At 40.4% G+C, this 144,179-nt stretch overlaps 3 protein-coding genes and 1 non-coding gene across 15 annotated transcripts in view; 1 reads left to right on the top strand and 3 right to left on the bottom strand.

The window, feature by feature from the left end:
• Window positions 1-24,355, bottom strand: part of LOC139759257 (RNA-binding protein 5-like) — a 74,241-nt gene extending 49,886 nt beyond the window's left edge. For 3 of the 11 annotated variants that reach the window (XM_071681392.1, XM_071681389.1, XM_071681391.1), the window contains exons 1-2: window positions 24,149-24,307; window positions 15,979-16,007 (exon numbers count right to left, since the gene is read on the bottom strand). Coding sequence is in view for 6 of the 11 variants with exons in the window: in XM_071681389.1 (XP_071537490.1) it covers window positions 15,979-15,984 (6 nt within the window). In the remaining 5 variants the exon portion in view is untranslated. Of the gene's footprint in view, window positions 1-15,978; window positions 16,008-19,249; window positions 19,365-23,984; window positions 24,061-24,148 lie in introns of those variants that run through there. The other 8 variants (XM_071681397.1, XM_071681387.1, XM_071681388.1 and 5 more) reach the window with 6 other exon arrangements.
• A 4,026-nt stretch (window positions 24,356-28,381) lies between these two features.
• LOC139759256 (protein broad-minded-like) lies at window positions 28,382-76,355 on the bottom strand. The gene is made up of 11 exons (XM_071681386.1): window positions 76,262-76,355; window positions 67,760-69,983; window positions 62,841-63,008; window positions 60,583-60,752; window positions 56,028-56,201; window positions 50,658-50,849; window positions 46,870-47,138; window positions 42,708-42,869; window positions 37,826-38,009; window positions 34,714-34,926; window positions 28,382-29,118 (listed from the first exon to the last, which is right to left on the bottom strand). The coding sequence occupies exons 2-11, from the start codon at window positions 69,882-69,884 to the stop codon at window positions 28,975-28,977; spliced, it is 3,801 nt and encodes a 1,266-aa protein (XP_071537487.1). The 5' UTR covers window positions 69,885-69,983; window positions 76,262-76,355; the 3' UTR covers window positions 28,382-28,974.
• Window positions 76,356-79,694: 3,339 nt separating this feature from the next.
• On the top strand, window positions 79,695-79,884 carry LOC139759353 (U2 spliceosomal RNA). Its single transcript, XR_011715042.1, has one exon. It is a non-coding gene; the product is annotated as a U2 spliceosomal RNA (small nuclear RNA).
• A 6,083-nt stretch (window positions 79,885-85,967) lies between these two features.
• On the bottom strand, window positions 85,968-142,798 carry LOC139759254 (uncharacterized). Of its 2 annotated transcripts, XM_071681384.1 has the most exons (7): window positions 142,347-142,798; window positions 121,473-121,529; window positions 99,151-100,284; window positions 98,792-99,044; window positions 98,430-98,615; window positions 95,709-95,921; window positions 85,968-93,906 (listed from the first exon to the last, which is right to left on the bottom strand). In XM_071681384.1, the coding sequence occupies exons 1-7, from the start codon at window positions 142,550-142,552 to the stop codon at window positions 93,745-93,747; spliced, it is 2,211 nt and encodes a 736-aa protein (XP_071537485.1). In that variant the 5' UTR covers window positions 142,553-142,798; the 3' UTR covers window positions 85,968-93,744. The 2 variants fall into 2 exon arrangements, with proteins under 2 accessions (XP_071537485.1, XP_071537486.1); XM_071681385.1 differs by lacking the exon at window positions 121,473-121,529 and having other exon boundaries at window positions 142,347-142,794.
• Window positions 142,799-144,179: the final 1,381 nt, after the last annotated feature.

The following is a 144,179-nucleotide window of genomic DNA, read 5'->3' as shown; positions in this document are numbered from 1 at the left end:
ATTTGGTCTCTCACTTCTCCTTGTTCCCTCCACCTCTGACATATATATCCTCTTGGTCAATATTTCCTCACTCATTCTCTACATGTGACCAAACCATTTCAAAACACCCTCTTCTGCTCTCTTAACCACACTCTTTTTATTACCACACATCTCTCTCTTACCCTTTCATCACTTAATCGATCAAACCACCGCACACCACATATTGTCCTCAAACATCTCATTTCCAGTACATCCACCCTCCTCCGCACAACTCTATCCATAGCCCACGCCTCGCAACAATAAAACATTGTTGAAACCACTATTCCTTCAAACATACCCACTTTTGCTTTCCAAGATAACGTTCTCGACTTCCACACATTTTTCAAAGCTCCCAGAACTTTCGCCCCCTCCCCCACCCTATGATTCACTTCCACTTCCATGGTTCCACCCACTGCCAAATTCACTCACAGATTTCTAAAACACTTCACTTCCTCCAGTTTTTCTTCAATCAAACTTACCTCCCAATTGACTTGTCCCTCAACCCTACTGTAACTAATAACCTTGTTCTTATTCACATTTACTCTTAACTTTCTTCTTTCACACACTTTACTAAGCTCAGTCACCAGCTTCTGCAGTTTCTCACCCGAATCAGCCACCAGCACTATATCATCAGCGAACAACTGACTCACTTACCAAGCTCTCTCATCCACAACAGACTGCACACTTGCCCCTCTTTCCAAAACTCTTGCATTTAACTCCCTAACAACCCCATCCATAAACAAATCAAACAACCATGTAGACATCACACACCCCTGCCGCAAACCAACATTCACTGAGAACCAATCACTTTCCTCTCTTCCTACACGTACACATGCCTTACATCCTCGATAAAAACTTTTCACTGCTTCTAACAACTTACCCCCCACACCATATATTCTTAATACCTTCCACAGAGCATCTCTATCAACTCTATCATATGCCTTCTCCAGATCCATAAATGCTACATACAAATCCAATTGCTTTTCTAAGTATTTCTCACATACATTCTTCAAAGCAAACACCTGATCCACACATCCTCTACCACTTCTGAAACCACAATGCTCTTCCCCAATCTGATGCTCTGTACATGCCTTCACCCTCTCAATCAATACCCTCCCTATATATATAATTTACCAGGAATACTCAACAAACTTATTCCTCTGTAATTTGAGCACTCACTCTTATCCCCTTTGCCTTTGTACAATGGCACTGCAAGCATTCTGCCAGTCCTCAGGCACCTCACCATGAGTCATTCATACATTAATAACCTTACCAACCAGTCAACAATACAGTCATCCCCTTTCTAATAAATTCCACTGCAATACCATCCAAACCCGCTGCCTTGCCGGCTTTCATCTTCCGCAAAGCCTTTACTACCTCTTCTCTGTTTACCAAATCATTCTCCCTAACCCTCTCACTTTGCACACCACTTCAACCAAAACACCTTATATCTGCCACTCCATCATCAAACTTATTCAACTAACCTTCAAAATGCTCACTCCATCTCCTCACATCACCACTGCTTGTTATCACCTCCCCATTAGCCCCCTTCACTGATGTTCCCATTTGTTCTCTTGTCTTACACGCTTTATTTACCTAATTCTAAAACCTTTTTTTATTCTCCCTAAAATTCAATGATACTCTCTCACCCTGACTCAAATTTGCCCTCTTTTTTGCCTCTTGCACCTTTCTCTTGACCTCCTGCCTCTTTCTTTTATACATATCCCATTCACTTACATTATTTCCCTGCAAAAATTGTCCAAATGCCTCTCTCTCCTCTTTCACTAATAATCTTACTTCATCCCACCACTCATTACCCTTTCTAATCTGCCCACCTCCCATGCTTCTCATGCCACAAGCATCTTTTGCACAAGTCATCACTGCTTACTAAATACATTCCTCCCCCACTCCCCTTACGTCCTTTGTTCTCACCTTTTTCCATTCTGTACTCAGTGTCTCCTGGTACTTCCTCACACAAGTCTCCTTCCCAAGCTCACTTACTCTCACCACTCTCTTCACCCCAACATTCTTCTTTTCTGAAAATGAAGCTCAAGGGTAAAGGGTAAGAGTGGTTTGGGAATGTCTTGGGAGTAAAGTCAGGGGTTAGTGAGAGGACAAGAGCAAGGGAAGGAGTAGCACTACTTCTGAAACAGGAGTGGTGGGAGTATGTGATAGAGTGTAAGAAAGTAAACTCTAGATGGATATGGGTAAAACTGTAAGTGGATGGAGAAAGATGGGTGATTAATGGTGCATACACATCTGGGCATGAGAAGAAAGATCATGAGAGGCAAGTGGTTTGGAGCAGCTGAGTGAGTGTGTTAATAATTTTGATGCACGAGACTGGGTTTTAGTGATGGGTGATTTGAATGCAAAGGTGAGTAATGTGGCAGTTGAGGGAATAATTGGTGTACATGGGGGTGTTCAGTGTTGTAAATGGAAATGGTGAAGAGCTTGTAGATTATGTGATGAAAAAGGACTGGTGATTGGGAATACATGGTTTAAAAAGAGAGAGATACATAAGTATACATATGTAAGTAGGAGAGATGGCCAGAGAGTGTTATTGGATTATGTGTTAACTGATTGGTGTGCGAAAGAGATTTTTGGATGTTAATGTGCTGAGAGGTGCAACTGGAGGGATGTCTCATCAACATCTTGTGGAGGTGAAGGTGAAAATTTGTAGAATTTTTCAGAATAATAATAATAAAAATAAGGGTGGAGTCTTGGAAATGAGATGTTTGAGGGCAATATGTGGTGTGAGGTGGTTTGATTGAGTAAGTAATGAAAGGGTATGAGAGATGTGTGGTAATAAAATGAGTGTGGCTGAGAGAGCAGAAGAGGGAGTATTAAAATGGTTTGGTCAAATGGAGAGAATGAATGAGGAAATATTGACAAAGAGGGTATATGTGTCAAAGGTGGTGGGAATGAGAAGTGGGAGACCAAACTGGAGATAGAAGAATGGAGTGAAAAAGATTTTGAGCAATCTGGTCCTGAACATGCAGGAGGGTGAACGGCGTGCAAGGAATAGAGTGAAGTGCAACGATGTGATATACCGGGGTCGACATACTGTCAATGGATTGAACCAGGGCATGTGAAGTGTCTGGGTAAACCATGGGAAGTTTAGTGGGGCCTAGGTGCAAAGGGAGCTGTGGTTTCGGTGCATTACACATGACAGCTAGAGACCGAGTGTGAACGAATGTGGCCTTTGTTGTCTTTTCCTAGTGCTACCTTGTGCACGTACAGGGGAGGGGGGGGGGGGGGTGCCATTTCATTTGAGGCGGGGTGGCAATGGGAATGGCTGAGAGCAGTAAGTATGAATATGTACATGTGTATATAAGTATTTGTCTGTGTATGTATGAGTATATATATGTATGTATACATAGAAATGTATAGGTATGTATATGTGCGTGTGTGGGCATGTATGTATATACATGTGTATGTGGGTGGGTTGGGCCATTCTTTCATCTGTTTCCTTGCGCCACCTCGCTAAATCGGGAGACAGCGACAAAGTATATAAAAAAAGAAAAAAAAATAATATGTATATGTGTGGATGGGCCATTCTTCGTCTATTTCCTGGCACTGCCTTGCTGACACGGGAAATGGCGAATAAAGATGGGTATGTTTGAAGGAATAGTGGTTCCAACAATGTGTCGCACACCACCTCAACCAAAACACCTTATATCTGCCACTCTATCAAACACATTCAACAAACTTTCTAAATACTTACTCCAACACCATCTCACTTCACCACTACTTGTTATCATGTCTCCATTAGCCCCTTTACTGAAGTTCCCATTTGTTCTCAAGTCTTATGTACTCTATTTACCTGCTTCCAAAACATCTTTTCATTCTCCCTAAAATCTAATGATACTCTCTCAACCCAACCCTCATTTGCCCACTTTTTCACCTCTTGCACCTTTCTCATGACCTTTTCACTTTCTTTTATACATTTCTCAGTCATTTGCACAATTTCCCTGCAAAAATCATCCAAATACCTCTCTCCTCTCTTTCACTAACAATCTCACTTCTTCATCCCTACCCTTTCTAATCTATTTATCTATTTATTATGCTTCGTCACTGTCTCCCATGTTAGCAAGGTAGCGCAAGGAAACAGACGAAAGAATGGCCCAACCCACCCATATACACATGTATACACATAAATGCCCACACATACACATATACATACCTATACATTTCAACATTTACATACATATACATACACAGACATATACATATATACACCTGTACATATCAATACATGCTAACTTCATCCATTCCCGCCATCACCCCGCGACACATGAAATGGCACCACCACCCCCCATGCCACATTCGTTCACACTCAGTGTCTAGCTGTCATTTGTAATGCACCAAATCCACAGCTCCCTTTCCACACCAAGGCTCCACAAAACTTTCCATGGGTTAACACAGACGCTTCACATGCCCTGGTTCAATCCATTGACAGAACATCCACCCTAGTATAACACATAGTTCCAATTCATTCTATTCCTTGCACGCCTTACACCCTCCTGTAAGTTCAGGCTCTGATCGCTCAAAATCTTTTTCACTCCATCCTTCCACCTCCAATTTGGTCTCCCACTTCTCCTCGTTCCCTCCACCTCTGACACATATATCCTCTTCGTCAATCTTTCCTCATTCATTCTCTCCATGTTACCAAACCACCTCAATACATCCTCTTCTGCTCTCTCAACCACACTCTTTTTATTACGACATCTCTCTTACCCTTCCATTACTTAGTTGATCAAACCACCTCACACCACATATTGTCTTCAAACATTTCCAACACATCCACACTCCTTCGCACAACCCTATCTATAGCCCATGCCTCACAACCATATGATATTGTTGGAACCACTATTCCTTCAAACATACCCATTCTTGCTCTCAGAGATAAAATTTTTGCCTTCCACAGATTCTTCAACACCTCCAGAACCTTCGCCCCCTCCCCCACCCGAGACTCACTTCCGATTCCATGGTTCCATTCGCTGCCAAATATCTAAAACACTTCACTTTCTCCAGTTTTTCTCCATTCAACTTACATCCCAATAACTTGTCCCTCAAACCTATTGTGTTTACCTAATGTTCCAACCTACTATTACTACTTAATCCTTCCAGCTAATGTTCCTACTTACTACTTCTACCTAATGTTCTATTGTTCCTGTCTAATATTTGTACCTAATGCTACTGTCTATCACTCCAATCATTTTGCCAAAAGGCAGAGCTAGCACAGAAAAATCTAGTTAGGAAAATAGAGTTGTGTGAGTTGTCATGTGTGACTTGGAGAGACTGTAAGTTTGTGGCTAAAATGCCAGCAGTCCATGATTGGGGGAGGTAAAAAGAAAAGAGCTAGCTACCTATGTCAAAACAGAGCAACTGATAACTACAGAAGTGCTGGCTAACTATGTAGCTGTTGTTGACCCTACCAATGCCCTGGCGGGTAGTTACAGTAATATACCTTCCAGGTTTGTGGCTGCATACCAACTAGTACCTATTGGGTTTTGCGTACTAAGAGAAAATCCTCACCTAAATCCTGCTGCCTATGATTCAACTTATCGATAAAAATGATATGGTGACAGTACTTCTTTTTTCTTCTACACAATTCCCTTCATGAATTTCCTTTCTAACACATTTACTTCATACTTGTTTGCCGTTTCAGCAACAGTGTCAGAAACAATGAAAATGCCTCATTTGTTCACATTCATTCTTGAGCTGCCATGAGTAATGCATCAAAACAACTGCCTTGATGTGGATTTTTGTTCATGACTGGAGCCACCAAGAAAGGAAGTTTTTCTGGTATATTTCAGCAATTTTCAAGATTTTGTGGGAGACAAGGCAAAGTATTTACGAATTTTGGAGAAAGTGAAAAACATGTCTTGAAATGTACCACCAAAATGAAACTCCTACCTAATTCCTACTTCCTCTGATTCAACTTATAATTGAAAAATTGATGTTTTAATTGTATTTCTCATGGTTTATTTACACAATTCTCTTCAGTAGTTCCTTTTCAAATGCTTTTCTTTCATACGTGTCTGCCGTTTCAGCATCAGTGAAGTATAACCAGGAACAAAGAAAAGACTTCATTCACAAATTCATTCGCAAGCTGTCATATGTAATGCTTCAAAACCACTGCCCCCTTTGTACAACCAGACCCCACAGACTCTTCCATGGTTTCCCTCAGTTGTTTCATATGCCCTTGTGCAGTTCATAACACACTGCTCCAAATCACTGTGCATGCCTTTGACCCTCCTGCATGTTCTAGTCCCATCCACTCAAAATAATCTTCACTCCATTCTTTCATGTCCAGTCTGGTCTCCCCCTTCACCTTTTTTCTTCCACTTATGACACACATTTCCTCTTTATAAACCTTTCCTCACTTCCCCTTTTTCTTTTCCCTTCCATTTCCGACACAAGTCCTCTTTGTCAACCTCTCCTTGCTTATTCTCGCCATGTCTCCTAATCATTTCAGCATGCCTACTTCAGTTCAATTCCTATTATCACAACTCTATCTTATCCTTGTATTACTTGATCAAACCACCTAACAAATGCTGTCCTTAAAAATTCTATTTCCAAAACATCCATCCTTCTCCACACATTGTCTACAGTCCATGCCTCACTTCCTTCCAACACTGGGGCTATACCTTCAAACATACCCATTTTCACTATCATAGATAATGCCCTCTCTTTAAACACATTTCTCAATGCTCCAGAACCTTCACCTTCACCCTCTCATCCACCTTGTGACTTACTTCCATGGTTCTGTTTCCTGCTATGTTCACTCCCAGATATCTATAACGCCACTTACTCTAAATTTTCTCCATTCAAATTCAATCCAACCTCACCTGTCTCCCATGTGTTAGAAGCGGAGGAAGTAAGGCACAGGGGCAGCCCAAAATTGAGATGATAAGATGGATGGAGTGGAAAGAGCTTTGGGGCAATAAGGCATGAACATGCAGAAGGCTGAGAGGCATTCAAATGATTGAGTAAACTGGTGTGATGTGATATACAAGTAACAACATGCTGTCACTGGGCCAAAGCAAGGCATGTGAAGTGGTCACGGAACCATGGAAACATCTGCAGAGCATGATTGTAAATATAGACTTTAGTTCTGGTGTATTATGCTTTACAGCTGGAGCATATATGTCATAGCAAATGAAGCTGTTTGTCGCCCAAGGCCATTATTCATCTGCACTGTGTTTTCTCAAGACTGGAAACGGCAAACTAGTATGAAAAAAGATATTTTCCAGTCTATTAAGAATAGAAAATTTCTTTTTTTAACTTCTGATGAAAAGAAGTACCATATGTGAAGAATATACAAAGAACATCTATAAAAAAAAATCATTAAAATTCCACTGCTTATTATCCAGTTCAAATATCACATGTTCAGGAAATCCTCAATTATGCAAATTCAGTATAAAACTATTTCTTCTCTTTTAACCTTCATATTTCTCAAAACATCAATAAAACCATGGAAAGTTTTGTGGGGTCTGGATGTGGAAAGGGAGCTGTGGTTTCGGTACATCACACGACAACTAAAGATAGTGTGAACGAACTTGGCCTTTGTTGTCTTTTTCTATAGCTACCTCGCACGCACGTGGGGGGAGGGGAGAGTCATTTCATGTGTGGTGGGGTGGCAGCGGGAATGGATGAAGGCAGCATGTATGAATACGTACATGTGTATATATATATATATCTGTGTATGTATATGTATGCATACCTTGAAATGTATAGGTATGTGTATGAGCGTGTGTGGACATCTATGTATATACATGTTTATGTGGGTGGGTTGGGCCATTCTTTCATCTGTTTCCTTTCACTAACGTGGGAGACAGCAACAAACTATAATAAATAAAATATAAATCATAAAAATGTTGATTTCATCACGGTTCACTTTCTGAAACACTGGCACATATAAAGAATCTATTTGATCCATGTTTCACAGATACTACTCTAAAGGAAAATATAAAATACTTCAAACGTTTTACAGACACAACTCAAAGGCAATCTATAAAATACTTTAGAAAAAAAAAAAACTTTTGATTTCTAGTGCTATACTTTTAAGACTACATTTATCCTTGATAGGTACCAGTTCATTTATAAAACTTTGTGGGAAACAAGTAGAAACAATTATCATCCATACAATACAATACTCAACATGCAAGAGTAAGTGCCTGCACCAAATTCAGTATTTTGAAACTAAATTTTCTTAAATTTATATGAATCAAGCTCATGTTTTCAATCTCATTCTATATTACCTAATATCAACTCTCTTACTGTGAATGTTTCCTGAAGTTAATTGCCTCAAGTGATTTTGCAAATATAAGTATACCATTAAGTTTCCTCATAATAGCATAATTTCCTCTATGTTGGAGTGGGTGGCTGTAGTGGTCGAGGGTAAGCCCTGGATGGAAACAAGGATCCTCTGCATGTATATGCCAACTTTGTTTCTTAGTTTTAGATGTGATTTTGTTCTACATTCATCAACACACTTTACATAATTTGTTTTCCTCCAAGATGATGTAACACATACCTCACATATTTACACATTCTTAATTTCTTTCATACTTGTTCACCATCTGTGTAAGTGAGGTAGTGCTCCATATTCTTAATGTGAACATATCTATTCAACTTTTTACACACATTTCCTTATCATTCACAAAGAATACCATTAACATAAAAAATAACCTTATTTTCATCATAATCATATGCAATAATAAGAAATAAATAAGTTCCCTTTACTGTAAAAGTAACAATATTGGCTGTGAAGCTTGCTTTCTTGATGACACAGTAACACTTCCTTTGACAATATATGGATGACTGTGATGCATGATGGTATTCCTAAGCTCTTAGGTTGCTTGTGACATCTATGGATAAGATATGGTACAGTACATCTAATGAGGTATCAAAATGAGAATGGAAAGGTCCAGACTGAAAAATATGGTTCAGCACAAATACTATGACCAGGCACAAATGTGCTCAGCACAATAAAAGGGCAATTACACTCTAACAAAATATAGGTGACTGTGAAGCACATTCTTTTTCTAACTGTGCTGTTAAGTCACTCGTAAAATCTTATATATCATATATCAGCTTGTAATTCAAATGAGAGCATGAAGGTTTAGAGCCACAAATGGCTCAATGGATTGGCACAATGAGAGCTAGAAGCCTTGTTAGTGGAAGCATTTTCTGTATAAAATGCAATAAATTTCCATCTTACATTTTCTCTGCATTTTTGAGTTTGTACAAATGTGTTCTTTGAAACTATGGAAAGCATCATAAACATTTTAACGATATCCCTTTACAGCCTAAAATGTAAAGTGTATCTTATAGGATAATTTTCAACAGTGTTTCTGTAAAATACTCATCTTTTTTGCATTTTTTTTGCTAATTGTAAAAAAATTCTATGCATAACATTTTAAAAATTGGTTGACTATTCAACCTATTTCTCTTAAAATCATATAATTCTGTATTCCCTTTTCTCTCCTACGTTGAAGACCTAAAAGCAACACTAAAAGTATTAGAAAAAATTACTGTTATGTCTTCACACTGGCTGACTTGTTTGAACAAAGATATGTGAATTTGAAAAAAGTAATATGCCAAGCTAAACTTGATGTGCTTATCCTCTTCAAATCACTATTTATTCTACCTATCATTTTCATTAAAACTGGACAATCAATTCTTTTCTCCCCTGAAGTTAACGACCTACTTGTAACACTAAAAAATAACAAAATTACTATACTGATAAGTCATCATACTGGCTGTCTCTAACGTTTGTACAAATAAATCTAAATTTGAAAAAGAAGCATACCACAGCATATGAATGTGATTGGGACAATCACAAGTTTACCAAATGGCTTCCTAGTTTTGTCTCTTCGATATATATCAACTGACTTATATTTCTCTCGCATCTACCCTGATGATGTGATTATTACACGAAAGTGCACTTGGGAACTTATCGTGTTTCATTTTCCCCCTGGACTCATAGGAATATCTTGATCACGTGCAAAATTGTGATCCTTTCCAATACACACACACACACACATATATATATATATATATATATATATATATATATTTTTCCTTTCATACTATTTGCCATTTCCCGTGTCAGCAAGGTAGCGTTAAGAACAAAGGACTGGGCCCTTGAGGGAATATCCTCACCTGGGCCCCTTCTCTGTTCCTTCTTTTGGAAAATTAAAAAAAAAGAGAGGGGAGGATTTCCTGCCACCCACTCCCTCCCTTTTAGTTGCCTTTTTTTTTCCCCAAAGGAAGGAACAGAGAAGGGGGCTGGGTGACGATATTCCCTCAGAGGCCCAGTCCTCTGTTCTTAACGCTACCTCGCTGAGGCGGGAAATGGCAAATAGTATGAAAGAAGAAATATATATATATATATATATATATATATATATGTCTCGCGGGAGACCGGCAAAAAAAAAAAAAAAAAAAAAAAAAAAAAAAAAAAAAATATATATATATATATATATATGTAGGTTTGCGGCAGGGGTGTGTGATGTCTCCATGGTTGTTTAATTTGTTTATGGATGGGGTTGTTAGGGAGGTAAATGCAAGAGTCCTGGAAAGAGGGGCAAGTATGAAGTCTGTTGGGGATGAGAGAGCCTGGGAAGTGAGTCAGTTGTTGTTCGCTGATGATACAGCGCTGGTGGCTGATTCATGTGAGAAACTGCAGAAGCTGGTGACTGAGTTTGGTAAAGTGTGTGGAAGAAGAAAGTTAAGAGTAAATGTGAATAAGAGCAAGGTTATTAGGTACAGTAGGGTTGAGGGTCAAGTCAATTGGGAGGTAAGTTTGAATGGAGAAAAACTGGAGGAAGTGAAGTGTTTTAGATATCTGGGAGTGGATATTTCTTTCTTTCATACTATTCGCCATTTCCCACATTAGCGAGGTAGCGTTGAGAACAGAGGACTGGGCCTTTGAGGGAATAGCCTCACCTGGCCCCCTTCTCTGTTCCCTCTTTTGGATAATTAAAAAAAAAAGCGAGAGGGGAGGATTTCCAGCCACCTGCTCCCTCCCCTTTTAGTCGCCTTCTACGACATGCAGGGAATACGTGGGAAGTATTCTTTCTCCCCATCCCCTATATATATATATATATATATATATATATATATATATATATATATATATATATATATATATAAAAAATATATATATATATATATATATATATATATATATATATATATATATATATATATATTTTTTTTTATTATACTTTGTCGCTGTCTCCCGCGTTTGCGAGGTAGCACAAGGAAACAGACGAAAGAAATGGCCCCCCCCCACACACATGTATATACCTACGTCCACACATGCAAATATACATACCTACACAGCTTTCCATGGTTTACCCCAAACGCTTCACATGCCTTGATTCAATCCACTGACAGCACGTCAACCCCGGTATACCACATCGCTCCAATTCACTCTATTCCTTGCCCTCCTTTCACCCTCCTGCATGTTCAGGCCCCGATCACACAAAATCTTTTCCACTCCATCTTTCCACCTCCAATTTGATCTCCCACTTCTCCTCGTTCCCTCCACCTCCAACCGATATATCCTCTTGGTCAATCTTTCCTCATTCATTCTCTCCATGTGCCCAAACCATTTCAAAACACCCTCTTCTGCTCTCTCAACCACGCTCTTTTTATTTCCACACACCTCTCTTACTCTTACGTTACTTACTCGATCAAACCACCTCACACCACACATTGTCCTCAAACATCTCTTTTCCAGCACATCCACCCTCCTGCACACAACTCTATCCATAGCCCACGCCTCGCAACCATACAAAATTGTTGGAACCACTATTCCTTCAAACATACCCATTTTTGCTTTCCGAGATAATGTTCTCAACTTCCACACATTCTTCAAGGCTCCCAGGATTTTCGCCCCCTCCCCCACCCTATGATCCACTTCCTCCATCCACTGCCAGAACCACTCCCAGATATCTAAAACACTTTACTTCCTCCAGTTTTTCTCCATTCAAACTTACCTCCCAACTGACTTGACCCTCAATCCTACTGTACCTAATAACCTTGCTCTTATTCACATTTACTCTTAACTTTCTTCTTTCACACACTTTACCAAACTCAGTCACCAGCTTCTGCAGTTTCTCACATGAATCAGCCACCAGCGCTGTATCATCAGCGAACAACAACTGACTCACTTCCCAAGCTCTCTCATCCACAACAGACTTCATACTTGCCCCTCTTTCCAAAACTCTTGCATTCACCTCCCTAACAACCCCATCCATAAACAAATCAAACAACCATGGACACATCACACACCCCTGCCGCAAACCTACATTCACTGAGAACCAATCACTTTCCTCTCTTCCTACACGTACACATGCCTTACATCCTCGATAAAAACTTTTCACTGCTTCTAACAACTTACCTCCCACACCATATATTCTTAATACCTTCCACAGAGCATCTCTATCAACTCTTATCATATGCCTTCTCCAGATCCATAAATGCTACATACAAATCCATTTGCTTTTCTAAGTATTTCTCACATACATTCTTCAAAGCAAACACCTGATCCACACATCCTCTACCACTTCTGAAACCACACTGCTCTTCCCCAATCTGATGCTCTGTACATGCCTTCACCCTCTCAATCAATACCCTCCCATATAATTTACCAGGAATACTCAACAAACTTATACCTCTGTAATTTGAGCACTCACTCTTATGAAAGAAGAAAGTTAAGAGTAAATGTGAATAAGAGCAAGTTTATTAGGTACAGTAGGGTTGAGGGTCAAGCCAATTGGGAGGTAAGTTTGAATGGAGAAAAACTGGAGGAAGTAAAGTGTTTTAGATATCTGGGAGTGGATCTGGCAGCGGATGGAACCATGGAAGCGGAAGTGGATCATAGGGTGGGGGAGGGGGCGTAAATCCTGGGATCCTTGAAGAATGTGTGCAAGTCGAGAACATTATCTCGGAAAGCCAAAATGGGTATGTTTGAAGGAATAGTGGTTCCAACAATGATGTATGGTTGCGAGGCGTGGGCTATGGATAGAGTTGTGCGCAGGAGGATGGATGTGCTGGAAATGAGATGTTTGAGGACAATGTGTGGTGTGAGGTGGTTTGATCGAGTAAGTAATGTAAGGGGAAGAGAGATGTGTGGAAATAAAAAGAGCGTGGTTGAGAGAGCAGAAGAGGGTGTTTTGAAATGGTTTGGTCACATGGAGAGAATGAGTGAGGAAAGATTGACCAAGAGGATATATGTGTCAGAGGTGGAGGGAACGAGGAGAAGTGGGAGACCAAATTGGAGGGGGAAAGATGGAGTAAAAAAGATTTTGAGCTATTGGGACCTGAACATGCAGGAGGGTGAAAGGAGGGCAAGGAATAGAGTGAATTGGATCGATGTGGTATACCGGGATTGACGTGCTGTCAGTGGATTGAATCAGGGCATGTGAAGCGTCTGGGGTAAACCATGGAAAGCTGTGTAGGTATGTATATTTGCGTGTGTGGACGTATGTATATACATGTGTATGGGGGTGGGTTGGGCCATTTCTTTCGTCTGTTTCCTTGCGCTACCTTGCAAATGCGGGAGACAGCGGCAAAAAAAAAAAAAAAAAAAAAAATCTTTTTTATACTTATTCGCATTATCCCGCATTAGCAAGGGATAGTGAGCCTTAGAGGGTATATCCTCAATTGGCCCACCTCTCCGTTCCTTCTTTTGGAAAATTATAAATGGGAGGGGAGGAATTCCAGCCCCCCCCCCCCTTTAGTTGCCTTCTACGACATGCAGGAAATACTTGGGAAGTATTCTTTCTCCCCCATCCCCAGGGATATATATATATATATATATATATATATATATATATATATATATATATATATATATATATATATATATATATATATATGCTATTTTCATTATACTTTGTCACTGTCTCCTGCTTTACCAAGGTAGTGCAAGAAAACAGACAAACAAATAGCCCAACTCACCCACATACACATGTATATACATAAATATAAGAAAGTAAACTCTAGAATAATATGGGTAAAACTGAAACAGTATGAAGAGAGAGGGGTGATTATTGGTGCCTATGCACCTGAGAATGAGAAGAAAGATCATGAGAGGCAAGTGTTTTGGGAGCAGCTGAGCGAGTGTTAGCAGCTTTGATGCATGAGACTGGGTTATAGTGATGGGTGATTTGAATGCAAAGGCAAGTCATGTGGCAGTTGAGGGAATAATTGGTGTACATGGGGTTTTCAGTGTTGTAAATGGAAATGGTGAAGAGTCTGTAGATTTGGGTGCTGAAAAAGAACTGGTGATGGGAATACCTGGTTAAAAAAAGAGATATACTTAAGTATATGTAAGCAGGAGAGATGGCCAGAGAGCATTATTGGATTACGTGTTAATTGACAGGCACGTGAAAGACTTTTGGATGCTGATGTGCTGAGAAGCGCAGCTAGAGGGATGTCTGATCATTATCTTGTAGAAGCGAAAGTGAAGACTTGTAGAGGATCTCAGATAAGAAGAGAGAATGTTGGGGTGGAGAAAATGGTCAGAGTAAGTGAGCTTGGAAACGAGACTTGTGTGAGGAAGTACCTGGTGAGATTGAGTGCAGAATGGAAAAAAGTGAGAGCAAATGATGCAAGGGGAGTGGGGGAGGAATGAGATGTATTTAGGAAAGCAGTGATGGCTTGCACAAAAGGTGGGAGGTGGGCAGATTAGAAATGGCAGTGAGCGGTGGGATGAAGTAAGATTATTAGTGAAAGAGAGGAGAGAGACATTTGGACAATTTTTGCAGGGAAATAGTGCAAATGACTAGATGTATAAAAGAGGCAGGAGGTCAAGAGAAAGGTGCAAGAGGTGAAAAAGAGGCCAAATGAGAGTTGGGGAGAGAGAGTATCATTAAATTTTAGGGAGAATAAAAAGATGTTTTGGAGGGAGGTAAAGTGCATAAGACAAGATAACAAATGGGAACATCAGTGAAGGGGGGATAATGGGGAGGTAATAACAAGTAGTGGTGAAGTGAGGAGATTGAGTTTGCTAAAGTTCTGGGAGCAATGAAAAATGTGTGGAAGGTGAGAACATCATCTCTGAGAGCAAAAATGGGTATGTTTGAAGGAATAGTGGTTCCAACAGTGTTATATGGTTGTGAGGCATGGGCTATAGACAGGGTTGTGTGGAGGAGGGTGAAAGTGTTGGAAATGAGTTTTTTGAGGACAATATATGGTGTGAGGCGGTTTGATCGAGTAACTAATGAAAGGATAAGAGATATGTGATAATAAAAAGTGTGTAGTTGAGAGAGCAGAAGAGGGTGTATTGAAATGGTTTGGTCACAGAGAGAATGAGCGAGGAGAGATCGACAAAGGATATATGTGTCAGAGGTGGAGGGAACGAGAAGTGGGAGACCAAATTGGCAGTGGAAGGATGGAGTGGATTGAACCAGGATGTGAAGTGTCTGGGGAAACCATGGAAAGTTTTGTGGGGCCTGGATGCGGAAAGGGAGCTGTGGTTTTGGTGCATTATACACGACAGGTAGAGAATGAGTGTGAACGAATGTGGCCTTTGTTATCTTTTCCTAACGCTACCTCGCATGTGTGCGGGGAGAGGGGGGGTTTTCATTTCATGCATGGCGGGGTGGCAACAGGAATGAATACAGGTAGTAAGTATGCATTATGTACATGTGTATATATGTATATGTCTGTATATATATATATATATATATATATATATATATATATATATATATATATATATACATTGAAAAGTATAGGTATGTATATGTGCGTGTGTGGATGTGTATGTATATACATGTGTATGTTGGGCCATTCTTTCATCTGTTTCCTTGCGCTACTTCGCTAACGTGGGACACAGCGACAAAGTATAATATATATATATATATATATATATATATATATATATATATTTCAAATAAATCAGGACATGTCCTTAAAGGTTTTAAAGCTTACCTCCATATTACGAATCAAAGCAGATTGTTCTGAAAGGAGAGAAACATTCCATTAACAAAGACCTTCAAGCTTTAAGACCAACATCTAATTCTTTAATGTAACAGAAAGCAAGAGAAATTGATGACGGAATGCATATATTTAGCCTAGATCTAAATGGCTTAATAATTTACTTCAGGTGCAGAGCAAATAAACTTTCACACCAACTTATGTATTTCTAAGAGTTAAAACATTAAAAACCTGAAGGGAGCTCCTTCCCTACCCATGCTAATGAAAAAGTCATTTTCCTAACTTTATAAAGGTCAAGTTAAATATACTTAAAAGAACTGCCATATACAAATGACCAATTTCTCTATGGTGATGTCCACAAGCGAATTGGAAACACTAACAATGTCATCTTCCCTAATAAATTCAATGATGGTCAGCAAATCAACTGCACTTCTCATAAAGAAAACAGTTCTTAACATTTCACTTGGTCTAAAAACTTTGTTAACCCCTAACCCCTACGGACTGCAGCTGAAAAGGAGCCTACGTCACAAGCAACTATAATAATGAGCATCAGGAAAACTTCCATAGTGTCAAAGAGTCACATAAAATCATAAAGTAGAAAATCAACTAACCCTACGGACCCTAGTTGCTTGTGTATCGTCTTTACCAGCCATCACTTAAGCTGGAAAGCAAGCTTTATCAGTATACAGAGATACCTTACGTCATAAGCAATTATTAGTTGCAAGAAAAAAACCTAAGCAGTATATAGAGATACATTATGTCATAAGCACTTATTAGTTGCAAGAAAAAAAAACCTAGGTGTTAGTTACCCAAAACATCACACTATCTAAATGTGTATATCGTAACATGTATGGTTAACTTAGCAAATATCTTTTATGGGGGGAGGGGGGTCTACTTTTGAATTTTCCCCATCAAATAAGACTTTTTAAAAATAAACCTTTATCCTAGGGACTAACCTAAAAGTTTTCCCAGATCTTCATAATTTCCACTGATCTTCATAATTTCTATTAACACCTCTGCTATTACTGAATAAATCCTTGAACAATCCTTCAAATAGCATTCTACCACTCTCAATCTACTTTCTAAACACTTCAATACCATAGGAAAACAAAATTACTCAATACCCAACGATAACTATATAGTGGAGCTTATGCAGACATTTATCAATTCTGACAATTAAATAAAGCCCTAAAACCTGACACAAAAAAGGTTAATTTTAGGGATATGCCTTTCTTGTCTAAGAAAAAGTAAATAAATAAAAACATTTTACCAATGCATCAAACCTAGCTTTAAGTGTTATGTGATCTACAATGCTTCTGCAGTATTTAGAAAATACAATAATTGGCAGTGATTCAAAGCATTATAGATTATGGTATTTGACAAACCAACAGTAGTGAGTTATGAATACAGGGAAAATTGAGGTTAATCAATAAAACTATCTGAAAACCTTGTACAGAAATCAACACAACTAAAACCACATCAGCAGTCAAAATTTATCTTGCTTTCAATTATTCTAGTCAGGATATTCCCGTCACAACTATAACAGCACTGAAGTGATTACTTGTGTTTTCTTGGGGACAACAGACTGAGCAGCCAGCTATGCCACTGACTAACCTTCCCACAAGCGCTCATACCATGCAGTCTCTTGTAGATCAATTTAATGATGGTATAATCCTACTGTACAATTCTTCAACTTGGATAAGTGACGCTTTCAGTATCTGATTTTTTCCTTTTAAAAGTGATTCAACAACTCTTACATAAATTAACCCTGCATTTTTCCTGATAAATATACCCCTCACTACCAGTGAAATATCTAATACCATAGAAAGAAACAAAATGCTCCAGAAAACATTCTGCAATTTGCTGTATTCTCTAACTGCCAAAGATACACTACAATAGAAAAACACTCAATATCCAAAGTTAGTTTTGGTGCATTACTGAAACAGCTTCTCTTTACACAAAACTGCTATTCCATCTATTTAAAGATAGTCTAGGGAAGATACCAGGCAAAAAAATTATTTATTTTTCACACAGCTACTGCCTTCCACCCACGGCAAACCCTATATCCTACTTTGTGTATTGTTTGTTAAAACATATGAATCTTTTGACAAGAGATCTGGATTTCAGATGCATTTATTAGCCCCTTTATTAGGTTTCCATAATCACAACATAAATTTGAGCTAAGATGTCTGTAAAGGGAATCTGAGGCCTATGTCTCCCACTGATGGTTTGTCCCTAGCTCTCTACAGACACTGCAACCCGTGTTTACATTACCAAAACTTCAGTAAAACAATCCTCACAACCATACGACTTAACCAAACAGAGAAAATAATTAAAACACAAGATCAGGGATGAGCTGTCTGAGGGATGAAGTCAGTGAATACTTGGGGAGAAACCATTGGTATGGGCTGGTGTTGGCCCACTACATTAAGAAATAGAGACCAGATTAATATATAAGGGGATCTGCACCATACGACTATACAGGGACAGATTCTAATATTTATATTTGCATCTGTGCGCTGTCCTTATCACTCAAGACAAAAAATCCTCCTCATTAGCATCAATGACTGACAAGTTATTCAATATGGCAAGCCAAGTTACATCAGTGAGAATTAAAAATCTTGACCATAGTTTTAAAAAAGGGGTGAATACTATATTCAAAGTACAACAGAGATCATAACCCAAGGTCACACGTCCAGTCATAACCATTAACATTCTAATTATTACATTTACTAAGTCAACCCATTGAAAGCATGCTGTCCCCCTATACATGCTCAATGCCAATTAATTCCCAATCATGCCTCTACCCTTCTTGATCTTCATAGCCCTACCCACCAACGTTATCATAGTGTTTTCCACCCAAAATCATGATCCATCAGCTGTATCATATAATCCATAATGAAACTACTGCATAGTAATATCAAAAGATATTACAGAGATAATCACAATGTGACCCAAACTGTAAACCTGTTAAGTGTTCACTAACCACAGGGATACAATGAATTTTCAAATGGGTCAACTGGTTCTATACCAGTATGAAGATCAAGAAATCACTATGACAAAATATGCTTCCAGTTACTTCAGTTAGTTGTAATGTTTTCTAAAGCAATTGATCACATATACTCGAAACCTAATTAACTTTTAAAAACACTGAACTCGGCCGGATCTCTCAAGACGTTATTCCCATACATGTACATATAATATAACATTTCTCAATAAAAAGCAACGTTAAAAACATTCAGTGTGGTACATATAAAATACTTACATAACACTGGCTACCCATGGGCCAGATGCAACAATTAGACAATATTTCCCAGTGGTTACAACAAAATGGCGCCACCGCTAGTCAATACAAGCGTTTCAATCCGGGGAACATTTGAGGGTTTCGATGTAACCTTTAAATGTAAAATGTCAAGCAATGTAGGGCTATATAGTAGATTTTATTATTAATTCATTCTGGAATTTTTTTTTAACCCAACTCATTCCCATTACTGACAAAAAATAAAAAATAAACCAAAGTCGTGATAAGTAGTTCGAACACAAACATGAGAAGGCCAACCAAACTCGTGTAACTTGTCACCCACAACGTTTCCACAACCGGTAATTTTGTATGTACAAATCATAAATAAATATTGATATAATTATGCATATTCATAAACGTTATACACGTGAATGCAAAAATATTCTTATATAAATAATCTCACATTTGGGCATTATTACACGTAATGGGTCTACACACACCACAGCTAAAGGTCGTACAAATACTATATATATATATATATATATATATATATATATATATATATATATATATATATATATATATAATCAGTTCATTCTCTATCTCAACATCAGGATACCTAACCAAGCCAATGAAGCCTAACCTAACCTAACCTGCAAGCCTAGTTTCTCCCCTCAATATTTACCTTCAAGTAATGAGACAAACCTAACCAACCATCATCAAACCAACCAAACAAGAATGTGTATTCCTTCCCGCAACAACGACAGAAAGAATATGCGTAAAAAAAAATCTGCAAATCGCTTGTTACATACTTCAGCATGGTTAAGGATGATAACAATATGAAGTGGCAATCAACACAATCAGGATAATCATGTTTGGTCCACAGATGTCGACTAGTCAGCATTTTTTTTTTTCATTTACTGTGTATAGTCAGTATCAGTGTTACGGATAAATTTGCCGACCAGTCGGCATAATATGCACCGCATGATAGATTATTACCATCGGATAGTATATTGTAGGTTAAAGTCATCTATACCGTGATATATATATATATATATATATATATATATATATATATATATATATGTTTGTCCAAGACAATCGTATGTTTACCAAATGGCGTCCTAGCTTCGTCTCTTCGATGTATATCAACTGACATATTTCTCTCTTGTCTCCCCCTCTGATGATTTAATTATTACACGAAAGTGCACTTGGGAACTTATCGTGTTTCACTTCCCCCGTGGACTCATAGGTATATATATATATATATATATATATATATATATATATATATATATATATATATATATATTTTTTTTTTTTTTTTTTTTTTTTGCTTTGTCGCTGTCTCCCGCGTTTGCGAGGTAGCGCAAGGAAACAGACGAAAGAAATGGCCCAACCCACCCCATACACATGTATATACATACGTCCACACACGCAAATATACATACCTCCACAGCTTTCCATATATATATATATATATATATATATATATATATATATATATATATATATATATATTTCTTTCATTCAAACTATTCGCCATTTCCCGAGTTAGCGAGGTAGCGTTAAGAACAGAGGACTGGGCCTTTGAGGGAACATCCTCACCTGGCCCCCTTCTCTGTTCCTTCTTTTGGAAAATAAAAAAAAAGAGAGGGGAGGATTTCCAGCCACCCGCTCCCTTCCCTTTTAGTCGCCTTCTACGACACGCAGGGAATACGTGGGAAGTATTCTTTCTCCCCTATCCCCAGGGAATATAATATATATATATATATATATATATATATATATATATATATATATATATATATATATATGTGTGTATATTTGCGTGTGTGGACGTATGTATATACATGTGTATGGGGGGGGGGCCATTTCTTTCGTCTGTTTCCTTGCGCTACCTCGCAAACGCGGGAGACAGCGACAAAGTATAATAAAAAAAAAATATTAGATCGCCGTTTCCCGCGTCAGCGAGGTATCGCCAGGTGACAGACGAATGGCCCATTCACTCATACACACACAAAAAAAGTTGGGAATGGAAAGGAGTGGTGAGAGTAAGTGAGCTTGGAAAGCAGACTAGTGTGAGGATGCAGTGAAAAAGATCTTGAGTGATCGTGGCCTGAACATAAAGGAGGCTAAGAGGCGTGCAAGGAATAAAGAGAATTCGAACGATGTGGTATACCGGAGTCGACGTGCTGTCAATGGACTGAAGTTGGGAATGTGAAGCGTCTAAAGTAAACCATGGAAAGGTCTGTGGGGCCTGGACGTGGATAGGGAACTGTGGTTTCGGTGCAATGCACGACAGCTAGAGAGTGTGAATGAATGTAGGCTTTTTTTTCTTTTCCTGGCGCTACCTCGCTGAAGCGGAGAGTACCGATGCTATTTTCTGTGTGGCGGGGTGCCGACAAATGGATGAAGGCAAGTATGAATATATATATATATATATATATATATATATATATATATATATATATATATATATATATATATATATATATATCTTTCTTTTAAACTATTCGCCATTTCCCGCATTAGCGAGGTAGCGTTAAGAACAGAGGACTGGGCCTTTGAGGGAATACCCTCACCTGGCCCAATTCTCTGTTCCTTCTTTTGGACAAAAAAAAAAAAAGGAGGATTTCCAGCCCCCCGCTCCCTCCCCTTTTAGTCGCCTTCTACGACATGCAGGGAATACGTGGGAAGTATTCTTTCTCCCCTATCCCCAGGGATAATATATAAATATATATATATATATATATATATATATATATATATATATATATATATATATATATATATATATAAATATATATATATATATATATATATATATATATATATATATATATATATATATATATATATATATATATATGATCCCTGGGGATAGGGGATTAAGAGTACTTCCCACGTATTCCCTGCGTGTCGTAGAAGGCGACTAAAAGGGGAGGGAGCGGGGGGCTGGAAATCCTCCTTTTTTTTTTTTTGTCCAAAAGAAGGAACAGAGAATTGGGCCAGGTGAGGGTATTCCCTCAAAGGCCCAGTCCTCTGTTCTTAACGCTACCTCGCTAATGCGGGAAATGGCGAATAGTTTGAAAGAAAAGAAGAATATATACATATATATATATATATATATATATATATATATATATATATATATATATATATATATATATATATACATAGAACCACTTGGAAAATGAAGCACGATAAGTTCCTAAGTGAACTTTCGTATAATGATCAAATGGTCAGGGGAGATACAAGAACGATATAGACGTAGAACGGTCAGTTGATACACAGGGAAGAGACGTACCTCAGACGCCATGGTAAACGAGCATTACCGGATGGTGGGGCACTTGCTTATCGAGTAATCGTGTTTCATTTTCCTCGGGATTATGTATATGTATATATATATATATATATATATATATATATATATATATATATATATATATATATATAATACATCACGTGCACCACTGTGACTTCTTGCAATATGTTAAAGGCGTATACGGGACACAATGAATTGCGGCGATGTGGCATGTAGGAACCGACGTACTGTCAATGGTCAGGTCCAGGAGATGTGAGGCGTCCGGGGGGTAAACCATGGAAAGGTATGAGGGGTCTGCTCGTAGATAGGGAGATGTGGTGTCGGTGCATTACAATAAACAGCCTGAGAATGGATGAGCGGATGTGGCCTCTTTTCGTCTGTCCCAGGCCTGCCTTGCTATCGCGGAAAGTGGAGATTGTATATATATATATATATATATATATATATATATATATATATATATATATATATATATATATATATATATAATCAAACACGAAAAATCACCTGAGTAACACTATGCCGGTGTAGTTGGGATGAAGCTCTCTACACAACGTGAATGCAGGACAGGATTCATTCTAGCACAAACAAAAAATAATGAAGTAAGGTTAGCTCTCTTTAAAATGGTGTTACAATTTCGCGCCATATTGCTGGCACCCAGGGTAACGAAAGCTTTCTATGTACTTTTCTAAACATACACCCAAGACAACCAAACATGTAGAATAAAGTCTCCAAATGACTCAATATTCATAAACTTAGAGTCAAAACAGCAAAACACTCAATATTACATGGAACAATCGATAAATTTTTCTTTGTGGTGTTAATCTTGACTTGTCTGAAAATCAATATGGTGGGGAGCCTGTGACGTCATGTGTCGAACAACAATGTGTATAAATACATTCGAAGTTCATTGTAATTTGAACTGTTTGATGTAAAGTATATACTTATTCACTTTCGGTAAAACTATGTCTCTGAGATGCACGACTGACAGTAAACTTCCACAATGAACAGACAAGCACGCTCAATAGTGTCAACAAGAGAGCGGCGCCATGCGCACAATAACCTATTCTATTTCTCCTTCACAAACATTCAAGTTCAGCAAGTCTTAATCACAAGAAAAATAGTTATCCTACTACGACTATTGAAACTGCACACCCAATGTAAGTATCTATGGGTAAAATTATAGTAATATATATATATATATATATATATATATATATATATATATATATATATATATATATATATATATATATATATATATATATATATATATATATATATATATATATATATATATATATATATATACACACAAAGGTAGTCCTACAAGAAAAATATCACCAATTTCCAAAAGGATTTTCATTTTTCCTCCAAACATTAGCTGTGAGGCACGCCCTATCAATATAGATAAAACAAAAAACCACTTACCATACGTTTGCCTGAGAAAGCACAACTCTGTAATATGAGAGCACATCCTACCTGCCTCCATTGTGAGGCAATATGGGAGTAGACCCGTGTGGCAACGAATACGACTGGCTTCCCTACGTGATGAGGCCACTGATACAAACAACTAGGTTCAGAATGTGACTTACTACATAAGTATCAGCATTGTCGAATGCTGATACTGTACAGAATCTTCTAATAATTGTTCTGGAAGATCTAGTGACGAAATAAACTCCGTAGAAGAGAACTCGTATGAAGAATACGTTGTGATACTTCCCTGTTGGTCTCTCAAACCTTAATGGTTAGACGCGCTGCTGTGCCAAATCTAGAGAATCTGTGGCGCACACCCGCAAGACATACTACCGAAAATCCCTCCTCACGTAATTTCCTCTGATACCAATAAATATACATTAATACCATTATACCTGATTAACAAAAATACATGTATAGGAAATCATGTTTATCATTTAGTCTGGAAAATAATCGCAATTACTCAAATTCTTGACATTCTTGTTAGAGATAAATCTAAATCAAATTGATATCAAAATAGTTCTTAATATTTCATGTTTATTAGTCTTCAAGTCTGCAAAAAAAAAAAGTATTTTTAAAAGCACCTTTAACATTTCCATTCTGGAAATAAGCTGGCAACTACAATGCGCAGCCATTGCCCTTGGCTTGGCTGTGAAGCGTACTGAGCGACCCACCTTAGGACATCTGGCCGATTTATGTCCCCTTAGTTTTTGTCTTGTCTATTTCTCCCATTCTCTTGAATCGGGATATAGACATAAACGATTTTTTTTTTTTAATAAAACACAGTCTACCTTGCACACCCTATTCTTGTCCAACGGGTTCATGTAATTAAACCTGTTGACGGTTTCATGAAACTGTAGATCATTATGGACTTGGCTGTTCAGTGATTTAAAAAAAAACTTATACTTTGGAATCAGCAACATATAGTTAGTTACATCAGTGTCTAAGCACAATAATAACATACTTCACCACTAATGTACCTTTACCAAAAGTACCGCATCACCCACGGCCTACGTTCAAACATTACCACCATCGATAAATTAGTTTGTTTCCATCACATATGTTAGTGTGATATTAAGTTGATTTATCTTCTGACAAAAGGTCGGGTTTCATTCAAGAGAACGAAATACAATAAATGTTCACTTGTCTTTACGATTTTAACGTTAATAAATTACCCCAAAAAAAAGACTGCCTGGTTTACGTTCACTCTTACCAGCTACAAAACAAGTCAGCAATTTCTACATATTTCATAAGGAATTGTAAAAGTGTGGGCTGGTAATTATTTACGAGAAATTTCACAGGCGTGGTTATATTTTCACTTATTATATGATTTACGTAGTACATATCATCTTTATAATTGCATCACTAATGTCATCAATAAAAATGAAACTCGATAAGTTCCCAAATGCATATATATATGGGGATAGGGTAGAAAGAATACTTCCCACGCATTCCCAGCGTGTCGTTGAAGGCGACTTAAAGGGGAGGGAGCGAGAGGCTGGAAATCCTCCCCTCTCGTTTTTTTTTTTTTTTTAATTTTCCAAGAGAAGGAACAGAGAAGGGGGCCAAGTGTGGATATTCCCTCAAGGGTCCAGTCCTCTGTTCTTAACGCGACCTCGCTAACGCGGGAAACGGCGAATAGTTTTTTTTTTTTTTTTCTTTTATACTTTGTCGCTGTCTCCCGCGTTTGCGAGGTAGCGCAAGGAAACAGACGAAAGAAATGGCCCAACCCTCCCCATACACATGTACATACACACGTCCACACACGCAAATATACATACCTACACAGCTTTCCATGGTTTACCCCGGACGCTTCACATGCCTTGATTCAATCCACTGACAGCACGTCAACCCCTGTATACCACATCGCTCCAATTCACTCTATTCCTTGCCCTCCTTTCACCCTCCTGCATGTTCAGGCCCCGATCACACAAAATCCTTTTCACTCCATCTTTCCACCTCCAATTTGGTCTCCCTCTTCTCCTCGTTCCCTCCACCTCCGACACATATATCCTCTTGGTCAATCTTTCCTCACTCATTCACTCCATGTGCCCAAACCATTTCAAAACACCCTCTTCTGCTCTCTCAACCACGCTCTTTTTATTTCCACACATCTCTCTTACCCTTACGTTACTTACTCGATCAAACCACCTCACACCACACATTGTCCTCAAACATCTCATTTCCAGCACATCCATCCTCCTGCGCACAACTCTATCCATAGCCCACGCCTCGCAACCATACAACATTGTTGGAACTACTATTCCTTCAAACATACCCATTTTTGCTTTCCGGGATAATGTTCTCGACTTCCACACATTTTTCAAGGCTCCCAAAATTTTCGCCCCCCTCCCCCACCCTATGAAAGAAAATTATATATGTATATATGAGCAAGATCAACTAAATGATCAGCAAATCCACATTTTCATCTGAAATTCTTTCCATATGAAGAGGGAAAATTTTAGGCCATGGGCATGATTTTTTTTTTTTTATAAAAGATTGACATGGATACCCTCATATTAAAAACCTTGATAATAAAGTCAGTAAAAAACATTTTAAACATATTGTCTCTATTCCTGGGGAGCATAAGAGAAAATCATGCTTAGAATATGATAGTAAAGTAGATGGACGTTAATGTAGTGAGGTTGTTACACATTCATTAGTCACTGATGACATCCCTGAATTTAACTGACACTGTCCATAATTTTAATAGTAGAATATGCACAAGAGAAATCTTATATCCTAAACATGAATTTCTGTACTTAGACTGAGGAGCTCCCTATGAACTTAGGGTGTGAAGAACTAGTGTTAAAACATTCTTTTAGACCAAGGAACATATTGAGCAATCTGGGTCTGAACATACAGGAGGGTGAAAGTTGGGCACAGGATAGAGTGAACTGGTATGATTCGGTATACTAAGGTCGATGTGCTATTAATGGACTGAACCAGGGCATGTGAAGATTGTGGGGTGAACCATGGAAAGGTGTGTGGGGCTGGCTGTGGATAAGGAGCTGATGTGTCAGTACATTGCACATGACAGCTAGAGAATGAATGTGAGCCCATGCAGCCTTTCTTGGTCTGTTCCTGGTGCTACCTTGCTAACAAAGGAAATGGCAATCAAGTGTGAAAAAATATATGCATATATCTTTTTATAGTTTGCCATTTCCCACGTTTAAGAGGAAGCACTAGGAACAGACATGAAAAGGCCTCATTCCTTCACATTCATTCTCTAGATTCATGCATAATGCACCAACATCACAGCCCACTATACATAACCAGGTCTCACACTTTTCCATGGTTTCCCAGGCTGCTTCGTATGTCCAGTTTCAGTCCCCTGGCAGAAAGATACTCCAATTGACTCTTTACAGTACACATCTTTCACCTCTCTGCACATTCAACCACTCAAAATATTTTTTCGCTCCATCCTTCCATCAATCTTAGAATATAAGTTGAGATTACACTGTTAACACCATGTGCTTTTAGGACTTTCATACGATATCTTTAGCATTTTATGGCCTAAAGGAACCCAAGAGAAAGACTGTACATCTCTTGTTTATGATGAACTTGCCTTGGTCTTCCCTTCTTCTCACCTCCACTTCTAACACATATATCCTCTTTGTCAATATCTCCTAATTCATTCGCTCCATATGTCCAAATCATTTCAGCACATACTCCTCAGCTCATCTTAACCACACTTTTCTTATTACTATGTCTCTCTCTTACTCTTATAGTGCTTTCTCGATCATACCACGTGACACAACATGTTGTTCTTAAACATTTCATTTCCAACACATGCACCATTCTCAGAACATTCTCAGGGATAGCACATGCCTTGCATCCAAATAACAAAGCTGGGACTACTATGACTTCAAACATACCCATATTTAACTTCAAACATACCCATTTTTACCCTCCCAAATAACAAGCTCAATGTCCACACTTCATCAATGCTCCAAGAACCTCACATACCCTTTGAATCACCTCCGCTTCCATTGTTCCATTCACTGCCATATCCACTCTCTGGATTCTACAACAATCCACTTCCTCCCAGTTTTCATAATTCAAAATTGCACTCCAACTAACCTGTCCTTTTGCCCTGTTAAAGCTAATAACCATGCTTTCATTCCCATTTACTTTCAACTTCCTCATTTCACAAACTCCTATGCTCATACATCAACTTCTGCAGTTTCTCACTCAATTATATACCACTAGTACTGTCATCAGCAAACAACTGAATCATCAGTATTCATTCATGAACGTATATATAGAACTTGAGTCTGGTTTAATAGAAATGGAAATATAAATTCAAAAACAGAACTGGTACTCTGGTAAGTGATAAAAAAGAATACAAGTGCCACAGCATAAATTTTATGAAAATGCGTTATAGGTATGTCTTATCAATACAACTTAATGCATTACAGAAGCATGTGAAAAGTGCATATAATATGCAGATATGAAAACAAAACTTTAGCATACTTCTCTTGGGAGGAACATCCACAGGTAAAATCTCATTAACTTTTCTGTTCAGTTCAAAGTACTATCTGTAGCAGAGTATGATTAACTTCTAAAGTACTGACTAGAATAACATATAAAGCTGAACTTTCACCATCTTCCACTTGCAGAGAACAAAGACTTTGTATTTTACACATGAAATACAAAGGATTAAAATTGCCTGAGATGGGTGTTAATGATGTAAAATGATGTGTAAGAAATTCATGAAATACATGAAAACATTAGGTAAGTGATTTTTTATGTCAACCCTAGTAAATGGTAGTAAAGAGACAAATGTAGTTTTTACCATCATTCTAGTTAACCACGTGAAACCCAAATCCAGGAACTATATCTTCTATAGGTAACAGTATTATATACACCAGTGTGCTGTATGTCATAAACTAGAAATCTATATAAAGTAGTCTAAAAGCATGATATAATTTCAACACAAAGGCTACAATTGTTGTGGGGTGTGCTGATGACGTAGTTTATAGAAGGGGCTAATGATTGCAGGAAGGACAGCCCGGCGATGACGTCGGGACAATGCTTCCATGAAACTAAGATGGTCACCAGCACGCCATCCATTAACAACATTAGTCTGAAATACAAGGGAAACAACATCTTTTATGCCACTCCCTCCCATACATTTTTTTTTAAAACATGATTGCCACCTCCCATATCAGTGAGGTAGCACCACGAAACAGCAAAAAAATACATCTACTCACACACACACACATATATATATATATATATATATATATATATATATATATATATATATTTTTTTTTTTTTTTTTATACTTTGTCGCTGTCTCCCGCGTTTGCGAGGTAGCGCAAGGAAACAGACGAAAGAAATGGCCCAACCCCCCCCCATACACATGTATATACATACGTCCACACACGCAAATATACATACCTACACAGCTTTCCATGGTTTACCCCAGACGCTTCACATGCCCTGATTCAATCCACTGACAGCACGTCAACCCCGGTATACCACATCGCTCCAATTCACTCTATTCCTTGCCCTCCTTTCACCCTCCTGCATGTTCAGGCCCCGATCACACAAAATCTTTTTCACTCCATCTTTCCACCTCCAATTTGGTCTCCCTCTTCTCCTTGCTCCCTCCACCTCCGACACATATATCCTCTTGGTCAATCTTTCCTTACTCATCCTCTCCATGTGCCCAAACCACTTTAAAACACCCTCTTCTGCTCTCTCAACCACGCTCTTTTTATTTCCACACATCTCTCTTACCCTTACGTTACTCACTCGATCAAACCACCTCACACCACACATTGTCCTCAAACATCTCATTTCCAGCACATCCATCCTCCTGCGCACAACTCTATCCATAGCCCACGCCTCGCAACCATACAACATTGTTGGAACCACTATTCCTTCAAACATACCCATTTTTGCTTTCCAAGATAATGTTCTCGAATTCCACACATTCTTCAAGGCTCCCAGAATTTTTGCCCCCTCCCCCACCCTATGATCCACTTCCGCTTCCATGGTTCCATCCGCTGCCAGATCCACTCCCAGATATCTAAAACACTTCACTTCCTCCAGTTTTTCTCCATTCAAACTCACCTCCCATTTGACCTGACCCTCAACCCTACTGTACCTAATAACCTTGCTCTTATTCACATTTACTCTTAACTTTCTTCTTTCACACACTTTACCAAACTCAGTCACCAGCTTCTGCAGTTTCTCACATGAATCAGCCACCAGTGCTGTATCATCAGCGAACAACAACTGACTCACTTCCCAAGCTCTCTCATCCACAACAGACTTCATACTTGCCCCTCTTTCCAAAACTCTTGCATTCACCTCCCTAACAACCCCATCCATAAACAAATTAAACAACCATGGAGACATCGCACACCCCTGCCGCAAACCTACATTCACTGAGAACCAATCACTTTCCTCTCTTCCTACACGTACACATGCCTTACATCCTCGATAAAAACTTTTCACTGCTTCTAACAACTTGCCTCCCACACCATATATTCTTAATACCTTCCACAGAGCATCTCTATCAACTCTTATCATATGCCTTCTCCAGATCCATAAATGCTTATATATATGTAAGTTTATCTATACTTTCCCTTTCCCCAAGCAGGTAGTAAGTGGGAGGTATATTACCAGTGCTTCCTGCCTGGGTACCAGAAGGTTTAGTGATGGCTGCATAATGAGCAGCATTGTAGAGGTTGTCAAGCTGCACTCCTCTGACCCAGCTAGCTGTCTTTTCTATCTCACCAACAGGTGGACTACTGGCATTCTGTCCACAAGAATACAATCTCTTCTTGTCATATATAACACCTGACAACAATCAACTCGCACAGCTCATTCTTCATAACTCTCGATTTTTCAGCTGAGCAGCATGCACTAGCTCTGCCTTTTGGCAGGATGGTAAGAGCAATGGAAGCAGTAAGTAGGAACATTTAGGCTGGAGCATTAGGAAAAAAACATTGCGGAGAAGTAGTAGGTGGGAACATCAGGCAGGAGCATTAGGTAGAAGTAAGCACTGAGCTAGAGTTTCCCTCTGCCACTGGCCTGTTAAGGGTGAGGCACTAATGGCTAAAGAGTAGCACAACATTTACTTGTTAATGAGACTCTACTGCTGTGGCCACACCCTTGAAGGAATTCCAGTTGGGAAAAGATGTCAGAGATATAGGTAGATTGATGGACCTACCCTATGATAAATTTCCATGAAACAATCCCAGAGTTACTCAGGATCTTTCTAAAGGTTCCTGCAGTCTAAGCTGTACTACTTCCAATAACAAGGAAATGTACACTCTCTTGTAATTATTAAGTTCTTTGAAGAGACTGTAACTCCAGCAAAACAGCCTTGACAAAGATGACTTTTCACACATGGTGTAAACTAGAACAGGTGGAATCCAGTAACACCTACACACCTTACCTTACCTTTTCTTCCTGCTCCATGAGTCCCTTGTATCCTAATGAGGCTCCTGCAGCATTCAGAAAGCTTGCCACATCCAGAAGTCAGGACTACAATTCATAAAGTGATGTTATAACGTTTGAGCATCTATGTGCAGAGTGTCCAAGTCAACTGATTAGTAAATGCTCAGTGTCTTCTTTATGGTAGTTGCATCATGGGTATGAAGGGTCTTTGAATATATTGAAACAGTGTTTGTAGTGTGGTGATGGATGATGTTCACAGAATAAGCAGGAAAGCATGACTGTCTGGGGAGTGTGGTTTCTGTTAAGAGTACATCTAGTGGGTTGGAGTTTAAGACTGAGTTGGAGGTCAGGTGTTTAAAGGTTATTTCACTGTGTAGCTGTTATGTCAGCATTATGTTTGATGAGAGGGAGGGGGGGGGGGGGGTAAGGGGGTATCTGTGGGTAGAGGTTAATGATATGTTTGTCAGGAGTAGCTTTTTAATTCTATCAGGGGGTTGGTGATTAGTTGTAGTGATTTGGGTGGGAGAGGTTTGGTGCTGTTTCATATATACTTGAATAGGTGAAAGAAATACTTAGAGAAACAGATGGGTTTGTATGTGGCATTCATGGATCTGGAGAAAGCATAGGAAGGGTTGATAAAGATGCCTTGTGGAAGGTCTTAAGGATATAAGGTGGGGGTATAAGGTTTTAGATGCAGTGAGAAGTTTTTATCAAGGTGTAAGGAAAGTGTATGAGTGGGAAGGGAGGAAAGCGAATGGTTGCAAGGGAAGGTTGATCCAAAGCAAGGGAGTGTGTGGTGTCCTCATATCTGCTTAATATGTTTATGGACTGGGTGTGAGAAAAGTAAATGCAAGAGTCTTGGAGAAAGGGGTGAGTATGCAGTTAGTAGGGAAGGAGGGGGCATGGGAAATGAGTCAGTTGTTTGCTGATGACACAGTAGTGATGGCAGATTTAAGTGAGAAATGGAAGTTGGTGACTAAGTTTGAAAGATTGACTGAATGGAAGTTGAGAGTAAATGTGGATAGAAGCAAGATTATTAGGTTTAATAAGGTAAAGGGACAGATTAGCTGGGGTGTGAGTTTTAATGGAGAAAATTTTGAGGAAGTGTTTTAGATAACTAGGCATGGACATGGTAGTAGCTGGAAGGCAGCCATCAACCAGGGAGGCACATTACCAGTGCTACCCACTTGGGTATGGGGAGGGTCTGTTACTGCTGTGTAGTGAGCCAGCACTTCAGTGGTTGCCAAGTTGTTCTCCTTTGGCTCAGGTATCTGTCTTTTCTTTTTCTCACACCCACAAGTGGACTGCAGGCATTCTGTCCGCAAACAAATAATCTCTCCTTGTCACACATAACACTTGAAAACACTTAACTCACACAACTCACTCCTCCTAACACTAGATTTTCTGTAGTAAACGCTATGCACCAGCACTGCCTTTTGGTAAAATGGTAGGAGAAATAGATAAAAGTAGTAGGAAGGAACTTTAGACAGGAGCATTAAGCAGAAACATTCGGTAGTAGTAGGTAGGAACATTAGCTGGCAGCATTAGGTAGAAGCAGTAGGTTGGAACATTTGGTAGACACAGTAAAAAACAGTAGTTAGTGGGAACATTAAGTAGAAGCCTCAGAAAACTGTGCAAGAGTTGCCCTCTGCCAGTGGCCTATTAGGGATGGCACCAAAGGCTAAAAAGTGGTACTGAAATTCATGAGTTATGGAGGCTCTTTTGTCATGGCCATCCCATCAAGAAAGTTCCCAAAGGAAACAGCAAATGGAATCACTGAAGTGGAAGTGAGTCATAGGGTGGGTGATGGGACAAAGGTCCTGGAAGCAGTGAAGAATATGAGGAAATAAAGCTCTTCATCTGAAAGGGCAAAAATGAGTCTCTGAAGGTATAGTAGTCCAAACAAAGTTACATAAATGCGAGGCATAAGCTACAGAGGAGGATGTGCAGACGAGGGTGGATGTGTTGGAATCTATGTTTGAGGATAATATGTGGTTGAGGGAGATTCATGGAGTAAGTAATATGTGGGTTACGAGAAAGGCTTGGTAATAAAAAAGACTGTGGTTGAGAGAGCAGAAAAGGGTGTACTACATGGTTTGGACATATGAAGAATGAGTGAGGAGAGGTTAACAAACAGGACATAAGTGTCAGAAGTGGAAGGGATAAGAAGGGGTAGACCAAATTGGAGATGAAAGGAGGGAGTGACATAAGACTTTTAGTGATCAGAGCCTGAAAATGCAGGAGGGTGAAAACATACATGAGAAAGAACGAATTGGAATGATGTGGCATACAAGGGTAATGTGCTGTCAATGGAATGAACCATGACATGGGGAGAAACCAGGGTAAACCATGGAAAGGTCTGTGGTACCTTTATAAATCCTCTAATAATCTCTCTAATGTAAGGCATGTTACCTCAGTTTTTCTTTTTTCTTTTTTTTTTTTTTTTACATATTCCTTATTTTTGTATGTATTTCTTTCATTCTATAATGAGGAAAAGGAATATGTGAAAACTTGTTTTTTATCCATATTGCAATCAACTTTCTTCAAGTAAACTAATATTTAAGGGTTAAGATACAAACACTAAGCCATGAAGCATGCTCACATTTTCCAGTTCTATGTTACACATTATAAATTGTGAGTCATTCTACTATTTGCTTCATATATCACTGGAGGCTCATGCTGTGCCTTCTAACATTATTATGTAACTTGAAAAAAAAATACACCATCAATTATCATTGACTCATTCCCCATTTAATGTGATGAATCAGGTACATGCACTAAATCAGAGATCTCTAATTAGATTAAACTCTTCAGAAGGAAAAGTATATGTGCAAAAATGTATAATTACACGACAAGTTAATAACCTACATATAAATCAAATCCAGATTTATGTGAGCTTCTCTACTCTTTAAATTTGTTTCATATGAACACATCAGTGGTGAAACATGAACACACTTTTCAAGTATGAATTCTCCTAAAATCTTTTTTTTTGTTTACATGACTTTGTGTTCTGCTTTATGCATAAATAATGACCATTCCAAATCTTATCTCATTAAGACAATAATTATAACTAAATCTGCATAAGATCCTTCAAGAATAAATCATAAATGATACGTTTTAAGAATGAAATACAATATCACATCATACCAAAACAGTTTATGATTTATGGTAGCCTGCATCATATTAACTAAATCAGTATTAGAATTCTGAAATGAGAAGCATAAATGATAGAATTTAAGACTGAAATACAATGTCATATCATACCTGAAAAACAGTTAAAGATTCATGGGAGCCTGCATTCTTATTGATGTTTCCTTTCAAATGTCTGAGAAGTGCTACAAGAAAATATACGGCATAGTCAGGTCCTTGCAGCAGCACCAGGATAATGTAATGACAGACCTCCACCCATGGTAACACACTAAGGAACAGGCACCGAACCCACTCTCCCACAACACTCCATAAACATACATCACTGGCCTGTAAAAAATTATCATAATAAACCATTACTAGTATATAGTAATATTTAAATAATATAGTAGTAGTAATAGTAATATTTGTTTTAAACTTCAACCCTCCAGACATATACCCAAAAGAAACCTCACTTTCCAGACAAATATGAGTCACACTCTCCCACTTACACTCTGGACATCACCTGTCACTACAACTCTGTAATCACCATTTCAAAACATTCCAAGATCCTTCGTGCCCACAATGCAACTACAATAAAGAAGACACAAGGTACTTACTACTCAAATGCCCTGCACTTTCAGCTCATAGACAAACACGCAACATCACAACGCTTATGACCAGTGGTCATGACTAGTGGATATGGCCAGTGGATGAACCATTTTTATAGGATGTTGAGGGAATCTTTTTCTGGTCTTACACACACACACACACACACACACACACACACACACACACACATCTGAACTCTATCTCCCCCAACCTCCCCAGTTTGATATCTGGATAATGCCTGATTTGACTTACCATCTTTACACATGAGTGACTATCTCCAACAAATTTAACAGCAAAAGAGATATACATATTAGACACCTTTTCCAGTGAGCTAGTGAACTAGTACCTCTCAAGAGGCCTATGTCGCAGCTGCATTCACCTCAGTGTAAACAACGGGCTACAGCCCTTTGACTGTTGGAGTTATGACCCAGTTGACCAAAGGAACTCCATAACAGTTTTCTTGAGGGTCAGAGGATCAATCACCTGATTGACAATTATCACCACAATCACCATGTACTAACCAGTGCTCATACACATAAATGAATTGTCCTATACCTACTACTGTAAATGTCATAAACAATTCATGAAAAAAAAAAAAGCATATGTCGACTACTATATTACTGTAACACAACTAATGTAAAAATATTCATCGCTTACAGTTCACCATTAACACATCATATATGTCAACACAGTATTACTACAGTTCAACAAATATGTAAGTTTACACCTCTTACTGTTCGACATTAAACACATATCATATGTCAATGGAATATTACTGCAATTCAACCAATATGTAACTTTATATCATGGAACATTCAACTAATCACCACATAATGTGCAATGTGTAATTCATATCTATCTATTGTACTTAATTGCTGTCTCCTGCGTCAGCGAGGTAGTGCAAGGAAACAGACGAGGAATGGCTATAATACTGAATCACCATCTCCCGCGTCAGTGAGGTAGCGCAAGGAAACAGATGAGGAATGGCCCAACCCACCCACATACACATGTATACACATAAATGCCCATACACTCACATATACATTTCAACGTGTACTTACATATACATACATACACGTGCATATTCATACTTGCTGCCTTCATCCATTCCCATCACCACCCAGCCACACATGAAATAGCATCCCCTTCCCCCTCCAGTGAGGTAGCACCAGGAAAAGACAAAAAAAACGCCACATTCCATCACACTCAGTCTCTAGCTGTCACGTGTAATGCACCGAAGCCCCTGTTTCACCTCCCTTACCACCCCATCAACAAACAGATTAAAGAGCCACACACCATTGCAGCAGACTTACCTTCACATGCAATCACTCACCCTCCTCTCTACCTACTTGCGTACATGCCTTAGTCTCTACATAATAACTCTTCAGGGCTTAATAGCTTTCCTTGCACACTGTATATTCGTAGCACCTTTCATAGACTATTTCTGTCAACCCTAGCAAATGATTTTCCATATCTATAGATGCCACATATAAATCCTTCTGTTTTTTCTAAGTATATCTAACACATGTTTTTTCAAAGAAAACACCTGATCCACACATCCTATCCCACTAACGAGCCACATTGTTCTTCCCAAGTCTGATGCTTTGAACATACCACCATCCTTTCAATCACCACTTTTCCATACAACACAACTTACCAGGTTCACCTAACAAACTTATATCACTGTTACTCAAATATTCACTTTTGTTCTTACTACCTTTAAACAACATTACTAAACGTGTATTCTGCTAATCCTATGGCACCTCACCATGATTAATATATACAAAGAAAATCCTAATCAACCACTCATCCACACAGTCACCCCTTTTCTTAAAAAATTCAACTGTAATATCAATCACTCCTACAGCCTTGTAAAATTTCACTACCTCATCTTTTCAGCAAACCACTTGTCACAACTCTCACTTTGCATACCTCTCTGTCACAAACCCTAGATCTACCACTCTATCACCAAACACATTCAACAATCCTTCCAAGTAACTACTCAATCTCCTCTTCACCTCACCACTGGCTATCACCTCCCCACTGTCCTGAAGAATAACAAAAATTAAGAAATCACAGAAACCCTCTCATGATAAAAAGATTTATTAAATCAACATGGATGGTTCCATTCTAAAGGCTTATTCTTGTCTCTTTCCCTAATTCTGAGACTAGTTGCACAGTGGGAAAAGATCCCATGTTCCACTGCTGAACCTCCCGGAGGATGTATGGTTCTGCAGACATGGGCTATTTTCTTTAGATTTCAGTACAGAAAATCATAGAAACCTTACATAGAGGACTTTATGGCTTTTTAAGAAATAAGTTAATCAATGACACAAAGATAATACCTAAAATATATTCTGTATGCCATAACTTTCTTTTTTGTATGCCTGCTCCCTTTTCCCACCTCTTCAAGTGAGTGTCAGGAAAAGAAAACCAAGCTTCAAAGGAAAAATCCTTGCGTGGCTCTTTATTTTATTCATACTTTTTGAAAATGACAACACAGAAGGGGGACTTACAAGCCCCTGCACTTGTCCCTCTCAAATGCATTCATGATGAGGGGATTGCACTCTTTCTTCCATCCCCAGAAATGAGTCATGCTACCATATATAAGAATGAGTAAAAACAGAACATACTTTACCTGAAGAGCCAAATAAAGATTAGGAATTTCTATACTCAAAACTAGCTGGACATTATGGATGATTCCAACTAAGGTTATCTCTCCAGGCATTATTTCATGTGAATCTGTGAGGGAGTCTGAGAAGGAAGGCCATAAAACACCTCCTACAAGCACACCACTCATATTTGCTAAAGCACAGCGACACCTGAAAAGGGAGAGATTCATCTGATTTTGTTATGTGATTTGCCATCATTTATGTAGTACTTATGAGTACAGTAATAGCTTAACAACAAAAACAAGATTACATATCTACCCTTCTGAGCACTACTGTGTGAAATGTTTTGACAGGAATCTACAAATATCTTACACAAGCTAAAAAATGAACAACAATAACAATGAAGGAACAATCAGAATGGTACATGAAGTGGTGAAACACTCATTTCTTAAGAGTAATGACAATGGGGAATTTCAATTATAAAGAGACAGACATGGGAATTGGATTCTTATGGTGACTGGGAGTCATAGATACACAAGTTTTTACTGTATACAGGAAAATTTCTTATACCAACAAGTCAGGGAGTGTACAAGGAAGAGAGGGATCAAGATTCCATCACCACTAGATCATGTCTTCACACATACCAACATGACAAAAATATAAACATTGAGAACATTATCTATATGATACACCAACTGGAAGAAGTGAACATGTTACACTCATTTTTGACTATGAGATAAATGAGAACACTATAAAAGAGGTGAGACAAAATATTGTGGAAACTAAACAAACATTAATCATTTCTATGGTTATGTAGATTTGGAAATGGAGTTCAACAGCCAAGAAACAGGGCTTTCTGATGAGAAAGAGGAAAGAATGGTTTTATAAAACATATAAAAAAGCAAAGGACCTTCAAGTGTGGTTGAGAGAGCTGAGGAGGGTGTGCTGGAGTGGTTTGGGCACATGGAGTGAGTGAGTGAGGAAAGATTGACAAAGAGGTTATGTGTCAGAGGTGGAGGGAAGAAGTGGGAGACCAAATTGGAGGTGGAAGGATGGAGTTAAAAAGATTTTGAGTGGTTGGGGCCTAAACATACAGGAGGGAGGTAGGCGTGCAAGGAATAGAGGGAATTGAAACAATGTGGTATACTGGGGTCGACGTGCTGTCAATGGATTCAACCAAGGCAAGTGAAGTGTCTGTGGTAAGCCATGGAAAGTTTTGTAAGGCCTGGATGTGGAAAGGGAGCTGTGTTTTCAGTGCATTACACATGATAACTAGAGACTGAGTGTGAACGAATGTGGCCTTTTTTGTCTGTTCCTGGCGCTGCCTTGCTGGAGTGATGGGGTGGGGTGGTGTGGGGGATGCTATTTTGTTTGTGGCGGGGTGGCGAGGGGAATGGATGAAGGCAGCAAGTATGGATATGTACATATGTATATATATGTATATGTCTGTACATGTATATGTATGTATATGTGCACATGTGGGCGTTTATCAATATACATGTGTATGTGGGTGGGTTGGGCCATTCCTCATCTGTTTCCTTGCACTACCTCACTAACATGGGAGACAGTGGTTAAGTATAATAAAAATATTCTTTTATTTATCATACTTAGTTGCCGTATCCTGCATTAGCGAGGCAGTGCAAGGAAACACACGAAAGAATCGCCCAACCCACCCACAGACACACGTATATACATTAACGCCCACACACACATATACATACCTATACACTTCAACATATACATACACAGACATAAACTTATATACACACGTACATATTCATCCTTGCTGCCTTCATCCATTCCCGTTGCCACCCACCTAGCCTGACCTAACCTAACCTGACATAACATTCCACAAAGCTTTCACTACCTCTACTCTGTTTACCAAACCATTTTCTGTGACCCTCTCACTTCGCACACCACCTCGACCAAAACATCCTATATCTGCCACTCTATCATCAAACACATTCAACAAACTTTCAAAATACTCACTCCATCTCCTTCTCACTTCACTAATACTTGTTATTACCTCCCCATTTGCCATCTTTACCGATGTTTCCATTCATTCTCTTGTCATGCACTTTATTTACCTCCTTCCAAAACATCCTTTTATTCTCCTTGAAATTTAATTATACTCTCATTTGCCCTCTTTTTCACCTCTTGCACCTTTCTCTTGACCTCCTGCCTCTTTCTTTTATACATCTCTCAGTCATTCACACTACTTCCCAGCAAAAATCGTCCAAACGCCTCTCTCTTCTCTTTCACTAACAATCTTACTTCTTCACCTCACCACTCACTACCCTTTCTAATCTGCCCTCCTCTCACCTTTCTCATGCCACAAGCATCTTTTGCGCAAGCCATCACAGCTTCCCTAAACATATCCCATTCCTCCCCCACTCCCCTTTTATAAATATAAAATAAATGAAAAAGCAAAGGACCTACGAGATGTGCAGTGGTAAAGATAGAGACAGCACTCTAACCAGCCAGCATTTGCAAGGTATATGAGAGACTAGAATAAGTATAGCAGGATAAGCAAGGAGGAAAAACTGATTATAATACTGTGAACATGGTAGGTGTAATTCCAAAAGTTTTTCATTAATTAATCAGGAGTCACCTGTCAGTTAAGGAGCAGCTACTCAGGCAAAGATATTCATAGGGAAAAGTGTAGAGGATGATGTAAGGATACGTAAGGAACTGAGTAACAAGTTAAAAAGCATTTTTGCAGTGAAAGACACTATATAGGTTTTTAGTATTTATGGCTGCTATGCACCCCATGATTGTTTTGAGTGTACGATTTTTATGTGGTAGGCATCTCAGTTATATTTTCTTTTGAGAAGAAGGAAGACCAGGCAGGTGAGGCACAGTTTAGAGTGGCACCAGACAGTGGATAACAGTAAATGAGACCATTTCTTCATCTGTTCCTGAGCACTGGGGGAGTTTATAAAGACAGAAAGGGAATCTGTGGGGCAAAAAGGAGGGAATGATGGAGGAGAGATTGTGTGTGATGTCATCACAGTTGCTTGATTTTTTATGGCTGGGGCAGTGGGGGATATGAATGGAAAGTCCAGGAGAGAAGAGCAAGTCTGCAGTCTTGATGGGGTTATGGGTAACTGAGAGGTGACTCAATTGTTCACTGATGAAATGGCACTTCAGGGAGATTTAAGTGAGAAACTGCAACAGTTGGTTAGTGTGGGGAAGGAGAAAATTGAGAGTAAATGTGATGAAAAGCAAGGTTATTCGGTATAGCAGTGGAAAGGGACAGACAGTTGGAGTGTGAGTTTCAACAGAGAGAATCTAGAGGAAGTGGAATGCTTTAGATACCTAGGAGTGGACACGACAGCAAAAGGAACTATGGAATGTGAAGTCGTATAATGGAATAACATTTCAGCCATTACCACATTATATGATTAAAACAAAAATAAAGGAATCTGAGCTCTTTCTTTCCAGTCAACTTGAATGATCCAAAGATGAGTGTTCAAACAATGTTACATATAATTACTGCCAAAATCATGGAATCTGAGTTTTTCCTTTGCAGTCAACACAGCTATCCAAACATGAGTTCAAAATTCTACAATAAATATCTAAGGTCATAAGGATGGTGCAAAATTTTCCTAAGTCTAAATGCCCACTAGTGACATAACAAAGAATGCATGGCTACTACTAGAGGTGTCTCTAAAAACCTACTCAGCTCTGTTCCTGTATGAGGCATAAACCTAGATTGTGAAAATTTTGAATTTACACATCCTACCAAGCCAACTTGGTATTGATGGCACCCTACTTACGCCAAAATGAATGATCATAGAGAAAAAGAGCTAAGTTAGAAACCTCATGAATCAGCATTAAACATACCCTCACATCAAGTGGGTTTAAGCATGACCTAAAAATATTTTACCTATATACTGTAGTCAAGACATCTATATCTAAATCAAAATTTGTTTTAATAATCTAACTGCCACCTTTAACTCACTTCACCTCAGCATAGAGTGGATTGAGCATGTACAGCCTTAAAGACAACTCTTACTTACAGTACTCTCATGTTAGTACAGTGTACCAAACAAAACTGACTATGAAGTCAGTATTTAGCAAAACATCTTTCAAAATTTGAAGTCACAACTCATAATAAGAAAGATACATATTAAACCATCTATCTATCTATCTATCAATCTATCTATCTATATCTCTGATGCCATTCCCTCCATGAACTTCATCAAAGGGGTGGCCATGGCAAAAGAGTCTTCATAACTGGTGCTCCTTCTTAGTCTTTAGTGCCTCACCCTTAACAGGCCAGTGGCAGAGGGCAACTCTAGCACAGTATCTGCAGGTGAATTTTTGTATATACAAACACTGCAGAACCCTAAGCCTATATATCCCCACATCGACCCATACACATGTTGGTGGAGCCTGTATGCTACGTCACTGGCCCTAAAAAAAAAAAAAAAAATGAAATGTGCTGGTACAAGGCTAACGAGAATGTAGATTCATCTACACTTTGCTCACACTTTCTATACCTTTCCTGATGGTATCCATGCCTTCCCTCTGAGTATCCATACCTCTCCTCACAGTTTCCTTGCAACTGAGGGTTCTGGGCATTGTGACGTCACAAGGCATCCTGCACAGCTGGGTCCGTTTTTTGGAGTCAGAGTGGGTTGACTTGATATATATAGGCTTAGACAGATCCACTGTCAATATTTTAAGTCAACACTTTGAGCTAGTATTATCAAATATGTTTAACAGTTTTCTTAAAACCACACATTGCAGTATGAAAAAAAACTACCTTTCAAGGTTAAAGAATGATTATGGTTACCATACTCATAGGGGAATACTTTGGCCAATGCAGTGTAGAGTATGCACTAGATGACACAGTTTAAAAATTTACAACAAAGCATCATCCAAAGATTTATGTAAACTCACCTATCAACATTTCCACCATATATAAGAAATATACTCATAGTGAACCAGTCACATTTGTTGGAAGCAGAGAGTAGAATGTTTGACTCTGCATACTTCAAGACTTCAATAAGATTCTCACGGACATTTCCATTGGCATTTAAGACTTGAATTTCACCACCATACCTGCAAAATATAATATCAGTAATATCCCTAAGGGCATGGGAGTAAGAATTCCATCCATATATCTCCTGTCTTCGGTATAAGGTGGCTAATGGGTTAGAGCAAGGGAAAGGAAACTCTCCCATATTATATCATCACATTCCAAAAACTGAAACAAGAAAAAACAGAACAAGGATTTGTCCTCAAAAGCTTATGTTAGGACTTCCATATGTGCATGGATGTAACCAGGATGGGAAATGGGAAAAAATACTTCATGTGACTGATAAGTGTAAATTGGTTGTTTTGGCTGAGTGAAACTAAGTTGAAGGGGAACAGAGAATATGGTTCAGAAATGTTCAGGTGGTTAATTCTGAGGTCAGTGTACCTACATGTAAGTACCTATGACAAGATTTTGCCATGATGGCAGGGGTAACTGATGGCACTCAGAGCACTGTAATTAGACCTTTTTCCGATGTAGATTACAAATTTTTAGTCCACTTCAGTACATTTTCTTTCAATGGAAAAATACTTTGTCAGTTCTTCTGCAGCTACATGATGCATGGGCAAAGGTAAATTATATGATTTGCACCAGTTCAAACTTTTTATTGCAGAAATTCAGTATTCCTAGATAGAAGGTATCCAAAAAAGATGCTATCCAGAAGGACAAGCTATAAACTGTGAGCTTTTAACCTTCTATAATGCTCTTCACAAGCTAAAAGTGCTGAGCTTTGGATCTTCTATGGTGCTCTGACTCAGGTTCGTCCCTTTATAACATCTAGCAGTAATCTGCAAGCATTCCTTCATTCCAGAAACCCTGGTATCAATGTTCCATCATGCTGATGTCCTGATGGAAATGCTCACCTTGTTCATCAGACACTGCTCCAAGGTTCTCCACAAATACATCCAGCTGTGCATCGAGGAAATGTACCTTGAGCGACATCCTACATCCCATAGCAGTACAGGATTTCAGAAGTCTTTTCACGCGACCCTCAAAATATGGAGATCTTACGTTTCCCATGAAATTTTCATATAGCCAACCCAAATAGTTCCAGGCCTCTAGCTCCAAGTCAAGATATGTCCTGAAATTGTGGTCTTTCGGGAGTTTCTTTATCTGCAGACCGACGAAGATGCCTTCTTTCAACTTGGCCTCAGTGATCTTCAGAAATTTTCCATAACATACTCGAATCCTTCCGAGCTTCTCTTGGCTAGTTTTCACAAATTGCTTCATAAGACCAAGCTTTATGTGGATCAGGGAAGAACATTTTGTGAATCAGCCAGAGGCTTATCCTGGACACTCGAAATTCCTGACTCATATGATCTTCGTTAAGGTGAGTCCAACTCCACATAATGCCTGGAAGTTGCTCAAATATCCTAGAGGCATAAAAAATAGCAGTATTTCCTGAATCCTGACTACATTCCCATCAGCATGCCGATCACTTTCAAGTTCCCATATATTTTCCAGTCTTAATTTATGTATTTTATGGCATCTAGAAGTGCCTGCATGTTCTCAAAACACTCTTCCATGTGTACTGAATGCCCTACAGGAACAGAGGGTTTCTTCTTCCCATTGTGGAGCAGCACCACTTTCAGACTTCTCTTAGATGAGTCGATGAACAAGCGCAATGTTGTTGCAAAAACAGAGTAGCCCATCCACAGAAAACTAAGAAGTAAGAGTCTGACTCCTTTTCCTGAAATAAGTTATAAAACTGTCCTTCTTGAGCAGATATTTTTCTTTTAGACAAGACCTGTCGGCAGTGCCAAATCTCTCATGAAAAGTAGACATGATACAAGTAAACGGATTGCATTTTCGAAATCAGCATCCAAAACTACATCATGAACACCATAAGCTATGTGTGATGAAAATGAGTCGTTGACTAGTATTACGAATGAAAACCTTGAATCTAAGAAGCACACTAATAGTGCTCTCTAGAAGATTAATAAGTGGTATGATATTAAGAACCTTTATAACATGAGAATAAAAATAAGTGGTATGATATTAAGAACCTTTATAACATGAGAATAAAAATCTAATAACGAAAATAATAGAGGAAGTATTGCATGGTCACTAGTTATGTAATGAGAAAATTATTGAAGATCTAAAGACACTTCACAAATAAAACAAATGGGCCTGAGCATATGAAATACCATGAAAGACTGAACGAGCTTTAATGATACAGTATAGATAGACACACAGAAAGATTTTTTTTTTATACTATTCACCATTTCTTGTGTTAGCGAGGTAGCATTAAGAACAGAGGACTGAGCATTTGAGGGAAATCCTCACTTAGCCCCCTTCTCTGTTCCTTCTTTTGGAAAATCAAAAATGAGAGGGGAGGATTTCCAGCCTCTCGCTCCCTCCCCTTTTAGTTGCCTTCTACGACACGCAGGGAATATGTGGGAAGTATTCTTTCTCCCCTATCCCCAGGGATAAGATATATGGTAATATCTGCCTGGCAACAAATACAAGTCATTGCGACTAATATGCTAAACCTGAAAGCTAATCAGCTTGGTAGACAGAGAATCTTTACATCAAAGTATCACCTGAAAATACAGTAAAATGGCACCAAACAAAAATCCCATTAGTCCCTTGCTATTTTTAGAGGTTACATTCCAGTAAACCCCATAGTTGGCAAAACTGTGGTTGGCAAAGTATTAGCCCTAAAGGAAATAGGGTGTTAGGGGCAGTGACTCATGAGAGACATACCTTAAGTCCTATAATGAGCACTTGAAAATTAAAAATCAGCATTTCATACCTATGAAACAGGTTTGTTTTAAAAAAAGTATGAAAAAAAAAGAAGTATAAACTTTTACAGTAAAGGAATAGAGGTCAAATACCACATAAAATATTGGCAGGTGGCTTCTGTACTCCTACAAAGCAGCCAGGCAGCTATGCTGCACAAAAGGCAGCCTCCTTTTCCTTAACGGTTCACACTTAAACCACTAAAATCAAAATGCTTCCTAACACATGCTGCACTATCACCATGTGCAAGGCAATCAGATAAGTCCACTTTTTGCTGTAAAGACATCACTTTCCTTGCCCTCCTTGAGGTAACAGAACTTGCATCATTAGATTTATGCTCAGAAACCATATCTACAAGCACATAGTCACAAGCAGGTTAAAGTTATCAAGAGTTTGAGATGCACTAAGATCACTTATGGAGTTCATCAACAAGTAAGCTTCACAATCAGACAAAACAAGCAACAATGCTTGAGTGATGCGGTTATCCAACTCGCACATTACTGCACACATCTCCACTGTGTTGGATCCCAAAAACCTTGGTCAGAAGTAGTCCCAGGCTCCACTTACCTGACAGGCAGAAAAAATGCCACAGATACTCAAAATTATGCTGCTGTTGTAAAATGGTATCAATTATCTTGAGCATGGAGGCTTGAAACTACAGTTGAAAATACCATGATAAGCAAGAAAACTCTGTATATGAATGCCCAGTGAGGAAACTAGAACACTTATTTACTGAAACACCATGAGTACTAAAAAATTTATATTTAGTGTCTGGAAAAATCAAAGGAAAATCTGACTATTGGATGAAGAAAATACCAGATGAACCCTGAATAGATGACTATGCCAGGGTAGTAGCTATCAAAAAACAATATCATACAACAAGCAAAATATGCCATGAGTGGAGGGCTGATGAGCAAGGGAAATAAGACCCAACAAGCAAGTTGTACAGTGAGCACTACAAGCTAGCCCTGATATCAAGGCAAAATCTCATTAAAGGTACTCATAAGCAGTTATATTTCTCTTTCCCACTTCTGTATAGCTAATGCGGAAAACTTTACTCTTTTCGCATATATTTTTTTCTTGTGAATATAGCTGATAAATGCATCAACTGCGTGGCACACACTTGTGCAATTCTTCAGAAAGATTTTCCATTTCCATAATTCTGTTATCACTTATGGTATAAAGATGATTGATTAAAATATACCCCAAGAAAATTTTTTTTGAGCTCTCCTCTAAGTAAAAAAATAAATGCAGATGAAGGCTATAACTATAAATACAACTAACCTTAGAAGTAGTTCTACAGCAGCATATTGAGTGTCTGAGAGAGGCTGTGATTCTGAACCCACATCAATATGAGGAAGTGGTGGAGATGCAGGTGAAAAGGTTGTTCCTGGAAGTAAGTTAATTGTGCTTGTTGGGGAGGAAGCTGTTGGGGAGGTAGGGGTGACTGAAGCAGAGGTAGGCAAGCAGACAGGTGAGCCAGGTAACAGTTCTTCAGCAGAAGACAGGAGAGCACGCACAGCACGATCTATGATGTCCATCACTAGCCAGCTCTAATGGTAAAGATAGCATTATAACTCCAGCAAATAAACATCAACAATAAAAACATTGATTAATTTCATAACATTCTTGGAAACGATTAGTTTCTAATTGTAATGATATACAAAACATTTTGTAGGAAAGGCTTAGAGAATACAGCTGAATCTAATGAAGTACCAAAATGTCAAGGCTAAGAATATGAGTACCATGAAGGATAAGGCTCATGGAAATATGAAAAGCAAGGGAAAGGTGGAATGAAGTAATGTAGGTAAAGGAGTTATGTGTTCGTACAGATATATATGTAGATATAATCAGTTTCTAAGAAATTCATGAAATGTTAGAAACTGGATCAAGGCTTAAAAGACTTAAATCAGAAAATATATTTGATTTTGAATTAGAAAATATATAATTTGAAAAATCTTACCATATACAGTTCCTATAGTTTTCTCCAATTTCAGGTACAAGATTTTCAATAAAATCCACATCTGGAAACAACACAAACCGTTGAATTCTAAAAAGTAAAAACATTACAGGGAAAGGATGATATGATAGTAAATCTGAAAGAATAATGGTGAGAGCAATGTTATGGGTAGATTAAATGTAAGAGAGTAGGAAAGAGGTGGACAGAGTTTGCTGGATTTGTAAACTGAATACAATTTGTGTATTAAGGTCCTCCTCAGACATAAATCAATTCACATAGCAAAATAGTATAGCGTGGATGGTACATAAGAGGCACCACAGGACTATGTAAATGAGGACAGCATCATAAAATTGGGTAAAGTAAAAGAGAAAAGTTTCAATAAAAAACTGTCAGGCTATCATGTGGACAGTGTTAAAAGGATGATAATAAAAAAATTAAACAGGACATAAGTAATAATTATAAGATGATATTAGGATGAAGGATACAAAAAGAATGACATGAAAAAATGTAGAAATGAAGAAAACTACATTCAAATGTGGATTGCGAAAGAATGCAAGTGAGTACAAAGGAACAAAAATGGCTACAGAACACTGGGTGTTTTCAAGACTGTTTGTGGTAAAAAAAAAAAGGGATTAGAAACATACAGTTCAATGTGGATGGAGCTGAAAGGGAGAAATGTCTGTAATCTCTTTCAGTACCTAGGTATTTTTATTTCTTTTTATTTTGCTTTGTCGCTGTCTCCCGCGTTTGCGAGGTAGCGCAAGGAAACAGACGAAAGAAATGGCCCAACCCACCCCCATACACATGTATACACACACACGTCCACACACGCAAATATACACACCTATACATCCCAATGTACACATATACATACACGCACAGACACATACATATATACACATGTACACAATTCACACTGTCTGCCCCCATTCATTTCCATTGCCACCTCGCCACACATGGAATAACATCCCCCTCCCCCCTCATGTGAGCAGGCAGCGCTAGGAAAAGACAACAAAGGCCCCATTCGTCACACTCAGTCTCTAGCTGTCATGTAATAATGCCCAAAACCACAGCTCCCTTTCCACATCCAGGCCCCACAGAACTTTCCATGGTTTACCCCAGTACCTAGGTGAAGGTGCAAATAATGTCAGTCGTGGAACTGATGTGAGGCACAAATTTACTTTGTGGGTTTCAAGTACTCTGATTGATGCATTGTTCTTTATTTTCACACTGATGTTGAAGTACTTTATCTCATATAAAGGAAAGTACTTGCCTATGTGTTTGTTTTTATCCCTAAGAATGAAATCAGACTGATCTAGGCTTCAATAACTCCTTACATCAAGATTGTCAAAATCTCTGATAATCTTGAATACCTATATCAATAAGTTAAGGCCATGTAAATGGCTCTAATAGGATTTTTCACATTCTAATGATAATCTTGGCAACTTCCCACTCTACTCCAGCTACAGTAAGCATAATAGTGAACTTAAGATACAAACAGGCATAAAGATATAAACAAGAGTCACAGCAAATGATGATGCTATGATAGTAAACATAAAAAAAGTCAGATGTGACTCGGTGAGACTTTCTTGCATCTGTGACAAGGCAAGCTATTATACTTAGGCTTTTGTCCTCCATCCAGTCCCTGTTGAACCACATAATATGGTAAGTCCATCTGTCTGTATATATTAGTGATGATATTAGCCAATATTACTGATTTCTCACCTAATACAAGTAGCAATCAATGCACCCTTCCTAAAGAAATTCTGTTTTCTGTCTTTTTCATACTTGTATGCTACTTCTCACATGAACTAGGTAGCATCCAGGACAGATGACTGAGCCTCAGAGGAAAAGAGATACTCATTTGGATCTTTCCTTTGTCCTTTCATTTGGAAAGAAATACATGAAGGAAGGATCTCCAGCTCCCATCCCTCTTGGTCACTTTCTACAACAAGCAGGAGATACATTGGCAATATGCTTTCTTCCCTATCACCAGCATGACATCATTGGATTCATTCTCAACTGATGATGCTTTTTATTTCACACCTTCCTACAAGCTCCAACTTCAGACTCATAAAACTTAGATTTAAATAACAGTGGGCCGGTGGTAGTACAACCTTGGGTTTCCATCCTGAATATACACAACCTGATTTTCCCTGTCCTGAATATGGTAAAAAGTCTAGATTAAACACCTGTTTCCTGAGTCTGCAGGGGTAGGCTACAAAACATAGGTTTAACTAAAATAAACTTGTCAATTAGTGGAGTGAAGGCCACTTGCTTGACCACAGTCCCATTTGAAAGTAATCTCTTAAATAACTGTGTGTAAATGAGCACAATATGAGCACATGTCCTTCTAATTTGCTCCACTATCTATCTTCTTAAAAGTTATGTGGATACCTTCTTGAAAAGTTGATAACAATAGTAACTGAGAAACCTTAAAAAAGAAAAAAAATCCTAGTCATGAAAATAAAAGTTCAAATATGGAGTATCAGGGAACCTGAAGCTCATGTTTCATATTAATCAAAGGTAAAGACTGACAATGAGTGAACATTTAAAAACATTAGTTAACCAAAATGATACTGCTAATGTCTTGTAAAAATAAACTACAAATAATATACTAAGCAATGGCTTTGACAAATCTAGCAACCAGATACTGAAGTGACTACAGTGATAAAATATGATCATTGCAGGATGATTCTCAAATTTCTACAATTACTTAAGCATCTTATACATAAACAATTTCTGTTTGTGAGGTGGATTCCTGCTTCTTTGACATTCTTTATGCTGTTTGCACCTAAAATCTGTGATGATTAATGAAGCTGTTATTAACACAGTTCTTGTTACCATCATCACCACTGCACTTACAAACCAATATAATACAAATAAAGATTAATTTGACTCTAACGCACAATTCATCTGTTAAGTCCTTTATGTTATGTTCTTTTAGAAGTCAAAATTTTTCTAAATCTATACTTTCAGAGGGAAAATAATATTACAGCAGAAATGTCTTCTATGTTCTATATTTCTATTAAAAAACAAGAAATGCAGATAATATCATGAGGTAAGTTAATCAACAGATAATGAATATAGGGTTAAAATGCATGAAACATACCTTAATATCTTCTCCTGAGGCAAGCATTGTACGCACAGCTTTACGGCAGTGATTGAGCCAACCTATGTCATGAAGACCATGGCGGGTGTCTGTAAGGAACCTCCAAACCTCATTTTGTTTCTTGTGCATTGACCGGATGGGTTTTTCAGGGATATAATCCTTTGGAGGTGGGTACTGACTGAACAAAGGTAGCTGAAGAAAAACACACCAATGTGAAAGTTAATCCCAAAAGGAATATTCCTCAGAAAAAATAAATTAATGAAAAAAAAATTATCTATTTTTATTATTTTGCTTTGTCGCTGTCTCCCGCATTTGCGAGGTAGCGCAAGAAAACAGACGAAAGAAATGGCCCAACCCTCCCCATACACAATGTATACACACACACGTCCACACATGCAAATATACATACCTATACATCTCAATGTACACATATATATACATACACAGACACATACATATATACCCATGCACACAATTCACACTGTCTGCCCCCATTCACTCCCATCGCCACCTCGCCACACATGGAATACCTCCCCCCTCCCCCCTCATGTGTGCGAGGTAGCACTAGGAAAAGACAACAAAGGCCCCATTTGTTCACACTCAATCTCCAGCTGCCACGCAATAATGCCCGAAACCACAGCTCCCTTTCTACATCCAGGCCCCACACAACTTTCCATGGTTTACCCCAGACGCTTCACATGCCCTGATTCAATCCACTGACAGCACGTCAACCCCGGCATACCACATCGATCCAATTCACTCTATTCCTTGCCCTCCTTTCACCCTCCTGCATGTTCAGGCCCTGATCACACAAAATCTTTTTCACTTCATCTTTCCACCTCCACTTTGGTCTCCCACTTCTCCTCGTTCCCTCCACCTCTGACACATATATCCTCTTGGTCAATCTTTCCTCACTCATTCTCTCCATGTGCCCAAACCATTTCAAAACACCCTCTTCTGCTCTCTCAACCACGCTCTTTTTATTTCCACACATCTCTCTTACCCTTACATTACTTACTCGATCAAACCACCTCACACCACACATTGTCCTCAAACATCTCATTTCTAGCACATCCATCCTCCTGCGCACAACTCTATCCATAGCCCACGCCTCGCAACCATACAACATTGTTGGAACCACTATTCCTTCAAACATACCCATTTTTGCTTTCTGAGATAATGTTCTCGACTTCCACACATTCTTCAAGGCTCCCAGGATTTTCGCCCCCTCCCCCACCCTATGATTCACTTCCGCTTCCATGGTTCCATCCGCTGCCAGATCCACTCCCAGATATCTAAAACACTTTACTTCCTCCAGTTTTTCTCCATTCAAACTTACCTCCTGATTGACTTGACCCTCAACCCTACTAAACCTAATAACCTTGCTCTTATTCACATTTACTCTTAACTTTCTTCTTTCACACACTTTACCAAACTCAGTCACCAGCTTCTGCAGTTTCTCACATGAATCAGCTACCAGCGCTGTATCATCAGCGAACAACAACTGACTCACTTCCCAAGCTCTCTCATCCACAACAGACTTCATACTTGCCCCTCTTTCCAAAACTCTTGCATTCACCTCCCTAACAACCCCATCCATAAACAAATTAAACAACCATGGAGACATCACACACCCCTGCCGCAAACCTACATTCACTGAGAACCAATCACTCCTCTCTTCCTACTCGTACACATGCCTTACATCCTCGATAAAAACTTTTCACTGCTTCTAACAACTTGCCTCCCACACCATATATTCTTAATACCTTCCACAGGGCATCTCTATCAACTATATCATATGCCTTCTCCAGATCCATAAATGCTACATACAGATTCACTTGCTTTTCTAAGTATTTCTGATGCTCTGTACATGCCTTCACCCTCTCAATCAATACCCTCCCATATAATTTCCCAGGAATATTCAACAAACTTATACCTCTGTAATTTGAGCACTCACTTTTATCCCCTTTGCCTTTGTACAATGGCACTATGCAAGCATTCCACCAATCTTCAGGGACCTCATCATGAGTCATACATACATTAAATAACCTTACCAACCAGTCAACAATACAGTTACCCCCTTTTTTAATAAATTCCACTGCTATACCATCCAAACCCACTGCCTTTCCGGCTTTCATCTTCCACAAAGCTTTTACTACCTCTTCTCTGTTTACCAAATCATTCTCCCTAACCCTTTCACTGTGCACACCACCTCGACCAAAACACCCTATATCTGCCACTCTATCATCAAACACATTCAACAAACCTTCAAAATACTCACTCCATCTCCTTCTCACATCATCACTACTTGTTATCACCTCCCCATTAGCCCCCTTCACTGATGTTCCCATTTGTTCCCTTGTCTTACGCACTTTATTTACCTCCTTCCAAAAGATCTTTTTATTCTCCCTAAAATTTAATGATACTCCCTCACCCTAACTCTCATTTGCCCTCTTTTTGACAGCATGTTGTTCCCGGTATACCACATCGTTCCAATTCACTCTATTCCTTGAACATCTTTCACCCTCCTGCATGTTCAGGCCCCGATCGCTCAAAATCTTTTTCATTCCATCCTTCCACCTCCAATTAGGTCTCCTGCTTCTTATTCCCTCCAACTCTTGACACATATATCCTCTTTGTCAATCTTTCCTCACTCATTCTCTCCATGCGTCCAAACCATTTCAACACACCCTCAAATGAATACAGCATTTCCAAAACCATCTATAACGAAAGACTGCACATTCATTAGGATGAGTGGAATTCAAAAGAAGTCTATAAAGTTATGGAGATGACAGCAATATATACTTTTGAGAAAGGTAATTCAGAGAAGAAAGGTGGGTCCATGAATGAAAAAACAGTGATATATGGAGGAGATTCTGCATGTGCTTGCCTGTGAGATAGTGCCTAACTGCCTGCAAGTACCTACAATGAAATCTTGCTATGACAGCAGGGCAAGCATGTTGAGATCACCACTTGATTTGTATATAGAATAATGATGTTTTTCTTTACTGACTTTCCTCATCCCATCATTCATCTTGCTTGTTGTATAAGGCTATTCTATCTAATTAACTATTTCACTGGCATGGTTACCAATTCTAGGTTCATCCATTATAATCATGAGTCCATAATCTCTTTTGAATGTTTCTGTAGTCACTCCATACAAATATCTCATCACCAGGCACTGCATTAGCCCTTAACACTGCCAAATGGATATATGGCAAACTGAGCAATGCCTTAAGATGGATGTTTACACGTCAAGATGCACACCTTAATTTCAAGGCTGTGTACATGGATGGGTTGTGGTTGAGATGGCAGGGTACAATAAATTTCTCCAGATAGGGTAATCGGTCATTCTCCAGCCAAGCCAAAGAGAGTATATTTTTGTGAGTTTTCTAGAAAAGAAATTAAGCAGCTTTTAGCTAAATTTATAGGATCAAGCAGAAGATAATCCTGAATTATTTGATGATGATGATCTGTCTTTGCATTCTCAAGAGTAATTATATGTACACAAAAGTTGACCAAGATGAGGCTGAAGGTTTTCTTGCAAAAGTGGAGAAGTGGAGCTAATGTTGCCAGCAACCTCCTGAGCTTGAAAACAAAGCATCTGATTGCTGTGGCTAGCAATTTTACAAACTTTTATAGTCTTTTCTGTTTTGAAAAAATCATATCAAAAACCATATTGAGAACGGTTTATCCACCCAGTGATTCCAGATATGCTGTAAATGGGACAGCCACTTCTGGCACTTGACTGAGAGAGTGCCATATACGGTCTGGAGCATTAAAAAATCCAAGGCATTGAAATCAGCAGAGTAGTGAAACAAGAAGCAATGAATGACTTCTCAGACAATGTTTTCAATGTTTACACATCCTTTGCCCACATTCTTTCAACTCAGCTGCTCAGTAACTTTCAGAATATTATTAGTATATCACTTTTGTATTGCCTACCCAACAAGGAAGCTGTACATGGTTAATGTATGCAGATTTACATAAATAAAGTCCACAAATCTAGGGTAAAGGAGACAGAATCCTACTTCAGCATTCCCTGCATGCCGTAGAAAGCAATTTAAGGGGGGAGGAACAGGGGGTTGGACACACTGGACAACCCTCCCACTTCTTGTATTTCAATTTCTAAAAGAAGGAACAGAAGAAGAAGCTAAGTAGGGGGGTTAATTGTCCACAAAGGCTCAGGCTGAGGGGTTTAAATGTGTGTGGATATAACAAAGGTGAAAAGAGAGGACAGATAGGTAGTATATTTGAGGTAAGAAACTTGGATGTTCTGGCACTGAGTGAAACAAAGCTCAAGGGTATAGAGGGTAAATGGTTAAGAAATGTCTTAGGAGTTAAGTCAGGGATAGGGGTAGCACTACTCCTGAAGCAGGTGTTGTGGGAGTGTATGTTAGAATGTTAGGCAGTAAATTCTAAATTGATGTGGGGAAAGGTAGTAGTTGGTATATTACCAATATTACCTGCCTGGGTATCAGGAGGGTTAGTGATGGCTATGGGGTTAGCCAGCACTTCAGTGGTTGTCAAGTTGCACTTCTCTGACCCTGATAGCTGTCTTTTCTTTCTGGTTCACCCACTTGTGGACTACTGGCATTCTGTCCACAAACAGAGAATCTCTCCTTGTCATACATAACACCTGACATAACACTGAACAACTTAACCTCCAGAGTTCATATTTTGTAACCCTAAGTTTTCCTGTAGTGAGCGCTACGTACTAGCCCTGCCTTTTGGCAAAATGGTAGAAGCATTAGCCATAAGTATTACCTAGGAACATTTAGTCAGGAAAATTAGTTAGAAACATTAGATAGAAGTAGTTCGTAGTAACACTAGGCAGGAGGATTATGTAAAAGTAGTCAAGTAGAACATTAGGTTAGAGTCTCTGCAAGCACTGTGCTAGAGTTCCCATCTGCCAGTGGCCAGTTAAGAGTAATGCACAAAAGGCCACGAAGAAGCACTGGAGTTCACTAGTTATGGAGACTCTACTGCCATGGCCACCCCCTTGAGGGAGTTCCTGTTGGGAACAGGTGTCAGAGATAAAGACAGATGTGGGTAAAACTGAAAACTTAGGATGGAGGTCCTTTGGGTTGAGAAAACTATTAGAGTGAAAACACATGATTGAAAGCACTTCAAACTATTCATCGGCTATAAATATGACATCCTTCCAAAACTGTAAGACACACAAAATGTAATAAGAACTACTTTTACACAACTAAGCCACTGTTTGACTTGAATCAATCTAATACGATTGTAGAAAGTTTAATAGCAAATTGCTTGATTCTTGTGTCACTCACTAAATATCATACATGGCCCCTTTTTACAGTGAATAATGTGGAAAGCAAAACAGGAAAGGTTAAAAGAAAAACTTACCAAGCCTGATGCAGACAACTCATCAACAGCAAGTGGGGGAAGCCATCTCTCACCACTGCCACCCATAAGGTAGGACTTCACCAATATATGGTTACGAAGAACTGAGTTTTCATCTACAATGACTGAGTCCCCATCTCTGAACTTCACATGATATTGCTGTTCAAGAAGCTGTTCCTAAAATATCACGCACAAACTTTGTTACAAAATGAGTTTATAATCTTAATCTTTACATTAACACAAATGAATCCATAGGAATTCAAACAGCAACAGACCATTGGGTACTAATGAGGATAATTGTAATAAACAAAAACAGAAACTCGTGGATTAATGTGGTAAGAGTAAAAAGACATACAAATTTTTCAATGAGAAAAGACTGCAGACTTTTCACATAGCTAAGGATGCACTCAGATAATATAGTAGATTTGAAGAAAAATATTTATCACATCTTTGCCTAACCATATCAATGGTACTACTTTTAACTACCCTAACCAGACCCTAACCAGTAAATCATTCCATATATCACTAATCATGTTGTAAAAAAAAGTACTTTACCTCACTCATGGTAAAACATTCGCCTGTGAGTTTGCCTCTTTTATAATGAGCAAAATAAGGAAAATTTAACCTTAAGGAGCTTGTTCGAATGAGATTCCCAAAACCTTTGATAATCTTAAATACTTTGATTAGATCATCTCATAACCTTCTCTTTCTTAAACTAAATGAATTTTTTAAGTTGCTTAGTTGGCCCTCATAGGATCTGTTTCTCAGGCTGAGGATCATCTTGGTACCTTTCCACTGTAATCTCTCCACATCTTTCTACAAGTAACATGACAAAAACCAAACACACTATTCAAGATGGGGGAGTACGTCTAACTTGTAAAAAGTACAAATAATTTCCCTAAACTTAAAAGCTCTGCCTTTGAATCCATGAATTCAATTCCCCTTTATTACTGCTTTTGTGCACTCTTAACCTGGCTGTACGTAGCTTTAGGTCATCAAAGATTATTTCGTCCCCAAATCTTTTTCCTGATCCTCCTTTAGTAGCTCAAAGGAATTCTAGCTGTAACTTGTTTTTCATTTTAACAACTGATAAGTAAAATCACAATTATCAATATTAAGATCAATTTTCAACCTTTGGGCCCAGCCCATCAGATCCTTTTCTATGTCAGTTTGAGGCTGCAGACATTCAATTTCTGTTGTACATTTATTTCCAAACTTAGTAATGGACATGAATTTTGATATCTTACTATGCACCTTATCATCAGTGCCTTTAATATAGGTGAGAAAGAGAACTGGCTCCAGACTTATTCCTATGACACACAACTTGTAATACCTAACCATTCTATGGCTTTACCATTAATTACTACTCTTTGTTTACAACTGCAACTATACTGTGAGACTTAACTTTTGTTAGTAATCTTTGATATGGAACTTTATTGAATGCTTTCTGATAATCTATATACATGACATCAACTGCTTTACTTTCAACAAACATGTTGAATATATCAAAAAGAAATCAAGGAGATTTGTCTGACAAAAAACAACTTTGTCAAAAATCATGGTGAAAATTCCTTTATAAGTGGTTGTCCTCTAATATAATATAATTTACCTTATCTTGTTGGTTACTGGTCACTGAGTTTATGTACTACTTTCTTAGAAAACAAGCATTTCTTTACATAACTGCTCCATCATTTTGTCCTTGTTTAGAAAAAAGACTGTTTACTGCGCACTAGCACATATGTTTTTGGTTACTACTTTGAAAGTTTTCCTGAAGCTTTTCAAGATACATCTATATTGTTTTCATTAACAACATCCTAGATTTGTCAATCAAGAACAATGCAAACAAAGAAATTTGCATGTCTACAATCTGGTATTTCTTTTGCAACTTTCATGCTGACCACTATCATAAGCAATGTTGAAAGTTACGGTGATCATTTGTACCAAACTTTTCTCGAACTTGAACATTATAACCGAGACTCATATTTGTAGCTCAAACTAAATCTAATATGTTCTTGTCATGTATAGGTCTCTCAACTAATTGTGTTTGGTTACCAAGCAACTTAAGGTAGAGCCCATGCCCCAGTCTACAGGAATGGGATTCTCCCAGCTTAGATACCAGTATGTCAAAATCTCCTATTATGACTGAATCCTGTCTATTAAAAATTTCTGTAAATTGATCATAAAATTGTTTGTCTATCTCTGGAGTCTGTGCTGGGGCCTATAAACTAATCACACTGTTATTTTCTAAAGATGTTTGGCTTTAATTTCTATAATAATGAGTCACTTTTTTTACCATCAACTACAACATAATGTTCATTGTTTAAGATCTGAAAACAAACATAAAAGACTCATTTATTCAACTTAACTACAGTTGCATGCTTCTTCTTTTAACTTTATATACAAGAAAACTTTTATTACAGCTCAAAGACTTCTTACTTTTTCTGACAAAAACAAAAACAGAGGAAATTCTAAATTCTATGTTCCATACGATCTACGTTAGGTCTTCTGTCAGATGATCTTCCTACATGACAAGCAAATTAAGTGAAAGATGCAATAACATATGGCGAACATGTTTGCAAAACAGATATATTTACTTAAGAGTGCATGAAAGAAGGAAGTTGAGAGTAAATGTGAATAAAAGCAAGGTTATTAGGTTTATCAAGGCTGAGGGGATAGGTTAGTTGGGTTGTGAGTTCAAAAGGAGAAAACTTGGAGGAGGTGAAATGTCTTAGATACCTGGGACTGGACATGGCAGTAAATGGTACCATGTAAGCAGAAGTGAGTCACAAGCTGGGTAAGGGGGAGAAGGTTCTTTGAGCTCTGAAGAATGCATGGAAAGAGAGAATGTTATTTGGGAGGTAAAAATGGGTATGTTTGAAGGAACAGTAGTGGCAACAATATCATATGGATGCATGGCATGGGCTATAGATAAGGCTGCATGGAAGAGGGGGACGTGCTGGAAATAAAATGTTTGAAAACTATGTGGTATGAGGTGGTTTGATAAAGTAGGTTTGATCAAGTAAGTAATGAAGGGGTAAAAGAGATGTGTGGTAATAAAAAGGGTGTGGTTGAGAGAGCTGAAAAGGGTGTGTTGAAATGGTCTCGACATATGGACAGCATGAGAGAGGAAAAGTTGAAAAAGAGGACATATGTATCAGAAGTAGAGGGAACAAAGAGAATGCACAGACTAATGGAGTGAAAAATGCTTTAAGTGATTGGGGCCTGAACATGCAGGAGGGTTAAAGACGTGCATGGGGTACAGTGAATTGGAACAATGTGCCATATCAAGGTCGATGTGATGTCACTGGACTGAAGCAAGGCATGTGAAGCATCAGAGGTAAACCATGGAAAGTTCTGTGGGGCCTGGTTGTGAATAGGGAGCTGTGGTGTTGGTGCATTACAAATGAAAGCTAGAGAATGAATAAGAGTGGATATGGCCTTTCTTCGTCTGTTCCTGGCACTACCTCACTAACACAAGAGACGGTGATCAAGTAGAAAAACAAAACTTACTAACTTCCTGCCCCAGGAGTCCCTTTTATCTTTATGAGGCTCCTGGAGCACTCAGGAGGGTGGCCACATCCAACAGTCTGGATCATCGGTCATAAAGTGTAGTGACGCTTTACATGTGTCAAGTACAAAGAATGCAGGGAAATTTAGTAGTTCGTGCTTGGTGTCTTCATTACTGTATCTGAATTATGGGCATGAAGGGTCATGTTGAAATGGTGTTTGAAATTTGTTCTGTAAGACTGTTTTACATCTCTTCAACATTCTCTAACAAAGAACTTGAATCTATGCATGCCGTCTGCATTAACCATGTTCTCAGTCATTTCAATCCATTCATCCACTACTCTTAAACCAAAAAAGTTCTTCTTTATACTTTTTTTAACAGCTTTCTTGCTTAATTTTATGTTAGCTCTATCCTTAAATTCTTGAACTGTTCACTGTCCACATCATCAATCTGTTTTAAAAACTTAAAGATTGTGATCAGATCACCCCTCACTCTTCTCTCATCCAAGGTGGGAAAATTCAAAGCCTTTAGCCTTTCCCTGTAACTTAGCACTCTTAATTCTAGTAACATCTTTGTTGCCCTTCTCTGGACCTTCTCTACTGCCTCACTGTGCTTCTGCAAATGCAGTGACCATTCTTGAGAAGCATATTTAAGTTCTGACCTTATACAGGATGTGAACAGCTTACTACATAATTCCTCATCTATACACTTGAAAGCTACAGTTTTAAATATCTGCCAGCAGACAGTTTGTTTCCTTAACTATTATCCTAACGTGGGTTAGGGATGAAATCAACTCCAAAGTCCTTCTCACAGGAAGAGAAGCGAGTGTTTTGGGAAAACTGAGAGAGTGCATTGTCAATTTTGATGCAAGGGACCAAGTATTACAGAAAAATATTTAAGCAGTTCCATAGTTTGTAAGTATGAATGATCATTTGTACTTCATACTAGGAGTCAAATATTATTTTTCTGAACTCATTCATATGTACGGCTGTTAGTAGGAACTACCAGCATATGTATATACATATACACTCCACTTCTAAATCACCTCACCTGATAACCAAATGAGGCTTGAAGGAATGCTACGGAATCCAGAACAGATGTTGAACATGCCAAGAGCCGTAAAGCAATGGTGTGCATCTCTGATAGCATTTCACTGGCAGAGAAAAGTGACTGTGATATGGCTTTCATCAAGCCCTGTTCACTGAAGACAAGCTGTGTACCTGCATATACAAGGAATTACTATTTTTCATGGGCATTAAATACTTCATAATGCAGTGAAAGGACTCTGGGTTTTACATCACACATCATAGTTAGGACAAGTTCTCCATGCAAGCTTCTATGCTCTTTACTCAGTTTCTTCCAGTCCACCTCCAATTTTTCTCCCTCATAAGACTCTACTCACAATTTAAGCTTTTCCAGTAACATTCTGATTTGAATTTACTCCTAAATTACTAAACTCATTTACAGCTTCCAAGACTTCACCATTCAGAGTGATACTGCAATAACATCCCATCTCTTAGTTAAACTAAAGTTTACATATACTCACATTCACTTTCTACATCCTATGTACAACATTAAAGTAAATCCCTTTCTGTAAATTACTCCTCTGATTCAGCTGGGTACAACAACTATAGTAAATTCCATTCTGTTCATCATGATAAAGCAGTGCCCAAAATCACCTCACATTGCTTTCATATCATATTAACTTTCCACTCATAAGAACATTAAACAACCATGATGGCATCACACAGCCTTGAAGCAATCCCATAATAATTTCAAAACATTCACTTAAACAATCACTTACTCTCAAATATGTAGTGCAGGTACCCCAATTATAAATGCTATGAACAACATCTGAAAGTCCATGAACATCAAAAAGAGTTCAAACTTCCAGCACAGTTTTCCAAGTCACCTTATCACATACCTTTTGTAAATCCATAAATGCTACAAAAAAGTATATCTCTACTTTTTCCACTGCCAAAGTGTAAAAATTTAGTTGTACATCCTCTTCCCTTCCTAAGCCCACCTCCACTTATAACAGCTAAAATGTTCATAAATCCTTTGAAGATAGGCAATCCATATCTTATACACACCTTGTCAACCAATCTCATTTGGTTTATTTTTCTGTTACCTTTACAATCAATCAAAATCCCTTAATATTTTACAGTGAAACAATTACTTCCTTTGTCCAGTAGTCAGGCATATGACAATTTTTCTCTCATGCTCATTCTCCAAATCTTTTCCACTCTTAAGAGCATTATTGCCCTTCTTACTTCCTACTCTGTAAAGTCTTCCCCTTCATTCTTCATTCTGAAATCTCACTGTAACAATAGCCAAATCTCCTGCATCATAATTTCCAATATATTCTTTGGATTACTCTCTTCATTTCTTACAGACTTTCCCAAAATCACTAGCATTCTCCCAAATCTGTCTAATGCACCTTCTCCTCAAACATAATCCTACTACAGTTTTATCAATTCTTATATTTCTCTCAAGATCCTCATATGCTTTCTTCTAATTCCTAAACAAAGTAACACATTTTTCACTTTCTCCTTAGGATACTGCATTTTTTGTTTGTCCTTTGCCCTTAAAGTATCACTTCTTTCTGGAAGATTCACCATTTTCCACACACTGTATTCTTTCTCAACAAAATCTCTTAAACTTTCCTTCTACTATGATGTATGTACCTCTCTTTCCACAAAATATAACTACATTACCAAACACCTCCAAGACATCCTTTAATAATGCACTCTTTTACTGCCTCTACACCTCAACTTTAGATTGCATTATTTCTGATTCTCTCCACTTCATATTTATCAACTGCTCTTGTAAGCTGTCACTCCCATTATCTAATTTCTCTATAGTTTCATTCACACATCTATATCATTCATAAGAAAGGCTAGGCTAATTATCCCTAACAAAAATGAGTTGTCAAACCCTGCCCTATAACTCTGCTAAACCACACATTATGCACACTACATACCATATTCTTTCTCACAAGAAACAAATCAATTAAGTTATTGTCTACCCTACTTTCACCATATCTTTTACCATGTGTATTCAAGATCTTTACATTTCTATTAAAATAGTAAGGATATCTCCTTTCCTGGTTTGTCAACTTTAAACATCTGGCCACATTATCTAACTGTAAATTTGAATCTTGGGCATTTAGCCATTCTGTACTGTACTGTGACCACGTTATCAAATGGTTAATAATGTCATGCATTTGGCCATCACATACTGCAAATTACACACAAGATTAAGAAGTCAGATTACAGATTAATTCTGGAATACTGTAATTCCTCTACCTTGATATGTTGCTGTCAATGTCAAGAGAGGGGCCATAGCTGCTTCTATGGCTTCTTCCCTTTCCTCTTCTGGTGGCGGTCGTTGCATTAGATCCTCTCCCTTCACTACATGGCAAAGAATATCCCAGAAAGGCTGGATAACCTTTAAACTACCAACAACTGAACAACCTGCATAAGGATATTTTTGTTACATCAATGATAATCAATGCTGTGTAAGTTATCCTTAGGAAAAGAGGGATGAGAAGACTTAAATCCAAATTACAATAGCAAGCATCTGCCACACAAGGGACCATACAAAACTATATGCTTAACTGAGGAATTGGTAAGTTTCAGTACATTATCTACCTTACAGGATGGGACACAGATTAATACACATAGCTTCTTCCCTCAAAGTGTGAAAGAACAAGGGTCTCTCAGGAGTGGAGAGCCAGCCATGAAGTAGCAACATGGAAGATAAAAGGGGTAATGTGCTACACACCCAGCACATCATACTCTTAACAGTCCCATTTAGCAGTGGTTTACCAAACATTCTCAAGCTCTACAGTCATACAAACAATGGTATAACTATACATATTACTTTGTGCTTTCCTACTTGTACTTTTCTTCTTGCTGGAATTGGTTATCTTAGCTGCTGAGGTACTGTAATTGCCATTTCCTTCATTCACATTTTCATATCTTACAGGCATGTGACAACTTTCCATTTCAAGTGACAGCATGACCAGAATGCATAATTCCACGAGCTGCTTATATAGTGCTGCAGCAAACCAAATTTTGGTTCACAATATGCTTACTTCGTCAAACAGGCCAAATTCTGTGTATTCTGTTTTTGAGGTTAGGAACAGACAAACGGGAGAGACTGTCATGTGCTAATATGTTGGTGATGACGTCATCATGAGCTAAATAATTACCTCCCTGAATAAAATTCACCAGATTATACAGGAATTAAAACAATGTCAGACATGAGAAAAAGACCAACTGATATCTAAAGGAGTACAAAAGAACAATTACAGACTTTGGAGGTTACATGAGATAACTGTTTCCAAACTGGGTAGAAGCAGTACTTTGAGGATACCATAAACATGACTAAAACAGACCAAGTTTAATTTTTCCACAAATGAGGACTTAGGAAATTATCGTACACAAAAGAGAATTAGATCCTATGAATAAAACTAAAATTGCATAAAGAGATCTCAAACTGAATGTATATTTTTTGGAACAGTTAGAGAAGTGTATCAAAACAACAGATAATTAAGATTAATTGTAGGAGGTATGACATATAAAATCATTAAAATTCAGTTATTTAACATAAACACACCTAGTTCAGTTTGGTTCCATTCTTACTGGGAACAGTAAATTACAGAGTATTGGCAGTGTGGTACGGCACAAGGTTTCACAAGGAAAAAGGGAAGAATATCAAGACCAGTGAAAGATGAAAAGGAAACTGAGTCTTGTAAACCTACCTGAGTATCTACTAATCTTCACCAGTGGTAAAATGACAGCCATACCAACAAAACCTCATGAACAGAGGTACCCATTAAGACCAGTAAAACTTGCCTTTAGCATAGAAATCTCACCGTTACCTTTTTAACAGGTAATCAGACTCAGTGTTTACCAGTGAAAAGGTGGGGGGATGGAGCGAAAGGGATTTTGAGCGATCGGGGTGAAAGGGATTTTGAGCGATTGGGGTGAAAGGGATTTTGAGCGATTGGGGCCTGAACATACAGAAGGGTGGGAGGGGTGCAAGGAGTGGAGTGAGTTGGAGCGATGTGGTATACCAGGGTCGACGTGCTGTCAATGGATTGAACCAGGGCATGTGAAGTGTCTGGGGTAAACCATGGAAAGATTTGTGGGGCCTGGATGCAGGAAGGGAGCTGTGGTTTTGGTGCATTACACGTGACAGCTAGAGACTGAGTGTGAACAAATGTGGTCTTTTTTTGTCTTTTCCTGGTGCTACCTCACTGGAGTGGGGGTGGGGTGCTATTTCATGTGAGGCAGGGTGGAGACAAAAATGGATGGAAGCAGCAAGTATGAATATGTACATGTGTATATATATGTCTGTGCATGTATATGTATGTATATGTGAGTGTAGGGGCGTTTATGTATGAATATGTGTATGTGGGTGGGTTGGGCCATTTCTTGTCTGTTTCCTTGTGCTACCTCGCTGATGCAGGAGATGGCGATAAAGTAAAACAATAAAATATATATATATATATATATATATATATATATATATATATATATATATATATATATATATATATATATATATATATATATATATATACATGTATATTCAATTATCATACTTTGTTGCTGTCTCTCGCATTAGTGAGGCAGCACAAGGAAACAGACGAAAGAATGGCCCAACCCATCCACATACACATGTACATACATAAATGCCCATATACATACATATAAATTTCAACATATGCATACATATACATACAAAGACATACATATATACACATGTACATATTCATACTTGCTGCCTTCATCCATTCCTGTTGCTAGCCCGCCACACATGAAATAGCATTCCCCTTCCCCCCCTCCAGTGAGGTAGCACCAAAAAAGACAAAAAAGGCCACATTCATTCACTATCAGTCTCTAGCTATCATGTGTAATGCATCAAAACAACAGCTCCCTTTCCACATCCATGCCCTACAGAGCTTTCCATGGTTTACCCCAGATGCTTCACAAGCCCTGGTTCAATCCACTGAAAACACTTTGTCCCCAGCATACCACATCGTTTCAATTCACTCTATTCCTTGCATGCCTTTGACCCTCATGTATGTTTAGGCATCAATCACTCAAAGTCTTTTTCACTTTATCCTTCCACTTCAAATTTGGTCACTCGCTTCTCCTTGTTCCCTCCACCTCTGACATATATATCCTCTTTGTCTATCTTTCCTCACTCATTATCTTCATGTGTCCAAACCATTTCAACACACCCTATTCTGCTCTCTCATCCACACTCTTTATATATATATAAAGCGTCAAAAAAAAAAAAAAATAAAAAATACATATATATATATATATATATATATATATATATATATATATATATATATATATATATATATATATATATATATATATTTTGTGTGATTGGGGCCTGAACATGCAGGAGGGTGAAAGGAGGGCAAGGAATAGAGTGAATTGGAGCGATGTGGTATACCGGGGTTGACGTGCTGTCAGTGGATTGAATCAAGGCATGTGAAGCGTCTGGGGTAAACCATGGAAAGCTGTGTAGGTATGTATATTTGCGTGTGTGGACGTATGTATATACATGTGTATGGGGGGGGTTGGGCCATTTCTTTCGTCTGTTTCCTTGCGCTACCTCGCAAACGCGGGAGACAGCGACAAAGTATAATAAAAATATAATAATAATAATAATAATATTATTCTATTTTTTTTATTATAATAATAATAATAATATATATATATATATATATATATATATATATATATATATATATATATCATCCCTGGGGATAGGGGAGAAAGAATACTTCCCACGTATTCCCTGCGTGTCGTAGAAGGCGACTAAAAGGGGAGGGAGCGGGGGGCTGGAAATCCTCTCCTCTTGTTTTTTTTTTAATTTTCCAAAAGAAGGAACAGAGAAGGGGGCCAGGTGAGGATATTCCCTCAAAGGCCCAGTTCTCTGTTCTTAACGCTACCTCGCTAATGCGAGAAATGGTGAATAGTTTCTAAGAAAAAGAAATATATATATATATATATTTTTTTTGCTTTGTCGCTGTCTCCCACGTTTGCGAGGTAGCGCAAGGAAACAGACGAAAGAAATGGCCCAACCCACCCCCATACACATGTATATACATACGTCCACACACGCAAATATACATACCTACACAGCTTTCCATGGTTTACTCCAGACTCTTCACATGCCCTGATTCAATCCACTGACAGCACGTCAACCCCGGTATACCACATCGATCCAATTCACTCTATTCCTTGCCCTCCTTTCACCCTCCTGCATGTTCAGGCCCCGATCACATAAAATCTTTTTCACTCCATCTTTCCACCTCCAATTTGGTCTCCCACTTCTCCTCGTTCCCTCCACCTCTGACACATATATCCTCTTGGTCAATCTTTCCTCACTCATTCTCTCCATGTGCCCAAACCATTTCAAAACACCCTCTTCTGCTCTCTCAACCACGCTCTTTTTATTTCCACACATCTCTCTCACCCTTACGTTACTTACTCGATCAAACCACCTCACACCACACATTGTCCTCAAACATCTTATTTCCAGCACATCCATCCTCCTGCGCACAACTCTATCCATAGCCCACGCCTCGCAACCATACAACATTGTTGGAACCACTATTCCTTCAAACATACCCATTTTTGCTTTCCGAGATAATGTTCTCGACTTCCACACATTCTTCAAGGCTCCCCGAATTTTTGCCCCCTCCCCCACCCTATGATCCACTTCTGCTTCCATGGTTCCATCCGCTGCCAGATCCACTCCCAGATATCTAAAACACTTTACTTCCTCCAGTTTTTCTCCATTCAAACTTACCTCCCAACTGACTTGACTCTCAACCCTACTGTACCTAACAACCTTGCTCTTATTCACATTTACTCTTAACTTTCTTCTTTCACACACTTTACCAAACTCAGTCACCAGTTTCTGCAGTTTCTCACATGAATCAGCCACCAGCGCTGTATCATCAGCGAACAACAACTGACTCACTTCCCAAGCTCTCTCATCCCCAACAGACTTCATACTTGCCCCTCTTTCCAAAACTCTTGCATTCACCTCCCTAACAACCCCATCCATAAACAATAATATATATATATATATATATATATATATATATATATATATATATATATATATATATATATATATATATATATATAAAAAACTTCCTCAGTAACTGTAGTTTTAAACATACCTTGAAGTGAGCAGCAAACACATGCAAGAATTTTTGCATGCAAGTTGCCATTTCTAGCCATCTCTGGCAACACCTGCATGAGTGCCAGAGCTAACACTCCTTCATTTTCTAACAAAAACACTCCTTTGTATGTCATCAGTAGTGCAGTCAACAATGGAAGTGATTGGGGTAGACTAAGATGTAATGGCTCACTTGCTCTAAAATCTTCTCCTTGGGGTTGTTTCTGTAAGGAGACTGATTTGTTTTTATCCTTCAGATGCTGCATTACACTTTTTATGAGAGGATGTTCAGCACACATGTGTATACCTATTGGTGAGGAAAGTAACCTGCAGCAAACACTGATGCCAATTCTTTTTAAATCTGAGCTTGAATGTTTGCTTTTCAAGAGCAGCAAGACCAAGTTCATTAACTCAAGAGCTGGGCTGCTAGTAACCCCAGATAAACTAGATCTTGAGCTGGATTTCCTTTTCCGTCCCAGCAGTATGTATTTTTGCCCAATCTGAGTTGATAAAATACTTTCTAGTATTAACAGGACAGCCTGAAAATAAGTTGATGGAATCTGTATTTCTAATTCTCCTCCTGGCTCCTTAAGCTTTTCTTGCATTCGTTCAAGATTGCTTACCTCTTGAAGAATTAACTCCACTATTCCAGCATCACATAAAATCCAGGACCTCATTTCATCTTGTGAACAAAACTTCTGAAGCAGATTACTTATTTCTGTATTCATGAACTTAGAAACATTACTGTTTACAGCTCTGATCAAACTTTGAATGATCCCTTGCATAGTCACCAACTCTTCCTTTGAAGGGACATTTACAGGGAAAAGCTTTCTTCCATCTGAAAATCCAAGAACAGTTAAAATAAGATTAATGCTATGAGAGAATCTCAAATGCGCAACAACACTAGGACTGAGTACATCCCCAGTGTCTATTTGTGACAATTCAGCCAAGTTTTCCAGATGTTTAATACAAAATGAAACAGAATGCAAAAGAACCATAGAGTTACTTTTCATTGCTGAGAAGGTTTTGCTTCTTCCCCACTGTCCATGTACCCATCTTCTAAGCCAAGATGCTTGGGGATCAACAAGAGAATACATATCTAATACTGTCATTTGTTTACTGTCCCTAGTGGAGAGATTTAAGGCCATAATGCTAAAAGTAGCTTCAACCATATCATCAATAAATCTTTCTGGATACCTTATCCAAAGGAGAGGAAGTTCTTTTTTGAAATCTACTAATATCTTTATGATTCTAATAATATTTTCACAAGACTTCAAATCTATATTTTCTCCCTTTATTGGAATTTTACAAGCAAGTCGTTTAGACATATAAAAGCCTGCTAAGGCATCTAAAAGATTTAAGTAAGCTTCCTTTACTGCATTATGTACTTGAGATGTAAGAAGCTTACAATGTACCTTTAAGGATTTGTCAAATATTTCTGGAGTGTCTTCAAAAAGACATTCCCTTAACCCTTTCCTAATTTCACACCAACATTCCTGCATCACTGGTTCTCCAGGTGTCACTGCTAATAAGACATTAAGAGAATCAATCCATGTTTCTGATTCCTTTCTGCTCAAAAGACTTTTGGCTATGTTATGATATTGTGCTGGATGTAAGAACAGAAGTCCAGACTGATTCAGAGAAGAATTGAGTGAGGACTCATTTGAATCATTTGGGCTGACATTGTAAGTTTGTTCATCTTCATAATTTGCAAACATTCCTGTCACTATTTCATCATCAAAATGATCTGTAATGTCTTGCACTGTACTCTCCATGTTTTTCCTGATTTCATCCACAAAACCACTAAATCTATCTCCTGTTGTAATCTTTTCCACAATAAAATCAAGTGGATTTTCAGAGCGCATCTTTCCCTTCTGTTCCTTCAGATATGCTTCAACATGCTCCTCTATGACTATGCTGAGTTCTTCCCGCAACCCTTTCCTTAAACTTCTGACCAACTGCAATTTGTGAAAGGCAGGATCCATATCAGCAAGGTATGATAACATTTCTGAAGTGTTGTCTGCAGTTCCAGCTAGGTATATCATTGGGTCCATGTGAGCTAGGAGATCTTTCACTTGAGGTTTTGATCCCATGACTGCATCCTCATTTTTATGGATTTTTTCCATGCTGAAGAGTCTTCTGCCTCTAGTGTCCTGCTTACTGCTTTTCAGTGATCCTAAAGTGTAACTCTGGAAACTGCAGCGATATCATGCTCTCTGGTTAACCTGTAACAGTAACAGAATAATCAAAACTAGTAAGTGTAACAAACTTACACCTAAATCTTCAAATCATACCATCACAATTAATAACTAGCCATTAATTTGTTATCACAATCAAGGTTTTCCCAGTTAAATATTTCATACCTCCGGTCCTTATAGTGTGACTGAAAATTTTCATCCCAAAATGCTACTCTCAGAATTTTGCTCTACTGCTTACTCTTTTCTTTCCACAAATGATCTTTCCTCAACCTAAGGCCCTACTGACCCTTTCACTCATTATTCTACTCTACGATCTGAACTCACTTTTTCTCCCTCCTCACCCAAATACTCTTTCATTTTCTCACAAAGAACATATCTATGCAGGATCTTAGACCAGGAAAGCAGAAATTTAACCACAATGGAATACAAAGGACTTCAAACAGCAACAGACCTCTGGATCCTTTTGAGGCTGTTTGTGAGAGTAGAAGCTACCAAAAACTTATTGATTAGTGGTGTAAAAGTAGAAAGGCATACAGATGATTCAATGGGAAAACCTGCAAACTATTCAAGAGGCTAAGTTGGAGCAAGTAATGTTAGCCATGGATTTGAAGCAAAACATTTATAAAGTCCATTGTTAAATGTATCTATACATTACTGCTATCAACTACTCTAATTGGTAAATTATTCCTTATATCAACCCTAATGAAGAAAAAGTACTTCACCTCATTCAAGTTAAGATGTTGACCCTTGAGTTTGTATCCATTACTACAAGTGAAATCATACAAATTAAGCCTTATGTAGTTTGTTATATGGAGATTATCAAAGCCGTTGATAATTTTTAACAACTGTATTAGATCGCCTTTTAACCTTCTCTTTTCTAGGTTATATAGATTTAAGTTATTTAGTTGACTCTCACAGGATTTATATCTCAGCCAACTTGATAGCTTGACACTATACTCTCTACATTGTGTTTCTTTTTTTTTTTTCAAAGTAGGGTGATCAAGACTGAACACAGGATTTAAGATGGGGATGAACCAATAAACTGCAAAGAGTGATAATGACTTCCCAAGACTTAAATTTGCAGTTGGGAATGTTGATTTCATTTTTGTAGAAAGTGAAGATAGACTACAGAAAAAATAACAGTAGGACTAGTTTATAGGCCCCACATAAACAATAGAGGCAGACAAAAGATTTTTTGACATTTGCAAAAATGTGTAATGAACAATATTCTATCATAGATCTTAACATACTGGTATCTAAATGGAGATAATCCCATTTCAGTAGCTCTGGGTGTGGACTCTTAAATAAATTTGCTTATCAGTGCCTATATCCAATTTCTTGAGAAACACACTTGCAACAAGAATAAGTTAGATTTAGTTCTTTATACAAATCCCTGGGGATAGGGGAGAAAGAATACTTCCCACGCATTCCTCACGTGTCGTAAAAGGCAACTAAATGGGATGGGAGCGGGGGGCTAGAAACCCTCCCCTCCTTGTATTTCAACTTTCCAAAAGGGGAAACAGAAGAAGGAGTCATGCGGGGAGTGCTCATCCTCCTTGAAGGCTCAGATTGGAGTGTCTAGATGTGTGTGGATGTAAACAAGATGAGATAAAAGGAGAGATAGGTCGTATGTTTGAGGAAAGGAACCTGGATGTTTTGGCTCTGAGTGAAACAAAGCTCAAGGGTAAAGGGGAAGAGTGGTTTGGGAATGTTTTGGGAGTAAAGTCAAGGGTTGGTGAGAGGACAAGAGCAAGAGAAGGAGTAGCACTACTCCTGAAACAGGAGTGGTGGGAGTATGTGATAGAGTGTAAGAAAGTAAACTCTAGATTGATATGGGTAAAACTGAAAAGGGCTGGAGAGAGATGGGTGATTACTGGTGCCGATGCACCTGGGCATGAGAAGAAAGACCATGAGAGGCAAGTGTCTTGGGAGCAGCTGAGTGTATTAGTGGTTTTGATGCACGAGACTGGGCTTTAGTGATGGATGATGAGACTTTTCAATGTTAATGTGCTAAGAGGTGCAACTGGAGGGATGTCTGATCATTATCTTGTGGAGGCGAAGGTGAAGATTTGTAGAGGTTTTCAGAAAAGAAGAGAGAATGTTGGGGTGAAGAGAGTGGTGAGAGTAAGTGAGCTTGGGAAAGAGAATGATTTGGTAAACAGAGAAGAGGTAGTAAAAGTTTGCGGAAGATGAAAGCCGGCAAGGCAGCGGGTTCAGATGGTTTTGCGATGGAATTTATTAAAAAGGGGGGTGACTGTGTTGTTGACTGGTTGGTAAGGATATTTAATGTATGTATGACTCATGGTGAGGTGCCTGAGGATTGGCAGAATGCATGCATAGTGCCATTGTACAAAGGCAAAGGGGATAAAGGTGAGTGTTCAAATTACAAAGGTATAAGTTTGTTGAGTATTCCTGGGAAATTATATGGGAGGGCATTGATTGAGAGGGTGAAGGCATGTACAGAGCATCAGATTGGGGAAGAGCAGTGTGGTTTCAGAAGTGGTAGAGGATGTGTGGATCAGGTGTTTGCTGTAAAGAATGTATGTGAGAAATACTTAGAAAAGCAAATGGATTTGTATGTAGCGTTTATGGATCTGGAGAAGGCATACGATAAGAGTTGATAAAGATGATCAGTGGAAAGTATTAAGAATATATGGTGTGAGAGGTAAGTTACTAGAAGCAGTGAAAAGTTTTCATCAAGGATGTAAGGCATGTGTACGAGTAGGAAAAGTGGAAAGTGATTGGTTCTCGGTGAATGTCAGTTTGTGGCAGGGGTGCATGATGTCTCCATGGTTGTTTAATTTGTTTATGGATGGGGTCGTTAGGAAGGTGAATGTAAGTTTTGAAGAGAGTGGCAAGTATACAGTCTGTTGTGGATGAGGGGGGCTTGGGAAGTGAGTCAGCTATTGTTTGCTGATGATACAACGCTGGTGGCTGATTTGGGTGAGAAACAGCAGAAGCTGGTGACTGTATTTGGTAAAGTGTGTGAAAGAAGAAAGCTGGGAGTAAATGTGAATAAGAGCAAAGTTATCAGGTACAGTAGGGTTGAGGGATATGTCAACTGGGAGGTAAGTTTGAATGGAGAAAAACTGGAGGAAGTGAAGTATTTTAGATATGTGGGAGTGGATTTGGCAGCAGATGGAACCATGGAAGCAGAAGTGAGTCACAGGGTGGGGGAGGGGGCGAAAGTTCTGGGAGTGTCGAAAAATGTGTGGAAGTCGAGAACATTATCTCAGAAAGCAAAAATGGGCATGTTTGAAGGAATAGCGGTCCCAACAATGTTATATGGTTGCAAAGCGTGGGCTATAAATAGAGTTGTGCGGAGGAGGGTGGAAGTGTTGAAAATGAGATGTTTGAGGACAATATGTGGTGTGAGGTGGTTGATTGAGTAAGTAATGAAAGGGTAAGAGAGATGTGTGGTAATAAAAAGAGTGTGGTTGAGAGAGCAGAAGAGGGTGTTTTGAAATGGTTTGGTCACATGGAGAGAATGAGTGAGGAAAGATTGACAAAGAGGATATATGTGTCAAAGGTGGAGGGAGCTAGAAGAAGTGGGAGACCAAAATGGAGGTGGAAGGATGGAGTGAAAAAGATTTTGAGCGATTGGGACCTGAACATGCAGGAGGGTGAAAGGTGTGCAAGGAATGGAGTGAATTGGAACGATGTGGTATACTGGGGTCGATGTGCTGTCAATGGATTGAACCAGGGCATGTAAAGCGTCTGGGGTAAACCATGGAAAGTTTTGTGGGGCCTGGATGTGGAAAGAGAGCTGTGGTTTCGGTACATTATACATGAAAGTTAGAGACTGAGTGTGAACGAATGTAGCCTTTGTTGTCTTTTCCTAGCACTACCTCGTGGGCATGCTGGGGGAGGGGGTTGTCATTTCATGTGTGGTGAGGTGGTGACAGGAATGAATAAAGGCAGCAAGTATGAATCATGTGCATGTGTATATATGTATATGTCTGTGCATGTATATGTATGTATACGATGAAATGTATAGGTGTGTATATGTGCGTGTGTGGGTGTGTATGTATATACATGCGTATGTGGGTGAGTTGGGCCATTTTTTCATCTGTTTCCTTGTGCTACCTAGCTAACGTGGGAGACAGCGACAAAGTATAATAAATAGATATATAAATATACAAATGAAAATCTCTATAATAATGTTGAAGCTGGTGAAGAGTTGGGTACAGCTGATCAGTGACAAATTACTTTTGAGATCACTTTCAACAATGCATAATCCTGATCAAGATAAGTAGCGAAAAAATACCTGATTTAAAATGGAAAAATTCTAATGATCTTCGCATCATTCTTCACGGGCAAACCTGGAACAATACGGGGAATGAAAATGACATTGAATGTAACTTGGAAAATTTTCAAAAAACCTTCAGAGCAGCTGTGGAAACATATGCACCAATGTGTGGTAGATGGTTTATTTCAAAAATAAAACCAAGGTGGTGGAACAGTGAATTGAAAAAGTTCCTATTTTCTTAGAAAGTAGCTCATAAAAAGCTGAGAATCCAGTATCTTAAGTGGTACATTAAGGCATGCAAATTTGCGAGAGAAAGTAAGACAGTTATAAGACAAAGTAATGTTAATATGAAGCATATATTGTTGAAAATAGCAAAAGAAACCTAAAGGAATTTTACAGCTATGGTAGAAGCAAGATAGTCATCACCAAGTCAATAGGTCCATTAACTGAGGAAAACAGTGACTTGGTTCAAGACAAAGAAGCCATGGGAAAAAATATTAATTGACTTTTTTGCATCTTATTTACGACTGAAGACACCACCCATGTGCCAAATCGGGTTTCATTGATAAGAAAAGTGACCATTCTTTAACAGCCATAAAAGCTGAAGACATACATTCAGCAATAAACACAATGAAAATAAATAAAATGGCACAATCTGATGAGTTTTATCATAGAAAAATGAAAGATGTAAAACATGAGAAAGTTAAGCCCTTGACTGCCCTTTTCAATAAGTCACCTGCTACTGGAAAAGTTCCAAATGAATAGTTTGCCAACGTAACACCAAATAATTAAAGAAGGTAGTAAGTCACTGTCCGAAAAAATCGTCATATTAGCTTAACCTCTACTGTTAGAAAACTTATGAAAAACCATCATTTGAGATCAAATTCTATATAATTTAGAGGACCATCACTCAATATACAATTCTCAGCATGATTTTTGACAAAATCACTCAAGTCCAATTAATATACTTGATTCCTTTTAAGATATAATCAATATGTATGATGAATGTAAAGCAATTAATATTATATATCTAGACTTTGAAGATGCTTTTTATAAGGTTCCACTTCAAAGATCACTGGCAAAATTCAAGGCATGTGGTATTGATGGGGTTGTACTTCAGAGGGTATAAATTTGGTTAATTGGCCAGAAGGAAACAGTCAAGCCTCAGAATATATATATTGATGACAATGATAATGGGCTGTATTGCAAGACATCAAAATTAACTAATAATACAAAGATGGGAAATAAATCTACAAATGAGCTTGAAAATCTAGTTTCAAACTGACATTGACAAACTGATGAACTAGCCCCATAAGTGGCAAAGGAATTTCAATAAGTGCAAAGTTTTACATACTGTTAGTAAACACAAAAAGGCAAGCTACAGTATGAATTCTGTAGAAGTGCAAAAGGTAAATGGGGAAAAAGACTTAGGCGTAATAATCTCTGGTGACCTAAAACCAAGTCAGCAGTGCACAGAAGCAGTGAAAAGCGAACAAAATTCTTGGTTTCATATGTACAGCCTACGAATCAAGTCTTGGGAAATCACTCTAACTCTTTACACGTCATTGGTTCCTCCACGATTTGAATGTTGGGTTCAGTTTTTGTCACCCTCCCTAAAAAAGACAAACCTAATGGACAGAGCAGAGTCTCGAGCTACAAACTGGTAGTATTACATGTGCTACACCGACAATCCCATACCCTACATCTCTTCACACTGTAACTTTGCATTCCTGAAAGACCACCAGTCACAAGAAGCCTGACTGATGAGGAAAGCAACACTGCAGTCTGATCCCGCAACACATTATAAAGCTTCTTAAATTATCTTTCAGTCAGGTATGGTTGTAATGTAAGATTCATGCCTCTTATATCTGACATAAGACATGTTAAAAAATACATGTACTGCAATATACGGCATAACAGTCAATACTGAGCAAATTTCCAAGATGCCAAAATAAGAATGCAAATACACTTAATAGCCCTTATAGGGAATTTTAGCTCACATCAGACGAATTATCTTTCATAATGAAAAAGTAATTTTTTTTTTCCATATACATACACATGTCGGCGGGCCTGCAGGTTAGTGTTGACTGGGCACCAACTACTTCACTCTGGTTACTCCAACTGTCGCCACTGAAACTGTTTGTTGTTGTTGATATTCACTTTCGTATGTAATGAAAATGTATTAATTGTCATAAACCTTAAGCAATTTATAAGATTTCATCTATTTCCAAAATTTCAATTCAATTGGCTCATTTCTTATCGACAATCTCTTATTCTACTCTAATCAAGCTGATATTCTAAACTTTTAACGAATCATTGAATTCTTAAATCAATTTGCGCCTATTAATTAAAGAAATTGTAAAACATATAAATGTAAATCAATATATTACATGTTCTGGAACCATGATAAGTAATACAAGAAACTTTAAAACGCAAAAGAAGGCCTTGCAATAAGCACATCAAACGTACAAAACAAAACAAAAAATCTAATAGGTAAGATTTTTTGGAAAGGCATGGCATTACAAACCGTATGAATCAAATATCAATAACTTTACTAAGACCGAAATCACTGCTATAATAGAAAGTGTAGAAAATACTGTGCATGTCAAATAATGGGTGCACCGAAATAGACAAAAAAGATCAAATTAAGATTAGAAATAGGCGCTTCAAATATGGTGGCATAAAGACTGATAAGAGAAAACAAATTTACAATATATATATATATATATATATATATATATATATATATATATATATATATATATATAATATATATATTTTTTTTTTTTTTTTTTTTTGCTTTGTCGCTGTCTCCCGCGTTTGCGAGGTAGCGCAAGGAAACAGACGAAAGAAAAGGCCCAACCCCCCCCCCCATACACATGTATATACATACGTCCACACACGCAAATATACATACCTACACAGCTTTCCATGGTTTACCCCAGACGCTTCACATGCCTTGATTCAATCCACTGACAGCACGTCAACCCCGGTATACCACATCGCTCCAATTCACTCTATTCCTTGCCCTCCTTTCACCCTCCTGCATGTTCAGGCCCCGATCACTCAAAATCTTTTTCACTCCATCTTTCCACCTCCAATTTGGTCTCCCTCTTCTCCTCGTTCCCTCCACCTCCGACACATATATCCTCTTGGTCAATCTTTCCTCACTCATTCTCTCCATGTGACCAAACCATTTCAAAACACCCTCTTCTGCTCTCTCAACCACGCTCTTTTTATTTCCACACATCTCTCTTACCCTTACGTTACTTACTCGATCAAACCACCTCACACCACACATTGTGTATGTGTATGTGTATATATATATGTATATTATCCCTGGGGGATAGGGGTGAAAGAATACTTCCCACGCATTCCTCGCGTGTCGTAGAAAGCGACTAGAGGGGACGGGAGCGGGGGGCCAGAAATCCTCCCCTCCTTGTATTTTTTTAACTTTCTAAATTGGGAAACAGATATATATATATATATATATATATATATATATATATATATATATATATATATATATATATTAATTTTATACATAATCGTTGTTTCCCGCGTCAGCGAGGTAGCGCCAGGAAACACGAAGAATGGCTCATCTACTCGTGTATGTACATAATGGAGGAGAGTATGGGGACGCGATTCATGGAAGACTAAGACAATACACAAAGACTATTGGACAATACATGAGAGCGGTAAGAAAAGATGAATGAAAGAAATTACAGAAAAGTACATCCAGGAAACAAAAATTTATTATATCAAGCTCCACAAAATGACAAAAGGAAAATAAAAACGAAGTAAATAATTGGGATATAGTAAAATGGAAAAGATGGATGATACAATTCCATGGATATGTATCGAGAAATGGCAGGATATAGAAGAAAATAACATAATAGGCCATCATTTGGAACATTGTATAAATGCAAACGATTTACCATTGAGTAATAGAAATAGATTCGCCGGTGGTGGTTAAATTTGTGCTTTATGTAGAGCACAGGAGGATTTCCATGATATTATTTAGTGCCTGGAATATCAAGAAGAAAGATGGGATTCAGGCAGAAATAGATCAACGGTATATACAAGAAAATAAGATAATCGCAAAACTCTTGCTCAGAAATGAAAATTTAGAAGCTGTAAATAACTAATCTATAAATTTTGTAAATTACGGGAGAGAAGAGAGGAAGAAACTTGAAAACAACATCCACAGTATAAACCCTAAAAATAACTATACATAGCAGGCCAGAGTACAGTAAATTTGATAAATCAACAAAGAGAAAGAAAGTGCAATTCCTCCCAAAGTACACCTGAACTGAACCGATAAGACTAACCATACAGGAAATATAAGTTTAGAATTTTTGCCTATACAGGAAAAAATATATTGAAACTATAAATGATAAGGTATTATACACTTTTCTTATTCATTATTATAATGTATAATCAAACATAAAATACAAGCGTAAGTTTGTGCTCTGGTATTCATTGCTCAACCATACTAATGCAAGACAGCTAAAAGAAAATTCACCCAGAAAATCAACTAATTATTGTTACATAAATGCTACGGCAACACTCGAAATCAGTTTCGTAAGATGAGAAAGTGTACAGGTTAATGAGACGACCTCCCTCTTGTAAACCCATGTTGAGAATCCCTAGTGAGATCATGGTTCTCCAAGTGTTCACCTATTTTCTCATCTATAATTGATTCGAGAAACTTCCCCACAGTAGCTGTCAAACTGATAAGACGGTAATTAGAGGCAATGAATCTATTCCCTTTCTTAAAAATTGGAATTACATTTGCTGTCCTCCACTGTTTAGGAACTACGCCTGATTCCTTTTTATGGCTATAATATTTCTTTTTAAGAAAATACAAGGCATGACGTCAGATTAGCTAATTTCACATAAGGATTTCTGAACCTGGTACAGCATTAGGTAAATCAGTCCAAAGCTTGATAAAGGTTATCAAGTACACTGAATCTAAATCAGGACCAGAAGATGTAGTGGGGATTGTGAACATAAAAGCAGGGACAGCAATTTGCCGTTATTTCATGTCACATCTACCATGTAGCAAAGCATGACTGGCTACATGCACCACAGGATATGAATATTAATGACTATGGCACTTACATGAGTAACACTGAGATAGTAAGACAAAGTAGCTGTACAGGTAAATACACAGGAGCACATACCAGTAATACTGAGATGGGTGAGAGACCCCAGAAACTCAAAAGGATGGTACAGTAATAAATAAAACTTGTTAGGAAACCATATGTATAATCTTACTGAATGACAGATACCTCAGAAACCCATTTAGGTCATACTGAAATCATTCAAACACTTAAGTCTCAAATCGAGCCAGAAGGATACTGGTGTTCATTCAATCTCCCCCTCATCAGCATTTCAACTTACATGTAATTCCAAATTGTTACAGTAGTCTACATTGTGCAAAAGGCTTTTCAAGGAAAAACCAAATTATATGAAGTGACACTGCAAGAACTTATCGACATTTTAGCTAAAATCAAAGTATAGTATCTGTTATCAGCTTCATATCTGATAGGATCCCCAAGTGGGATCCACGATATTGAACTGATTTTTGGATCATGGCGAAGTGCTAGGGGCTTGCTCCACCTTTGCCGTGGGTCAGCCCAGTATTGCAGTACCTCCGAGATTGGTCAAAGTCTTGTCCACATCCAGGTACAGAAACTCAAGCCCCTTTGCCTGATGTTCTCAATCCTGAGAAGGGTTTCAGTAATCCAAGAACACTCCTGTACGAACTCCTATGATGAACGAAATGCAAAGTCTACCTTCTGCTTCCCCCAAAAGAATCAACCCCATTACATTAAGATGACAAGTATTTACTTATCTTCAAATTGAAATGGGCCAGATCCACCTTCAGCAATTCAATCAGCTATCACTATTCATGTACATTTTGGGATTGGAAATGCTGAAGAATTTTTGGTTATTACAATAAATGATTACTGTTGTCATGTTTAAATCTTAACTTATTCACCGCAAAAACTCCAACTCTCTGTTATAATTTATCTGATCTGCTTTCAGGTTTGGTACGCATGAGATCCCGAAAATCCTGAAAATTCCAAAATCAGCAACTGTGTTGCCAAATTTGACTTGGAACAGCTGAGTATATTCCTCAGGAACTCTCAGGGACAGAGTAGTGGCACAGGGGCACAGTGTTTCTTGGTAACTAAAGTTCATTCAGTACTGCAGTAGTTTTTACATCACTCTAACCTCAGAGAGTGAATTGTGCTGACTAGTGCTTTGAGGCTACTGTAGCTTTTCAGGCAATATCACCATAGGTTAAGAGTTCTTTCAGATCATTACAGACTACTAAGTGGTATTGGAGTTGTGTACTGGGACTTGTAACATGCCATATGATATTAAAGTGTATCATTGGCATGTTAGTGCTAAAAGACTCATGGGCCACTTGAGCCCTAGCAAATTGAAGGCAAGTACAAAAACTCCTAAATAGACAAAATACAACTTTATTGACATACTTGTAGAGCAAGGAATCGAGATAAAAGTAACACTTGAGGTGGTGTTCAGGAGGAGGCGAAGCACTCATCAAAGACCCCCTATTTGTTGCTGCCATTAATCTTCATGGTTATCACTTTTATTAAATCTTTCTAATAATCATTTATTTCATATTTTGTCAGATAGATTGCAATTATTGCTGTTCATAGTTTTATTGATCTCTGATAACTATCATCCTTGTTTTTCATTTTGATCTAATCATTAACCACACATGTCACTTTGCTGCAGGCATGCATGATCATTACATATATAAAAATGAAATGTTGTACTATATAGGCATTCAGCAACTAAAAGATAGAAAGACTAATTCTTTAATACACATGTAAAAACAGTAAAGGTTACCTGTTCAATACATTCAAATATTATCTACATATGCTCATGTGTGGAGTGAATACGTTCCTCCAACCAGGCTCATTTGAGCATGACAGCACAGCTGTCTAAACCTTATAATTTGATATGATTCATTTTATTTACATATATAGGATTATAATGCATCAGTCTGAGGATTTTGATTGAATGGTCCAGTTTATGGGTGCAACTTAAAGACACTTTTATCCAATGGGTGATAAATAATTCAATATGGTGCAACATGTATGAACATGGTAATTTAAGTTCTCAAAATCTATCAGATCAGCATTCATTACAAAACTCTCATGCCTGACTGTATCAAATTATTCTGTTTTATAACCTCAGTTTGATTATTAAGCATATTAATTGCTATCTGCAAAGTACATAAAAGGCAAACCTTACTGTCTAACATAAACCACTACATCCACAGGGGTCCAGGAAGGGCCTCTGTCTTAGAAAACACAGATGAAACATTATATCAAATTATAAGAAATAAGACCCTAGAAAAATATAATATAGGAATGAATATAGCAAGTTTGTCCTTTGCAAAGTTTTAACAGCAAGTCAGAGCAACATGTACACATATGAGCACCCTCACATGCACACATACAAACATTTGCACACTCACAATTATCATAAATTTGATTTGCTAACATTATACACATACTTCACTTTAGTACACAGAGAACCATGAGTATATATATATATATATATATATATATATATATATATATATATATATATATATATATATATATATATATATATTATATATATATATATATATATATATATATTCCTATGAGTCCACAGGGAAAATGAAACACGAAAAGTTCCCAAGTGCACTTTGGTGTAATAATCACATCATCGGGGAGACACGAGAGAAATATAACAGTCAGTTGATATACATCGAAGATGAACCTAGTACGCCATTTGGTAAACATGTGATTGTCCAAAATGGCATCCTAGCTTCGTCTCTTCGATGTATATCAACTGACTGTTATATTTCTCTCTTGTGTCTCCCCTGATGATGTGATTATTACACGAAAGTGCACCTGGGAACTTTTCGTGTTTCATTTTCCCCGTGGACTCATAGGAATATCTCGATCACACGCAAAATTGTGATCCTTTCCAATATATATATATATATATATATATATATATATATATATATATATATATATATATATATATATATATATATATTTAAAAAGACAAGTCAGTGGCAATGAATGTTTCTTTGGATTGCCATTGTTATAGCAGTATAAATATCCTATGTAAGCAGATAAATTTCAATTATGGAAAATTTCTTTTATGATGTACTGTACAGTATATCATGAACTCTCTATGACATCTTAGAAGTCCTCCTGGCTACAACTCTTAGTCATTGCCTGCCTATATCACCTATGATAAAGGAATGACTGAAAGTTTCAAAGCTACAATGGATTTCTTGAAATTTGATCCACAACAAATGTGCGGCACTAACTGATGCTGCCAGATGGACAAGTAACAAGTCAATGAGAGTACCTATTGCTGTTAGGTGATGTCCTGAAGAGTGTCAGAGGGGATGCCTGTGTGACATCATGTGAAGACACCACATGTGAACACCACCTGGGGACAGTACAAAAACACCACACAAGGTTAACATATGAGGGTACTGAGTGAGGACAAAATGCATGGACAAGAATAATGTGAAGACCATACATGGACACCAAGTATTATCACATTAGGATCCTGTATGAGGTAACTAGATGAAGACACCATGCTTGGTAATCACGTAAAGACACTACATGAGGGAACCACACAGACAGTAATAAAAAACCTAGGGAAGAAACATATCGATGACACAATGCAAAGTTGCCACATTAGCACACCACTGAGGACAACATGCAAATATACCAAGTAACTATGTGAAGACGCCATGCAAGTACATCACATGAGGACATCACTGGAAGACGTCCCTTGAGGCACTCATCAGATGACCGTGTTTGTCAAATTTCCCTTCCTCCCATCCCCTACCCCCCTTAACTTTTGTATACAACAACTGTTATAGTTATGTGAAGGAAGTACAAATAGTCACAACAATAAGAAAATATATACTTTCATACAGTTTCAACATCATAATGTATAATGTATGGCATGTTGCTGAATACAACAATTCTTTAAGAAATAACAGGGTGGCGAGTCCACAACCACATGATTTCTGTACAGTCACATACCACTGTATATTGGCATTTAGCTGGGACCACCTTGGGTATCTGGCCTTTACAGCTTTACACATACTGACTACTGAGAAAGTCTCAAGATTCATTGCTTAAAGTTTAGAATTAATAATTTCATGCAAATGAAAATTCTTAAATCAACTACTGGTACTACATTAATTCAAAGGAAATACCCATGGCAGACTCAGTTTAGTTACATTCTGAAATAAAACACACTTTATACCTGTGATGAAATAATGGTGCTGAATACACTTCAACAGAAGGCTTTTATCTACTTTCAGTCCACAACATCTAACAAGATCCTAAAAAAATACAGATGCTTAAAAGTTGTAGAAAAACTGGTTTGGCTGGAAAGACTAATTTCTGTATTCTTTAAGAAGATTCAGAGAGCACTTGCTTAATCATCTTTTCCCATCAAAGTTGACCCAAACCACAGTCTAAACCACTCAATAGCTGAACCCTCAAACAACCCATCATAAGTGAACCAGCCTTTTGTAATCCTGGAAAAATGACAACCTGGTTGTTATCCCTATTCCCAACCCAGATGGAAATTAATTCATCCTGCTGTCAATAAAGTGTTGAAATAATTCCTACATTAAAAAATAGTCATGTAGTCATAATTACAGACTTCACTGAGAACCAACCAATTTTCTTAGACGTAAAATTAATTTAGTCATATAAAGAAGTGTGTAATGAGTTTTGTTTGAGGTACATCTTTGGGAAAGGGCTTGAGTGACTTGCAAATATCCCTGCAAATCATATACATGACACAAAAGACACCATGTGGATTATTAGTGTTTCAGACAAATAATCTGAAATTAGACTAGGAATGTAACCCAGTTTCATTCTTTTGGCTTTGTCTAAATATACATCTGATAAATATATTGGTCCATTTGTTACAAAATATCACAAAACAAAATGCACAAATATCACATACTCCTGTTTGAAGCAAAAGACAAACAAGAAAATTTCTGCAAAAAGTGATTCTAAACTTGCATCTTCCAATGGTCTAACTAGTTACAGACTCACAAGTGGTTTTACTTCAAATTATCGATGAAGATAAAAAATTTCATCTCTGATTATGTCAAATTACTTGAAGAATTGCTGCTTCTTTAATAGCACTAATTTCTCTCATGGCTGATGAAAAACAAGGTTATGACAAAGTCTAGAACTGATTATTTGTTTTGAAACTACAAATTAGTATGGTTGAATCAGAAATTACAGAAACATATTCAACTTCCCCATCCTTAAGTAAGTGGATCAGGTAATAACAGTACCCCAAAGGAAAGTAGGTATATGAAAACTTATAAAGTCATTTTTCTATGCTGTTATACACAAATACAGAGAGGTATTAAAGAGAAAGGGTTTGTATAAATCTTTTAGAATCTAGATCTTTAATGTAACAAACTAAGCAGTAAGTGGCTTAAAGCTTCTTAACCCTTAACACTTCTTTTACAGACAGTGAAAATCCAACTTCTCTGGCATTATATCCATTAGAATAAATAGCAGGAAATCTTTGTAAAAACATTATCCAATAACAGTTTGTAAGAATTTGTGGCTATGGCTAACAGCCCTGTGGACTTGTTACATAAATAATGATCAGGATAAAATGTCCTATTTCCCTAAAACCATCTCTCAATAACTAAACCAACATTAAAAGAATTTTAACTTCTTAGTGCATTAACTATGCACACCAATCTTAGTGTCATAGACCTGATGTAGTTAAATGAGATTTTTTTTACCTTTATATCACCGAAAGAATCTGTAGGTGATCTTAATGGTGAAGGTAACTGTGATATGATGTATGCAGCAGCTGTAAATGTCAAGAGGTAATGAGGCCTCAGAGAAAACAATCATTGCATTCAACCCTGACAGGCACTGCTGGTCTTAAACTCTAATGTTTTTGGACTATATCAACAGCTGCACGAGTGAGCTATCAAAGTGTATGCCATATCGGACAACAGCATGTAGAGTGCAAAAATGTTTATATCAGAGTTGGGTTCTTGTGATATCAACTGTTTGTTACATGTAAGTTAGCTTCCACATTGGTGGTCACCCAGATACAATTATATTCTTTTTCTGATTCTAAGGAAGGATTAATTCAAAGAGGAAGTTTCTATTGTGAACAAACTTTTTTCTCTTTCAAGGTAAATTTAGCAGGGCTATTATTCAGGACCACTAAATGTTGTTTTTGATCTGCCTATAGCAACCAGCTTGCCTGATTTTAAGCATCTTTTGGTGTTATATTTTAAGTAACAATCAGTGTGTTTACCTGTTTCATAGATTATCTAGTGATTAATACCTCAACATAAATCACTGGAAGGATAGAGTGAAGGAGGCTTTATGGTGGTGGGCCATGAACATTCAGGAGGGGAAGAAACACACACAGGGCAGAATGAACTTCATCAGTGTGAAATAGGTGCGATAACGTGCTAAAAACAAGCTGAATGAGGGCATACAAAGCTGTTAAGGTAAACTATGGAACAGTACGTGGAGTGACTATGGGTGGTAGGCTCTGGTTTCAGAATTTATACATGACACCTAGAGAGTGGATGTGTGCAGATGAGGCCACTGTTGATTTGTTCCCAATGGTACCTCACTACGTTGCGTGAAGCAATTAGGCATCAAAAAATAATACAATACACGAATTCTTAATTCTTTATATAGCTGTTCCAGCCACTGCATATTGTAATGAGTCACTATAAAAATGATGCAAAGGAGTTCAATGTGACTTAGGTTGTAATTATAAAGGCATCACTAAAGTAACATTTGTTTGCACAGTTTATGCAATCTTCAAGGCTCACATTGAAGGTACTCATTCATCTTCATTATAGCCTTACAGTTTAGTGTAACCTAACTTTCCACTCCTATTCATTAAAAAAGTGTCCAACTGTCTAATTAGTAAATATTCTGATGGCTGGATAAACTTTGCCCATGAACTGAGCTACCCTAGGGTAGATGCCATTTGTGACAATAGTTTGCTTTCCAGGTTAGCATTAGGTGCTCCAAAATGAAACTGACCGATTAATTTGATCCTATGTGAGCATCTTCCCTTACCATATTTAGGTCTACTCCCTTGACTAGACAGGATGATCTAGCATACATCTTTCAAATCCTGTTGAATAAAATAATGTTCATAATGAATGCAGCTGAGTTTCACAAAACGTGAATGAAAATGATCAGTAATAATATAACATAATTACAAAGCTGCACATACCTCTGGACTAAAGTCAACAAAATCTTACAAATCATGTCAACTTTACTTTTTGATATTATAAAATGTATAAACTACTTTATAACAATGATATAAATTTGTTTCAGACACCTACAATCTGTTTATTTGTTTGATCAAAAATGTATGTCCATTTACTTGTGAATAAAGGTATGTGTGTGGGTGTATGTTAATACTTATAAGTGCATATAGGAAAAGTTTGTTACTTGTGAAGCCCAGTCTCTTAACCTCACTTTTTCAGCACACAGTTTTGTAAGATACAGTATATATTTACATATTTACACACTTACACACACATATATATATTTTTTCATACATATTCGCCGTTTCCTGCATTACAAAGGTAGCATCAAGAACAGATGACTGAGCCTCAGAGGGAAAAATCCTCAACCCCCCCCTCTTTCTTCTTTTGGAAAAATAAAACAGGAGGGGAGGATTCCCAGCCCCCCAAGCTTCCACCCTTTTAGTTGCCTGCTACTACACACAGATAATATGTTGTAAGAATTTTTTTTCCCCTAACCCCAAGGATAATATACATATTTTTTTCTTTCTTTCTCACCCTTGACTGCCATTTCCTGCATTAGCAAGGCAGACCCAAGATCAGATGAAGAAAGGCCACATCCACTCACATCCACTCCCTAGCTGTCATGTATAATGCACCAAATCCACAGCTCCCTGTCCACAACCAGGTCTCACAGGCCTTTCCATCGTTTAAACCAGATGCTTCACATGCCCTGATTCAGTCAACTGACAGCACGTCGATCCCAGAATACACATTGTTCCAATTTACTTCATCCCACGCATGCCTTTCATCCTCCTGCATGTTCAGGCCCAGATAACTCAAAATCTCTTTCACTACATCCTTCCTTCTCCAGTTGGTCTCCTCATTCTGTTTGTTCCCCCCACTTCTGACACATGTATCCTCTTCGTCAACCTTTCCTCACTCATTCTCTCCATAAACAAGACACCCTCTTCTCCTCTCTCAACCACACTCTTTATATTACCATACAACCCTTTCATTACTTACTTGATTAAACCACCTCACACCACATACTGTCTCCAAACATTTCACTTCCAACACATCCACCCTCCTCCGCACAACCTTATCTATAGTCCATGCTTTGCACCCATATACTATTGTTGGGACTACTATTCCTTCAAACATACCCATTTTTTCCCTCCCAGATAATGTTCTATCTCTTGGCATATTCTTAAGTGCCCCCAGAACCTTTGCCCTCTCCCTCACCATATGACTCATTTCCACTTCCATGGTTCCATTCTCTACTGTGTCTCCTTCTAGGTATCTAAAACACTTCACTTCCTCAAAGTTTCCTCCATTCAAACTTACATCCAAACCCTGCTAAACCTAATAACCTTGCTTTTACTTATGTTAACTTTCAACTTTCTCCTTTCACCCATTCTTCCAAACTCAGTCACCAACTTCTGCAGTTTCTCGCTCACATCTGCCACCAGTGCTGTATCATCAGCAAACAACTGACTTACTTCCTAGGTCCTCTCATCCCCCACATTCTACATAATTACTCCCCCTCTCCAAGACTCTTCTATTTACCTCCCTTACCACCCCATCCATAAACAAATTGAACAACCATGGTGACATCATACAATCCAGTCACAGACCAACCATTACTTTAATCTATTCACTTTCCTTTCATATATATTTATTTTTTTATTACACTTTGTCACTGTCTCCCGCGTTAGCAAGGTAGCGCAAGGAAACAGACGAAAGAATGGGCCAACCCACCCACATACATATGCATATACATACACGCTCACACACATATACATACCTATACATTTCAACGTATACATATATATACATACACAGACATATACATATATACACATGTACATAATTCATGCTTGCTGCTTTCATTCATTCCCATCGCAACCCCGCCACACATGAAATGACACCCACTCCCCCCACACGCATGCAAGGTAGCGCTAGGAAAAGACAACAAAGGCCACATTCGTTCACACTCAATCTCTAGCTGTCATGTATAATGCACCGAAACCACAGCTCCCTTTCCACATCCAGGCCCCACAAAACTTTCCATGGTTTACCCCATACGCTACACATGCCCTGGTTCAATCCACTGACAGCACATCAATGAATGTGCATGAATCTGGCCTTTGTTGTCTTTTCCTAGTGCTACTTTGCGTGTGCATGGGGGAGGGGGTGCAATTTCATGTGTGGAGGGGTGGTGATGGGAATGGATGAAGGCAGCAAGTATGAGTGTGTACATGTATATATAGAATATGTCTGTGTATATGTATGTGTGTATACGTTGAAATGTATAGGTATGTATATGTGCGTGTGAGGGCGTTTATGTGTATGTGAGTGGGTTGGGCCATTCTTTCCCGTTTCCTTGCGCTACCTTGCAAACGCGGGAGACAGCGAATAAGTATAATAAATAAATAAAACAAAATTCACCCTCTTCTGTACATTCTTATTTAAAGCCCATGACTCTCACCATACAATACTGTTGGGACTACTAGACTTTCAACCATGCTCATTTTTACCCTCCCAGATAATGACCTCTCCACACATTCCAATAATGCACCCTAGACTATCTGTCCCTTACCCACTCTATGATTTTCTCCCTTCACACACTTTCACAAAATCAGAGAACAATATATCCGCAGACCCTCTACAGTATATATTAATTTTAAGTTAATCCTACTAGTATGCTTTGTCTGAAGGTACAAAATATTCATATAATCCTTTTTTCCTTGATAATGGCTAAAAAAAAAAAAATACACTAAGGCTAAAAGGATTTGTGGGAGACATCTTACTGTCCCTCTAAACTTTGGTTACGAAGGCTAGACTCTATAATGGGTCAACCAATGTTGGAAACAACACAAATTACAGGAGCAGCAAGCACTAGATGTGGACTGGTTTAGCTAAACACCAGCTAGTTCTTTCCTTACGAATATTATTCAATCAGCTGTTATTTCTAAAAACGAGGTACATGCTGGCTTCACAAGAATGTCCAGACAAACTGTCAGGGCAGGAAGAGGCTGATAAAACATTCACCTAGCATAACGATACACATTGGATCTCTACTGATATCCTGTGGTATGAAAATATATAACCCTACATCTCAAGGGCATTAAAATGAAAAGAGAGTGAATGATGGTAATTTGGGAAAACACTTTCCTTCTAATGACTTAATGCCATTTTGCAGAAATATTTCTTCTAACTTTTTGAACGTGCGAATTGTTCAGTTATTTACATAGGAAAATTTGTTATAATAAAAAGGTATCATCTTGTGCACAAACTTTGAAAGCTCATGACAAATAATGTGCTCAAAGATGCACAAAAAGATAATCACTTAATTTGTTACTTTGGGATTGAAGATGATTTCAACTATAGCATGGTAATTTTCTTGAAATATTCATGCAGATTGGCAACATATATATAAAGCATGGATGTTTTGTCTGAAATGTGATAGTCTCAATGTCACAGCTTACATTTGAAGCAAAATAACATTGACTTTGAGGTTTGTAAACCCATATGATCACTACGGTCTGAAAGTTTCATATACAAAGAGTTATGTTTCACCCAACTGGTTGACACCATTATAAACTCTATATTGAGAGATTTTAATTCTATAATAAAAAAAATTCACTGCTATTCACAACAGCGAAAAGTTTGTAAAACTTATATTAAGGATGATAAAGTTTGTATCTTTGGTAAAAAATACATTTGGTTGCAGGATATCAGTATGACTCTTGTAGTCATAGCTCAGTTTCTAATCCAAAGAACATAAAATAAGTGTACAAAGAGACTAAAGTGAAACTGCATGTTAAGCGTATTGAGTTCTCAAATGCTACTGACTGAATCTGGGCCCATTTTTTCCCATAAAAATATGATCGTTCCATTCTGCAACATACATGTTTAAGTTACCATCATCATGATCTAAATAGCAATACCATTTAATGCATTTCAAACGACATTTTCTAAATAAGCACTATATGTCACAATATGGTGAACCATCATTTAAAGTGATGATATGTGATCCCTCTTTCTCCATGATAAGAAGTCAGTGAATAAAACTATAACATATGAAGCACTGTACTTCACTGACAATATTGAAAATTTTCACAAACAGCCTGGTGACCTTGATGAATAAATCTACAACTACCTGCACCCGTAAGAATAAAGACAGGTCACATCAGTTACTGAAATGAGTAAATAAATATCATCTAAAAGAACAAAATAAAGTAATATCACTCTTAAGAAAACAGCATAGGGAACAAAACTAGTGTAGAATTAATATTGTACATGATATCAAACTGGTTGATAACATTCATTAAAAAAATTAGGTAATACTACTTATGGATATAAAACAGAGCAATGTCATTTATGAAAATGAAAGAATATCATTCATGAACATTAAAGTTCTGTACCTTCATAATCATTTGGGAAACTCAATAATGTAATCTTTGGTTCTTGAATAACAGGTATCTTGAAAGCAGCTGAATGTGCTAATATTGTTACAATCATGATATTGCCATTCACTTACAATAATGAACTCTTACATAGTTAACACTGATACAGTCTGGATCATTAACAGTTTCTGATGGTCATTTCATGCTTTTTGATATCTTGAAATAAATGCTAAACATAGTCCCTATATCAAGGGGATCACATACACTTAATATGGCAAGTAAGCATTCACTCACACCCATGGAATATATAAAGTGTATTTGAATTTTAGAACTCTTAAGAAAATAATTCTTTTTATCAATTACTTGTCAATAGCATTTTAAGGTAAACAAATGTGTAGTAAAACTGAAGAATCTTTGATCTCTCAAATGCAGTAGCATGTAAACTACTTGTACAAAAATACTTTGAAAGCAGATTCAAAAGTCAGCAAGCATGGGACATGTTTTGACTCTGAATGTGAGCTGCATTTGCAAAGATCACACTGATATTCCCAGTACTAATATATACGAGTAATACTGTACCATTGAGCAATATTACTACAAATAAAACTTTAGTTTCATTGTAAGGAACCCAGTGATCCAGACTGAAAAGTGCTTTGGAGGTGGGAGAAAACAACTGATGGTGCTCTTTGTGACCAGACACTTGCCCACTCCAGAGACTTGGGTTTGATGGATTATAACCACTGAAGGGTTGGGTCAACCTCATTCTGAAGGCAGAGGTCTAACCTCACTCTAAGGGTTGCAATCTTACCTAACTCTGAATTTAGAAGTCTAGACCTTGTCTGAAGGCTAGATTCTTATGCTACTCCAAAAGCTCGGAGATCATCCTACTGAAAAGGCTGGGGTCTGTCCCAATACCATTGCCAGAGGTCTGACCCCATAGCAAAGATCTAGATCTAATTCTGCTCTGGGAGATGGGGACTGATTCAGCTTGGAGACTAGGGTTTCCCTTACTCCAGACTCGGGTTTGGCCTCATTTCAAGTACTGGTGACCTAACCCCACTCCTAAAGCTAAGGTCTGACCCATTTTAAGAGGGATGAGGCATTACCCCATGGACCAGTTAGCATATCTTTCACATCACGTATGACAGATGCCACTCTTTGTCTTTGTGAGACTCAATCTCAGGATTATTAATGTTGATCACAGTAACATGGTAAATGGAAAAAATAAATAATGGCATTTCTATAATACTGCTGAGAAACAGTAATGTCACTTTACAAACTGCGTGTTTCCTAGCATGGTGGAAGTCATCTTAAAAAACTGACAGACAACTTAATAGCTTTTACCATGATACTAGCATTCATAGGAATGATAGATTACAGCTTAGCAGTATTGAGAAAATGTTACTTAATGTAAAGATGATCATGAAAGGTGTGCATTTGTATGTCATTACATAATGTGCAGGTTTTGCATGAGATTAAGAAACATGAAAACAAAATGAAGAAGTGGCACAGATTGCAGAATAAGAAAAACAAAAACAGGGTGAGGAGGTGGCACAGATTGCATGTTAACAATCAATTCACATTCTTTGCCAAATATCCATCCCACAACAGATGACCACAGGAAAAATAATATAAAAAAATTGCAAAAAGAATGCTTCATTGCTTTCCACTGGAAGTTGTAAAAACTATCTGCATAATGTTGATCTCTACTGTCAGACCTTGTATCCACAATGCATTTCAAACAAATATTATGAGTGTTCTGTGTTTCAGCTCAAGAGAACTGAGAGAAGTTACCATCAACATGAATGCTGCATCAACTATTAGAAACAGACAAAGAGTGACGTCCATAACTGTTTCCTACTTTCTTATTTCGCTAATGGCCGGTAGGTTCAGGAGTGTTCATGGGTATGGGCGTGGTCAAGTCACCTTGAACCTAACATGGAGGTAAAGGTTCACAGTGACCTGACATTGTAATGAACACAACCCTTCCTGTTACCCTTGAGCTGGTGGAAGACGGAGCAAGAGGGATATGCTAAGGACCCCCAAAAGGAAGCAATAGAGAAAACACAGTACCTGTAAATACCCTTTGGTAAATGTGAGACCTATTAAGACTAGATGGCCTTATGAAGGACATTGAGCGAGTGAGGTACACAAACATTGGCCTACACACAAAATTAGACATAACCCGCATGACTATCATAATAAGTCACTTAAAGGTTGTCACTATGGGACTGGAGGCAGAGTCTGCATGTAATGTTGGAAAAAGATTATGAATGATCTGGCTCAAGTACAAATTTTTTACCTCATTCTGGTGGCCTTATCAAGTATGACATATCAGCTCCATCAGTCTAAGATTTTTACAATGAGCATCATTTGGCAAATGTATGAGATAATGTCTTTGGTTTTTTAAGAGATTGGCAACAGTTACTGAGAACTTGTATAATGGTGTGTAAAGTTCTCAAAACTTTGCTTATGATGAACTGACAGTTCTTGGCGATATCATCACAGAACCACTGTCCATGAAGCATGGTTTAACTACCTTCATATGACCTCTTAAGCCATGAGATTAATGGAATGACTAGCCCTTGTAAGTATATCTGGCCTCTTTTTCCCAGCATCTTGACATAAGGGATTGCCCTTTGGCGTACTGTTAAAGTCAGTGGCAATAAGTAGTCCAGATTTCTACAGTAACCTGAGAAATGGTTCTCCCTGGAGATTATCCTTTATAGTTTCTTCAGTAAGCGAGCGGCCTGGTAAAGTAGGCCGTCCAAGGTCCTGTCAGCAAGATATTCGGTTAGAAATGCCCATTCGGTTGAGTCTCTCAGGCTCTGATGTGGAGTGGGCACGATGGAGGGACAGTGTCTGCTGCAGGGTCTTGAGGATATCAGGGAAGACTGGCCGCTGGGCTGTCTCAGAATCCCAACACTCATCAATTAGTGTCTGTGGAAGACACACAACCTATCATCAGAATTAATATAAACATTTCTAATCATAAATGAGACAAAGTTCTAGGTTGCTAATACCAAATATGATGAGGCTACAGGAAGCTGCTAAAAGGTCGATCTACTGAATATCTTACATACAACAAGTATTCAGATTTTCTCTCCACTGACATTACTGGCTTGACTCTCACAATAATTCATAACCTTCATCATTTAGAATAGCATGAAAATGCTAAACCATTCTCATTCCATTAGTTTACTATACTGTACATTAAAAATATAAATAAGTTGGGACATTGGGTCATTCAAAAACAAAGATTTGGGTATAATTATAAATTAAAATATTAAATTGAACATTGGTGAAATAATGCTCTCCAGCAGAGTAATAAATGGCATAATAATAATGTTTTAACAACAAGGGAAAGAAAGCTAATGATGAAAATCTTGCTATTAGGACTATGTACAAAAATACTTGAGAATAACAGAAGGAATCTTTGCTATGAAGACTATGTACAAAAATACTTGAGAATAACAGGACGTCTATCTAACTATACCTCTGATGCATGTTCTTACCTGGAACTCCCACAAGGGGGTGGCCACAATAATAGTCTCCATAACTATTGAACACCAGTGATGCTTCTTAGCCTTTTGTGACCCTACCCTTAACAGGCCATTAGCAGAGGACAACTTTAGTGCAGTGTTTGCATAGGCTCCTACCTAATGATCCTACAGACTAATTCTACCTTAAGCTCCTGCCAAATGTTCCAACCTACTACTTCTAACCTTGTTTCTACCTAAAGCTCCAGCCTAAATGTTCCTACCTAATACTTCTATCTACTGCTCCTACCATCTTATCTAAAGGCAGGGCTAGTGCACTGTGCTCACTGAAGGAATATCTAGAGTTAAGAAGAATGAACTGTGTGGTTGTTTTCAAATGTTATATATGACAAAGAGACTATGTTTGTGAACAGAATGCCAGTACTCCATATGTGGGAGTGGCAGAAAGAAAAGACAGCTAACTGGGTGAGAGGTGTGCAACTTGATAACCACTAAAGTGCTGGCTCACTATCCAGCCTTCACTAACCTTCCCGATACCCAGGTGGGTAGTACTGGTAATATACCTCCCTAGTTGTTGGCTGCTTACCAGCTACTACCTATGGACTTGTATCTGGTAAATATGGATCTGGAGAAAGTGTATGGTAGGGTTACATAAATTTTTGTTTATAGCCTGTTAACCAATTTCCTAACCACCAAAGTAACACTCCCATCTACAACATGACAACTTTAGCTAGTAACTTTTGCTTGATGTGGAACACTGTTGAGAGCTTTTTGAAAATCCCAATAGATAACATCAACTTCTTTAATTTCACTGTACATGTTGCTTACATCATAAAAGAAATAAAGGTTTCATCAAAATCGACGCTGAGATCATTTATTAAGAGGAGGTCCTGTAAATAATTAAAAATCTTGTCCCGAATGATGGTTGTCATAGGTTTACCAACAACAGACATTAAGGTAAATGCATAATAATTTCCAGGCAACTTATTATCTCTTTTGTATATCAGTGTTACACTGGGCTTAACCATCTCATGTTTTTGCCTCTTTCATTGCCTACCATTTACTTTTATTCCATTTACAGCTAATAGTATGTCTTCAACCTTTATGTCAAAATGTTGCAAACTCAAATGCACACACAATTACTTGATCTCTCTCTCTCTCTCTCTCTCTCTCTCTCTCTCTCTCTCTCTCTCTCTCTCTCCCCTGGTGAAAAAGGGCACAATTATCCTGTTCAGCACTTACCTTGAGGTTTTGTGTACACTGGAGGTCTCCAGTGGCTGGCTGTATGCGTCTGCCCACCTGCAGGATAACAGCATGGGGGTGTTGCATGGCAAAGGGAGGGGCTTCAGCAAACAGCTCATATAAGAGTGTGCCATACATGTAAACATCTGACTGCTGGGTAGGTGATGCTGTTACTGTCACATGAGGTGGCACTATCTGAATGGTACGCATCATCTGGAAACATCCAACAACTCTCTCAGTGCTTTCATGGAAACTGTATCATCTAGAAACATCAACAACTCCCTCAGTGTTCTCATGGAAACTGCATCATCTAGAAACAACAACTTTCTCTATTTTCTTGGAGACTACATTACTGGAAATCTCAATAATATTTTTTATTACTCTTTTGAAAGTGTCATTTGAAAGCATCAGCAACTTCATCTGCATTTTCTTCAAGAGGACAAATATCTGTTGTTTGTTTGAGATTATGAGATTTCTACAGTCATAGAATAAGAACAGAATTTATTTCTACTTTCTGTAGAAGATGCCATATATATGCCTAAGTCATACTGAAAGCAGATTGTGAACTACATGAAGAAAATTTAAGGCTGCTTTTTTTTTTGTCTTCAATATGGTTATCTGTTTGGAGTCAATCTTTATGATGTGATGATAGGAGATGTTAAGATCTACAAATACTAAACTGATTAGTGGCTATATTTAGAATATACATCAGACACTAGACATGGATAAGAAAGATATGATACAAAAAAGAGAAAGACAAAGGGGTACACAGAATTTGCCTTTTTGATAAGAGATGATAGAAAAAATGAAAATAATAGTATTGCTGTAAGAAGTGAAAGTACAAGAAATCTAGAATGCTTTCTAAGATAAACAGAAGATACTCATTATGGAACCTCAAGGTTTTAATTGGATTTTTGCTGTTTGCATAACATTTACAACTGTTTCATACAATTAATAGCTCCTGTTTTGTCTTTACTTTGATTTTGTAACACTGATGAAATTGAATTATTGTAACCATGGCTTTTAGCCAAACATTCCCTCAGTAAGCAGTGTCTTGTGAAACATTAAAAGAATTGTTAAAGAAATCCTATTCAAGGATCAATACCTTATCACTAGCCTTGGATGATGCAGAAAGCAACGGGTACAATATATATGCAACTGGAATAAATGTAGTTGAGAGAACTGAGTTAAGAAGTGTTATTCATAAAAGCATTTCAGATAGGTAATGGGAACAGCAATGAAAGTCGTAATGAAAATAGTCTTATGTCGATATACTGGTGCTTGTTTAAGCGATAACAGTATGATGGAACATTAGGTAGACACTTAAGCAAGAAGTGGTGGTAGGAATATTCGGTAGGAGCCTCTGAAAATACTGTGCTAGAGGTGCCCTCTGTCAGTGGCCTGGTAAGGGTGAGGCACCAAAGGCTATGAAGCAGAACCATTTATCTCGAGTTTTGGGGGCTCTTTTGCCATGGCCATCCCTTTAAGGGAGTTCCCAAAGGGAATGGTAATAAGAGATATAGATAAATAGTGAGATATACCTTAGATACTATACATCGATAAGAAAAATATGATAAAAGGAAGAAAGACATGGGGTACATGAATTTGCCTTGTTAAGAAGAGAAAAGGATAGAAGAGATGAAAGCAACAATATTGCTATTATGAGGAGAAAGTACAGAAGAGAAAATCTAGATTGCAACAATTACTGGGTAAAAAGGCACATTAGGGATGTAGTTGAAAATTATTTTATTATCATTTGTGCTTATTTTCCTCTCCTCACAAACTCTCTCAAGCTCAAACACCAACTTCAGTAGTAGCTCACTTGAATCTGCCACCAGTGCTCTGTTATCAGCAAACAATAACAGACTTTTCCCAGGCCCCCTCACCTCCTACAAACTATACTTGCCCCTTTCTCCATGACCCTTTCATTACCTCCCTCCACCCCATCCATGCACATCCAAAAATAGGACTGGGAGCAGACTTAAGTAAAAAAACTACAGAAGTTGTCTAAGTTTGGTTGATGAGGAAGTAGAGAGTAAATGTGAATAAGAGCAAGGTTATTAAGCTTAGCAGGGCAGAGGGACAGGTTAGCTGGTGTGTGAGTTTGAAAGGGGAAATTTTGGGGCTGATGAAGAGCTTTACATACCTGAAAGAGGACATGGCAGTGAATGGAACCATGGAAGTGAAAGTGACTCATAGGATGAGTGAAGAGGTGAAGTTCTAGGAGCATTGAGAAAAGAGTGGAAAGAGAAGTCGTTATCTGGGAGAGAGAAGATGGGTGTGTCTGAAAGTACAGTAGTCCCAACAATGTTGTGTAGATGCAAGGCATAGGCTATATATGAGGTTATGCAGTGGGTGGAAGTGTTGGATATAAAATGTGTGAGGACAACATGTGGCATTAGGTGGTTTGATCATGTATGTAATAAAAAGGTAAGAGAGAAAGGTGTGGTAATAAGAAGTGTATTTGAGAAAGTTAAAGAGTGAGGAAATGGTTCCCTTTCACTGGGGATGTTTCTATTAACTCCTACTTAGGGCAATAGTGCAGTGATAAAATGGAGACAACTTACTAAATAATGTGATGCTTCTAGCCTTTGGATAAGAGAAAAAATTATATGTGTATGACAAGTCAAAAGCCTGTGATACTGCTAATCTATTTCTAAATCTGACACTGTGACTTGAAACTAGCAACAATGCATACAGAAGAATGACCAGAGCACAAACCTCAGGTGGCAGGTAGGTCAGGAGTCCCTGAGCAAGGCACCCTGTGTGTTCTCCAGTTGGGCAAGCCTCTGCCATGCTGTGGTCTAAGAGGCTCAACTTGATTTTAGCCTCTAGAAACACATTTCGGGAGTTGAGGCGGCCATGGATGATCCCACGGGAATGGAGATAGGACATGGCTTGTGCTACCTGCAAGCAATATGGGCTTCTTGTAATGCTCCTCTTCCCAACTCACTAACAAGTATTGAAGTAAGGCATGCTACTATGCTCAAATTTATCAACTCATGTCTACAAAAGTTATTATGAGATGCCAAAAATTTCTTGTAAGAGGCACATGTTACCATTCTAAATCTAAGGATGCTGACCTGTCTAGCGATGTTGACCCGTGAGGGATAAGGGATAGAGCCCCTTGAGGTGGTATGCTGGTGGAGGGACATGCCCCGTCGCACGCCTGTCACGATGGCTAGATTAGGTGGCACCATACATGCCCCCATGAAAAGTACAATGTTTTCATGGCGGATCATGGAGAGGCTGGATACAAGCTCCCAGAAGCGGCGCTCTGTTGTAGGATCAGACCCATCAAAAGTGTGGATCATTACATCCCCATGCCATCGGCCTCTGTAGGAAAGTTTGTGAAACTGATAGTATGCAGTGAAGACACAGATAAAGATGTTCGAAAACATTTCTTAAGTTCTTAAAAATCGAGAAATGAAGGTGACTGTACCTGTAAATGTTAGTAGTGGAGCCACGCCGAAGAACATGACCAAAGCGCAGCTGGTCCCAAGATATGGACCACTCAGCCAGAGGGTCATGACTGGTTGCCGTCTGTGTTGTGGATGAACCAGAATCACGTCGCTCTTCCAGTACCAAAGGCGGAACCCGCACTTCTACAGGCTCCTCCTCCTCAAACCCGCTCTCCTCTCCTGTGCTCTCCTCTCTGCTAGAGGACCCTGGCCGAGACATCCGGCGAGCACTCGTGACCAGAGGGGTGTTCGGCCGCCCACTACAGTTTGGCTCTTGTGGTGTTGTCAAGGTTTGTGGTGGTGCGGGAGGAAATCCTTCATCCTGACTAATCGTTTTACCCCTTGAGAGGCGACGCCTGCGCTCTGCTGCTTGTGCTGAGAAGCGACCATCCAGGGTACGTCGGAGGTGATCTGACGGGAGGGACATACGAGGTCTAATGGACGGCTCCCGCTGCGGTGAGAGTTCTAAAGAGCGTCGCATGTAGCCTGGTGGGTTAACCAAACGGTGGTGGGCAGTTGGTGTGTGCTGTGCAGATATATTAGGCGAGGAATATCCACTTTCCTGTTGTGCAAGAAGCGTCCGGCCCTCCTCCCATGAACCTCCTCGTGCTGCGCGACGTAACAGGTCAGCGAATCTTTTTCGAGCTGTTCTGGGGTCATGTGTCGGTGCTTCAGTTCTGAGGCCATAATGCACCTTGGCATGATGCTCAGCGGACCTGGGTGTGCGGCCTGACCGTCGCTTGCGACCTAGCCACTGAACTAGACGTAAGTAGAAGCGTTGTGATGTCCTGAGGGCAGCAGTGCGCTCATCGCCTGTGCCCAGCAGCTCAGCCACCCCAGGATCCAGCTCCTGCTCCGTCTCCTGCCCAACCACCTCCCCAACCTCCACAACCTCTGTGGTGCTGAGAGGTTTGAGAGGAAGCCCCATGAGGCCGGAGAGGGTGAGTCCTGGGTGGGCAGGTGGCACCTGGAGGGTAGTGGGGGGGGAGGACAGGTGGGCCAGGCCCACGCTGTCAGCTTGGTCCGGGGGGGCGGCGGGAGAGGGGGCCGAGGTAAGGGGGGAGGGAGGGGGGCTGCATGACCCCACGCTGCCGCTGTCCTCGTCTCGTGGGCACCTGCGAAAGAACACCATATGTAAACACCCTCATGACTGGAGAACCTATCAAGTGCTGATCATGTACCTGAGGTGCACCAACACACCAGGGAAGACTCACCATCCTACCATCTTACGTTAGTTCAATCAGGCCACACACAAACACACACACACACACACATCCTCTCTAAACCTAGGTACAGTTCCAGTAAAGACTAGTGTAACACTTTCAACAAAATGTTCTATCATACAACCTCATCCATCTCTGTATGCTGTCTGCATTGACAATGTTCTCAGTCAGTCTGTTCCATTCATCCACCACAATAAAAGTATTTCTTTACAATTTCTTTACATCCCTGTGAAAAAAAATGTACATAATGTTATGGTATGTCGTGTGGTTGTTGTATCCCTACATCTCTCAAAGAACTGTTCACTGTCTACGTCCTTCGATCTGTTTTAAAAATTTAAAGGTTGTCATAAGATCACCCATTACTCTCGGTGTGTCCATAATTACCAATTTGTATTATAGAGAAAAGCAGATTTACATTCATATGGCCACATCTTTTAAACACTGTCCACTATCATACTGTATAACTCTTCAAACTTATGTGTGAGGAGTGCAATCACGATTTCCTCATTCAGTTTATTCCATTCATCCACTGTTCTTGTACTAACAGTTCTTCAAAACTTTTTTTTTAAGTTTCTCGCTTATTTTCATGTTCTCTGGCTGTTCCAACCTTATATCTTATGTACAACTGTTCACTGTTTACATAATCAATCAAGTTTTAGAGGTTATAATCAAACACCTAAGTTCTATCTCTCCCATGGTGGGCAAGTCAAGGACTCCTGCCTTTCTCAGAAACTTATTTCCCTTAATTCTGGTTTGCTAGGGTTTTGGACCTAGCTCACATTGCATCTTTAGGTGTAGTGGTCAAACCTGAGAAGCATTATCTAGTTTAGGCCATATGGAATATGAGAACAGCTTAATGAAAATGTTTTTAACCATATACTAGACATCTGTTCTTATATTTGCCAGCAGACTAGTTAGTCTCTTGTGGGACCCTGGTGACGGGACGATGTCAACTCTCAAGTCCCTCGCACACTGAGTTTCTCTTTCACTGTTTCCCATTGTCATCATACTAACTCAGGCTGAAGACCATGTATCAGATCGGTCAACTCTGGAGTTTGTCTACATCTTGTGAGATGATGATAGCATCCTCGTTCTTTAATTCTCTCGTTGACAAGTCATTGTTTGGAAACATGTTCAAGTAAGATTCCAATTCTTTCAGGATTTTAATCACACAAATTGAGAAGAGAAATGGTCCCATAACTGTAACATGACACTGGAGACTTCGTTTTACTTTGAAAACGTTCCTCTGACGTGCGTTCTTAGTTGCCTTTAACTCAGACACTCATCTACTCATTGAAATAGTCTTTCCCTATTTCCGGCCTGATAATAAGGCGTCTTTAGCATCCTCCTGTCTCTGTGACAGTGTCACATTTTTTCTTACTTTCCAGATACAAACAATCCATCCAACCATTGTTCTCTGTCTACACCACATCTTACTCTCATAGAAATCTAAGAGATTCATTACTTGGCTTTCTTCCTTCCCCTGGAACCATGTTGTCTCTAACTTGGGAAGTTTCTTCTCTACAGAAAGTCATCTGTTTCTTTTGTGATTATGTTTTCACGTAGCTTGCAGTCCACACTCAGACCAGTCTGTAGTGAAGCGCCTCCCCCCAGTCTCTCTCAAACATGTTGTGTTTGCAATCGCCCATGTCCTTAACACTTTATCTTTTTCCACCTCCCTCTAGAAAATCACTTCAAGCAGTTTGTCAAATGTATGTGCAAACATATCCAGCACATATGGAAAAATTCCATCAGACTCCTGAACATTATCAGTGTCAAGACCCTTCGTCAATATCGTGTTGATGTCTTGTGTATATATTTCATTGTTTTCCAATACTTCCTCCCACCCCACTCCACCAGGGTTCAAGTTACAGTGTCTCCAAAGGACACACTATTCCATGCACTCACCATGTGGGACCCGTCTTATTACCAGGACAAGTTATCTCTCCTACTCGTGACCTGGTACTCCTACCCCACACCCATGATAAGCTATCATCTCTAATGCTCCTGTGTCACTCCCAGGATACGTTAGTCCCTACCCTTGTAAGGTGGTGGCCTCTGCCTCACGTTCACGATATGTAACCACCTACACTGCCTAGGTAGCGCCTCACTCTCACGCTAGGTTACCATCAACACCCCTGACGTATTACCCACTATCTGAAGTCCACACCATTTGACCTCCTCCACACCAGTCATCGTCGTACCTCCTACCACAAGACACGTTACCTCAACACTCCTTAAGCAGTACCCTACCCCCTTCCTCAAGCCCAGCACAGTTTCCCTCCCTCCCTTACGGTGCAGCAGCTACCCACCCCCCGTCGGTTGCCAGGTAACGCACAGCGAGGGTGAGGTCACGGCTACTGACATTTACAGGACAGGCAGGCGTGGGCTGAGGGGGGGGGGGGGGGCACCGGGGGAGGAACACCTGGTGCAGGCTGAACGGGAGTGGGGGGGGGGGGGTATGGTGGAGCAGCAGCAGCAGCAGCGGTGGTAGTGGTGGAGTGGTGGTGGAGTGGTGTGGTGGTGGTATGATGTGGTGGTAGTGGTGTGGTGGTGGAGTGGTGGTGGTAGTGATGTGGTGGTGACATAATGCCACCAGAGATAAACTATATATAGCCAGTCCAGAGAACACATTGTATAAATAGAAGATTTAACCACAGGTGACGAAGCTACAGTAGGGTCGTCGTCTCCACCAGCAGGGTACTCTCTGGTCACAGTGGACAGCACGACCCTTGATCACAACGGTCAAGCCACCAGCAGGGTACTCTCTGGTCACAGTACACACCACGACCCTTGATCACAACGGTCAAGCCACACTGCATGGCACGACCCTTGTTTGTAATGGTCTGCACTTGCACCTGACCTTTACGATGACAACAACGCCTGCTACCGAACGTTGTGGTGGACACTGTCATGTACCGCCGAGCTCCACCTGTGGTGGACGGACACCATCTGAGTGATGGTTCATCTAGCCACATCATGTACCGTCTGACCAAACCGTGTACCACCTTCCTTCTATATAATATATCGTGTATACATTACGGATGACGTCATGTACCGTCTGTCACTTGAGAGGGTAATGACCAAACCTTCCAGACCAAGAACCTGACGTACCACCATGATGGGTCACGTGGCCCCACGTACACGTTGACAACCATGACCTGCCTTTATGGCTCATACTTTTGTTTCCATGAAGCAAAAATACTCTCTCTCTCTCTCTCTCTCTCTCTCTATTTCTTTTACTATTATAATAATACTCGATCGCAGTTTTCCCGCGTTAGCGAGGAAACAATACAGACCCATCCACTTACACACACACACACACACACACACACACACACACATATATATATATATATATATATATATATATATATATATATATATATATATATATATATATATACATATAATATCCCTGGGGATAGGGAAGAAAGAATACTTCTCACGTACTCCCTGAGTGTCGTAAAAGGCGACTAAAAGGGGAGGGAGTGGAGGGCAGGAAATCCTCCCCTCCTGTTGTAAATCTTTGCAGAAGGAACAGAGAAGGGGGCCAAGTGAGGATATTCCCTCTAAGGCTTAGTCATCTGTTCTTAACGCTACCTCGCTAATGCAGGAAACGGCGAATAAAAAAAAAAAATATTTTTTTTTTTTTGCCGCTGTCTCCCGCGTTTGCGAGGCAGCGCAAGGAAACAGACGAAAGAAATGGCCCACCCCCCCCATACACATGTATATACATACGTCCACACACGCAAATATACATACCTACACAGCTTTCCATGGTTTACCCCAGACGCTTCACATGCCTTGATTCAATTCACTGACAGCACGTCAACCCCGGTATACCACACCGATCCAATTCGCTCTATTCCTTGCCCTCCTTTCACCCTCCTGCATGTTCAGGCCCCGATCACTCAAAATCTTTTTCACTCCATCTTTCCACCTTTAATTTGGTCTCCCACTTCTCCTCGTTCCCTCCACCTCCGACACATATATCCTCTTGGTCAATCTTTCCTCACTCATTCTCTCCATGTGCCCAAACCATTTCAAAACACCCTCTTCTGCTCTCTCAACCACGCTCTTTTTATTTCCACACATCTCTCTTACCCTTACGTTACTTACTCGATCAAACCACCTCACACCATTTCAAAACACCCTCTTCTGCTCTCTCAACCACGCTCTTTTTATTTCCACACATCTCTCTTACCCTTACGTTACTTACTCGATCAAACCACCTCACACCACACATTGTCCTCAAACATCTCATTTCTAGCACATCCATCCTCCTCCGCACAACTCTATCCATAGCCCACGCCTCGCAACCATACAAAATTGTTGGAACCACTATTCCTTCAAACATACCCATTTTTGCTTTCCGAGATAATGTTCTCGACTTCCACACATTCTTCAAGGCTCCCAGGATTTTCGCCCCCTCCCCCACCCTATGATCCACTTCCGCTTCCATGGTTCCATCCGCTGCCAGATCCACTCCCAGATATCTAAAACACTTTACTTCCTCCAGTTTTTCTCCATTCAAACTTACCTCCCAATTGACTTGACCCTCAATCCTACTGTACCTAATTACCTTGCTCTTATTCACATTTATTCTTAACTTTCTTCTTTCACACACTTTACCAAACTCAGTCACCAGCTTCTGCAGTTTCTCACATGAATCAGCCACCAGCGCTGTATCATCAGCGAACAACAACTGACTCACTTCCCAAGCTCTCTCATCCCCAACAGACTTCATACTTGCCCCTCTTTCCAAAACTCTTGCATTCAGAAGTGGTAGAGGATGTGTGGATCAGGTGTTTGCTTTGAAGAATGTATGTGAGAAATACTTAGAAAAGCAAATGGATTTGTATGTGGGAGGCAAGTTGTTAAAAGCGTGCAAGGAATAGAGTGAATTGGAACGATGTGGTATACCGGGGTCGACGTGCTGTTAATGGATTGAACCAAGGCATGTGAAGCGTCTGGGGTAAACCATGGAAAGTTCTGTGGGGCCTGGATGTGTATAAGGGAGCTGTGGTTTCGGTGCATTATTACATGACAGCTAGAGACTGAGTGTGAACGAATGGGGCCTTTGTTGTCTTTTCCTAGCGCTACCTCGCACACATGAGGAGGGAGGGGGATGTTATTTCATGTGTGACAGGGTGGCGACGGGAATGAATAAAGGTAGACAGTATGAATTGTGTACGTGTATATATGTATATGTCTGTGCGTGTATTTATGTATACGTTGAAATGTATAGGTATGTATATTTGCGTGTGTGGACGTGTATGTATATACATGTGTATGTGGGTGGGTTGGGCAATTCTTTCGTCTGTTTCCTTGCGCTACCTCGCTAACGCGGGAGACAGCGCCAAGCAAAATAAATAAATAAATAAATAAATAAATAAATAAATAATAATAATAATAATAATAATAGTGACAACGTGAAGAATGTTGTAGAAAATATTGACCAACTTTACAGAAGTTTTCCTGGTGACGTCATCTGGTCACCCGTCACGTGCATGACGTATCTTGAGTGTGTGTGTGTGTGTGTGTGTGTGTGTGTGTGTGTGTGTGTGTGTGTGTGTCTGGCTGGTGCAGAATACATGTGAGCTTCTTCCTTTGGTCATGAGAGCAAGAGTGATCTTTCCTGCAGTCTGGTTAAGCTCTGCTCACCATGCACCACACAAGCCAGCATCCCGACCATGACGTAAACTCACGTAATCTCATGATCTTGAGGTAAACTCACGAACTTATGGTAATCTCATGATCTTGAGGTAAACTCACGAACTTATGGTAATCTCATGATCTTGAGGTAAACTCACGAACTTATGGTAATCTCATGATCTTGAGGTAAACTCAAAGCCTTGTGGCCATCTCCAGGCCTTGTGGTAAACTTACGATTTCATAGTAAACTTATGGTCTTATGGTAAGGTAATGACCCTGTGATAGACTCGCGACCTTGTGGTAAACCTAGGTCTTGTCCAGAGGTAAACTGCCCACCATGGGGAGATCACATAACGCACCAGCGATACCTTACAACGACCATGTGGTAACCTCATTATACTCATGTGTTACCTCATAACGCCCATATCTACCTCAAAAGGTTCACATTGTGTTCTCATGATGCTCATAACGCTTATGTAGTAACCTCATAGCGTTCATATGGTAATTCATCGCTCATGTGCTAAACTATCAACACTCGCGGTAACCTCATGACATCCGTGTGGTAACTCATAATGCCCATGCGATAACCTCATAAGTACAATGTGGTTACCTCAGCAGTACAGAGGAGTTACTTCATGAAGCCTATGACTTACCCAGTGAAGTAAAGCCTAGTTACCTCATAGCCCATGTGGCAAGAATCAGAGGTAACTCATAAAGACGATGTGGTAACCCTGTACGAGGCATGTGGTATCCTTAAGCGAAACATGGTAATTCCATATAAACAATGGTGCAAACGGGAGCGTGTGATAAACCTCATGTGGAGTATGTGGTAACCCCATGTGGAGTATGTGGTAACCCCATGTGGAGTATGTGGTAACCCTAATGTGGAGTATGGGGTAACCCTAATGTGGAGTATGTGGTAACCCTAATGTGGAGTATGGGGTAACCCCATGTGGAGTATGGGGTAACCCCATGTGGAGTATGTGGTAACCCTAATGTGGAGTATGTGATAACCCCATGTGGAGTATGTGGCAACCCTAATGTGGAGTATGTGGTAACCGTAATGTGGAGTATGGGGTAACCCCATGTGGAGTATGTGGTAACCCTAATGTGGAGTATGTGGTAACCCTAATGTGGAGTATGTGGTAACCCCATGTGGAGTATGTGGTAACCCTAATGTGGAGTATGTGGTAACCCTAATGTGGAGTATGTGGTAACCCCATGTGGAGTATGTGGTAACCCCATGTGGAGTATGTGGTAACCCTAATGTGGAGTATGTGGTAACCCTAATGTGGAGTATGTGGTAACCCCATGTGGAGTATGTGGTAACCCCATGTGGAGTATGTGGTAACCCTAATGTGGAGTATGGGGCAACCCCATGTGGAGTATGTGGTAACCCCATAAGGAGCATGCATGTGGTAACCTCATAAAGCCTATGTGGTGGTAACGTCATAAAATCGTTCCAGTCATGTCATTATAGCATCGTGTTGACATGACAAGTGATGATTCTCCCACAGAGAGAGAGAGAGAGAGAGAGAGAGAGAGAGAGAGAGAGAGAGAGAGAGAGAGAGAGAGAGAGAGAGAGAGAGAGAGAGAGAGAATAAATCATGGTGGGGGGGGGGAGGCTACTATATGTATCGATCGTTTATGAAGGCGAGACCCCCCCCCACCCCCTCACCTGAGGCTGGGGAAGGGGTCTCCTGCATCCCCCCACCCACCTTCCTGCCTTGTACCTCACTACTACCTAAACTGTACCTCACTACTACCTAAACTGTACCTCACTACTACCTAAACTGTACCTCACTACTACCTAAACTGTACCTCACTACTACCTAAACTGCACCTCACTAGTACCTAAACTGTACCTCACTACTACCTAAACTGTACCTCACTACTACCTAAACTGTACCTCACTACTACCTAAACTGTACCTCACTACTACCTAAACTGTACCTCACTACTACCTAAACTGTACCTCACTAGTACCTAAACTGTACCTCACTAGTACCTAAACTGTACCTCACTAGTACCTAAACTGTACCTCACTACTACCTAAACTGTACCTCACTACTACCTAAACTGTACCTCACTACTACCTAAACTGTACCTCACTAGTACCTAAACTGCACCTCACTAGTACCTAAACTGTACCTCACTACTACCTAAACTGTACCTCACTACTACCTAAACTGTACCTCACTAATACCTAAACTGTAACACAGTAATAACTAAACTTGCACTTGTATTATACTTGGCATATCTATCTTCTAGTACCTCGTTCTTCAATAATACCTCAGTTCTATCATCGTAGTGTCTCTCATGTACCTGACTGCTACCACATCATCACAAGAAACTCACTAAATTCTCACTTTTATCATCCTACTGTCTTACTGCTCATTGATACTATTCACCTAAACTGAACTAGTACCTTGTACTTCACTAGTAACTTCCAATTATACTTCGTTAGTAGGTATCACTTCACTAGTAACTTCCAATTATACTTCGTTAGTAGGTATCAAGCAGTAGCAAGCCTCACCAGTTCCTAGTGTACCATGTTTGTACACTATCTTCCTTATATTCCACCATTAACATCAGTTAACTGAAGCCAAACTCTCTAGTACCTCCCTTGTAACTCTTTATGATCGAGTAAATACTATCAACCCACACTTAACACTGGTACCTCATACCCTACACCCTCCTGGTACCTTATTAATACTCCAGTCCCTCGTTAACGCGTTACTTGTATTTTAGAACACAGTACCTCACTTGTACCCATTTACTACCTCACCATCATCTACCTGAGTCTGCTTGATCTACAATGATGACTTGCTTGAAGGTACATAACCCTACCTGAATATGTTTGCACATGATGCAGTCACAAGAGAAGTGGCAAGAGAGGAGGAGGATTGCATCAGCTTACAAGGGGACCTAAACAGAACCCAAAGCTGGTCTAAAACGTGATGGACGAAATCCAACCCGAGCAACCGTAAAAACTGAGGATGAGACAAAGCGAAACGCGACCTCAATATGATTACTACCAAGCAGGAAGTGAGATCAAAGATTGTGTGTGTGAGAGGGACTTGGGGATAGACACTGTCTCTAACCTGTCGCCAGAGTGCCACATTAGGAGAACAGCTCAGGAGGCAAACTGTCTGTTGGTAAATATCAGAAGGGCTTTGAAGTATGCGAGTATGTGATAAATAAATATTTAGTAAGCTATTCATATACTAACATAAAGGCAAAGTTGGTCACCGCAACTAAAGTCACAAAGAGCTCATAAGAGGAGATCCAGAGAAGGGTAACAAAGATGTTACCAGAATTAAGATAGTTAAGCAACAGGCAAACGATGAAGGTTTGAAATTTACCCACTTTGGAAGACAGTAGAGTGACGTGATGACAACCCTTAACTTCTTACAAGGGATTAACGAAGTGGACAATATTGTGGGAGGTGTAGTGATGGAGGAACCAGAGGACAAAACATGATGGAGGAACTAGAGGACATAACATGATGGAGGAACCAGAGGACACAACATGATGGAGGAACTAGAGGACATAACATGATGGAGGAAACAGAGGACACTACATGATGGAGGAACCAGAGGACACAACATGATGGAGGAAACAGAGGATATCACATGATTAAGTAAGACACTTCTAAACAGCGAAGTAAAGTAATACTGCTGTAGTATAATAGTGATGGATGAGCGGATCAAACCGACTGAGGACATGGCCATTATGTACAAATTGAAGAAGTTGGACGACGGTATAGTGTTCAAGACATGGTGCCCCACCACAGCAGAACTCCATCTCGTCCAGTAAAAGTAGGTAATTACAAAAAGATAATTACATCTCATTAGCATCTATCAACTAGCAACCTAACTAGTATTTGCCACATTCCTTACCAGTGTTTATTACACTTTACTAGCAATTATCACAATTATTACATTTAGCAATTATCACATCTTATCAATACATATTACACTTGGTCCCATCATATACTTTATCACCAATCACATAGCTAACTAGTACCAATCACATACCTTACTAGTGCCTTCCATACTTTACCAGTATCCATAATATATCTTACTAGTGTCTGTCACAAACCCTTCTAGTATCACATAACGTGATGGCACCTGTCACATACGAGTCCTACACACACACCACACCACGTCTCCAACTCAACCTCATGATTTCTGTCTGTGGCGATGTTATTCTTGTCCATCTTCTGCACACACACACACACACACATCATCATCATCATCATCATGAATTACATCTGCCAGTAATTGTAGTGTCCTAGTACATCATAACCTCATGACCTTGTGTGTATGTTACCTGTACCTCACTAGTGGTACAATGATGCCTCACTATGGTCCTCACTAGCACCATACCTGCCTCCCGCCTGCCCTCTCCTCATGACGCATGACCTACTCCTTATTACATGACCAGAAATATATACATAATAGTTCAAGTACGTTCTCAGTTATGATGACATGGACTCCCCAAATCACTGAAAATAAGAGAAAGTATCAACATTTTATCCATTCTTTATAATATGAATATTTACAATGTTTCTTCTTATATGTCTGGGGCCGATAGCGGGAAGTGTGGTAAATCCATTACAAAAACTGTTTTTCAAGGAAAAAATCAAATCAAAAATATATTTTCCCATATATCTGTATCTATCTTTTTATAACAGATAAAACAGTATTCTTCAACAGTGTATGGTCGTGCAGAACATGGCAAGATCCGCTTCATGTTTTTCTTTTCAGTGTAAAAAATATGTCACTGATATTTTTAAAATGTGTTCGCGGACGGTATGGTCAAACCGCTTAGAATATATATATATATATATATATATATATATATATATATATATATATACTACTGTAGTGAGTGTATGAGCAGCAGGGTGATGCTGGAAGACCTGGTCGGTCATCATAAGGAATGGTTTTGCCTTCATGGTCATGGGTCAACCTCGTCTGCTGGTTGTGATGTACATACATGGTCAGGTGAGCCCGCTACCTGGTCTACAAATAAGTTCACTTTGATGTTCTGGCTACATGACATATTTGTATGTTACACTTCTGTCTACTGTCCGGTACATCTGTTTACTGTTCACTATTTACTTTTGTTCAGTGTATCTGTTTACTGTTAATTGTTTGTTGGGTTTATTCAGTCGTTCCTTACTTTTCTGCTCACATGACCTACTGAACTTTGGTTCCCTGCAATCCTGACATGACCTGACCTAAACTTGTTATTCTGCTGACCTTCAATGACCTTTATGCTCACGTGAACTCCTGAACTTAACTTCCGACTCTCATGACTTAACCTAACGTGACCAATATTTATGATCATTTTCTTGATACTTTCCTCTCATGACACTAACCAACCAACATCATGAAACACCTTGTGCATGACGTCATTCATATATTACTTACCCCACTCTACCACTAGTGGTCAGCTTTGTGTCAGTTTTCATTGGCAAAGTACGTGTGGTAAACAATCATACTGTTTCTACCATATATATATATATATATATATATATATATATATATATATATATATATATATATATATATATATATATTACATGACTGCTAGAGACTGAGTGTGAACGAATGTGGCCTTTGTTGTCTTTTCCTAGCGCTACCTCGCGCACATGCGGGGGTTGTTATTTCATGTGTGGCGAGGTGGCGACGGGAATGAATAAAGGCAGCAAGTATGAATTATGTACATATATATATATATATATATATATATATATATATATATATATATATATATATATATATATATATATATAAGTTGAAATGTATAGGTATGTATATGTGCGTGTGTGGACGTGTATGTATATACGTGTATGTGGGCTGGGCCATTCTTTCGTATGTGTCCTTGCGCTACCTCGCGAACGCGGGAGACGGCGACAAAGTATAATAAATAAATATAATATAATATATTTTTTTTTTCATACTATTCGCCATTTCCCGCATTTGCGAGGTAGCGTTAAGAACAGAGGACTGGGCCTTAGAGGGAAAATCCTCACCTGGCCCCCTTCTCTGTTCCTTCTTTTGGAAAATTAAAAAAAAAAACGAGAGGGGAGGATTTCCAGCCACCCACTCCCTCCCCTTTTAGTCGCCTTCTACGACACGCAGGGAATACGTGGGAAGTATTCTTTCTCCCCTATCCCCAGGGATAATATATATATATATATATATTCACCTTTGATTATACTTGTACCTGCTAGTACTATGTGGTACTTCATGTGTGTGCGCCCCAGGCTCCTCCTACGTGTACTGGTGACGGAAGATAAATAGGAAAAGTTTTCTTGGAGCAGTAATTAAATCCCCGTCCTTGTAGCAGCCATGCTGGCCCCACTTGCTCCCCTTCACAACAGTCAATACCAAAATTTTGAACCGTTGTAACGAGCCTCCACCAATTGCACGGTCGGCTGCCGTAACCGTCACGAGAACTGGCGAATGAGAGGAACCCTCCGGATGACGTCAAGCAAAAGAGGCCTATGATTGGTCAAGGCTGGTGAGCAGTCGATCTTAGGTTTTTAAAGACGTTAAATGAAGTCGAGGATCAACCTGTTGTTATCTACCACCAACGAACAACAACACTGTTGTCTTGTCTACTGAACTTTTGGATAGTTGGGAAGAGCAACCCTATTACAACAAGACAGTATACATGAGGTAAATATATACACATTCTCCATCAACAACATATAAATCGGAGGCAGTCTCACAAGACCACTACGTTAACTGAATATTTCCAGACATCTCCAACAATGTCAAAGAATTGTTGATACAAAATGGTTGGACTTTGGTCAATATGATTACTGCAGGGTTAGCACTAATACTGAGGTGTTTCCTAATAAACAGTGAAACTTGGCAAGATAAAGAAATGAAGAAGGTTGATAATAATATTAAATGTTACCAATGAAAATAGATGCTGAAAATCTGTTAATATAGTTAAATACTGAAGCTGTAACCAGGTGTACCTGTGGGTACCTTACTGTCAACACTACATACAGCAGTGTTGCTAGTATGCAATACATGATGCAGGGTTGCCATTACAAAATAAATGTAATGTTGTCAGAAGTGCATGCAAGCCGCAGTGTTGCCGCTACATACATATATATGATCATTATCTTCCCAACTTGACAATGATGGATCGATGGGTCAACGTAATTAAAACAGAGGATTATCATACTTCAATACCCAATTATGATATGTAAATATCAACAGAGGTTTACTTATCGATAACTATTCAATATTTCTCGATCCAGGACCATGTTATACAGGTTAAGCAGCCGAGAACACAACCCAACATGTTCTCCTTCAAGATCACTTGAACATTTAGGATGCTTCTTCTGGCAAGGCATTGTATGGTATAATTTGTTGTTCGGAGAAGCTGGCGGGGCAAGGGGAGGGGGGAGACGATCCCCATAGTGGGGTAGGTGACAACCATCCCCAGGGGGGGGGGGGGGGACCCCAGCGCGGATCCGGCAGCTGGTGGGGGAGGGAGATGCTTCAGCCAGCGACCTCTGGCAACGTGTATCGACTCAACAGGTGAGAGAAGCACGTCCCCCCCCACCCCCCACTCTCTCTCTCTCTCTCTCTCTCTCGTATCCTTTTTTTTCTTCCCTTTTTCTTCTTCCTCTTGATGTTCACTCCTTGAACTCTTTCGTCTGTTTTATATATATATATATATATATATATATATATATATATATATATATATATATATATATATATATATATATATATATATATATATATCAGTTTCACCAACAAGGACCATATATTCTATTTTCTTAAGTTGTAATTCACTTTCTGTGTGACCTCTCCACTTTTCTGTTCACCCCCACATCTAGTGCATGTCTAGGTACCCCCACATCTAGTACATGTCTAGGTACCACTACATCTAGTACATGTCTAGGTACCCCCACATCTAGTACATGTCTAGGTACCCCCACATCTAGTACATGTCTAGGTACCCCCACATCTAGTGCATGTCTAGGTACCCCCACATCTAGTACATGTCTAGGTACCCCCACATCTAGTACATGTCTAGGTACCCCCACATCTAGTACATGTCTAGGTACCCCCACATCTAGTGCATGTCTAGGTACCCCCACATCTAGTACATGTCTAGGTACCCCCACATCTAGTACATGTCTAGGTACCCCCACATCTAGTACATGTCTAGGTACCCCCACATCTAGTGCTACACACAGCCCATCCTCACACACAATTTACCAAAATTCATAATTTCATAAAAACAGAACATCAACCCTTGCCAGGCCAGCCAGTCCTCCACACACACACACACACACACACACACACACACTTGCAGTAATACTGGGGATTTCGCAGTACAGTGGTTAGCGTCGCTGACCACGTTTCACGCATGGGCCCAATCGGGTTCGAATCATGGTGGTGGTAGTCTCCCCACAGCCAAGCCAGCTGTAACTCCTCCCTCGGGGCTGGTCGATGAGTGTACACCGAGCTGAGGCTGCTGGTATGTGTGCACTTACCTAACTGTCCCATGTGGGGAGGGAGCGGAGCCTCATATGTACCACACTTGAATTATTGTATGTTGTACACATAAAGGCTGTGTCTTCTGTACTACGCATGTTGTGGACAGACTTCATATCTTTCCTATGTTTCTTACTTTCTTGTTCTGTCCCCTGGTTGTCCTATCCCTTCATCACTCAAGGAAATGGTCACTAAGTCATCGACTGTCTGTTTTACAAACGTTGTGATCACCTTAACTCTCACTCCTCCAAGATGGTACAAATTTAAGCCATTCCCTATACCCAACTGGAACCATCTGTGCTCACCTCCTCTGCACCTTCTCTACCAGCTCTTTCTGCTTCTGTAGCTCAGGTAAACAAACTTCAAACACATATTACTTTCAGCCAAATGAATAATGTAAACAATGTGTGTGTGTGTGTGTGTGTGTGTAGAGTAGATATGGTAAACAAGGTCGAGTCGAGGTAACATAGGCTTAATCCACTCTCTACGTCATCCCTAAACATTAATCATGTACATGCAACAGTAAACAGTCACACACACAACAACAACACAGAGAGGAACACAGAAATCAACAGACAAAGGCACAGACGGTTGGTCTGATCTATGACCTGACCTTTAAGAATTAAGGTCAAAGGTCACTCCATGGTCCAGCCTCAAGGGTCGTAGCTTGGTGGTCAAGATGTAAGTGTAAACTACAATTCAGATAATGTTAAATGTCTATGAATACAATCATCATTACCAATAATTACAATATCATAATTATACGTTATACATTATAATGTTCACTACATCCTAAGAATTATCAAAGGCAAATGTTTATGAAAATTATATTTTGACTATGAAACGATAAATTAATTTCAAAACAGAATAATTCTATGACAAGGACGAGAAAATATGAATATATTAATTTTCCTTACTGTTGGCATCTCTGATTCTCCCATGTTGTCTTCTGGCATCACATAAGTACAAGATGTCACACACACACACACACACACACACACACACACACACACACACACACACACACGGGGGGGGGGGTCGTGGGGCGTATTCTAATATAAAAACGATTGCAAAGAATTTCAGAGATTTTTTCTATAAGGAAAAGTACAGAAAAAATATTTCTAAGTTTTGCCATAAGTGAGAGCATAACAACTTAATCAAAATTGCTTCCAAGTTTCTGTACATCTTAAGATCAGAGAAGTAATGAACGAATTATGTACACATTACTGTACAACAGGTTAGGCATACTCTCACACATTAACATGTATTATATCTAACTAATACACAGGTATACATACATATATATATATATATATATATATATATATATATATACAGAGAGAGAGAGAGAGAGAGAGAGAGAGAGAGAGAGAGAGAGAGAGAGAGAGAGAGAGAGAGAGAGAGAGAGAGAGAGAGAGGGGGGGCACTGTATCACACACTGAGGTATACATATAGATGTGCCTCTTGTATGACACTCATACACAGGTATATACATACAAATCTCCGGCATCACATTAATACAAGATATACAACACATTTATCACACTAATACACAGGTATGAGTACATGCAAGGCTTTCGAATCACACTAACACACAAGTATACACATAGAGCCTTTATTACAGTAATACAGAATTATACATATACACATGGCTCCGCTATCACACTTGTACAGATATACACTATTCTTATAACACATGTATACATATACACATGGTTCTTGTATCATACAAACGCACAGGTATACATACACATGACCCCCTAATCACACAAATACAAAGGTATATATCCAGAACAGGCCAGGTTACAGTATCATGCCACTGTAGTTCGCATTATAAAAATACAGCAACTAATTAACCAGGGAAATGAAAGCAAAGATCAAGCTTACTGTGTGTGTGTGTGTGTACAAGCTGTGTGTAGCACAGACCTACGCTGCCTCACAGCAGTGTGCATCATGGGAGAGGAGTCACTGGGCACAGACAACTGTGCCACAGCTTTAGATTCCCTCCCAAAGAAGGTCACCGAGGGAGCCACACAGAAGACTCAGTATTACACGCAGCACAGGAAAACCATAACAGCAACCGTAACACAGCACAACAAAGATGAGAACAGATCACCACAGCATTACAGTGCAAAGTACCGCCACACCAGTACACACCACCACAGCAGCAGTACACAGTACCACAGCAGCAGTACACAGTACCACAGCAGCAGTACACAGCACCACAGCAGCAGTACACAGCACCACAGCAGCAGTACACAGCACCACAGCAGCAGTACACAGCACCACAGCAGCAGTACACAGCACCACAGCAGCAGTACACAGCACCACAGCAGCAGTACACAGCACCACAGCAGCAGTACACAGTACCACAGTAGCAGTACACAGCACCACAGCAGCAGTACACAGTACCACAGTAGCAGTACACAGCACCACAGCAGCAGTACACAGTACCACAGTAGCAGTACACAGCACCACAGCAGCAGTACACAGCACCACAGCAGCAGTACACAGCACCACAGCAGCAGTACACAGTACCACAGCAGCAGTACACAGCAACATGAACGTCTGTGTTGTCATAGTCTCCAGTTCTGATTATGCAAATAAGCAAGTACAGCATTTCTGAATGGCGGGTCGATGGTCAGATGAGGCAGGAGGCCCAGGAAGGAGAGGCACCGAGGCTGCTGCTGGCGAGGGACGGGAACATGTGTCATGAAGGAAGGTGAGACAAGTATGTGGAGGCGTCATCATGAAGGAAGGTGAGACAAGTATGTGGAGGCGTCATCATGAAGGAAGGTGAGACAAGTATGTGGAGGCGTCATCATGAAGGAAGGTGAGACAAGTATGTGGAGGCGTCATCATGAAGGAAGGTGAGACAAGTATGTGGAGGCGTCATCATGAAGGAAGGTGAGACAAGTATGTGGAGGCGTCATCATGAAGGAAGGTGAGACAAGTATGTGGAGGCGTCATCATGAAGGAAGGTGAGACAAGTATGTGGAGGCGTCATCATGAAGGAAGGTGAGACAAGTATGTGGAGGCGTCATCATGAAGGAAGGTGAGACAAGTATGTGGAGGCGTCATCATGAAGGAAGGTGAGACAAGTATGTGGGGGCGTCATCATGAAGGAAGGTGAGATAAGTATGTGGAGGCGTCATCATGAAGGAAGGTGAGACAAGTATGTGGGGGCGTCATCATGAAGGAAGGTGAGACAAGTATGTGGAGGCGTCATCATGAAGGAAGGTGAGATAAGTATGTGGGGGCGTCATCATGAAGGAAGGTGAGACAAGTATGTAGAGGCGTCATCATGAAGGAAGGTGAGACAAGTATGTGGAGGCGTCATCATGAAGGAAGGAGAGACAAGTATGTGGGGGCGTCATCATGAAGGAAGGTGAGACAAGTATGTGGAGGCGTCATCATGAAGGAAGGAGAGACAAGTATGTGGGGGCGTCATCATGAAGGAAGGAGAGACAAGTATGTGGGGGCGTCATCATGAAGGAAGGCGAGATAAGTATGAAGATGAAGGAAAGCTTCAGTGTGTGTCTGTGTTGATGTCTGTATGTGTGCCATGTTATCTGGCCGACATCCCTCACTCAAGCTACACTTCTGCAAAGTTTATAATAAATGTCTCGCCAAATAAGCAACGCCCCTGTACACGTCCTAGCAACCCAGCCCCCTGTGCTGTACACGTCCTAGCAACCCAGCCCCCTGTGCTGTACACGTCCTAGCAACCCAGCCCCCTGTGCTGTACACGTCCTAGCAACCCAGCCCCCTGTGCTGTACACGGCCTAGCAACCCAGCCCCCTGTGCTGTACACGTCCTAGCAACCCAGCCCCCTGTGCTGTACACGTCCTAGCAACCCAGCCCCCTGTGCTGTACACGGCCTAGCAACCCAGCCCCCTGTGCTGTACACGTCCTAGCAACCCAGCCCCCTGTGCTGTACACGTCCTAGCAACCCAGCCCCCTGTGCTGTACACGTCCTAGCAACCCAGCCCCCTGTGCTGTACACGTCCTAGCAACCCAGCCCCCTGTGCTGTACACGTCCTAGCAACCCAGCCCCCTGTGCTGTACACGGCCTAGCAACCCAGCCCCCTGTGCTGTACACGGCCTAGCAACCCAGCCCCCTGTGCTGTACACGTCCTAGCAACCCAGCCCCCTGTGCTGTACACGTCCTAGCAACCCAGCCCCCTGTGCTGTACACGTCCTAGCAACCCAGCCCCCTGTGCTGTACACGTCCTAGCAACCCAGCCCCCTGTGCTGTACACGTCCTAGCAACCCAGCCCCCTGTGCTGTACACGGCCTAGCAACCCAGCCCCCTGTGCTGTACACGGCCTAGCAACCCAGCCCCCTGTGCTGTACACGTCCTAGCAACCCAGCCCCCTGTGCTGTACACGTCCTAGCCCAGTGTGGTGTGTACATCCGGGTAAGAGCCCTATATACCTCTCTTCCATAATGTATAATGGGTGAGTTTTCTTGATTCTTCCATATGGAGCACATGTACAACCCACGGGTGGGATGGGCCTGAACACATGTACAACACATGGTTGTACTATAAATGTACAAACAGTAGTCTGATGATCATGTTATACAAGCAAGTGCTACAATGTTGTACAGATTGTACATTTCTGTACAAAACACGTATCAAAACCAAGTGGTTTATGTTTGGTCGTACTTACGTTTGCGTTGCTAGCTGGCAGTCATCCTGGAGTGGACGCTTAGGGCTCAAGTTCGCATGGTGATGGATGGTAATTTCAGCCGTATGGGCAGGTATGCCACAAGACAGTGTTACACTGGTGTGGGTTGCTACATGAGAGTTGTACACCCTCACTGTACCACATGGCCCTCACTGTACCACATGGCCCTCACTGTACCACATGACCCTCACTGTACCACATGACCCTCACTGTACCACATGGCCCTCACTGTACCACATGGCCCTCACTGTACCACATGACCCTCACTGTACCACATGACCCTCACTGTACCACATGGCCCTCACTGTACCACATGGCCCTCACTGTACCACCTGACCCTCACTGTACCACCTGACCCTCACTGTACCACATGACCCTCACTGTACCACATGGCCCTCACTGTACCACCTGACCCTCACTGTACCACATGGCCCTCACTGTACCACCTGACCCTCACTGTACCACCTGACCCTCACTGTACCACATGACCCTCACTGTACCACCTGACCCTCACTGTACCACCTGACCCTCACTGTACCACCTGACCCTCACTGTACCACATGACCCTCACTGTACCACATGACCCTCACTGTACCACATGACCCTCACTGTACCACATGACCCTCACTGTACCACATGGCCCTCACTGTACCACCTGACCCTCACTGTACGTACATTGTAGGTAGTGGCACACGTGCAAGGCTGAATTGTGTGTGTAAGTCAGGATACAAGAACATCAGACGTACGTGGGTACGGACAATGTACGTGGTCTATGACGTGCGAGAGTAACTCACGGTAGGAGTACAGACGGGGTAACAAGCGCAGGAGTAAGAATGGGGTAACACGTGCAGAAGGACGAGTTAACACGTGCAGAAAGGCGATGTAACTCACCTATGGGATTAAGGACGAGGTAACTCACGTGCATAAGTAAGGACGAGGTAACTCACGAGCATAGGTAAGGACGAGGTAACTCACGTGCATAGGTAAAGACGAGGTAACTCATGTGCATAGGTAAGGACGAGGTAACTCACGTGCATAGGTAAGGACGAGGTAACTCACGTGCATAAGTAAGGATGAGGTAACTCACGAGCATAGGTAAGGACGAGGTAACTCACGTGCATAAGTAAGGACGAGGTAACTCACGTGCATAAGTAAGGACGAGGTAACTCACGAGCATAGGTGAGGACGGGGTAACTCACGTGCATAGGTAAGGACGAGGTAACTCACGAGCATAGGTAAGGACGAGGTAACTCACGTGCATAGGTAAGGACGAGGTAACTCACGTGCACAGGTAAGGACGAGGTAACTCACGAGCATAGGTAAGGACGAGGTAACTCACGAGCATAAGGACGAGGTAACTCACGAGCATAAGTAAGGACGAGGTAACTCATGTGCACAGGTAAGGACGAGGTAACTCATGTGCATAGGTAAGGACGAGGTAACTCACGAGCATAGGTAAGGACGAGGTAACTCACGAGCATAGGTAAGGACGAGGTAACTCACGTGCATAGGTAAGGACGAGGTAACTCACGAGCATAGGTAAGGACGAGGTAACTCATGTGCATAGGTAAGGACGAGGTAACTCACGTGCATAGGTAAGGACGAGGTAACTCATGTGCATAGGTAAGGACGAGGTAACTCACGAACATAGGTAAGGACGAGGTAACTCACGAGCATAGGTAAGGACGAGGTAACTCACGTGCATAGGTAAGGACGAGGTAACTCATGAGCATAGGTAAGGACGAGGTAACTCACGAGCATAGGTAAGGACGAGGTAACTCACGAGCATAAGGACGAGGTAACTCACGAGCATAGGTAAGGACGAGGTAACTCATGTGCATAGGTAATGACGAGGTAACTCACGAGCATAGGTAAGGACGAGGTAACTCACGAGCATAGGTAAGGACGAGGTAACTCACGTGCATAGGTAAGGACGAGGTAACTCACGAGCATAGGTAAGGACGAGGTAACTCACGAACATAGGTAAGGACGAGGTAACTCACGAGCATAGGTAAGGACGAGGTAACTCACGTGCATAGGTAAGGACGAGGTAACTCACGAGCATAGGTAAGGACGAGGTAACTCACGAGCATAGGTAAGGACGAGGTAACTCATGTGCAAAAGTAAAGATGCGGTAACTCACGTGTGTGCAGCATGAGTCAGTAACTGAGGGGCAGGAGTTACTCACGTGCAGTTGAGGGTTGTAGGGCGGAGCAGGGGGCCCCAACACCAGTGGCAGTACAGCCTGACCCGTGGAAGATAATCAGTTAGTTAGTTCCAGTTACCTCTAACTACCAGTTATGTCTTAAAACCAATCATCAGTTAGTTCTGGTTAACTCTAACTACCAGTTATGTCTTAAAACCAATCATCAGTTAGTTCTAGTTACCTCTAACTACCAGTTATGTCTTAAAACCAATCATCAGTTAGTTCTAGTTACTTCTAACTACCAGTTGTCTTAAAACCAATCATCAGTTAGTTCTAGTTACCTCTAACTACCAGTTATGTCTTAGAACCAATCATCAGTTAGTTCTGGTTAACTCTAACTACCAGTTATGTCTTAGAACCAATCATCAGTTAGTTCTGGTTAACTCTAACTACCAGTTATGTCTTAAAACCAATCATCAGTTAGTTCTAGTTACCTCTAACTACCAGTTATGTCTTAAAACCAATCATCAGTTAGTTCTAGCTACCTCTAACTACCAGTTATGTCTTAGAACCAATCATCAGTTAGTTCTAGTTACCTCTAACTACCAGTTTATAACAAGTTATACTGTGGACACAAGCAAGGTTTATGGTCCTGATGGCCTCCATTCCCGTGTTCTGAAAGCGTGTGACTCTGAACTTGCACCTGTGCTTGCTCGTCTGTTCCGTTTCTATTCAAAAACCAAAACATTTCCTTCCCTTTGGAAGCGTGCTTTGATATATCCCATCATTAAGAAGGGTGATCGTTCTGACCTCTCTTAACTATCGTCCTAATGCTTTGACATCTGCCATTTCCAAAGTGTTTGAATCTCTCCTCAACTCCCAGATCTTTAGACACCTCGAGACTCAGTCTTCTCTTTGATCAACAGTATGGCTTCCGTAAGGCCAGATCCACTTACGATATTCTTTCCTATCTTGCTAATGTTTGGTTATCAGCCTTGAAAGATTCTCGGGAAATCTACATGTCAGTTTCAAAGGTATTTTTCTCTGTATGACACACATTTGTATGAACGTAATATGAACTGTAAGTGAAGATTAACGTGTGTGTGTGTGTGTGTGTGTGTGTGTGTGTGTGTGTGTGTGTGTGTGTGTGTGTGTGTGTGTGTAAGGTACATATATCACAGCACATGAGGTTCCTTTCATCTTTGATGTATATATCTACAATAACTTGAATATGTACTCAGAATTATAATGTAGAGGTCATGTTTCTTTACACAGTTTTGTGTACAACTTTCCCAGGTGTACAGGTGGGCGAGGCGCCTCACACTGTGTGTGTTATCAATGGTTGTACCTTGAAGGTGTCCACATATTATCATGGCAGATGTGCACTGGAGACTCATCAGGTTTTGACGCTACACTAACTGTACTTCTGTGCTGTACAGTAATTCTATGCTGTACAGTACTTCTGTGCTGTACAATACTTCTGTGTCTGCCTTTTTTTTCTAATAATTTTCCAGTAGAATGGCCACATCCTCCATCCCGTTTTCTAATAACGCTGTATCATTAATACAATCACAACCATCAGGCAAAATCTACCATTATAATTCAAGACTGAATAGATTATATACATGAGCAGAAGGAGGAAACTAAATTATTTAATGCAGATACAAGACATAATTATAGTAACTAATATCAATAAATAATTGAGCCAAACTGCTCATGATACACATAATGGCCACTAAACCTCGCTTACTACCTCACTCTAACAAGGAAAACTAACTTCACGAAAATAAGGAATATCTTCACCTGCCCTCAGTGGTCTTGCAAGACCAGCCACACGTGCAGGTACATGTACACGTACAGCCACACGTGCAGGTACATGTACACGTACAGCCACCCTTGAGCAGGACGGTACGACCCTTGAGCAGGACGGTACGACCCTTGAGCAGGGCGGTACGACCCTTGAGCAGGAGGGTACGACCCTTGAGCAGGAGGGTACGATCATGACGGTCTGGGGGTAGGCTCGTGCTCAAGGGTCGTCGTACCACAGGAGGTAGTGAAGGAGGTCGTGCGGGGTCGTCTCCTGACGTGAGCCGAGCATCATACATGATCATGACTGACAACAATAATACTGGTGTACACACACACACACACACACACACACACACACGGGTGTCGGCATAATACTTAGATTTGGCGGAATGACTGTTATGTTGTCCTGCTGCGGCAGTGAGTGAGTGAGTGAGTGAGTGAGTGAGTGAGAGTGGCATGTGAGAGGTGAGTCAGCAAGATGAGCATCTCTCCTCCACAGGGTCACCTCCTTGTGTTATTGTTGATGTTTACGGCCGATGCTTACGTCACGGCCGAGACCGATGACGTCAATGGTGGTCTTTGATTCTTACAGTGAATGGGCAGGCGTGGCAGACCTTACTACACTGGGCAGGCGTGGCAGACCTTACTACACTGGGCAGGCGTGGCAGACCTTGCTACACTGGGCAGGCGTGGCAGACCTTACTAGAATGGGCAGGCGTGGCAGACCTTACTACACTGGGCAGGCGTGGCAGACCTTACTACACTGGGCAGGCGTGGCAGACCTTGCTACACTGGGCAGGCGTGGCAGACCTTACTAGAATGGGCAGGCGTGGCAGACCTAGCTACACTGGGCAGGCGTGGCAGACCTTGCTACACTGGGCAGGCGTGGCAGACCTTGCTACACTGGGCAGGCGTGGCAGACATTGCTACACTGGGCAGGCGTGGCAGACCTTGCTACACTGGGCAGGCGTGGCAGACTGTAAGGTCTGGCCTTGATTGGTTCCTGGAGACCTTCATGTGGAGGGTCATTAAGGTCATAAGGTTGGGCTGTGTGACCCCGGCAGATGGACACACCTGCAGAATAACGTGGGGGGCGTGGGGCGGGTTCCATGCCATGTCCTCACATGTTGCCGCTCACGTCATCATAGTAAATACTATTACAGTCTACAACCCGTTCAACATCAGTGCTTCCTACAACCGTACAAGATCACAACATCTGAGATCTCTTCATCACATCTGTACAGTCTATACAGCAGCACAACATGTGTTCTGTACAACCGCACATCTGTACAACCTGTACACTGTTGTTGTCTCGTACATACGGCTCACTGGCAGCAAGTTCAGCTCCGTCTGGTAATGAGCTTCACTAATTAATATAATTAATAACATTCAACACACGGGGGGGGGAGGGGGACTTACAATAATAATAAAAGAATTCGTAGACCCAAACACTCCAGCTGACTCTACCATCGTAGTACGACTACGAGAATACGACTGTACGTCCAGCCAGGGGTCGCACACACGGACGCACGGTGGGGAAGACGGCAGCGGAGGCGTCGTAAGGAAGCTGATACGACAATGCTGGCCGTCGTAGAGGGTCATCTACGAGAGCAGGTCAAGTGTGGCGTGGCTCATGATGGGTCGATGATGACCGCCCGCCCGCCCGCAGACCCGCCCACAGGCCCGCCCACAGGTCCGCCCACAGACCCGCACGGAGACCCGCCCGCAGACCCGCCCACAGGCCTGCCCACACACCCGCCCACAGGTCCGCCCGCAGACCCGCCCACAGGCCCGTCCACAGGTCCGCTCGCAGACCCGCTCACAGGCCTGCCCGCCACACATACATCTGATGGAGATGTTGGGGGGGTAATTCTCCCCCCCCCCCCGCTATAAACTCACTATGTAACCTCCGTCACAGTATTTCCTATAGCACACAACAATCACCTTTGCTACGTCATCAATCATCATAAACGACTGACACGCCGTTTTCTTCGCCAATGTCTCCACACCCATCACAGAAATATATTTCTGAGCTAAACATAACATGAGAACGTATTCAGTATCTTGTACTTAATGTCACTCGTTCGTTTAGGGCGACTTTACTACCATGAGCTACAACATCCTGACCCATACGACTTTAGATTCCTGTGATAATACGACTTACTTCATTTACGTTTACTCAAATAAATAATGAACGTTATGACTAATGATCATCCTACTTGTTCATTATTTAACAATCATATAACCAAACTTCACAACCTTACTGGCTAGACCCAGGCTACAACAACGGTTACCACACACACACACACACCTACATGTGTACCATACATTGTTCTATAAAGGTAAATAATAATAATAATATCATCATCATCATCATCATAATAATAACAATAATAATAATAATAATAATAATAATAATAATAAATCGTCCACACTAATTTCAAGAACATACATATACGTATATTCAGCAACATACCAACTCCTATATTCCTAATATAAACCAGTGTATCTACCCAGTATACATAAACACATGTACGTATACATATATACACATGTACGTGTATGTATACAAATGTACGTATATATGTGCAAATGTAGGTATACATATATAGACATCTACGTATATATGTACAAATGTAGGTATACATATATGCACATGTACGTATTTCTATGAGTCCACGGGGAAAATGAAACATGATAAGTTCCCAAGTGCACTTTCGTGTAATAATCACATCATCAGGGGAGACAAAAGAGATAAATATAACAGTCAGTTGATATACATCGAAGAGACAAGCTAGGACGCCACTTGGTAAACATGTGATTGGACAATCACATGTTTACCAAATGGCGTCATATACTTGATCAAGCGCAAAATTGTGAACCTTTCTAACATGTACGTATATATACACATGTACGTATACATATATACACATGTACGTATATATTATAAGTAGTGAACGAAGTATGTGGAGTGTCAGGTTGACCTGACCTGCAAGCTGGAGCGTGCTGACATACTGAAACACGATGACTGATAACCGTAGACTGGAGGCCATGTTAACTCTCTCTCTCTCTCTCTCTCCACATAAACACACGCCCCCCATGAAACAAAGGCACATGTCACCCCCTCCCGCAAGCGGCCAAAGTGTGTGTGTGTGTGTGTGTGTGTGGGGGGGGGGGCTGTCTGACCGTTGGACGCGACGGTCGACCGCTGGATCAGCTGCTCTCGCCTCTGACCCCTCGTCAAGGGTCAGGTCAAGGGGCGGGTCACCACAGGCCAGGGTTGTGCCACTAGTTCAACTTATCAGAACTACTGGTCTTCATTAAGACATTATCAATACTTACATATAAATACCTATGAAGAACATCATCACATTATATATATATATATATATATATATATATATATATATATATATATATATATATATATATATATATATATGAGATACAGAAGCTATCTGGCCATCGCAAACCCTCCCTCTCAGGTTCTGTCTAGTTCCATTCCATGGACCACAAGTGAGCGTGGTGCAGGAGTTAGCGTGGCTTCCCATAAATCACTGGGCCACGAACACAATCCCGGACGGGGAATTTGGCTCAAAGCCAACTCAGCTGTTCATCCCTCCACTGGCCTGGTCGATGAGTAGGAACGAGGTGTGTGTGTGTGTGTGTGTGTGTGTGTGTGTGTGTGTGTGTGTGATCTTAGATAAAGTACATAATACCAGGAGGTAACCATAGTAACAAAAAACAATATACACATCCAAGTTACAGAGCAGTACAGCAGCAGGACAATATACACATCAAGTTACAGAGCAGTACAGCAGCAGGACAATATACACATCCAAGTTACAGAGCAGTACAGCAGCAGGACAATATACACATCAAGTTACAAAGAAAGTTACCGGGGAGAAGTATGCTCCCCATGTGACAACAGGGGAGATCGATATATACACCCCAGGTTAAAGAACACTACAGGAGCGGAGAAATATGCTTCCTGTAGTGTACAGGAGCATGGCTACAGAGAGCAATATAAACACTACATCAAGAGCAGTATAGCACAACACAGCAACACACACAGCAGTATAGCAACACAGCAATATAGCAACACACAGCATCTGACACAGCAGTATAGCAACACACAGCATCTAACACAGCAGTATGGGTAAGATCAACAACACAAGGTAGACCTTCCATGTCTTCCGATGTTTATAATGATTATGACATGACTCACCGAGCATGAGCCACATGGTATATATGACCTGGTCAACCAATACATTACCAATATCAACTATATTCACACAAATATATTGTTACACTTGGCTACAATACCTTATATATATATATATATATATATATATATATATATATATATATATATATATATATATATATATATATATATATAACTATTCATCTCTAATGCCCATGCCATCCAGTTTTGAATTCATATAATTCTGAAATGCAAATTTTTGAACAAATTGTGAGCGGTGTTATTGTATATGGGACGCCAGAGAATCATCATACAGAGAAGATGTTTCACTTGTTTCTTCTCTATATCATTCTTACTGCAGCTACACTAACTCATCCAACACACCAGTTATATACACTGGTTAAAGTCCTCACTATGACCACCACTTGGTATGGTCTGCACCTAGTACTAAGACAGTAGAAGACCACCAGACCACCGTCTGCACCTAGTACTGAGACAGTAGAAGACCACCACACCACCTGGTATGGTCTGCATCTAGTACTTTGACAGCAGAAGACCACCACACCACCTGTATGGTCTGCACCTTGTGTGTTCAGTCGGTTCGGTTGACCAACTCAAATGATGACATTAAACAAAGTCATCAGATGATGTACGCAGACCATTCAATTAGAATGGTGATTACCAACTTGGCTCACATTATAACATACCAAGACATAAACCAGCACAATGTAATACCACAACCAGCTGTCCTGGTCGACAGTACAGCTGGCCACCAGCTAATGTGTTCACTATACAACAAACAACTGTACAGTACAATATGGTGATCATTCTGTGTTACATTCATCAACAAATGAGCATTACTGTACCAAGCTATAGCCAGGGTCACAACAGACAGTAATAAGCAGAACACCTTTGTACATTACTGTACATCTGGAGCAGTAATTGTACCAGATCTGCACATCTACAGCAGTCATTGTACTAGATTTGTGCACCTACAGCAGTGATTGTACCAGTCTGAACACTCATGCGTGGTACAGATCATGGCTGTACACAATCATCATTGTTGTACTGAAGTGTTCACTGCAGCGCAGCCCTCCGTACCACTGTTCACTGTGGCACAGTATTGTGCGCTAATGTTCACTGTGGCACAGTATTGTGTGCTAATGTTCACTGTGGCACAGTATTCTGTGCTAATGTTCACTTTTGTGCAATGATGCGTGCATTCACTGCTGTCACGTATCAAATATCACTTCATATCACTGTTGAGAATTGGAGATTAACGTTAACTGCTAAAGTACTGACAGCAATTCAATGTTCAATAGTTTACAGTTGTTAGCACTTTTCACTGTTCTTAGTACTGAGTAGCATTGTTCACCATAACAGAGGGCTGGGTAGCAATGTTCAGAAGTCTAGGTAGCACCGTTCACTGCTAGAGAGAACTCATTACAACTGTTCACTGCTAAAGAAAACTCGGTAGAGCTGTCTACTGATATAGAAAACTTGGCCGCACTGTTCACTGCCATAAAAAACTGGGTAGCACTGTTCACTACTATAGAAAGCTGAGCAACAATGTTCACTGCTTTGGAAAGCTGGGTAGTATTTAACTGGTACAGAGAACTGGGCAGCACTGCTCACTGGTACAGGGAAGTGAGTGGCACGTTTCACTGCTGCAAAGAACTGGGTTGGGCTTTTCATTGTTAAAGACAACTGGGTAACACTTCACTGATACAGAAACCTAAGTAGTACTTCACTTGCATAGTGAACTGGGTATCACTGTTCACTGTTATAGAGAACTAGGTAGCACTGTTCACTGTTATAGAGAACTGGGTAGCACCGTTCACCGTTATAGAGAACTGGGGAGCACTTACACTGTTATAGAGAAATGGGTGGCATTGTTCGTTATAAAGAACTGGGTAGCACTGTTCACTGTTATAGAGAACTGGGTGGCGGTGTCCACTGTTATATAGAACTGGGTAGAACTGTTTACTGTTGTAGAGAACTGGGTATCGTTGTTCACTGCTATAGAGAACTGGGTATCACTGTTCACTGTTACAGATAACCATTCACTGTAGCTTTGTAATTCATGATTTAGATTCAATTTGTCGTGGGCGGTAGAAGGAAAGATCACTGCATTTTAAATCTACCAGAACTTGTTCTCCACGTGACTTCTGAACAGCAGTGACAACAATAAATAGTATTAAACAGGTTCTGTTTATGTAGTATATAACTACACTACCAAACGTACGATGAACTCAAATCGTCAACTCGACAAAAGCAAATCTAAATTTTCCTTGATGAAGAACAGCATCATTGTGAAGCATAACACAAGCCAGTTTTCACCAATCACCAATGAACCAATCATGGGAATATTGGCGTAAGCACAAGTTATCACTAAACCTCTGTATTTCTTAATAGATAAAAATTCTCTATATCGTAATATTATACAAATATATGAAAAACGTAAATACGTTATATATATATATATATATATATATATATATATATATATATATATATATATATATATATATATATATATAAAAACCCTGGAGAAAGAATAGGTTTAAACCAAATTCAATATATGCTTGGGGGTGTCATGGTTTTGAGGGAGGATAGGGTTGCTGGTCGAGGGAGAGATGCCGCGTGCCAAGGACAGAGGCCGGAGCCGGAGCGTCAGTTGGCACGGTAAATGTCACAAGCAGGAACGGTGTAGCAGGATGGCATCATAGCAGTGTGGGTCTGTATGTAGCAGGAGCAGCACGGAGATCAACACACATACTCACACGAGTTCCAACAGGCTCGCCACGGAGCCTATCTTTGCTGGCAAATAAGCGCTGCGAGCAACGACAGCTACCCTGGTTTAGTCCCTCTCTCGCATGGCGCGCTTGCCGATACCTCACAGTAAATAACGAAAAGTAAATAAAAACTAAAAAAAAAAAATCTGTTGAGGTGTATGACTGGAGGCACAAGAGATACAGCCTCCCTCTTTCGGGGCCAGGCTCACACTGGCCGCCCGCGTCCCACCATGTTGCTGTACCTACCTGCCGCCACCACTGTTGCCACCTGCACGTTCATCCATTTTCCCGCCCACATTGCCTTTACTCCATTACTCGTCCTACATGAACACCATATTGTCCATCATGCAACCACATAATCCACCGGTCTGTTAACACACTACATCCAAGGTTTATCGTTCAGGTTTATACAGGACACTAGAGCACGATGGGTGACCCGCTGCCCAGGAGGAAAACAAGAAAAAAAAAAGAAAGGATTACCCGCTCTTAAGGTTGTGATGCTTATCTTGCAGCAGCCTAGCACTGCGAGCTGCCTCCTCCTCCTCCTCCTCCCGGCTCTTATCTCCCGCGTGAGATGTGGCACCCGGGTGGGTGAGGGGAGGAGGGAGGCTTCCTCCAAGTGTCAACTGTGTGTGTCGTGACCTTGCATGACCTAGCCTGCCATGCGGGGCTACCTCTGCTGTACCAGTAGGTGTACAGTGCCAGCTGAAGCCTAACATGGTCGCGGGGCTTCTCTAGCCAGGCTACTATCTATGATACCAGGTGATACCTGTCTGTACCAGGTCATACATGACCTCTGACCCCCCCCCTCTCTCTCTCTCTCTCTCTCTCTCTCTCTCTCTCGAGAGAGAGAGAGAGAGAGAGAGAGAGAGAGAGAGAGAGAGAGTACCATGTAAACATACTTGGACAACATACATGACTACATCATTATCGCTTATATAACGCATACCACAGCTTCGGTTACATACAAAATTTATTGTATTAATTACTAAATATCACAAGAGAATGAGGAGAGCAATGTCAAATTCTGGAGAAATTTCAGGAAATTATCATATGAAATAAAGATACACTGCAAAATATGAAGAAACTTATCTACAGTAGTGAAGAAAACTGAAGAAAGGATTTAATACAGTGGACAGACGCTAGGATGGTGGGACCACGTGGCTAGTGATGGTGGGGCTAGTGATGGTGGGGCTAGTGATGCTGGGGCTAGTGATGGTGGGGCTAGTGATGGTGGGGCTAGTGATGGAGTGGTTAATGACGGAATTAGCTGGTGATTGGGGTGATGGTGGGGGGAATGGGCGTGGGTTCACTATTGAGCAGGTTCCGATGTTATGATTATAAATAGCCTTACCTTCACCTGGCTGATCCTACCTCATCCATCACGCTCCTGCCTCACCCATCACGCTCCTCCACCTGTACGCTCATCTCATCCATTACGCTCCTGCCTCACCCATCACGCTCCTGCCTCACCCATCACGCTCATCTCACCCATATGCTCCTGCCTCACCCATCACGCTCCTGCCTCACCCATCACGCTCCTGCCTCACCCATTACGCTCCTGCCTCACCCATCACGCTCCTGCCTCGCCCATCACGCTCATCTCACCCATATGCTCCTGCCTCACCCATATGCTCCTGCCTCACCCATCACGCTCCTGCCTCATCCATTACGCTCCTGCCTCACCCATCACGCTCCTGCCTCACCCATCACGCTCCTGCCTCACCCATATGCTCCTGCCTCACCCATCACGCTCCTGCCTCACCCATCACGCTCCTACCTCACCCATATGCTCCCGCCTCACCCATATGCTCCTGCCTCACCGGGTGCATCACGCTCCTGCCTCGCCCATCACGCTCATCTCACCCATATGCTCCCGCCTCACCCATATGCTCCTGCCTCACCCATCACGCTCCTGCCTCGCCCATCACGCTCATCTCACCCATATGCTCCCGCCTCACCCATATGCTCCTGCCTCGCCCATCACGCTCCTGCCTCACCCATTACGCTCCTGCCTCGCCCATCACGCTCATCTCACCCATATGCTCCTGCCTCACCCATATGCTCCTGCCTCACCCATATGCTCCTGCCTCACCCATCACGCTCCTGCCTCACCCATTACGCTCCTGCCTCACCCATCACGCTCCTACCTCACCCATCACGCTCATCTCACCCATATGCTCCTACCTCACCCATCACGTTCCTGCCTCACCCATCACGCTCCTACCTCACCCATCACGCTCCTGCCTCACCCATCACGCTCATCTCACCCATATGCTCCTGCCTCACCCATATGCTCCTGCCTCACCCATCACGCTCCTGCCTCATCCATTACGCTCCTGCCTCACCCATCACGCTCCTGCCTCACCCATCACGCTCCTGCCTCACCCATATGCTCCTGCCTCACCCATCACGCTCCTGCCTCACCCATCACGCTCCTACCTCACCCATATGCTCCCGCCTCACCCATATGCTCCTGCCTCACCCATCACGCTCCTGCCTCGCCCATCACGCTCATCTCACCCATATGCTCCCGCCTCACCCATATGCTCCTGCCTCACCCATCACGCTTCTGCCTCGCCCATCACGCTCATCTCACCCATATGCTCCCGCCTCACCCATATGCTCCTGCCTCACCCATCACGCTCCTGCCTCACCCATTACGCTCCTGCCTCGCCCATCACGCTCATCTCACCCATATGCTCCTGCCTCACCCATATGCTCCTGCCTCACCCATATGCTCCTGCCTCACCCATCACGCTCCTGCCTCACCCATTACGCTCCTGCCTCACCCATCACGCTCCTACCTCACCCATCACGCTCATCTCACCCATATGCTCCTACCTCACCCATCACGTTCCTGCCTCACCCATCACGCTCCTACCTCACCCATCACGCTCCTGCCTCACCCATCACGCTCATCTCACCCATATGCTCCTGCCTCACCCATCACGCTCCTGCCTCACCCATTACGCTCCTGCCTCACCCATCACGCTCCTGCCTCACCCATCACGCTCCTGCCTCACCCAACACGCTCCTGCCTCACCTGTACGCTCCTGCCTCACCCATCACGCTCCTGCCTCTCTCCCGGGCGACGTAAGGGTCGAGACTTGCGTCACACCAACACAACTCTCACATGATGACTGTACTGTTGGTAAACAAGCAGCGGGAGGCTTGGCACGACAGGCAACCAGCGCTCCTCACCCATACATCCACCACACACGGATGACGGTAATAATAATAATAATAATAATAATAATAATAATAATAATAATAATAATAATTATTATCATTATAATTATAATAACATCTTTACTCTGTGTGTGTACCAGGTTCTTACCTTATGTATACACAATACACACACACACACACACACACACTAGTTCAAGCCAAGTAACGTAAACTCAGATGTATAAGTAAGTTCACTTACAGTTAAGTATCAGTATGGGAAATGCTCTGTCCTCTTACGTCATTCATTCATAGAATTATGTGAAAACAATGTATTTCCAGACACTTTACATGGTAATATCATATGGTACAGACATGTTCATGACATTCTTTGTTTGTGGCCCATTGATAAAGATGAAAATTAATTTCTAAACAATCTCAATTCCATGGTTTACTCCGGGACGCTTCACATGCACTGGTTTACTCCACTGACAGCACGTCGACCCCTGTATATCACATCGTTCCAATTAACTCTATCCCGGGCACGCCCTGCATACTTCTGCATGTTCAAGCCCCGAACGCTCAAAATCTTTTTTACTCCATTAATTTGTTTTCCCAGTTCACCTCGTACCCTCCACCTCTGACACATTTCGTTAAGGCTCTTGTGAGGAGTGTTCACCACCCCGCCCGTCGTCCACCCAGGCATCGCCGTCTGATCCCGCTTCTCACGTGACATGCCAAACGCTGGTTCATACTTTAAATGTAGACATCTAATTGATTTTTGATCTACTTTTCTAACGTTGTACTGACTATGGTCACCAGAGAGACCAGTCTGTGCTTCCACGGATCATCTTGCTATACATCTACTCCCCCGGCACTCTCTCCACCGACATCTTCAACACCATCATCTTCACACACTGTGTCATCCTGGGTCTTATCTGGTTGTCTCACAGCTGTACATGACCTCCTCCCTATCCCACCTCGCTGGTACTTGGGTTGTGCCGTCTTACATTGTGTGTGTGTAGCGTCCAGGAGTATATATATATATATATATATATATATATATATATATATATATATATATATATATATATATATATACATTCTTTCTTTCAAACTATTCACCATTTCCCGCATTAGCAAGGTAGCGTTAAGAACAGAGGACTGGGCCTCTGAGGGAATATCCTCACCTGGCCCCCTTCTCTGTTCCTTCTTTTGGAAAAATTAAAAAAAAAAAAAGAGGGGAGGATTTTCAGCCCCCCGCTCCCTCCCCTTTTAGTCGCATTCTACGACACGCAGGGAATACGTGGGAAGTATTCTTTCTCCCCTCTCCCCAGGGATATATATATATATATATATATATATATATATATATATATATATATATATATATATATATATATCATATACAATATTTGTCATTCACAAGTCCTGCTTGTGTGCTCGAGTATAAACATGTCCCAAGATAAATCTTATATGTCATACATATGATCATTGTGAACACTGAAGAATACTAAAATTGTACATTATCAGGTGCACTGTGGTCGCTGCACACACTGGCTGGCTGGGCAGGAGGAGAGTGAATGAGTTTGTAGTCACTACATATGCTGTGACGTGACGCACAGTTTATGCAGCGAGCATATGACGTCAATGAGCCAGTAGTAAACAGCTTGAGTCGCTTTACTCAGTCGATTTTCCGCAAGTTGTGCTGACGTAGTCGGGTGACGTCACAGAAGGGGGAGGAGCCCGGCCTGCCGCCGACTCCTCCCACCGGTCGCCTCTTCTTGCTCCTCATGCATTGTTTTGCCTTATAAACCTGGCTGTTTCCTGCGCTTCCTCCCTCCCTCCTTCTTTACTTAATCCCTTCAGTACGACCAAGTAACCATTTAATTATTAGTTCTTAGAAAAGTCAGCACATCAACTTGAGTCATTCAGCAAGAAAACCTTGAATTTTCAGTATGATAATCTGGTTCGTTAGTACGATAGTCAACCGTTGCGTACAACCTTGAGTACTATTCTTTACCCCCTGAGTACGATGACTATTCTCCATAGTGAACAGCGATACACTGTCGTACTCAAGATGTTACGGCACGTTCCCGGTCTTCATTACAGGACAACAACTTCAAATCCAAACTTACAGTCCTGTTAGTCACACGTCATTATGTACGTACAGTTTGGTGTTGTACCTGGGAAAGACATATGACAGATGACCCTTTGACCCACGTCTCGGTTATCTATGTACGTTCCCCTGCCAACAGTAACAACAAGCTCTAGTGTTGACGTCCAAGGCTAAAGGTGTGTGGTTCATCGTGCGTGTGAAGGTCCGCGCCAGGCAGGAACCTCAGCCCTTACAGTGTTGATAATGATGCCACATGTTAACACACGGGTCAGGTTAATACCATGATAAGCAAGACAACTAACAATACAACCATTACATGGGGAACAGCGCCCCGATCACGTGACGCCAACAAGCCAGGGATAAGGGAGCCTCTATGTGATCATCAATTATCAATGGGGAACCCACGAGAGAATGTCTTGAGGAAGCAGTCACCTGTGATATACATCTCGTTTTCATACAATGTTCGTGATTATTCGAATCCAGAAAATGGGAATAATATCCCGAGAGACGAGAGGACGAGAGAGGTATTAGAAAACGGGACATTAGACCTTAGAGTTAATAAATAACATTCAGAAAATGGGCTCACAATGTAGTGTTACAACTAGAAAATCGAGAACTAAAAAATAAATGTAATAATCTTGTAAACATTAAATATAACGTTACGAATGTCATGTACGAAAACAACGAAATAGGGAGAAAACATTGAATGGAGAAAACGGGAAAATATGAAAGTTGATAATTGAGGATAAACTAAACTACCGACATAATAATCTCAAGTGTAACACTAATATATATATATATATATATATATATATATATATATATATATATATATATATATATATATATATATCATACTTTGTCGCCGTCTCCCGCGTTAGCGAGGTAGCACAAGGAAACACGAAAGAATGACCCAACCCGCCCACATACACATGTATATACATACGTCCACTACGCACATATACATACCGAGACATTTCAACGTATACATACATATACAAATACAGACATTTACATATATACACATGTACATAATTAATACTGTCTGTCCTTATTCATTCCTGTCGCCACCTCGCCACACATGAAATGACAACCCCCTCCCCCCACATGCACGAGGCAGCACTGGGAAAAGACAACAAAGGCCACATTCGTTCACACTCAGTCTCTAGCTGTCAAGTAATAATGCACCGAAACCACAGCTCCCTTTCCACATCCAGGCCCCAAAAACTTTCCATGGTTTACCCCAGACGCTTCACATGCCCTGGTTCAATCCAGTGACAGCACGTCGACCACGGTATGTCACATCGTTCTAATTCACTCTATTCTTTACACGCCTTTCACCCTCCTGCATGTTCAGGCCCCGATCACTCAAAATCTTTTTCACTCCATCTTTCCACCTACAATTTGGTCTCCCTCTTCTCGTTCCCTCCCTGCAGTAGTTGCTGTAGTAAACATTACCAACCCTTGCTGCCTCCTTAATGATGAATGTATTGTACCACCATCAATAATGATGTACCATCAATTCTTTTTCATATTTCGCGAAACTTTTTTGTTTGACAATAGACGTGACCTGCCAGCCCCCGGCCTGATGTACGTACACACTGTACACCAGATCACGTGACCTCCCACCCTACATCCCTACCATGACCGACACCCCCCCCCACCTGACCCACAGAAAATGGTCCCCCACAAACACTGGTCGGTCTGGCCTGAGAGCCACAGACCACGTTGATTATACAGACCAGGTTAACAGACAGACCGCGCGCCGGGGGCAGGAGACGGGCTGACTGTAGCACAGACAGACAGACAACACAACAGACCACCTAGGAACGCGAGGGAACACACAGGTGTACAATTCTCTGTACATACCTGAGACACATGTACGTACACCACACGTACAACAACAGAAGGTACATATAAAAACAACTGCAAAAAGGAAAAAGAGGAAACCCAGACACTTCAGCAGACAACACACATACCAAGACAGACAGATGAGCATATAGTTACGAGTAAGAGAGAGAGAGAGAGAGAGAGAGAGAGAGAGAGAGAGAGAGAGCACGACATATAATTCTTATATTGTAACAGACAACACAAGAATTTCAGGAAAGATATTGCCATAGACACAAATACTTCACGACAACTAGACAAAAGCAAACACAGACATCACATTCAACAAATACACAAACACAAACACCACAATAGACAGAGGATACAGACAGAGGTAGACAGACGAGAACACAGACTGGGGGAGACACAGCAATGCAGGGAGCAGCTGCTGACGTCACTGGTGACGTCGGCACCCGAGTCCTCTCCTCTACTTAAAACTGACCAAGGATGATGTGTCCCTGGTGAGGTAACATCCGGGGATGATGTGCCCCTGGTGGGGTAACACCCGGGGATGATGTGCCCCTGGTGGGGTAACACCAGGGGATGATGTGTCCCTGGTGAGGTAACATCCGGGGATGATGTGCCCCTGGTGGGGTAACACCCGGGGATGATGTGCCCCTGGTGGGGTAACACCAGGGGATGATGTGCCCCTGGTGGGGTAACACCAGGGGATGATGTGCCCCTGGTGGGGTAACACCCGGGGATGATGTGCCCCTGGTGGGGTAACACCCGGGGATGATGTGCCCCTGGTGGGGTAACACCCGGGGATGATGTGCCCCTGGTGGGGTAACACCAGGGGATGATGTGCCCCTGGTGGGGTAACACCAGGGGATGATGTGCCCCTGGTGGGGTAACACCCGGGGATGATGTGCCCCTGGTGGGGTAACACCAGGGGATGATGTGCCCCTGGTGGGGTAACACCCGGGGATGATGTGCCCCTGGTGGGGTAACACCAGGGGATGATGTGCCCCTGGTGGGGTAACACCCGGGGATGATGTGCCCCTGGTGGGGTAACACCAGGGGATGATGTGCCCCTGGTGGGGTAACACCAGGGGATGATGTGCCCCTGGTGGGGTAACACCCGGGGATGATGTGCCCCTGGTGGGGTAACACCAGGGGATGATGTGCCCCTGGTGGGGTAACACCAGGGGCCCTTGAGCAGGAGGGCGGGACGACCCTTGAGCAGGAGGGCGGGACGACCCTTGAGCAGGAGGGCGGGACGAGGCAAGTGTAGGTAGGATGAATGACAGGAGAAATCATCAATATGTACAGGCAAGTGTGGTGGTATACAGATGGCCGGCCATCATTATGATCCTATGTATATAACAAAGTAGAAGGCAGTAGTATGAGGTACAGGACACAGGTATAAGGAACAAGTATAAGGTAGTCATGTACGGGGCGGGTGTATGGATGTATCTTTCCCAGGATGGTCTTGCACGAGTCCCTACATAACATGTACACATAAACATCTACTAACAAGGTTGTAACCCTCACACACCTAATGTCTCCCCTCACACCACGTGCACTGACGCCGACCTGGGATGTGTGTGTGTGTGTGTGTGTGTGTGTGTGTGTGTGTGTGTGTGTGTGTGTGTGTGTGTGTGTGTGTTTGGTACATATATGTAAAGTATAAAGACAGGACAACTCGAGTGTCAAACTGTCTCCTTGTGAGACAGACACAGTAATGAGACATTGTGTCTGGTGACACACAGTGGGCCAACATTCACGTTCACGTCGGCTGAAGCAGTACAGCTCACCCGTCCACATCCCACATGAGGTCAATAAACTCTACGTCTTAGGTCAGGTCACCTCCCCTTATCAATGAAGCACAAGCACATAATAGAGAAGGTCCAGAGGAGGGCAACAAATATGATACCAGAATGAAGAAAGATGAGTTACAGAAAATGGCCAACTTGGAAGAGAGAAGAATGAGGAGTGACCTGATCAAAACATTTAAGATTTTCAAACATCGTGGACAGTGAACGCTTCTTCAAGAGATGTGGGGGACAGAACAACCAGAGAACATAACATGAAGCAAGAAACTTGTTTGAAAACATGTGAATCATTTTCATTATGACATATACACGAGTGCAGGATATATGGAAGAGAACCACCCACGACATGTTTAATGGACACAACCTACACAATATCATGCTGTATGACACACTGTGCACGACATCAGGCCCCACCAGCGTACAACTCCCTCCCCCGTACTGCACACACGAAGACTGAACCTATGTGATGTTTATCCACATGACACATACTTTAATACTGTATGATAGCACAGCCCCATTCCTCTCCCAAGCTCACACACCCTCCCCATTCCTCTCCCAAGCTCACACACCCTCCCCATTCCTCTACCACGCTCACACACTCTCCCCATTCCTCTGCCACGCTCACACACTCTCCCCATTCCTCTGCCACGCTCACACACCCTCCCCATTCCTCTCCCAAGCTCACACACCCTCCCCATTCCTCTCCCACGCTCACACACCCTCCCCATTCCTCTCCCACGCCCTCCCCATTCCTCTGCCACTCTCACACACCCTCCCCAATCCTCTGCCACGCTCACACATGCTCCCCATTCCTCTCCCCTCCCTCAGACTCGTCCAAATCCTCTGGTGTTGATCCCGAGTCTGGCCACAGGCCGGCCTCTGCCCGTGGTTCACCTCTAACATTTCTGGTGCACATCCCTGTTACTCATCCCAGCCCAGGATCACACCACCCCCTCCCCTCCCCTCCACGGTCTCTGTGGCTGTATGCTGCACTATGCTGTGTGTATGTTACTGTATGCAGCACTATGCTGTGTGTATGCCACTGTATGCAGCTCTATGCTGTGTGTATGTCACTCTATGCTACACTATGCTGTGTGCATGTCAAGCTATATAATGCCGTATGCTGTGCTATGTCAGGCTATATGCTGCAGCATGCTATCTGTATATCAGGTTGCATGCTGCACTTTGCTAATCACAAGGCAGCAAACAAAGAACAACCAGGCTATAAGATAATTTCAAATTGTTACACACACACAACCAGCATTACTGTAATACGTCAGAAAGCAATATATATAAATCATCATTAGTTTCTTCGTGTCCTGATCTTTTTTCAAATTACAGAAATACATGAAAAATATCTGGCAGTCATTGTTAACTGTCTGTCTGTCTATGAGTCAGTATGTTTGTCTGTCTGTGAGTCTGTGTAGAGTTACACTTGGTACCGTGGGATTCACAACAACATACTGAAGTCTCGTGTGTGGTGGGTGAGCCTATCTCAGCGAGGTCGTACTATAACTACTCACACATCAAGATATCCGACCATGTAATACATCTGCAGCTTGCATGACAGGTAACACATTACCTCACACACACTACCGCCTGACCCCACCCCCACCACTGGTCATGCGGGTCGTACACTATCCTATAATGACAATAATTACCTCACTCATTATTAATGACGACTACGACCCTTTACATATAGTACGATTCTTGCAAAAGCAAGCAATTTTGTTTACCTACCTATAACAACGGTAATGGCCACTTGCGGATGGGTCTGGTTAATCACAGTTCGTATGTAAGGCCAAAGGTGATTGGTCAAGGATGAGATTACGTCATGCATATCAAGCAAGGACGTTGACTGGCTGGCGAGTATGTAAGTGTGAACGTTCGCATGTAAACCCGACAGTGGTTGGCTGCCAAATCCGTTGATGGTTTGTCAGTCTAGCGGTGATTGGTTCTTACTATTGTTCTGTAAGCCCAGCGTTCATTGGTCGTTAAAGGCAATACTGTTTTGTAAGCCCGACGTTGAATAGCTGTTAAATCCAATGTTGGCTTTGGTTGCGACCCTCAAGCAGGACGGGACTAAATAAGTTTTTGTTGAACAGTCATTTGGAGAAAATATATAAATTTACTAGATTTTCAGAAAACATCATCACTTACGTTACGTTAGTTTGGAGATGAGGACCATGCTAAGACTAGCGTGTGTCCTGCAGGGATGGGGCAAGAATACTAATATACATAGCATCATACACTTTATACATACTTCAGATCCACGACTGAAATTGCTTGCACCTCCGTACATAAATACATTACATACGTACATACATACATTATATACATACAGACATACATTACATACATACATCCATCCATACATACATACAAACATATAAAGTTCACATGGTTTCTTCAAATCGTGTTAACTTTATTATCACATTATTGTTTGCTTTATTATTACCATTAATACGCACACTTGACTCAATGGTATGTTGCTGTTTGCATCCTTATGTAATAATAATAATAATTATAATAATAATAATAATAACAATAATCATTATTATAATAATGATACTAACAATAATGATCAATCATAATAATAATGATAATGATTAATAATATTAACAATAACAATAATCACAATACTAATAATTATAATGACAATAATGATCAATAATAATAAAAATAATAATAATGACACTAATGACTGGTAATGGTATAATAATAATAATAATAATAATAATAATAATGATAATAATAATAATAATAATAAAAATAATAATAATGATATAAATACAGGAGGGAGGAGGAGTATTCTTCATATGACGTACAGACTTTACTAATGTATCATAATTATAGCAAGACATGTAGAGGTGGACCCGTCATGTACGTCAGGATCGTCCGTACGTTACGTCTGTCTGCTGACGTTAAGGAAGGTGTCGGGAGGTGGACGTGAGCTAGGCTACAACCGGGGCAGCGCAGATTGGTGGTTGGGTCGTTAGTGCTCACATGTTAGGAAGATGATGACCAAGTGTGGCCTGAGGTTGGCAGGCCCAGTGCCCACCCAAGGTTAACAAGGTCGAGGCACTGTAACAGGGTCAACATTCGCCTAAGGTCGAGGTTGAGCAGATAAAGTATACACACATCAGTTACACTAACCTGAGGTCGAGGTCAGGTAGACAAGGTCGAGGAACAGCCACCGTTGCAGGGAGGAAAACATCCTCCTCCCCTGGGATCATCCACCGGCAGTCCCCACTCCCCCAGCGACTTCCTAGGGAGTCCCAGCTGCTGATGCTGGAGACGAGGGAGTCTCCCTGGCTGCCCAAGGACCCAGCTGCTCCACCGCGGAAGTATGAGGTCGTCATCACGTAATACGACGACCACCACCAGATTTAGTCCAGCCACAGTTAAACGACTCACCATTAACATCACTTCTAACACGAGAATGATTCCCACAATGTTAACATTAACATTTCTTATGTTAATATTATTTTGAAGAATAAGGTTGAGAGAGATAAAGGTATTAGGAGATGCTCGACGACCACTCCTTCACTCATGACTGAATCCCTCAAACTGGGCACGCTCCGCTACCCACCTGTATTTATACCTTTCTCCTCTGTACGAGTTGCCAGTTCGTCTTAATATTTTTCTACCCACTAACACTACATATTCAATCATGCTCTGTTCATACTACAGTATATATATATATATATATATATATATATATATATATATATATATATATATATATATATTTATATTCATTATACTTGATCGCCGTCTCCCGCGTTAGCGAGGTAGCGATAGGAAACAGACGAATGCCCCATCCACTCATATATATATATATATATATGCATAAACGCCCGTATAGGCACATATACATACATATCAACATACACACATATACATACATTTACATGCACAGGCATACATAAATAAACATGTACACATTCATACTTGCTTGCCTTCATACATTCCTGGCGCTTCCCCGCCCAACAGGAAACAGCATCGCTACCCCCCGCTTCAGAGAGGTAGCGCCAGGAAAACATAAAAATGGCCACATTCGTTCACACTCAAGTCTCTAGCTGTCATGTGTAATGCTTCGAAAAAGCAGCTCCCTTTCCACATCCAGGACCCACAAAACTTTCCATGGTTTACCCCAGACGCTTCACATGCCCTGGGTCAATCCATTGACAGCACGTCGACCCCGGTATACTACAACGTTCCAATTCACTCTATTCCTTGCACGCCTTTCACCCTCCTGCATGTTCAGGCCCCGATCACTCAAAATCTTTTTCACTCCATCTTTCCACCTCCAATTTGGTCTCCCACTTATCCTAGTTCCCTCCACCTCTGACACATATATCCTCTTGGTCAATCTTTCCTCACTCATTCTCTCCGTGTGACCAAACCATTTCAAAACACCCTCTTCTGCTCTCTCAACCACAGTTTTTTTTTATTACCACACATCTCTCTTACCCTTACGTTACTTACTCGATCAAACCACCTCACACCACACATTGTCCTCAAACATCTCATTTCCAGCACATCCATCCTCCTGCGCACAACTCTATCTATAGCCCAAACCTCATAACCATATAACATTGTTGATACCAAAATATCTTCTACATCTTCAAACATGACCATTATTGCTCCTCCACATAACTCCACTCGTTAATATGCCCATCTACAATAATCTGACATGATAGTAATTGTAATGAGAGCAATCTCAATCCAAACTTTTCGTGAATTTCGATCCGTTGATCAGGTCGGTACGATGCTTGAGTACGACTGTACAACCTTCCGTACGACAGCACGACATAACCATCCTTAAATACCGATGACCTCCTCTCTGACCTGACCGTCTCGTATCAGGTCAGAGGCCACACCATCATAACCAACAGGACCGTCATGTTTCTTGAAGAACATCTGTTCACTGTTCAGTATGTACAATGTTCAGGGCACCAGTGGGAGGCGTGGGAGCTCAGTGAC

This window comes from Panulirus ornatus, chromosome 32, assembly GCF_036320965.1.
Source record: "Panulirus ornatus isolate Po-2019 chromosome 32, ASM3632096v1, whole genome shotgun sequence".
Lineage (NCBI taxonomy): Eukaryota > Metazoa > Arthropoda > Malacostraca > Decapoda > Palinuridae > Panulirus > Panulirus ornatus.
This window is presented reverse-complemented; position numbering and strand designations above follow the sequence as displayed.

What these genes read in the sequence shown, in the direction of transcription:
- LOC139759256 (XM_071681386.1), bottom strand. Translation starts at nt 69,884, where the DNA reads ATGGAAAAAATCCATAAAAATGAGGATGCAGTCATGGGATCAAAACCT. An exon ending in ATTGACAGCAACATATCAAG is followed by an intron (nt 60,753 to 62,840) that starts GTAGAGGAATTA and finishes TTGTATATGCAG; the next exon opens with GTACACAGCTTGTCTTCAGT. An exon ending in AATCTTTAACTGTTTTTCAG is followed by an intron (nt 29,119 to 34,713) that starts GTATGATATGAC and finishes CTTGTATTTCAG; the next exon opens with ACTAATGTTGTTAATGGATG.
- LOC139759254 (XM_071681384.1), bottom strand. Translation starts at nt 142,552, where the DNA reads ATGACGACCTCATACTTCCGCGGTGGAGCAGCTGGGTCCTTGGGCAGC. An exon ending in GGGTCAACATCGCTAGACAG is followed by an intron (nt 98,616 to 98,791) that starts GTCAGCATCCTT and finishes TATTGCTTGCAG; the next exon opens with GTAGCACAAGCCATGTCCTA. An exon ending in TGACCTACCTGCCACCTGAG is followed by an intron (nt 95,922 to 98,429) that starts GTTTGTGCTCTG and finishes GGATGTTTCCAG; the next exon opens with ATGATGCGTACCATTCAGAT.